Source organism: Anopheles coustani, chromosome 2 (assembly GCF_943734705.1).
Source record: "Anopheles coustani chromosome 2, idAnoCousDA_361_x.2, whole genome shotgun sequence".
Classification (NCBI taxonomy): Eukaryota; Metazoa; Arthropoda; class Insecta; order Diptera; family Culicidae; genus Anopheles; species Anopheles coustani.
The window spans coordinates 44,051,580-44,188,309 of NC_071289.1; the positions used below are offsets into that span (position 1 = coordinate 44,051,580).

Consider the following 136,730-nt stretch of genomic DNA (forward strand, 5'->3'; position numbering starts at 1 on the left):
AATTTTCTCCTCCCTGTCCCCCCCCTTCCACGGGCTACCCTTTCCAAAACCTCACCATACCATGCGTACGGCTTGACGAGACGCAGCAAATAATTTATGATTGATCAACGGATTTTCGGTGGTTTCGTTGCTGATTTTGCGCTAAAAAGGGTTAATTTATTCATTGAAGAAAACTAAATTGAGAGCCCTCGTGCGGCACGGCCTGAGGTTTCCAAAACCCGCGAGGTTTGTTGAGAGGAGAAGGGTTTCAACTGGTTTTCATCGAATGTTTACTTGGGTGAAGCTCGGGTTTGCCATCTCTCCCGCTGGTTCCTAAGACAAACATTTCGCCGAAACATTGTTTGCCAACTCAACCACGGTGATCCGCGTGTACGTGTGTATGTGTGTGTGTGTCACAATGTTCGACATTCGTTTGTCGAACTACGTTTCAAATATTACCCCCCACACACACCGTGTGGCAAATTGTTACTCAACAGAATTTTCGCATTAAATCATCCGGATAATGCATTCTTTCATAATCTTCTTTAAAGCCCCAATACGATATCTTGATCTCGAAACCTTCATCCCACTACTTTCACCCCGAGCCGGGAGAGGGTTAGTTATTAGCGCAACACTAATCATTAGACTCCCAAAACTTCTTCACCCCACACATTCGGAATTCTTACGGCGTCCCGTCGGATCCCACCCGGGCTCGCTCGACGGGGCTTAATGGTCCGAACATGTTAATTAATACCATCCGTTGCCAAATGGCGCAGACAGCGTGTCTTCTTTTTATTTCACTGCTGATGGCCGTGTACCATTACCTCCCCTCGCTGCCGGGCCGCCCCGCCAGCCCGGGAGTGACCGACAAGCGAATGGAATGCGTTGAGTAATGGTTCGCGTCCCGGCGAACCAGCGAGAGCGAATAAGCGCCTAGGCATCGGTCGACCGGATTCTTCCAGAGTGGAAAGAAACCGACCCACGGCGAAAAAACAAAGCAAATACATGCGAGTGGTTTGATGGGAATGCAGCAAAACGAGAATACAATCAACAGTTTCTTAAATCATTATCTAAAAAAAGAAAAACATATAAATAATTCGAGTTTTCAAGATGTGTGCTGAGCACGCGCGCAAATGAAACTTTACATACTTCTTTATTCTGTTGTCAGAGATGCCAAAGAAATTTGCAACGATATTATTGTGATAATCATCAAAATTGCACTATTTCTTTATTTTCATGTTTCTAACAAACTAAGTGGATTAGGAATACCCGTCATTGTAGCACACGAAACAAGTTTTATAGATTTTGGAGCTCAATTTAATAAATGTTTCTCTTCAACTTCAAATTGTTTAAGTACTTAGCGCGAAATAACGTTCTTAGCATTAAATCAACCTTTCTTCATTACAGAAAAAAAAATCAATTACTGTAATAACATTTTACCACATTGTATAATCACGAACGAAATATTAGAAACTTGAAAACAAAAACTAAGAAAAGCAAGGAACAATTGAATATTTATTCAACCTAAAACCAGCCATATAACAAGATTTATTACATGTTTCTAAAGTGTGCCACCCAAATCGATAATATGTTAAAAATTCATTTTGAAAAATTTAACCTCATAACTTTTTCTCTACCGGTTAACGATACAGTCATTCTGATGCTAAATCTTGTCTTTTCTTATACTTATATAAACTCGTCATGTCAAGCTAAACACCAGTCAACCCGTGGAAGAGTTGATAAAGATAATTTCAAATATTATATGTAGTCAGTTGTGTGGTTAAAATGAAATAAGATTGTTGATTTATAATATTGAGAAAACAAGATAAGTTTAGGATAATTTTTAAATAAAAAGAAGACATCATTTTTTTTGGCAATTACATAGTAAAATCTCGATAAACTTGAGAAAACAATCTAGTTTAGAACCAACATCGTCAGAGAATTCAACTTGATTTCTTTTCACAAGCTTAATGTTGATGTCACTGTTGTAGCAAATGATATAATTGATGTAAAATTAATTATTTTTCAATAGAACCATCTTTCACTGCTTTATCAATAGAACAGGCAACACAAACACATTTGTTATTCATTCGAGTATCACTCAAAGCATCATCGGAAACAAGGAATATCTTTCTGCGCAATAACTTATCAAGTGCAAAGATTTATTGGCTACTGCCTTCCCTCAGATGCCGTCTAAGCTTGTTGGTTTAAGCGCACCACTATTCTCCCTCCGCACGGTCTTCCGGCATCGAGAACCGAACACTCATTTCTTTCTTGCCAGAGAAGCTGGTTGATGATGTTCTGAGTCGCGATAGTGAGCATCGTTCGGCAAAGTGAGTTGCAAATACCCCGCCTAAATGAGCTGTAGAAGACCCCCAACGGGAAGAGCGCATGCACATCACCCCTTTCCCACGCTGCCACCGCTTTTCCACCATTCGGTTCAACCCTCTTTTCCGTTCAATCGGCCGATCAAATTCATAATGGAATACACACGCGGCGAAACCGGCAAAGCTGCAGTGGCGGTCCGATTTTATGACGACGTAAAAGAATTCAGAAAATATAGTTATTTTATCGTTACCGCTACCCCCACCACCCCACCATCCCAGCAAATGCCAGGCCGCAGCTCACCTGCCAAAGACCCACACCGTAGCGCCGCAACAACACACAGAACACACAACATAATGGAGCCGCCTGGCGGTCTACCGCTGTGGAGGTTCCTTTGATTCTCGCAGCCAGCTCGGGGTTCGTCGCTTGGCGGTTTCGGTTTCGGGCGCGCAAGTTTTTTGTTTGTTGCTCGCCCTCTCTGACGCGGCGGCTGCTGCGGTTGCTCATTCGGAAAAAAGCTTCCTCGCTGTCTGTTCTGGCCCGAACCCCCCGCCCCACCGACTCTCACCGTCCTTGTTTTGCTCGATTATCGTGTTCAGCCTGCTCTTACGTGCTTGTTATTGCGGTTCTCGATCCTTTCCGAGCCGCTCCTTGAAATGGATCTCGCTCTCTCTTTCTCGCCCACGCACAAGCTCATTTTGTGCTGTTCCTCTGTCCCGTTCGCCCCTTCGCGCGTTTGTTTTGCTCACGGGGGTCGCTGCTATCGATCTCTGTCACTTTGGGCGACCTCACGCGGTTCTTGATCCCTTTGCCGCTGCTGCATTCGTGGCTGTTCTGCGTCTTCGCTCAGGCCCCCCCCCCCTCCCCCCTCTCCTCTCTCCCTCTCCATCTCTCTCGCTTCCTCCCCTCCCGACGACATTGGCCATGCGAGTGCCGGGGTTTGTCGTTTTCTCTCCGTTCGCCCGATCCGTTCCACCGCCATCGCCACCACCGTTGCCATCCATCGAGCCACGGTCACGGTCGGTCTGCAACGGGTTGCCGCCGCCCGGTTCGGCTGATCGCTCGCTTCATCAAACAAAACGCTGATACAACTTATAATGAGGCATTAAAAATCGTTGTTTTATGTTTCATTTTGCCTTCATCATCCAAATTAGATACTTACAATGTTTTGATTATTCGATTTTATTCGGTTGAAGTGGTTGTTCGTTGTTCTGTTCTGTTGTGCGCTGACGTTCGTGCTCCCACTTTTCCCGCGCCCTTACCCCTTCCCATTCCCCGGCGGTGGAGCAATGCGCACGCGGGAGTTCTTTGGTGGTGTGTGCTCTTTTCTCCGCCTCGTCCCCGCACGGGGTGGATCGATCGCCCATCGGTCGTCCCTTAAGTGTACAGAAACACTCTCCCTCGGCCTCGTTCTTCGTTGCCGTGCTCCCCGTCTCTCATTCCCGCCGTACCGTGCAGCTTCCGAAGCTTCGTGCCGAGGGCGATCGACCGATCATCGAGTACGGCGGACCAATTCACGGTTTTGATTTAAGTCCCTTTTTTATAGACCCACTTCGTACGGGCTCTTCAAGCTCATAACGCTGGGCCGGGCATTATGTTTTGGGGGCCCCCGAAAATCGTGTGTCTTTTTTCTCCGTCCGTAGGAGCGTGGTTTTGAGGAGAAGTCGGTTTTTTCAACCGCAGTTTGTCGTTCTTTTTGTTTTAGCTCTTAGAAGCTGCTCCTAATTGACCCATCTCCGGATCATTGCCGGACATTGGGGACGCAAGAAGCGGTCAGAAGAGAAACCCTATGAGCGGTCGAAGGGAATGCCGCAAATGCCTTCGAGAGAGTGATCGCTTCTACTCCCCCACCCACTCCCCATTAACGTCCTGCGGGGAACGTCCATCCGAAAATGGTCCCGTTCACCGGAACGGCTATCGAAGCCTATAATTTAATTGTACCTAATCTTCCGCAACTATTCATTGATTAACATCAACAAAGGCCAACATGAGCAACAAAAAAACCGAATCGGTCTAGACTGGCCTGTGAGACGGAAGGGAAGGAAGATGAGAAGTTTGGGAGGGGTGAACCGGCAAGTTTTATTGATTCGATTTTAATTTTAATACCATTATAGGGTCTTCGAGGCAGCAACCTTCGACATGCCGTCTCGGAAGAGAAATGTTATGCTCTAGGAAGGCCGGTTGGTAGAATTATAATTTTTTTCGTCATTCTTTACGTGGATATCTTTGCGATGCGGTGGAACGAAACAAAATACAAACCCCCCAAAGAACACAGAAACCGCGCATGTTCGCATGATCAAATGGATCATTCCGAGCCGGAGCGAAAAAGGCCTTTTCAGGAATCGTTAATAATGATTTGGTAAATTAGAATCGCTTTTGTAGCATTCACCGATGCAAGTTTGATAATTGATTTCCGGTATTGCTCTCCGGTGAAGAAACGGGCGCACTGCAATGACGGGGTATTTTATTGATGAGTTTAGCACCCAGGCAGCTTCGTTTGATCGTTACGTTTGGCTTTTTTATCCCAATTGAGGTTATTAGATGAATGTATGCAATTAACCGTAATCGAAGGTTGGCGGTGGTGTGAGAAATAACACTGCTTTATCCGAACGTGATTGTTTATTATAATCGTGATTGTTTATTATTATATCAAAATAGTTTTTCACAAATGTGCTCATTCGTCAAGCGAGTGTAAAAATAAAATCCTTAATTGTTGATACGGTCAGCTCCGCGCAAATAAATCATCAAGTCAACAGTCGAGAAACATCGTGTCGGAATGTTTCTTCCCGTACATTTGACGAAGAGAAAGAAGACACACAGAGTGCAAGCCAGGGCAAGGAAAATAAAGTATGAACCGCAAAGCAACCTTTTCGACAACACAAAACATTCGTCGCCAACCAGTAGACGGAGTGAATTCGACGGAATCAGCAACATCCTGCGTGGAGGAAGGTCCAGCGTCGTCAAACAGCATTTTGTTTTGCAGCCATGTCTGCATGTTCGCGTGGTGGATTTTATTTAAGTCTCATTTAGTCACCCTGCATCGAAGCCGTTTGCTTAATGGGTCCGAAAATCTCTTCGCTTCGCTTGCAGCCGGAGAAGAAAACACACGACAAAAAATACAAAGGAAACGGAGTTTGGGAATTGCAATATGTCTTGGTTCCAAAATCTTACTCACTCATTTCGTTACACTTGGCTTCGTTTTTAACAGGTCTGCTCAGCAGTAAGGAACTTATGTTTCGAGTGGGGAGAAAAAACCACAAAATACAGGAATACTGGATGACATAGGACGGCCAACGCTCGCCGAACACTTCCCCACCAGGCCGAAGGTCACCGCAGGGAGGGCTTGGGAAATGGGAAACCTCAACCGGAATTTAATTAACTCCTTGTTGTGCAACTGTTTTACGAAATATTTGTCTTGTTCCATCGCGCGTTTCTGTAATTAAGCGAATGAATGAATTTTGTTTTTACTTTCCCCCATCTTTTTGTGTCCCTTTTTAATGCTCGTTGGGGCCGGTTGTCTTCGCAGCACCTCGAAAGGTATAAAGAAGCGATGGATTGTCTTGCCCTGTTTACAAATTCCAGTTAAATTCTGTTTGGCGTTTGGCCCTTAAGGCTGCACAAGCGAAAGATAAAAAGAAGTATGTTGCTTTTCAATATCCCAATGGGACCATTTCAAACCCGTTCTGTTCCGCATTCTGTACTAGAAAACAATTATCTGGAAAACACAACCATTTACCGGCTAGCATACCGTAAAGATAACATGTTCAGATATGACCAGTAACAAGCAGTTTCTATCATTGCGCACAACTGTTGAATATTTATCAAACATACGTTTTTATTTTGGATTCGGGCGTGGGGGAGATTCCAGAAGATTTATGCAACGCTCATTCCGTCACACTTTTGGATAGTGTTTGTATAATATCTAATGCCACCCCGATCGCTGCACGATCACGTTTCCTCGACAAAGTGGACCGTCTCTCCACAAATAGAGTTCTCACTTTTCTCGACCGTGGAACGTGGAGCTAGAAATAAAAGTGAGGAGTAGAAAATCGAGGATCATCTCGAACGCTTTGCAAACCCATTCGAGCCCATGTTTGTCGGCATGTGTAGCAGAGCGTGCTGCTTGCCTAAGACTAAGACCGTTTAGCCGGCCCCAGGAAGAGATTTTGAAGGGTGTCTATGGTCAAAAGCAAACCCGACTAAATCGTATCGACAAGCGATTTCTCCGGTGCACCAAAAACGGGGGGTTTCAAAAGCAAATCACAGCGTGTTAGCACAGCAGCGTATTTGCTCGTCTATGTGTCATTAACACTGTACCGATCTCTGTCAATACGGTGAACCCCGGGGCACACCGTTCGCGTCTGTTGACCGAAAAACGCTTCTGGTATTTCCGAGTGCAGGGCCACAGGGGTTAATTCCGACGCTGCCTTACTTTTCCACCCATGGCCGCCGGGAGGCTTAGACGAAGGGCCGTAAACGGCCATAAAGGGCCGGGCCCGGTTCCCTATCGCACTACCTCTTTTTGGGCAAACAACGGGCCAGAAGACGAAACCTTGAGCGATGGACGCGCTAAGCAGTGCGCGATCAATATTTGCGTTTCGTGGCTTTTTAACGGTGGCTTAGATCCTGCTAAGTGAACGGATTTAAATCGGAACAGAGAGCCAAGGGGGAGGAGAGGGAGCGAGGGGGAGAAGGAAACAGATTCCGTCTGTTTGTCTACGCACACGCTGGGTGATCCCTGGAGTTGTTGGGATTTCGTGGGTTTTGGATTTGGAAGGAAAGTGGATGTTGAACCTGGATCGGGAAAGCTAAACGAGAAAGAGAGAGGTGCAAAACATAGAGAATGCGAGAGAGTAAAAGATAGGAAGAAATAAGGAAAAGCATGCTGCGTCGTCCAAATGTCTCCCAGCTTGTGGAATTTCCCTGTCGATTTCGATAAGTGCCGTTCATTATTCTCCCCAAACTAGTTGCAAGCGCCGGATGGTAATGGAAAATGACACATCAAATAAAACCTGACCGTTGGCGTTCTAATATTGATGGCTGAAAAACAGGCAATAGAGCGTTGAAAACAGCAGTGGAAATTACAAGCGCCGACCCCGGAATGTCCAATTATGGCCAGCGCGGGATTGAAACATTTGTTTCACGATTTTAATGATCCGATCGTGGCCGAAGGATGAGCGTAAACCCACTTTTAATCACCCCAAACGGCAACTGTCGAACGGGCCGCGCCGGTTCAGCCAGCGGGTGGCCACCCGGGTTAGGGGAAACCGACCGGTCCTTCCGCAGTGGGTCCGGAAAACGAGCATTCCACCAGCCCAACCACCGTCGCACCGTGAGGATGCATTTTACGAACGACCAAAGGCCTTCGGGGCGCACGGCGCGAACATGTCGAACAGTGAGCGGCAGTAAATTATGGCCGTTTGTTGGATGAGCTTAACAGTTCGGAACTAATTATTCCCCAAACAAAACGTCTCACTCACCTCACTTCGCTTCACCAGCGGGGGAACACGAGCCGGGCCTTTGGGTGAGGGATCCGTGCGTTTGCTCATGAGCTTTCCTCCCCTGGGACGACCGCCTAAGAAGTGTGTTTTTCCTCATTTTTTTTGGGAATGTTGCTAGGGGCACGAAGCGTAATGAAGAGAATGCACTTAAGTGTGGATAACTCATAAGTAGGACCACCAACCGAGGGTTTTTTTTGCTTCCATTCTACCCTGTACGTCACTTTTTTCCCTCTCCCTCTCTCTCTCTCTCCCCTCCTGTCGTACTCGGTCTGTTATCTCGAAAGGAATTTTGTAACGATACACATCACAACACGTTAGGTGATAAAGGAATGTAATGTAAATTTTTTAAAAGGGCGAGGGAAAAACCTGTTTTAAGAAAAAAGTCAAGCAAACGGTAAAAATTTGGGGAATGGCACAATGAAATGAAATACAACTGTGTACAGTACACAAATAAACAATTCATGAAGAAAACAATAAATTCATAAAATATTTAGATTGAACATTTACAAACTAATATAAATGCAAACTTTTCTTTTAAAGAATCCAGGTTGGTGCTCAACTTTTGTTTAAATATCATATACATCGAATGCTTCATTTAATAATTATTTTTTATTTTTAAGTGAGACTTTTTTGTGTTTATAACATTCTACCTTTGTGTAACAACCGGTTTGCCAGAAAACAAGTTATTTGTCATAACTTAAAAAATTTAAAAAATGAAGTCTTTTGGTTAATTTACTAAATTTACTCCATTATTCCTAAAAGATGTTTCGTATTCTTTTTGCTGCTTGTTGATCAACTCATGCTCGCATCAGCTTTTTCCTCTGAATGAAATCTAGGACAGTTGCTTATTTTCATCCTTTTAGAGTTCACAAAATCTGCTTCATTGGTGCTGAACAAGGTTATTTTTGATATTTTCTACTTGATACAGAAATCAAAACTAGTTTTAAGATACGAGAATTTAAAAATTTGTAAAAACCCCCATCTGAATATAACAGCAATATTCGTGGATGAAGAAATCGTCATTTACTTGCTAAAATAGGAAAATGAAAATTTGATTTAGGTATGTGCGTGTACGAAATAATGTGAAAGATGATGTTCTGAAATATTGAGACTCATTGCGTTTTGTAAGTACGTTTTTTCATTAAAAACTATAACAAATCTCCGGAGAATCCAAAAGCGAGGACGAAACGGAAATAAAGAAATGAAAAGAAATGATTCTTTGCATTGATAGCAATAATGAAAATAACAAAACTCTCTATTTAACAACTTCTCAAGAGTAGAACGTTACTTAAACAATGTAATTACTACCCTGTCCATGGAGGAAAAACAAACATTGAAGAGAAAAAGTCGTGACTCATCCAAGTGTTTCATCTAGAAAATTCACGGGCTCACCCTGTCCATTTCTTTGGGAAAATGGATGCTGCGTGCTTCTTCCAGCGTTCTTTCAAACCTCTTGCAGACCCAATCCGAGAATGCATTCCTGCGATAAGAACATAATGAATGACCCGAGCGAACCGAACGGCGCTGGACGAGATTAAACGGTGAGAAACAAAGAACAGTCCGGGTGAGTCTTTTTCTCTGTCCGATGGGAAGAGGAAAGTGGCGATCGGAGGTGCGGTTGCGTGCGTCACTAATGTTGACCGATCAAATTAAAACAAATTAGAACAGGGGTAAACATGGAAATGTGACAAAACTCTGGAGAACGGTCGTCGATCTACCAGCGCGTTGCTTCATAAATTCTTTCGCTTCACCTCCCCGGCCGAAGATCGTGATCGTCCGCATGGTCTTTTGGATCTTTCGGGTTTCGAGTGCTCTAATTGTGGATGGCTCGTTTAATGGATTGGCCGTCGACGGTGATCAGACAGATTATGGATGGTGATCGACGATGTTGGGGCGCGGACATTCCAAAGCATAGAAGAAATAAATGAATTGCTCTAAATTTTATTATGATATGAGACTAGTTCTTTGACATTCATCTTGGATAAACTCTTTTTCCAGTGTTGGTTTTACAATCTAATAAATATTTTTCGAGTCTGTTCGATTACTTTTCATGATATAATGAGCAACGAAACCATTTTATTTGATGGTTCATTAAACGGAAAATAATAAAAACAGGCTCGATGGAATTCGAACGGGCAATTCGGGGACAGTTAGGTGACAGTTGAAAGAAAATACTTACAACAGCAGCGCACTCGTTGCACAGCAGCTGGAATGCAACAAAAGGCCAACTTGAACACGTCCGGGTGCATCCGAAAACTGTGGTACGTTTACTTTTGCCCAAGCATCACCAATCCTGCTCACGTTTTTGTGGTAGCGGTTCGTAATGTGTCAAGAAGGATGGCAAAAAATATCCCTGGTGCGATCGAGTCAAGTTCAGCCAAGATTGGCAGAAGGGGCTAAAAAACGTGGCTAAAAATTCCCCCGCATGGGAGACAGAAATTGGCCGCCCACCCCGCTCAACGTGTCAGATGTATCCCGGATTTTGGGGAGTTCGTTAAATCAGCGTCCCACCCAAGGGGATATTCGTATTTTATCAACGGTTTTTCCTCTCTCGCTCGAAGTGCAGATGGCGACACTTAAGGTGGTCAATAAATAAAGCACACACAATTGAATTGAAATTAAAATTCCATTAATTCCTCTCACACCGGGTGCGAGGCGTTGGGTACCGAACGGGGATCATCCAACATCGGCCACTGCCATTGCTACGGGGCCTTGCCAGGGAGCTTCAGGAAGGTTGGGGAGAGAGGTTTTCCAGTGTTTCGCCCGAGAAAGGACTTTTGCACGATTCGATCGCAAGACTCTCCAGGAGAATCACTCTGGCAAGGTGTGCACTGACGCACGCAATTCAGATTCGTCCGTGCTCAAGTGCGTGTCCTCCAAGCTTCCCTTCCCGCCGCAACTCAACCCTCCTACCTCGACCACTTCGATCGTCGTCAAGCCGAAAAGAACCTTCTCCATCCGAAACTAAGTAAAATGAATAGCTTGTCCCGGTCACAATCGACAGCTTTAATGGGGTGATGAGTGTGTACTGTTTCTCGTTCGTTTCCTTCCTCCGTGCCCGCCGGAGTTCCCCCAGCCTTCCACGTGTCCACGAGGGAATCGCGCCGCAAATATCGATGACTTTAACGCTGTCGATCGGCGTTTGCTGGGGACGCTGCAGCAGCGAAACTCGTCGTCGACCGTTCGTCGGCAGACAGCTTGTCACACAAGCACGGTACCCGCGGCACACAATAAATCCCTGGGAATGGAAAATAATAATGCGAGCGCCAAGCCGCGATGGTTATTTTTATCCAACTTCCAGCGATCCACTCGCGATCGAAACGACCTCGTGAGAAAGAAGAGAAGGAGCTTTTCAGTAATCTGTCCTTTTCGTTGGCCCGTCCCGATAGTGATAGATGGTACGGTCAGGTATTAGCGCAATTAAGGATTATTTATTGTGGCCAAATATTTTGCCAAATGTGTCGCATTTTTTCGCGAATCTGTAAAATGTATGCCGTTTGTGTTTGCGTGTAAGTGTGTGTAGTGGAGAGATTGTTGTGTAGCACAAACCCAACCTCACACACTGGAACATGGGCAGCACCCCATCGAGCCACACACTGTCACAACGTCCCTGACTGTGGGACAACAAATCAAACGACTCAAAGCGACGAACCCGAGAATTCGGTCGGTCGTGTTTCGCGGGCAGGTGCAAATTTACCCGAAAATATATGAAGAAACAAGCATTGAAAGCGACAAAAGGGGAGCGTGTGCGTGAGCTCGCAGAGGATGGAAAAGATAATATTTGATTGATTGTAATGCAGTTAGCTTTTAAGCAAATGAGTTTGTTAATCAGTTCTACAATTTGTTCCAAAGCCGGATGGTCAGGAATGTTGTTCTTTGACGTTTATAGAGCGTTTTTGAAGAGTACGACCATTTTCGTGTGGCTTATATTGGATTTGAACGCAGTAAAATATGGTTATGATTTGTCAACTAGTAAAACTTTTATCCAGCAACCATTTTGGAGAGAGTCCTTCTGCCTGGACGTAAATAGATTTTTTCCTGGTTGCAAAACTAAAATATCATTAAAATGAGGCAAGGCAATATATCCCGAAAACCATTAATTTATCACTGTTCATTGAAGAGTATTACCCTAAACTTCTTTAGGCAGGTTCTTCGGGTTTCTTTAGAACAAAATGACCTGCAAGTAATTTTTCCGAAATGTTAAGTACTCATTGGACAGAATAGAAGTTTATCTACGATATGTCGTTTAAATGGTTGTCCTAAGTCACGTAGTTGCTGACATAACTATACTTAAAGTTGAAATTGGTGACTGTATGAATACTTTATTGTCAGACTGTAGGTTTAACCGTGGTTTAAAATAATCCATCGCCCTTTTTCATAGACCCAGGAGCTTGAAATCAGTCAGGGGGAGGAATGATCGTCTGTACTGATTATAACAACCATTTACGTGGGGGGACCCAAAAGTAACGGGAATCGGGTTGTAGGGAGAAGAGGGGAGAAGGGGATCGGATCCAATATTTTTTTAAAAAAGCCTAATATGTTCTTGATCAGTATGCAAAGTTTAGTTTCTGTAAGTGCATCCGCTAGTCTTTGAGATTTTTTTCAGTATAACGGTTTTAGTGTTTTCGGCGATTTTGTGAGATGGCCAAGTGAAACCTCTTTCTGGGCTCCCCACAGCTTCAAAAGCGGACGAAAATGTTTCAAAAATCAACAACCTTGTTCAGAATGTGTTCCTCCAGGATGGAAAAATCGGCATCATGCCATTTTCGGTCAAAAACTGCCTCACGGACAGCGCCTTGTGGGCATGTGCGTTGTCGTGGTCTCAGTTCCGTGGAAGAACCAGTCTCGCCACGGATCCGTCGTTTTCTTCCAGCTGTTTTCCCTCAACATCATCAAATCTGCCTGGTGGATTTTTTAGTTCATCCTGGATAAACAAATGCTGAACAAGATTTGATTTTTGAAACATTTTCGTCCGCTTTTGAAGCTGTGGGGAGCCCAGAAAGAGGTTTCACTTGGCCATCTCACAAAATCGCCGAAAACAATGAAACCGTTACACTGAAAAAATTCTCAAATACTAGCGGATGCACTTACAGAAACTAAACTTTGCATACTGATCAAGAACATATTAAGCTTTTAAAAAAAAATATTGTACCCGATCCCCTATTCCCCCTCGTCTCCCTACAACCCGATTCCCGTTACTTTTGGGTCCCCCCACGTATTTCGACGAAAACGATTGACAAATGCATCCAACTCATCGAAAATGAACGCTAGACGGCAAATTAAACGATGGTTAAATTTATGGATGGATCTTATTTTAACATTTATTTGCTATAGCTCAAACTATGATAACGAAATCTAACATGGTTTTATACTCAATAGTAGACCCATCAAATTCCTTAGGCTATATTAAACACGCTAATGAACATATTCCATTGTCCAATCATGTTCAGTTGTTATATTTGAACAATGTTTTATTCAGTTAAAAACAGTCCCCATTTTCCTCTTCAATTATTTAAATCCTTTTATACTCTTCAAATAATGTTTCTCTTTTTTAATGCTAACCCTGAAAGTAACTCTTTTAATAATGTTAACAAATTAAACTTCACAAGGTTATATAAATATTGTTGCAGTACCTTTGACGGTCAGTTATCATTTCTTACCTGTTCTGATCCTTAAACCATCTTATCTGGCTTGAACTGTCTGCCGACTCAATGGTTATCCACTTTTCACTTTCGTACGTGACCACTCCACCTATGAAGTGCGCAAAAACAAAAAAAAACATATCTATATATATTAAACGAACAAAACAAACGGAATGAATTATCATCAATTATCGGCGAATGTTTCTGCTTGAAACGGCCACTTCGGCTTGAAACATTGTTTGGTGTTTCCTTTTGCTTTAGCATGAACATGAAAAGGTTTTGTGCAAAAAAAAAAAACACAAAGACGCACATACAAAAGGGAAAACAAAACAAAACAAAAAAACAATCACCAACAGAGGCTTGTGAATATAAATAGCTTTTTCGAGTGCAATTCAGTTAATAGCAGCAACAATCGAATTATTTTCAAGTGTACAAAAGTAATAACATCATCGCCTTCGTTGTTCGGCACGTCGTGCTATGTTCGCCTCGGTGTTGCCGCCCTTTGGCATTTCGATCGTCGGCGTGACCGGAAGGCAAAAGTCTGCCCTTCCAGGCCCGTCCACAGCGCATCCACAACGGGGTGTAGGATAATTAACCTACGGTCGTCATTTCACACCGGCGCACCGAAAATGTATACAGAAATCGAGGAACACATCAGACCGGTGGCCGAAAGGTCTACCGGGGGCTTTCATTGAGGGCCGTGAATTCATTCTTAAAAATTGTATGATTGATTTCTTCCCTTCGTTCCACTGCTTCCAGCTGCTGCAGGTGCCCGGCCATCATGGCGAAGAATGGACCGAAAATCAAACGAGAAGCGCACGCCGACCGAAACGGAATGCCGATGGTCGACGGGAGTTGCTGACGGTGGTGATGTTGGCGATGATGGTGCATACTTACTTAGGATCGGTGCCCGCTTTTGCGGTCCGATGATTGAATTAACCCAACCAACCGCGCAATCACGCGCAACAGCGGGAGTTCCTTTACGAAAGCCCGGAAGATTGGTGGTCTTCTGCGAGCATCACTGCTTTGTTCGAGTGCACGAACCATATACGAAACCAACTGGCCCTACTTTAGTGATCAATCAATTTCCTCCTGCAGCCGACAAGGGCCGGCGCCCTGCCATCCAGCAGGGTTCACTCTGGAGGGCTTGAAATCGGATTCGATTTGATCGATCGTTAGGGAAAAACAATCCTAGATCCTGGGTGTATTTGCTCAACGAGGCTCATCATCATTTTTATCGATCACGATTGAACGAAGGCCGACATCTGGCATTTGGGTTTGGTTTACGGTCGGTTTTACTCGGCTTTTGAAAGGAAAGATGTTTATTGATGGTGCCTTCTTTCCACCGACGAGAAGATACGCCATTGCAAAGCAAATGCAAAACCAAAGAAAAGCAGAACCGAAAAGATTATCATTTAAAAGCTTGCTACTGCGTGCAAAATATCGTTAGTAGCGATGCTTCCCATGGTGGCTTTAATGTGTCCACACTTCCCACACCCCACCACGATGCCACGCCTCTCGCCTGCGTTAAAAAGCGCAGGGTCTTAAGACAAAGAATTTTAATTAGATTTAAGCATCGCTTTTCGGCGAGTCATGCTGGAAAATGAATTCTCATGCCGTGCACGATGTCGATCGACATCAAATTGTATGACTGCCAGGATTTTCGAGGCTCGGAGTTCCGCTCCGGGCGCTCTAGTGCCCGGTTCGGTGTTTGGGTGTGTGTGTTTTTGGAGAATGACGACTCGGAGCTGCTGTAGTTATTGAAGTTCAATTTGAAAACGCGTGTTGAAGTACTGCATACAGTACTTCAAGCGGCACTCTAAGTGGCCACAACAGAGGGGCAACGAAAACCAGCCTTTCCTGCTGGAAAAACGTGGAGCTGTGAAGTTCTAGTGGATGCTGCTTTGTTTTTTTGTGGTTTGCACGTGTGTGTTTTTACCTCCTTCCTCTCACGTTGGGTCACGAGTTCTCAAAACCGATTTGTTTTTTTTTTCGACCGGTTTAAATTCCGACTGGCATCGAATTCCGGGAATGCCCGGCGAGCGATTAGAGCGAATGATTGGTAGAAATGCGTGATGACACTTAATATTTCAGAACCCTGAAACCTCGACCCGCGTTCCGGACACCGACTTGGAAGACCGGAAACGGTACTCTTGATTGGAAAATAAGGGAAACCATTTCCACCAGTGTTCGAAGTTTGAAAATGGTAAAGATAAAACACAACCACCGGCTTAAGGCGGAAGGATCTTACGGGATTAGATTTAAAAGATAGATTTTAAAATTCATGCACAAAGCAATCAGCAATTTGTGCCAATGAAATGCTAACCATTTCGGCCATCACTAAATTGAGTTTAAACAAAAAACCAAACACAAACATCGACCAATGGTTCTTCTCTATGAACAGGATTGCGTTTTCCCCAGCTCGTTCGCCAGACATGGGCGAGAAGACGAAGATCGGCAGTGAATCAAGGGCAGGGGATGGAGGGCGGCGTCGAGGGGAAAATTCCGCACGATCCCAAGACAAAAAAAGGGGGCAAAAGGGATAATAAAGTAATTTGAAAAACAAATAATATTTCCTCGAAACTGATTTTCTTCATGCCTTATTAACGTGATGACTATATAAAACACACAACGGCGGTGGGCTAAGCGGCAAATACCGTGTCATCATGCTGCGTGCCATGGGGGTAGACAAGGAAAGCCATTCGATAGAGAACGTAAGAAAGAATGCGAAAAATGATACGAGAGCACCCGATCGTTCGGTCGTAACCTGGCGCTCCAGTGAATCGAATCTCCGGGAAAATCTGACCCGCTCGAAGTGGCTGGAATACCGTGGGGCAAAACGGTCGGCGGGAGGCGAAGAGACGGGAACGAGCATTGTTCCAGCAACATAACCGGGTCTGAGCCAAGCCAAAAGAGAGAAGCTCATGTTTGGATACATGAATCATAATTCAATCCCTCCGAAAAGGGGTCTGTGTGCGGTCAGTGCTTGCGGTATCATAATGCTGCCGTGGGCCGACCGTTTCTCGGCGGGCTTCGCGCCGGTGGGCGCTTTCCTACCGCGTGGCCAACAAGCAAAAGAAAAAAAAACAAATCCCCCTACAGGATGGAGGTTCAGAACGGCTGTAGACGGTTCCACAAATAACTGCGTGAGAAAATTAACAAGATTCTTGTGCGGCCCCCCCATCGGCTTGGCGGATCGGGAGCGTCAGAAAGAGACGGAACCGAGTCCCGGGCATGCTCGACTCCGCCCTCGATTCTTTCGGAGCATGGGCACGGAACTCCTTTCCATGCGTTTTCCATGTTCGAAGGTTTCATTCTGTTGCAGCAAAGCAGCGAAACGAAAATAAAACGTCCAAACGTAAAGAATTAAATGGACGAGGAAGAAGAGGACGCGTACAGAGACATCGCGAAGCACGTTGCAGCATAGGAACCCGGCCAAGAACGGGCCAACTCTTCGTGACGGTCCCGAGCTTTCCAGCTTTTCCCAGCAATCGATAATGGCAATGGGTTTGTTACTGCTCCCCGGCCTGTATGTATTCGATCGTTTTCTGTGTGTTGTTGTTTGCTCTTTTACTTGCATATAACATTGTGTTTTTGGTGATTTTTCCCTGAATCAGTGCCACCCGTGGCCACCAGGAAGATTCGTTACCGATCGGATAGCCCCAAAAGATGTTGCTTTATGTTGCACCGTTTATGTTTCTTTGTTCCTCTGGGTGGGAGGAGGGAGGAGCGGGGCTCCAGAACGCCAGGACTACGGCATGGTGAAACATAAATAGATATTAATCATCTTCGAACTGTGGCTACAAAATGTCCGAACCAACACGGAGCAGCCGCCTTGGAACGCATGAAACAAATAAAAGGAAAACTAAACTGAAAACGAGCACACGAATGAAAGATGGCCTTCGCCGGATGCCACCCAAGTAAACAAAACATCGGTTCAGCTAAGCGGGTTGTTTTTCCAGTTTCTACTATTTCTTAATTGTTTTAGGAAGTAGCCTGGCCACATTTGAAACCCTTCATTTCAGGCGTAGGCTTTCCTTGTTTGTTGTCTTAAAAATCGAACGAAATATCAATACACGCAGATTATAGAGAAATCAAGGAAGTAAGCTGTACAAAACTAAAAAAATACAACAAGCTACATGTATAATTTAAAAGAATAGTAACAAAAAAAATAAACTAAATTATAAGATGGAGGAAATAGTAAGCAGTTCGTACTTTTCTTGTAAATAATTTTAAGGAACGAATGGTCCTTATTTTCTATTCTATTTATATGCTTTCAAAATCGAACCTACGATTCTCCCAAGTTGTAACATAAACGCACGGAATCTTATTCACCTTAAGGGCATTTATAGTTCGATCGGTTGTTCCAACTACGGATCTTTTTCAAACAACTATGTTGAGAAACGAACCAGGCAACGCGAACAACGCCATCATGGCTGCGACGCTTCGCTGCAAGTCATCCGGCCTAAGGAGGCACGAAAGCCGCGTGGGGAGGCTCAAAAACGTACAATTCCTTGCGAGGGATGCTTCCTGACCCGGTTCACGAGATCCGCTTGGCCACTGGCGGATTGCGCGAGGAACGGACGCCCTTTTTTCGGGACGGATGCGGTAGGATTCCATCGAAATTATAGGGCCTCTCGCGGTTCCCGGTCCCGAAAAGTAGCCTTAATGTGCTGGCGAATCCGGGACGGGAACCGAACCGGCTAATCGAGAGCTACATTTCATCACTTAATTTTTACAAGTTCCGAGAATGATTTTTCCGTCCTTTTTTCATCGTTTTTGGCGCTCGTTCTTGAGACCCTTCCGCCGAAAGACGCCGACTCCGGCGGTCCGAACGCTGATGCGCTTAATTGGGGTGCCGCTCGCAAACCCGCTCCGGGCCGCCATCATCTGTCCCGAGCGTTCTGCCTTTCCATTTATATATTCCCTCCCGCACCCCTCTGCACATGCGTTTACTCGTGGCTCGAATCCGCTGATGACTTTCCGTTCGTCGTTTCGAGAGGGTTCGTCTCTTTCACCGCCTTCTCTGTCCCAGCGGTCACAGTGGGCTGCCGCGTTTATTTATTTCCCATTTTTTCCCTCATTCGACGTCAGCTTTTATTATCCCCGCCGGTCCCGCGCGCCGCCCCGTTGGCGCTTGCTCGGACCGCTTTGGCGGAGGAGCGAAGCTAGCCAACGCGACGGCAGATGAACGGATCCAGCGTGTCTGTCGAGAAAAGTCGCTCGCGGCCCTAGCAACTCAGGGAACCGCGCATAGCTGCAGAACGAAACTACATCAGAAGGCAAAGTGCGTCTAAATGTACAAACCATACACAACAAAGAGTCAAAAATGTCCTGAATTGACATGAGGAAAATTGCTTTTCCTATTAAAGGATACGTTCAGCAAAAGGTAATAAAAAAGGAGAAGAAAGTGGATTTCAATATCGAACATATGTTAATATCTACAAAGAACGAATAACTTAAATATTTTTGGAAAAATAGTACACAACCCATATTACTACCTATATTTGAACAAAAGAAAGGTAAAGGTAAAGAAACAGGAACTTTCATTCGGTAAACTGAGAATTAAAATACAATTGTGATGAAGTGAGGCAATACTTACCCTTGAAGCAAAACGAACCTAATTTTCTCACAATTTCATAAATTTTCTCCACTGATATTCTCCACTCCATTATTAAAAAGTTCATAAAAATGAAACAAAAATTCTCAAATTATTACTAAAATAAAGATTCATAAGACCGTGTACGTCTTTTCGAAATTGTTGAGCGAAATGACCTAAATAATGTGGCAGAACAATTTCGTGTCAACAATTTCGAACGTAAATTTCGTAAAATTTATTTCCAATACCAAAATTAGATAAAAAATAAGATTAAATATAATATATGAAACATTAATCATTAATGTGTTATGGATACGAAAGGTATGTATTGCAGCCATTAGTTGATTTGGTTAACTTTCATTTCATTAAAAAAAACTCGAGTATTTGCTTTAGTTTCATACCGTATGTTGCGTCACACAAGGCGATGCATTTCACCATCGGATGAGAATGTTTTAGATGTTGTCTCCGCTACCAGAGTGAAGTGCATTTACAACCACAATACTCGTTAAATACGCAATATCTTATTTTGAGTTCTGCCATAAGTAAAACTATGGCAGGGGAAGCTTTGACTGAATTTGTTTTATCATGTAAACCTTATTTGATTTATTGTTTTATATCGTTGTAATGAAATATAGACACATATTAGTTTTTAAATAAACTAGTAAGATTTCCGTGAATCTTTTTTTCCACAAATACGACACATTCCATTTGGTCTGAACAAACATGTAGGTACATTTAATCTATCCAATCGTATCGCCGAAATGAAATCATTATGTTGGCGATGAACATGATGCCTCACTCCTTAGGGGTTAAAATTCTCGCGAAATTGTTAAGCCTCCCATCGATCCGTTTTATGCCGGGGGCCTTTGTTTGTTTGCTTTGTGGTCCATGATGGCATCAAAAGATGCGTTTCTTCGTTTCTCCCCTTGCTAACAAATACGGTTCAGCTTGACTTCATTTTGACCATTTGTACCACCCATGTCAAACAGACTCGCAAATAAATCATCTCTACTTTTGGCCGAAACGAATCCACCGCCCGTTCCTAACCGAAATTTCCACGTGAGGCGGAATGGCTTTCGGGTTGCGGCTTGTGTTTCGGAGGGTTTTTTGATGGGGCGGAATGGCAAGAATATTGAGCCAACTAATTTTTCTGTTCCTCAGATTGGCAAAGCACGGAAACACGGAACGAAACGGCCATTGGAAACCTGCAGGAACAGAAAGGAAGCGCGCAATGGGAAGGAATCGAGGGGAAAGAATTCTTTCGCTGCTGGACCACCCTCGATGATTCGCTAGACTTAATTTTTAACGATCCACGCGCATCGCTCGAGCTGGTTATGTTTAACAATATCCGCAAGCATCTTGAGGTAGTGGAACCCTCGAGTTATTCCTTCTTATTTTACTCTTTGTTTTCCCCAAAGGATCATCTTACGATGATTTGTCGATTGAAACATCAACTATTAAGCAATGGACGCCATTTTACCAATGAGTCATTGTTTGTTTTTGTATGAACGTTCCAAATTCCAAGTCTTCTGGATCTAATAACAGTTTACTTTTATGGTGGACTCGTATGATTGAGTTTCTGTTTATTGTATAATGATGTGTTTTTGAATTGATCAAAAGTTAAAAAGTTGTTGAAATTTGTGATTAAACACATCGTTGAAGTGCAACACACATTCAGCTAATTGTTTTAAGATAATTCATTTTTATTGTTAGTGGGAGTTAGCATGTGGTAAATTACACCTCAACAAAACGAGGAGAGACATAAATGACATTGTATGAAATTGGAGTAGCTATGCACGAAACGTCATGAGACTAGGGTTACTTAAAAACAATCATAATTTCATCAATACTTGGTACCATTTGAAACAATAGTCTAACGACATAAATTAATTTCTGTTTTACTTTCGCATTTCCGCATTTCATGTTGCTTACGGTACCCGTAAAGGGCTTACAAGACTTTTTCCCTTTGTGCCTGTGTAGATAGTCTGTGATCTCATACAGGGGAGGGGCCGTTCTCGGTTGGGATTCGAACCCACGCCGTCGAGGAGGTGAGCCCCAACACTCGGTTGTCGCGGACCCCAAAACAGTTAAGTAGTGTTTTTATTTGGGTGAAATCCATGACTTTTAAATGTTTTAGATTTCATTAATAGGTATGTTTGCCTACCAAAAAATACGCGAAAGAAAATGAATTTCAAAAATAACACAAACATGCTGCGGCTTATGAAAGAGTGAGTTTTTTTATCGCCTGTTATGTGTTAATTATTAAAGTATTTCAGACCTGTTTTCTACGGAAATTATTTTGCTTAAATATTGAGGACCTTCAATCCTATTAAATTCATAAATCAATTTATATTCCTGTTTGCAAGATGTTGCGTATTCCTGTTTGCAAGATTAAATTCCAAGTTCATATTTTTACAGAAAAAAACTGTGAAGGGTAGTTTTAATCGATGATATAAGATTGTGGTAGATGGTGGAGGTGGTGGACTTGCTGCGTCGCGAACTTTAACCGTTTAGAACTTTTACGCGCACATGAGTCGCGGGCGGACTCTGCTGACCGGACAGCATGGAAACACTTAAGGTGTTTCCCAAATACACGGTACGGAACGTTGGGAAGCGTCGGGCCTTACCTCGGGTAGGGGGACTTCGACGTTCCGGGAGAAATCAATAAATAGACACGAGGTTTAATTTATCATTATCTCCGATGAACTGGCTCTCTTGTCCAACTATCGGTTCTTTATTTATACCAACTTATTGAACGATTTTACACGGTTTTTAGGAAAGTGTTTGTGACGGTTGCCGAAATAGTTGACTCGGCTAGATGATGTCAACTTGTGTTATAATTGGTCAAAGTGGTAAAGGGTGGCTTTCCGGTGCGAGCTAGTACATAGCCTACGCTGCACTTTGAGTGCGTTTACCTCTTGTTTACCAGCTAGTTTGTTGGTAAACTCTTCGTATGCTAACCAATTGGTTTGCGCCAACCAGCGCCTGTTGTTTATGCAATAATATGTATAGTCGAGGTGATTCTATCACACCTCCCTTCCTAAAAGAATTTCGTAACGCAAAATTTTGAAGTGAAGAAATTCTAAAGTTTAATAGCTCGATTTTTGTGTACTATTTGAATCGTTCCTAAATCGTTTTCGATTACTAAATTTGTCCCTTCTATTTGTTTAACTTTGTAGGGTCCTTTGTAAATAGGATCTAATTTTTTGCGATTTTCGTTGGTAATGGCTATTTCGTCGTCTATATTGAATGTTACAGGGTTTAGGTGATTCTGTTTTTCAATTCTTTTGAGTTTTTCCTTATCGATATATTTTCTTGTTCGTTCATGTGCCATGTATAATCTGGTATTTAGCTCTTTAACGTAGTTTTCGGGGTTATATAATGGTATTTTAGCATTGATTACTTCTTGATTGATTTTTTCATTTCTTCCAAAGACTAATTCAAATGGTGTATAACCGTGTTCTAAATTTGGGGTTGTGTTGTATGCGAATGCATAAAAGTTTACCCATTCATCCCAATCATCATTATGTTCATTTGAGAAAATTCTTAGATATTCGTTTAGACATTTGTGGTTTCGTTCCAGTGCACCTATTGTCTGTGGATGATAAGGTGTGGAAAATTTGTGCTTATAGTTGAGCAATTTGGCAATATTGTCGAATAGTTCGTTTTTATATTCTGTTCCCATATCTGTTCGTACTTCTGAAATATTTGTTCCAAATATCAATGTGAATTTTTCGACGAATGCTTTAGCTACTGTTTTAGCTTCTTTGTTTGGTATCGGTATAACTGTTATATGTTTGGTTAAATTGCACTGTATTGTGACTGCATATCTGTTATTATTTATTGTTCTTTGAAATGGTCCAACTGTATCTATTGAAATAATTTGAAATGGTTTTTCGGGTGTGTCAGTTTTTTCGAATTGTTCTATAGGTTGTCTATGGTGTTTGTTTAGTTTACAAAGTCTACATTTTTCTACGAATTGCTTGATTGTATCTTTCATGTTCTTCCACGCAAATTCTTTTCTTAACTTTTTATACATTTTACATTGACCTAGATGTCCTCCAGTTGGGGTGTTGTGTGTTTTCTGCAGAATCTCGGAGATTTCTTCTGGTCTTGTTATAACTTTTTGTTGTTCGTATACTAGTATTTTCGTTTCTTTTAGCGCTTCATTGGCTGCCTTTTTCACTGCCTCAGCAGGAATTTTCTTGAATATATCTTGGCCTTTAGATATAGCTAGCATTTTTATATTTCTGTTTTCCGCGATTTCTTCTAATTGCTTGAAAAATTGCACTAATGCATAGATTTCAGCACTGAACCGGATATCTTCTACTAATAGAAGTTCCTTATTGCTTCTTTTGAGGAAGTATTCTTTTATTTTCATTATTTCTTTTGTGCGCTTTTTGTTTTTTATGCATGCTCTGATTTCATACGTATTGTCGTTCTCCTGCATCGCTAGCTCTAGTTTTGGTAAATTCATTATTTCTTCAAAGGTTAAAGCATTAAACATTTTGAGGTGATCAATCTCTAGTTTGTCTTTTACCATTGTTTTCGTTTCTTCTTTGCTTGCCATTTTTCTGGTAATTACGTTAACGTTTTTTATTTCATCTGATGTTATTTGGATTCTTGACAAAGCATCTGCGACTACATTCTGTTTTCCTTTGACATATTCGATATCGAAGTCGAATTCTTCTAAATCAAGACGCATCCTCGTCAGTTTTGATGACGGGTTCTTCATTCCGAATAGATACACTAGTGGTCTGTGATCTGTTTTTATCTTGAATCTCTTGCCGAAGAGGTATGCTTTAAAGTGAAGAATTGCCCAATGTATTGCGGCTAATTCTTTTTCGATTATCGCCTTATTCATTTCACCTTTCGTGAATGTTCTGCTTGCAAAAGCAATTGGTAAATCATTTCCGTTATGTTCTTGTGACAAGACTGCTCCACAGGCTGTAGTTGAAGCGTCTGTAGTCAATATAAATTCTTTAGTGAAGTCTGGATACTGTAGGATTTTAGGATTAATGAGGGCTTTCTTGAGTTTTTCGAATGCTTTTTGACATTCGTCGCTCCATATAAACACTGCTTTTTTCTTTAACAACTTATTCAAAGGTTGTGCTGTTTCTGAAAAATTTGGTATAAATTTTCTGTAGTAGTTGCAGAAAGCTACGTATCGTCTGACAGCGTCTGCATCAGTTGGAACTGGATAATTTTTTATGCTGTCATATTTTGATTCATCTGGCAGTATGCCTTTATCTGTTATTTTATGTCCAAGATATGTAACGTCAGTTTTGAAAAAACTGCATTTCTCAGGATTAAGTTTGAGATTGTAATGTCTCAGCCTTTCAAATACTCGCCCTAAGTTTTTCAAATGATGATTCTCTGAGCATCCTATCACTACAATGTCGTCCACGTAAACAAATGAACATTCTGGTGATAGTCCAGCTTTAGCGATGGTCATCATCCTCTGAAAACTGTTTGGAGAAATATTCAATCCAAACGGTAATCTGTTGAAATGGTAGTGTCCTTCTGGGCCAGAAAATGCTGTATATTGTTTTGAATTTTCTGCTAATGGAATTTGATGAAATCCTGACATAAGGTCCAGGGTGCTAAAGAACTTTGCCCTTCCTAACTGATCTAGTATAGAATCTATTCTTGGTAACGGAAATTTATCCGGCAATAGTTTCTTGTTTAGCTGACGAAAGTCAACTACAAGTCTCCATTTCTTTTCGTTTGATGATTTTTTTGGTACAAGCAATATGGGAGAGTTATAATGCGAGACAGAATTTTCAATAATTCCGTCATCCAGCATCTTATCAATTTGTTTTTTGATCTCTGCTCCTTGAGCATGGATTTGCTTGTAGTTAGGTATGTACACAGGCGTTTTGTCCTGTAGTTGAATTGTTTGTTCGTAAAAATTATTCGTCGTTAATTTTTCTTCAGGCATGTGAAAAATGTCGTTGTACTCTGAAATGAGTTTTTCGAACGCATCTCTGCCTTTTGTTGATATATTACCCGTTTTTACTTGCTTTTTAACGGCATTGATTCTACAATCATTTTGCTTACATTCAAAATTAGCTTTGTAAATCGTGTACTCTTGTAGTGGTACTGAATCTATATTTAAATCTTTTAATAATATTGCTTTTTCTAATGTATTGATAATTTTTACGTATGGATAATTTTTATTTATGATACTACCTCCAAGCAAAACTCCTTCTGTAAGTTCCTTGGGTTCTACTACTTGATCATCTGTATATTTTGTGAGCGTACTGATACGTCTTATCACCTCACATCTTGGTGGAATCAGTATGGCTCCATTTACATTATCTTCTATAGGTATACTGATTGTTTCATCTTCAAAATTAAAAAATAATATTCCTAACTCGTAGTCTAGCTTACATTGATATCTTTTAAAAAAATCTCTTCCCAATATACCATCCGTTGGTATTGGAAAATCTTTACCAACGACTTGAAAAGTGGTTGGGATATGTTTTCCATCCGCATCTAAAGTAGTGTGAGTACTACCTATCGACTTTACAAGCCCTTCGCCTATTCCTTTGATAGAACAGTTTTCGGTTGGATAGCAAATTTGGTCCAACTTTACTTTTGAGGCTTTAATTATGGATATATCAGAACCGGTATCTACCAATAGGGTACATCTACTGTCTGAAAATTTCAATTTGATGTTTACGAAATTTGAGACAGTTACGTTTATTGTGTAAGCTGCCCCAATTCTCCTCCTAAAGGGTGGTTCTGTCCGTGATTGGTATGTTCTTGCTGTTTTTCAGTTGCTTCTGCAACGTAGGCATTATGGTTTCTTTGGTTCGCGTTGTTTTGATATCCACGACCAGAATTATTTTGCCTGTACGGAATGTTTTTTCCGCGGTTTTGATTGCTTGTTTCAGGGGGGTTGAAGGTATTGGGTAGGTTAGATGGATATTGATTATGTGCATGGTTGCAATTTTGGCAACGTGCGCTTCTTCCTCTACCTCCTCTTCCGTTTCTGAAGTTTGACCTTCTGTCTTGACGGTATCTGTCCACTTGGTATCCATCGTTGTTCCTTTGCTGGTTATTGGTTCTACTCGCATAAAAAACATTGGTGCGTTCCACACTATCAATGGTGTCCTCATTTTCTGTCGCAACTCGTATTGCTTTTGCTAAGTTTTCGCATTTTGAAAACTTAACGGTATTTTTGGTGTCTTCATTTTTAGCACCATTAACCAAAGCTTGAATTCCCGCTTTATTTGCTAGAGTCTTTGCAACATCTTGTGGGACTTTGTTTTCCACATATGCTAGCTCGAGCTTTGCGCTTAGTTTTTCTATTTCGTCTGCAAAACTAGCGAAATCCTTTCTTTGTTTCGAAATTGAAAGCTTGGCAATAATTGTTTGAGGTTCTGTTTTAACCGAGAATTTCTGCTTAAGGCTGTCAATGATAGCGTCGATGGTTGTCGGAACCGCTGTAAATATTTGACTTGCCTTTCCTTCGAATTTGGAGAGTATCACTTGAATCAGTACATTTCGGTTTGCATCAGAGACAAGATCTTTGCATGCTGTCAATGCTCTTATCACGTTATTTAACGATTCGGCGTTACCATCGTACTTTGGTACGAGATTGGTGATAACATTTAGCGTTTCTGTAAGTGTCGCCATTCTGACTTTTTTGTGTCTTTTAAGAAGGTTTATTATGCAATGTGCTATTGTTTTAAATTGCACGTGTTGTGGCTTAGACAAATGGAGATTGATCAACTCTGTTATTTTTGTAATGAAATTCCTTGCTTTGAGCATATACTCTGTAACCTCACTGTCTTTATATTTGCTCTCATGTTTCAATAAAAAGTACTGCAAATTTTTATACGTTTCATCAGCTGTATTCTTAATTGCCTTTAAAGTAACCTTTCTATGGCGTTTGGTAATATCTTTGATTCTATCGAGTAGCCTTTCTAGTTTTCTCAGATCTTCTTGCGGTTGCGTCATATTCAGAGGGAAAAACGTACATTTTTGTTTTTTACTTATCTTTTACGCATTGTGCTGCCGGTGTTCTGCGCCGATAGACTGCTATTGCTGGTAAAGTCATCATTCGTCATTTCTGCTGACGGCTGCTACTAGTCTTCCAGGCTGCCACTGCTTCAGGTCTGCACTGCTTCGGGCCTGCACTGCTTCGATTTCTGCACTGCTTCGATTTCTGCATATCCGCTGGTTCTCCACAAGCCGCTGGTCTTCCGCTTATCGCTGGTCCTCCGCTTGCCGCTAGTTCCTCGCTTGCCGCTGGTTCTCCGCTTGTCGCTGGTTCTCCATAGGGGGTTTGTGCAAACGGGCACAATTTGTTTTCACTTTTAGTCCGGTTTTTTTTTTCACTTATAGTCTCGGTTTTTTTTTTCACTTATAGTCTGGGTTTTTTTTTCACTTTTTTCATCGTTTTAGCTTCCCTTTGGCATCTTGTGTCCATTTCACTGTTTTATTTGGGAAGCGTCAAAAGTCGTACAGAGCGACTTTCCTGGGCTACCAGTAGTTTACAGGTGTATTTTAACAATCTATCCGTAAGAAAGATTGCTACCAACATAATTAGCACGGCTCTTTTTTTTCATGACCTGAACCATATGGTGCACTTAAGGTCACTTAGGTCACTCACTGCATCTATTTACTGAACTTTTCTGCACTCTCAACCATCAAGGTTCATATTGTTCTCTTCTTCAGTGATGGTTCCCATTAGTGATCACACTGAACAGTCGTCACGATGATTCGAGTCTTTTTAATCACTTGACTCGTTCTTTCTCAGTATGCACATCATGAATTCCCATCACACCGTCACGGTCGCCATGTGGTAGATGGTGGAGGTGGTGGACTTGCTGCGTCGCGAACTTTAACCGTTTAGAACTTTTACGCGCACATGAGTCGCGGGCGGACTCTGCTGACCGGACAGCATGGAAACACTTAAGGTGTTTCCCAAATACACGGTACGGAACGTTGGGAAGCGTCGGGCCTTACCTCGGGTAGGGGGACTTCGACGTTCCGGGAGAAATCAATAAATAGACACGAGGTTTAATTTATCATTATCTCCGATGAACTGGCTCTCTTGTCCAACTATCGGTTCTTTATTTATACCAACTTATTGAACGATTTTACACGGTTTTTAGGAAAGTGTTTGTGACGGTTGCCGAAATAGTTGACTCGGCTAGATGATGTCAACTTGTGTTATAATTGGTCAAAGTGGTAAAGGGTGGCTTTCCGGTGCGAGCTAGTACATAGCCTACGCTGCACTTTGAGTGCGTTTACCTCTTGTTTACCAGCTAGTTTGTTGGTAAACTCTTCGTATGCTAACCAATTGGTTTGCGCCAACCAGCGCCTGTTGTTTATGCAATAATATGTATAGTCGAGGTGATTCTATCACAAGATTTGTATACTGTCAAACATGTCTGAGAAGCTTTTTGGTGAAGAAGAAGGAAATTGGCATGAACATGGAAATATAGTGCCCAAAATGATTAAATTATTAACAAAAATCATTTCAGATAAACGATAAGTTTTTCAGTGTTACACAATACAGACGTATAAGGTAACGGTACCAATAGTGGTGCACTTAGTAATGTAACTAACAATATGATGTAATTTGTAAGTGTTATGAAACACAATGTTTTACATATTTGTACTAATTATGATCGAAACACGACTTTTCTTCTGGAAAACACCTATTTTCACCGTAAACCATTAAAAATATACGAAAAAAAGCGCATATATCTTCCGAGTTGGTTGCTCCTATAATGGTGGTATGGTGCGTATAGTTGTGGTATCGGGTTTCTATAGTGGTAGTAGTACTTGGAAATGACTGAATATATTTATATATATTTGAAGCATATTTTAAACAGAACAGCCAAATACTCATAAGCGAATGTATTGTTTTGGTCATAGACCAATGCATTGGCCTCATAGACCTCTCATAAACCAATGCATTTTACAGTGATTTATAGCCTTAAGGAAATCATGGCATACTTGATAAATTCTTAAGAAATCGAGCATATTAGTACAACCTGTTTGGAAAATATTTATTTTGGAGCCTTAATTTATTACGGAATGGGAAGGTTTATCTTTTGAACACTCCGCAGAAGATCAAAGAACATTTCATAGAAGAACAAATATCTCCATTGCATTTATTTCGTCATAGAGCTAGAATTTTATTCCACTACATCCACTACTGGTACTAGCACCACTATAGGAGCACTTCCCTAGTACGATAGCGTTTCTATCTTCTCCACTCTACAATTTTATTTACTATGTGATTTATTAATCAACTTCTGCATAACATGAACGAATGAATTAGGTGTTTACTCTATTTCGTTTCAGATAGAATTTTAATTATAGTGAACTCCGCACTTAAAATGTCAAAATGATTTTGCATCCGTGCTGCACAGGAAAGCCTGTTAAAATAACATTACAGCCAAAAGCAGAAGAAAATCGAAAACCTACTTATGATTCACATTGCCCTACTTGAATTATTTGTTCGGCATACGGTTCTACTGGATGCATTCAACATTGTATGCTATCATGCTACTCTGCCACAACCTGAAACGGCCCTTCAATCAATAGTCGGCGTGACTGATCCCTTGACCCTCGGCGCTTTTCCCCCGGCGCTTCGACACTTCGGCAAGGTCATAAATCACGGCCGGTGTTCTAAAACCCGAGATGAAGATCTTATCTGCACTCCACTCTATTTCCCTCGGGACAACGATCGGCTCTCGGGGCGAAAACATGCGCCATCCTCATGCCATCGCTCGCAACACCTTTCGATTGTACATCGTCGGTGAGGTCCTAAATTCCGTGCCCTTCCGCTAACGGTACGAGATAAGCAGCTCGAGACCCTTCGATTCCTACCAGGATCGATGCATCGAACCATCCAGGAATCAATTTCAAAGGAATGCGAAAACTTCCTGTCCCAACATTGGGCGTGTGTGTGTGTGTTTGTGTATCGATTGGATTAGGGCACATGCAGTAACATCCGTCGCAGCGTGATCTGACATGTGTCCTGATGCGAGCCTAAGTGAAAAGTCCTGTAATTGGGAACATTATACGCCCGCCTTAATTGTCCCACCGCGCGTTGCATCTGCGACCGTTTTGCAGGTGGTCTTTCTTGGGAAGCTTTTTTATAGCAGGCCTATCCGAGTTCTAACGGGATAACGAGAATTCGAGAGTTGAAGCGGTATTTTATCATGGACACGTCGAAGCGCATTCAGAAGGACGCAAAAGTTGGTACGAAATCATAGTTTTGAGCGAAAATGAAATGCATTCATATCGCAATTAATAAAGTTAAATTGTTAAATAACATGAAAAACACTTAGTAATGTAATGAGGAAAAACCGTTTGTATTGAAATAAATAAATGTCATAAATAGTGCTTGAAATGAAACCCATCTTTCAAAACATAAAATGGTGTATTTAGAAAGAGAGTTAATGTTGTTATCAATTGTAACAACCGGCGAACCTTTATCAAAACAGAACACCGGAAAAAATTATTACATAAAAGTAACGGTGAAATTCAAAAACTTTTTTAAGGCTACCTATAAAACAAACATAAATTTTGGAAAGCTTTTTAAAAACACAAATCGAACGGCCACTATCGTCCTCGTAAAACTTGGGGCACAACTTCTATTGTTTTACCGACATTTTATGTGCTCTATTTTATTTCGTGAGACCTTTTTTTCTGTAGTTATAGTTTTCCTTCAATTTAATAACCTTCATAAAGTCAACTGACCCACACCGAAATAACTTAACCCAAGCCCGAATCGAACTGGAACACGCTTTCCGGCGAACAGCGCAAAATGGGAGGGTAGTTAGAAAACCGAATCTTCAACCCAAATCTTGGCCCTTCTCCGGTCTTCTGCCAATAACCGGCAATCCATCTTCGCAATCCGATCATTCCGCACTAGCTGCGCATGTGTTCGGCCAAGTTCGAGGGCGGAACGTGTCGAACGTTGACGAAAGCATCGGGGACCGTTGCGGGTCGAGGATGCTTCGCGTCCCCGGACCGATTACGGACCTGGAGTGACGTTCCGGGCGGGCCCCCAGGGTTGAAGACTGCCCGGAAGGTCCCGGTCCCGAGAACGGGATGGCCGGCCCTTATCTCACCATCGCATCACATCATCACCGTGGCGCACAAAGAATGGAAAACGAAGCGAAACAAAGTCACTCATCCTCAAGTCCCTACCGATCGCAGGCCGGCTTTTGGGTCGTTCCTTCTCGCCAAGTGGTTGCAGTTGTTGGGCCAATTGACGTATCCTGGGGTATATAATTTACTCTATATTTTCCATCATCCTCCCCGTCCGTTCCTGCACGCTCAGTCGGTTTTGCTTTGTGCAATGGCACAAAGCGGTTTTTTTGTCTAATCGAAACACTCGTCAAGCTCCGTGGTCCACCTTCGCACTCGACTCATTCATGCCAGCACGACCTTTTGCTTGTTTGGTCTATCATTCTTGCTCTTCCGCCACCGAGCCGAAACTTACTCCCAAAAACGCGGCGTTTGAAATGTTCTTTTTATTGTTTTTCGAAAGTCATTTCGGTCCTGCCGAAGGAAACGAGCTAATCATAAATTAAGTGTATCGAAACGCCATCACCAACCGCTCGGTCAAGGGTTTGATGGTTTTTATGTGAGGTCCTGCCCGATCGGGCACGGTTTCGTTTGCGTTTGTTTTTTCGGTGTTTGCCATTAGCTGCCCTTTTTTGCTTTGCTCCTGCCTTCCGGCTTCCATTTTGCTCGCTCGGTATCCTTGGCAGAAGGGACAAAACGGTCACTCGCCGACCGGATGTCCATACCCGACCACCCCGCGGACCACCGACCGGTTGGCTCTTTGGTGTTTGACCGCCACTCGATGGGGCGCCAACGGTGACGGAGGTGAAAGTGAAGCAAATGATAGCCATAGATTGACTTTTTGGTTCTGCCTTGCAGTGACGAGTGTGTGACTCATCGTGGAAGAACCGAATGCACCGATGGGATCAAACATCGAATCAAATCCCGAACGGTTTTATAGCCGACCGATGGAGGGAACCGGAAAGTCTAAGGGGCCCTAAGGGCAGTTTGAGTTGGTTCACATGGAGTCTGTTCGGACGACCACCATCGTGGCCCTGGTTAATGCATTTTGGTTTTCGTTCACCCTGAAAGCTTCGTAATGTTCGAGGTTTCCGATATCGCAATCGGTTCTCAGAATCGTGCTTGGTAGGGAAAAGAATTCTGTGTGGCTAGAATTCTCAAGATGGCGGATTTTTTTATTTTATTCCAAACGTACCTAACGTTGCGAACATTCTTCGATCGAACTAAGTTGATGATTGTCCTAAATTTAAATTTGTTCGTGCTGATATATTTTTCGAGTCCCATATAAGGACTGATTGATCCATAATAAAGGAAGGTCAAACTACGTTTGAAATATTTAAAACAAGTACTGCTACATAAACGGTTCTTCGTTCGGCAAAATATCGCCGTCGTCATAACCCGTTTATTGTTTTTAGATTTATTTTGTACGTTTTTTTTGCAAGTGAAAACAATACAATGCCGATTCGATAGAATAGTAACCACCAAGCCAGATATGTCGGATCCAATCTCTATCCAATCTGGCCTGGGGGATATTGTGCCACTTAAAAAAATTAGTTTGATAAACAACATCATGACATTTCGAAAAATTGCAGAAAAGCATAACTGCATCGAGAGCGGTGTCCAATTAAAGTTTTGTGGTTTATTGAACATGACCTTGTAACAATCTGCAATAATCAAAACAATGGATCGTTTCATATTTGTGTATAAAACTCTCATTTTGCAGTACTAAATTTAAAATATTTTCTTTAATATATAATAGCCTTTTTTAGGATACTTTTTAGTGAGTTCATTATAGGTTGCTGGTCAGCTATTCGTAAAATCAAGGGGAGCTGGAGTCAAATTTCACTTCTCAACTAAAAAAACATGTAAAATTGACGATCCATAGTTCGCTTCTAAAATTGATCCTCAAACCATTTGTACAACTTTAGGTTTTCAATAAGTGTTTTTTTAAATTTTCGACATATCCGTTAATCTTTATCTGTTTCTTGTGATATCACCTTTCTGATTTCTGTTGCAGTGCATAGTTTTATTTATTTATTTAATTATTTTCAGAAGGAATTGCCTGGCCGTCTTGCTTTGCATAGGTGGAGTAAGTTGTTTTGTTTGCTAGATGAGACTGTTGTAAAATTAATTTTCACGTCTTGAATCAGTCACTTTGGCAAACTGTCTTAAACAAATAGAAAATTGCTCCTTAGTTGATTATGGAATGATAAATTTTCTCATTTCGGTTTGAATTTGAAATTAAAAAACAAAATTTTGTCCGTACAAATTAATTGAATAAAAAGCTAAATACTTTAAGAATCTTTTGTGAAACGAAACATCCTGAGCAAAACATACGGTTTATGTCATCAACCGATCAACAAATCTCAATTGTCACGCATAGTGTCTCCGTTAGCACAAAACAAACTCATTTTATCATTCAATTACTACGTTCATTTACTTACAACGTAGTCAGATAAACGCTAACACGCGTGTGCAATAAGCGCCATTTAAAGAAGAAAGGCAAAGAGAGAAGGATAGAGCAAGAGAAAAAAGTAAACGGGATACAATTACTTCCCAGTTCGCATCAATCATGGCAAAAATTGAGTCATTATTTCACCAACTCCGTGACAACTGCGCCACGGCGAGCTAATCAATCGTTTCCCCCCCCACAGTTTTATGTGTTTTTGTTTTCTCCGTCCAACGCCACCCGCCTCGAATCGGCTCGTTTCGATGTCTTAATTTTGCAAATTGCTGTCAATACAATGTTCGCACCTTCGCCGGAGCGCATTGCAATGCGGTGCAATCACGGACGCCTTTTTTCAGCCGCGCAATGCAACCTTCCTTATTTGAGGTGCACCGATGCTGCATCCGACTCTGCCTCGACTCGGCCACCCACCCGCGCCGGTTTTCCCAGCAGCCCCGGCTTGAGTTGCGCTCCGTTTTAGGCGAAACCGCTGCTCCACCTCGCAAAAGCTTCCTGATCTGATGGCATGCACCGATTGCACGTCCTTTTCTTCTTTTTTTCCGCCCCGTTTCAATTCCGTCGGGATCGGTCGCGGTGCGCCAAAACGCTCCAATTCTGTCTTTTCATTGCGCTACTCATCGCACGAAGAACACAGCAACACCTTAGCCCTTGCCCGTCGTCTTCCAAGCGTTCCCGTTGCGCCCCAGGATTGATTCGATTCCGATTCCACTGGGCGCAGTTTCGACTGGCTTTTTATGGAATTGATGGTTTGCAGCCCTTTTGCGGACGATGTGCACGCACGGGTGGGCAGCTTTATTTATTTATCTCCTTACGATCTCCTCCATACCCCGTACCTTCTCCTCTATTCCTTCGCTGCCCACCACAGTTCTTCGCCCCGACACCTACCCAAAGCAGCCGGCAGTCGGACGGTGCTTATGCTCAATTATCACACCACATTTTCCGCTCCAAATTTGGCAGAACAAATCAATTTGATTGCATTACGGTGCGGAACGTCTCCCGTCCCGATTTGTACGATCGCGGTTTCGCGTGTTCGCCATTTAATTTGCACCCTTTTTGGTTCGCAATACGAATCGTTGTGAGAAAGAGAAGAAGGTGGAAAGATCAGTCGGATTGATTTACGCGAGTGCGCGGGAGGCGCCCTTTTATTGGTTGATTGGTTCATTGATTGTTGGCTGCACCGCAATTTCCCAAATCGATTGGCATGAATTGGTGGGTAATGATTTTGGACGTACCGCCGTCGGGGAAGGATAGGAAGCACCAAAGAGACTAGCATATAAATTCATTTTTGTTTGATTCGCTCAATATACCTCACAATGATCACATTATAGTGATCCTATGAAAGTCTACACTAAGTGGAAGAAAATTCTGTTTCAAAAATTTATTCTCTAAAAGAATTGAACCGTATCTGTTAAGTGCATAACATTGTAATTGTTAGTATAATGATTTCACAAACTTTATGGCTACAAGGAACAAGTACAGATAATTGTCAGGTTTGGTTGACACAATTGCTTATTACTTGCTACATGAATTGCTCTGACACTAGCTCTTGTTTACGTTCAATCACCTAGTTATCTATATTTATCTTAGATTTAGTGAACTGGGAGACCAGTTATGCAATAGTAGTAATGTTCAACTTGACAAAAAATTCTGTCAAGTTTACCCGCTATTAGTTAATGTCTATATCAGCTGTATAAGAAGCCGCGCTTAATACCTTTTTCGATGATAAAAAGTGAGATCTAATTGCGATTGTGTTTTTTTAAACATCCACAATGCTACCGAAATTATTCATAACGAGGAGCAAACATAGTTGACCGCAGCAACACTCAAAGAGCTTATGATCCTAGACAGTCGAACTCTTCAATGTTGTTTGCTAGCCAATCGTAATCATTTTCCACAAAATGTAATGTACGGAAAACAGAACCGAGGTTAAGATTGAAGTAGAACTCGTTCATGTGCGATCGATTACGTAAGACGCCTCAAATTTATCCAATGATGTTTAATCCGTCTCAATTTTAATGAGTAGACCAACCACTGCATGAAAGATTACTGATGTTTACCGTGATCGGTCACTTTCGCACCACCATTTAAGAAAATTCATCCATTCTCAAACAAAGAGATCGGATTTATTATCGTCATGTTTACTCAAAACTAATAGTAACGTTTGCATTCATAAAAATAGACAAACTTTCATCGGTGATAAAAAGTTAACCAAACTAATTGAATGAAATAAAATTTATTGTAAAGTTTCATCTTTAAAGTACTTTTAAAATATATTACGACGTCCAGTAAAGCGGCCTTACCGTCCTTGGCCGAAACTTTAGCCATAATCGACAAAACCAATCGTGTAACGATGTTTTTCAGTTGATGTGAGGCGTTCATTACCAAATGCGACTTCGTTTGGACTATAGTCCATCGTATAGGTTGGAGTAGGTCCTACCTTTAAATGAAAATGTTTTTGCGCATGATTTACTGTGGCCAGATTTGTCCAAACCACTGAATCGTACTCTTTATGATGTGTTCTTCACTTCACTTCTCCATTCGTCGGATGTCTTGACAGGAAGAACAGCGACTTTTATCAAATCCTAGTTTTCAGCCACGATATGGCGTTCTATGGGAGTTAAGGGACCCCAAAACATTTTAAATATACTGTAACAAGCTTCAAAAGCAACATAAAGTACCTGGGTTATTTACCACTTGACGCCGTCTGGCTTTAAATAATCTCTAGTCACGTGGTTCCCGGAAAAGCTGGATGTTTTTTGTTTTTTTTTTTTAATTTAAAAGAAATGCTACTCTTTATTTTGCTTTTAACGAAAAATTGATAGATTTCACGGAGTAGGAAGATACTAAAAAATATTACTACATCAAGTACGCATGTTTTGACATTGTTGCGACAGCGCGATGCTTGTATTTCATGTATTATTTAAATTCAATTCTTACCGCTGAATATTTACCACATATAATGGAATTTTCTTCTAATTGAATAATTTTACTCCTGTCATATTTGACATGCCTTTCATCACAAATCTGCATGCTAATAGATTCAGATATGGATTGATTATAAATGCCTTGCGCAAACCAGTCGAATGATCAACCGATGCATCTTTACCACTTGGCAAATTGTTGCTTCTTGTCAAACTGGAAATTACGGATTACGTAAGGACAGTTAGCGGATGGTCGCCGATTAGTTTGTTGCCATCTGCCTGCGTCGGAAGTTGTTGCTCGTTCGTTGCTGCATTCCTCCCATTGCTAGAGTCTATAATCGCCAGATCAATCAGTCAATAAAGAGCCACTTCTAGGTACGAGCTCTTCTCGGTCCCAAGGAGGCCCGGTCCATCGGTCACACTTGTCCATCGAATAAACAGCGAATGGCGACAAACAAGCCGCTAGATGTTTTGATGCATTCTGCGCCCGCTTCCCGGGAAGTATCCTTGCATCGAAGATGGCACTAAGCCTGGTGTTTGGTTCATGCGAGACTGAGTGGCTCTGTTGCGGTCGAGAGTTGTTATGTTGACCTTCCTCGCGGGGCCCTCCTGATAGGCCTTCGGGGACCACCTTTCGCCCGATGGGGGAATTTTCGCCCGATTGCTTATTTATTCCGCGATCGACGCGCAATAGGGTCACCGGATTTGCATTTTATTGGATGGCGTGTTTTGTTTCAAGCCACCCGGCCCCCCGGTGGTCCGCTCGACCGCTCCGTTCCCTGCTCGATGATATGGGTGTTGGTGGTCAGCATCAACCTTCGTCGGCTTCGCGGTGTTTCCCCTGGACGTGGGAACCAACGCACGGCCGAACGAACATCGATAGGGGCTCACCGTGGAGCCACTAGACAAAATGTCGCCGTAAAATTCCTGATCTATTGCAGTCATTCGTCTTCGTTCGTTGTTGTCGTCGGTGACGTGGGCCGCGCGTTTTCTCCGCACGGAGAGGGCCAGGCTCGCAGCTGGCTTTCGTGCCAAGGAGATTTTGCCAGCGCTCCTTCTCACTCGCACGAAGGCACGCGTTGGAGTGTTGCAGCGTTGTGTCTCGTTTCTTTTCCATTTTTGCATGCGCTACCATCAACGTCGTCGTCGTCGTCGTCGTTGCCAATAAATTTATTTACCAATTAACAGTGTTCGAACAATCCTGCAGAATCCACTTTGAATTTGAAATGAGCACCGACAGGAATCTTCTTCGCCGACCGATGTCACGAGGCGCGCCGGCCGATCCACCATGACGAGAAGTTTTTTCACCGTGAGATTCTTCCGAAACCAGCTTTAGCTTACAACTGCTATTTGAATGTAGTAAAAAAGTATCCAGTTGCAGAGGATGGTATTCCTTATTTACCTCGTAAACGTGTGTTTCAGAAAAATGTTTGCGATTAATCACTAAACAATATTTCTAAACGAAAGAGATTAAGACGATCTTAGATAACTATTGCTATTTCTGGCATTTGGCAATTTTGCAAGTGGGAACGTTCAACGGGCTTTTTTATGCATTGCGAATGTATTAAAAATCATGCAAATCTTAAGCCGCTCTTTTAAGATATTCAATTACTTGCTACATGAATTCTATTCTAATTGAAGTTATTAGGAAACCGAATCGTTCAAGAATGATAATGCGTACAATGATGAAACAATATTTATTATGAGGGAACATATCTCATCGTATTTCAAAGCAAAACTTCACAAAAATAATGAAAGTATGGAGGGAAGGTGAATTGATGAAATAAAGGAATAAAGCCCATTTTAAATATTGAAAAATCTCGCTAGCTCTATGCTAAGGATTTTATTTGAAAATAAAGCTATCTGATTTCAGAAAAAGTCGAGAAAGTCGATATACTGTGATTCTTTCGTGCATATCAAAAATAACATTGCTGTTTAATTGTTATTTAGTCAGTTTACATTTAATTTACGAAAATTCTCATATATTTACCAACTGTGCGTCAGAAAAAAGTGTTTGTATACTTACCGAATTACATAAAAAAAAATATTGATAATAAAATCTCACCTCACAACCCGTAAATCAATTGTTCTGGGGAAGATTATAAAACTTTTCCACGACACAAGAAGCCACTCCGTGCGAATCGATCGTCAATCGAATCGATTCGGACCAGGCAACAGTGCGGGCCGTTAAAGCAGTCGTGGCCGGCATCGTATGCAGAACAGGTTTGATCGTACCGAACCCGAAAGTGACTCCTCCAGGTCTGGCTGCGTTGGCCTGTGCGGTTTTGCCGCTCCAGTCGGGGGCCCCCATGAAATTCCCCCAAGAGAGGACTACACCGACTAAGCCCAGCACGATCCCACCATCACGGCTGCAAGGCGGCAAGGTAAGGCATCCCAAAGCGAGCGAACTTGCGAGGATCGTCATCGGCATCGGTGGCGCACCCCTCGGTGGGGGTGGTAAGGGACGGTATTTGAATTGTAAATAAAAACCGATATGTTTGTTTTCTAATTTAAACGACAACGTGAAAATCCAGCGCCTCCCAGGCGACCGGCTCGAAATGCCTTTCGCGCAAGTCACCCGGTGCGGGCTTTACCGGGCAAAGCCGTGGGTAGGGGGGATGTGGCGCAGGGGATAAGCGGTGGTGGCACTGGAATGGGCACCTGTAGTGGTGAAGATAAACTGCGCTATTTGCGTTCATTTTGTAAGGTCGCAAGATGGAGGCGCAAGGCGCAAATGGGACATCGAGGACCAAAGTCAATGGCGGGAGGCAGCAGAAGACGAAGAAGAAGAAGGAGAAGTCGGTTTCGTACAATACCAGCGCAGGTTCGAGTTCGACTACGTCTCGTTGTCTCCCCTCCGCAGTTGCCCCCTTCAGCTTGGGTGAGGCTCGCGTAAGGGGCTTGACCACAGACACGAGCTCGAGCCGTAAGTGTGTCCAGTTGGAGAAGGTGGAGAGGGGTGTGTGCGAGGGTGGCGAGGGTTGAAACCGCGCGCCTGATTGAAGATTTATTGAAAATGCTAATTTTGCACTTAAAACTAACGATCGGAGAGAAATGATTTGCTGTTGCTTGTTAAAATCTAACATTTTAATGGGTGATTGTATAAGATATGTAAATATTTCCTTGTTCATTTGCCGAACATTGGCTCGGGCCGCGCCAGACAACGTGGAGACCGTTGTGCTGTGCGCCGTTTGATGCTGTGGGATTCGTTGGCTGTTGCTTGTTTGTGCGGTGTTGTTTTTTTTTGTTGCTCACTTGTTTCCCGCAGTATTGATAGGCGTTTGTTTCCTCGCCGTTTCAGCCTTAAAGCCTTCTTGTAAGACATCGAGAGTTGACGATTGCATGCGCATGTTTGTCGTGAAAGAGAACAGATGCGATCGGGTTGATGCAAGTCGAATTGGGTAAAATAGAACAACATTTGCCCGGTAGTGGAGATAAGAATTGAGATGAAAAGGTTGAAATAACAATCTTCTAACGCCCACGTTTATATGAACCGAAGTCAACCATAGTATTGGTTCAGCCATTCTTAATTGGCCAATTTGTTAAACCAGACCATTAAATTGGTACTTTAATGCATTACATTTAATTGATCCTGCCTATCGAAAATACACTGGACTGTAAGTGTTGTTGGCATTTTACAACATTTCAGTCACAAATTCCGTCTTATTTCCGAATAAAATTCAAAGCAGTGTTAATTTTGAACGAATAATTTCTTCTATTTTCCCTTATGCAAACATATGTTGTAGAGTAAAATTCCTGAAAAATAGTTGTTTTATCATGAAAAAAACGTTAATTTTTGTAAATATGTTTTACCGCGTTAGCATCAAATAGGACCTTACAATTAATTGATTATTTGTAAAAAAAATCAGGTTTCATAACCAACTAATAAATTCACAACCTTAGCATCCATGGTCTTTGATTGTTGTTAAGCTGCGTATACAATTGGTTTATTATTTGTTGTTACGGTAAGATCTAATCTCAATCGATTTCGAACAAAATGTTATCATGTAAAATGGAGATCGCAGTGGTCACACAAAAGAGTAAAAGAAAAAGGAAGGATCGTATGAGCTCAGCGCATTATCGTTAACATTGTCCCAATTCCCGCTAATTTATTGCAAAACTCGGAAAAAAATTATTCATTTTCGATAGAAAGTACAAATCAATATCTATGCAATATTTTTGAAAAAAAAACTTAACAGACATGTATGCAATGGACATGAAAGTGTGATAAACCGGTTTTGCCGATATCAACGCCAAAATGTATGCAATCGCAGAGCACATCATTTACAACCGGCTAGAACGGAATGAAAAAGATCGAAGTAGTGATGGGGAAACTGAATCCCTACAGGGATTTGAATCTTTCGATTCTTTCGATTCAAATCCATTCTGAGATCCGGATCTCCGAATCCGAATCCCAATCCGTCATATGCTCATCTAATGCAGATTTTGCATATGATGTGTTTAATTCAATGAATGATTTACATAAGAATATCAATATAGTTGACATTATTCTTCTAATTGTATTCAAACAACACGAACAATCTAGTCCTTTTTGGGAATATGCAGACTATAACTGATTTACCCGAGTTTATTCCAAGAAGAGTAGCATTTATTATGTTTCAAAAACAATTATGACAGCGTTATCATTCAAATTGAATCCACCGTGGGTCACTGAAACAGTGAAGCAAGTCCGTTTGATGTTTTTCCGCACTTTCCCGGCGGGGACTTTATCGCGGAACGAACATGTTTGAGTTTCTGATAACATTCTTCACAAATAGCGCCTCAGACATGGCTGATATAATGTAATTAAAGCTAGATTGCAGCGACAGGTAAGTAAGCTGGTCCTTTGCGTCCATTACAATATATCTAACGTATTTTAAATATTCAATTGGACGACCTTTCCGACAGCGGGTCTTATTCTAGCAAATGACCTTCAAACGCTGTACCGGTAAACCGGTCGGGCGACACGTTGTGTCTGTACACGCACCGCGCATGTGTTGGTGCAACAAATGCAAATGTGTGCGTAACCAAATTTAGTCTCGCGGAGAGGAAATTGTCCTATCTTCTCTCGACGAGAGCTGGTAGAAAAACTAGAAAAGATGGATAAAACGTAATATGTTCCTTGAGACAAAATTACGAGTCTTGCAAAGACCTTTCATTTGAGGGGTCATTTGAGGAAATCGGTCAAGGAACTAACAACTTATCCGAGAATTGGCTTTTTTAACCTAAATTTCCAAACAACCTGATGTACCTTTTCCAGGTGTGGTTTTTATCAAAAACAAGAAAGTACGGTAACATCTACCTTTAACACAAATGCGCGTCTTGAAAAGACCTTTCTTTTAAGGGGTCAATCACGAAAATCGGTTGAAAGAATCAATAGTTATTAACAAATAGGCAGATTTTGGCTTTTTAGTAATCGAAGTTTATTCACCTTGTTCCCGGTAGAGTGCTGTCTCTTTTCCACTCAATTAGTTTTCTCAAAAACTAGAAAATATGAAAAGATCTATTGTAGAACAAAGTTGTGTGTTTTGAAAGGACTTTTCATTTGAGGGGTCACATCCGCTATACAAACTCCAGTAACTGAGTGGTTCTATTAGATAGCACGATTGAGTGAAGCGAACACGTAAGCGAGATGCACTGATCTCACGCTTTTCTTACGCTTAGATAGCAATATAGCAACGAACGAGTGAAGCAAGCGCGAAAGTGAGATGCACTGAAAAATACCGGTTATTCCCATGCGTTCCTAAAGCAAGCCGTAGACGTTACATATTAATCTGTGCAGATCTTTGACGTCTACAGCTTTTCCTTAGCTCTTTCCAACATCCCCGAGATATTCGGGATATCTCGAGGGATGTTTATTGTTGTTTATTATTGTTGTTTATTGTTGTTGTTATTATGTTTGACAGACGATGGGTACGAGAGAACAAAGGAAATCTGTAGACGTCAAAGATCTGCACAGATTAATATGTAACGTTTAAATCCAGCTTAAGGATACTAAAGATGAAGGGAAAATTTTGGTTGCGCTCTGATCGGGTGAACGATTTGATGAGCGAGTTTTTAGTAGTCGATGGTTACTTTGATTATCGATGGTTACTTTGCCGGAAAATAAAACAAAGCAAAGCGGAAATCTGCAGACACAGTTTCATTCAAAGGGAGCTATCGGATACGTTTTTCTCTATCGATCGATATGGTATATCGACCAACAAGTGTTCATTTTCGGGATACTTGGTTCACTTAGCAATCGCGAACGTTGAAAGTTATCTATCGATATATCAGTGGATAAAACGGCTGCCAAACGCGAACAAATTTGTCGAGCAGTTGCTATATCGATAGATATTGCAATCGCGAACGCTAGGAGATGAACCCTATCGATCGATATACTTTCCACTGCAATGGACCAGTGGATAGCGAGTTAAAAGTTCATTTTTAATGATGGTACACTAAAAAATCAACACGAATCCACAATAACTAACACCACTGAGCATCACAATTCGTTATTTCTACCAAAATCACTGATTTTATTGATTATTTCTTTTCATCTGATTTCATCTATTTACCAAATGTATCACTTGACCAGTAAAAAAAGGATACTTGGATCCAGGTGGATGACGATTGTCTTCCATGCGATTTTTACATCCATAGAAAAGTAGCTAATTAGCAGCCAGAAAACTGGTTGCCTTATCGACCGATAAATTTATATCGACAGATTCAGAAAAAGCGTACGCGATGCAAAATTCGAGTAGATAACTTTATCGACCGATAAAAATGCATCGATCGATTGATGAAACCTACTTTGTTCGCGATAGGCATCTAAGTTTGTAATAGGAGGGAGATGAACCGTTTTCGTGATTATGGAAACAATTTTTTCGAACATTGCATTTAATCTTGGGAAAGGGGGTGCTTCAACATGATGAAAATAACCAACGCAGAATAAAATTAATAATAAAACTACATCCATAAGGTTGAGCCCTGTAGCCGGTACCTGTAAACGGGCCCTGTTACTGGGTCCTGTAAACGGGCAGTGTAACCGGGCCTTGTAAACGGGCATTGTAACCGGGCCCTGTAAACGTACACTGTAACCGGGTCCTGTAACTGGGCCGTGTAACCGGGCCGTTTTACCTAGTCCGCTATACAAACTCCAGTAACTGAGTGGTTCCATTAGATAGCACGATTGAGTGAAGCGAACACGTAAGCGAGATGCACTGATCTCACGCTTTTCTTACGCTTAGATAGCAATATAGCAACGAACGAGCGAAGCGAGCGCGAAAGTGAGATGCACTGAAAAATACCGGTTTTCCCACGCGTTCTGCTTTTGCTAAGGATACTAAGGATGAAGGGGAAATTTTTGTTGCGCTCTGATTGGGTGAACGATTTGACGAACGAGTTTTTGGTAGTTGATGGTTACTTTGATTATCGATGGTTACTTTGCCGGAAAATAAAACAAAGCAAAGCGGAAATCTGCAGGCACAGTTTCATTTAAAGTTTGTAACAGGAGGGAAATGAAACGTTTTCGTGATTATGGAAACAGTTTTTTCGAACATTGCATTTACTCTTGGGAAAGGTGGTGCTTCAACGTAATGAAAATAACCAACGCAGAATAAAATCAACAAAAAAACTACATCCGTAAGGTTAGGCCCTGTAGCCGGGCCCTGTAACCGGAACCTGTCAACGGGCCGACTTTCCGGGCCCTGTAAACTGAGTCCTGTAACTGGGCCGTGTAACCGGGACCTGTCAACGGGCCCTGTAAACGGGTACTGTAGCTGGCCCGTGTAACCGGGCCGATTTACCTAGTGTACACAAATTTGTTATTTCAGCAGAAAATACCAATCAAGATATCTGGACATTTGTCCCGTTCAATTGTTTATTTCGTAAACCTCGTTTCGAGGTTGAATCTTTATTGTATCAAATTGTTTGCCTTCATAAGACCTTTCATTTGAGGGGTCTGGTGCTAAAATTGGTCAAGTCATTATAAAGTTATTAACAAATAAGCTATTTCAGTCATTATTTCAAGCTGTGGCCAAGTTTGGCCCGCTGCCGTTTCGTTCTAGTGGTGGGTACATCGAATCCCAATCCATTAAACAGTCGCGAGACGAGGTAAACCAATTAGACCTACAAGGAGTGGAAATCATTTATCCTAATCTGAATCGCCATCAAAGGCAATCTTCGCCGTTGAAGTCCTAACTGCGGCGGGTAATGCGGTAATAGCTGCCTCTTTTCCGCAAACGTGGCTTTAGAAAAACGATTCGATGCACTCTTTCTAACACTGCATATCATCAGGCCTTTGCAATCAAATCAGAATACTCTCCAAGAAGGTCAAAGTCTCTAAAATTAAAAAAAAACTGCAAAATTATTCCGATATGCCTTCCAAATGTCCGAGAAAACGGTGTGCTAGAAATGGTGTTGAATCGCATTTCTAAAGCTACGTTTGGCGAAAATACGCAGCTATTACCGTATTAACGGTCGGATTTCTGACTTCAACGGCGAAGATTCCCATAATCAATGAACAGCTTCCCGTATGTCGAGGCAAAGGCTGTAAATCGGTTGCAGAATGATCTTGCTACCGTGGAACGATACAGCTCACGGTATGCAATGTACGATATATGAATGCTATACATACGAACAACGAGTATTTGCACTTTTGTGTGTACCGTCAAAATTCACTTTAAATAACCGATAAAATTCATATTAGCACATTAGCAAAAACATCGTACACCACAACTCAATAGATGTAGAAAAACCAAGAAACACGACGCCCGCGGCTTCATTAACCCTTCAACGTATAAGTATTCTAAACAAAAAACAGAAAAAAATCTAAAAGAAAAAATATTAAAAGGGGTAAAACTCATTTACTCTTTTACCGGGATAACACTTGCCCTCCCGAACCAGAAGATTTTTCAGAAAAAAAACTATTTCTCTCTTTTTTCAGAAACGGAACCAACACGTTGTTTCGAATTTCGGGAATAATTGAGGGTATTACGATTGGGAGCGCGGAAACGATAAACTTCTCGACGCTGGCCCATACAAAAGGTAAACAACACTTTGAAAAAAGCGAAAAAATGGCTGGGCGTCTCGACGATCCAAAACGACGCCACCTGCGTGTCGAGACGATGCGCGGATACGAAACGACGCGCGTCGTTATCGTCGAGCAGTTTCAACCACCTCCTGGTCGATGGATCTCTATAGACCGTATGTGTCCGAAGCATATGTGGGTTCTATAGATCTTGGTATTTACCAAGAACATGATAATTCAGGATGCACTTTTCATATCAACGTTGTGTTTTGACAAGTCACTTTGATTTATTTAGCCATTTAGCCATAGTATAAAACACACCAATAACTCGATCGTTTTGAAAATTGATTAAAAATCAAAGTGCTCGAAACTTGTTAAAAATTATATATTTACATACCTTGAAATACTTGTATAAATACCCAGGTTGCTATTCGAGCAAATATGCGGAAACTTTCGAGCAATAACGCGGAACTGGATCATAATACTCTCAAATGTTTCAATTCACAATTCAGAAAATAGTACGAGGAAGAATATATGAAAACATCCCTAGATGAATGTATGGAAACTCCTTTTGAAAACAAACTTTTCCTAGACATGTGTTCCTTTCTCGCGCGCCGAATTGGAAAATATTTTTATTTCATTTTTCTACCCATTAACCAATCTGTACTTGACGTAAAATTAGTACGGCCAGCTTTCTCCTAAAGAAAATTGGAAAGGAGTAGGTTAAATTATAACAAAATTCACGTATTATTTCTAGATTACAACAAAAGAATATTTATAATAAAAAAAAAAAAGCTTGCTCTCTTCAGGTGTACTATTAGATTGTCGTTTAAACGATTTTCACTTTTTTTTTCAACTTTCCAACTACCCGTACGCCAGCTAAATGTTGACGATGGAGGCGCATGGTGGCTCACCGTAAAGATTTAACACTAAAAGACCTCCAAATATTCGTTTATCAGTTGAATGTTGAATAACGTAATCTTAAGCATCTTTAATTCTTCTTCTTCTTCTTCTTCTTGGCGTAACGACCTCTTGGTCATGCCTGTCCGTTAAGGGCTTACGAGACTTGTTTCCCTGTTGTACGTGGATAGTCCTCTCGTGCAGGGGAGGGTCCGGTCTCGGTTGGGATTCGAACCCACGCCGTCGAGGTGGTGAGCCCCGACGCTCATGGGTCGATTTTCTAACCGGCGCTACCGCTCGGCCTGTCGCGGAAGCATCTTTAATTAGAATGCTCTAATTGAGATGATGCAGTCCGTATACTAAATAGAACCCAATTTCACCCGTTTTCAACAATAATTCACGCCTTACTAAGCAGAACGAAAAGATACTTACCCCGTTTTAAGATGGGCACATATATAAAGGACAACGAAACAAGAGAAACACACTACAAGAGAATGCAGAATGACGATAATGATACTGTGAGAAAATGGTTACAGAGCATCAGAAACGGCATTTATCGGTGTATAGATATATTTTTTCATAAAAATATTTACTCGCATTTGTGCACCTATGTGCCCTGCTTGCATTTCTGTTCTACTTCGAATTTTCGAATTTTACACGCTAATCTCTCGCTCGTGCTATCCTAACTTCCTATAAATGACTGTACAGGTGTGTGCCTTGGTATTAACACTCAACATTAAATTTCCATTGCTCCACCAAACTCAATCCGCAAAGTACGCGAAGTGCACTGGATGCTTACCGTAATATCTATGGGCCCTCCATTCTACAGGTTGACGGTGACCCAACGTAGGACAGCTTTTTGAAGTGGAAATGATCTAAGCTAAAAGACTCCTAATCCAGGACCATTTTGTTCCTCTTGGAAAACCCACGCATGCGAACAGAATAAAACCACTCTTTTTTCCTACCCGAATGCTTGCGGGAAACGGCTAAAACAATGCAATGCAAATCCAGTTCAACATTACAAACAACCGGTAGTGACTTTCTTCATATCTGATTGCAATTTGTAGTACACAAGGTAATCTTTTGATTTGTTCAATGGCTTCATTGCATTAATTGCTTTTATATTTACAATTACCTGTACATAACTGCACTCTGCTACTTCTCTTTCCCTGGAGATATGGTATTATGCACTCAACTAACACATTTCTGAATATGTCAAAAAGTGTTAACCGAAACAAGAACAATTTTTCCTAAACGTCCCCACCAAAGAACTGGCGGCGCGTCACTTCATATGGCTTCCATTGAAATCCTGTCCCATGATATTGGCATTCGAAAACAAAAACCTTATACGTAAAAGCTATTCATGGATCATCATCTCGATTGAGCATTTACATACTCTGCTTTATATATGGATGAACTAACGTCGGTATATAGTATTTCAATCAGGTTTCAATCAGGTGCCATTATTTTGTCTGCCTTACTTAATCCTTTACTATCAAGTATGTTTTTGCGGACTGCTTTGTTTATCTCTTTTGTTAATCCCTGATTTAAGTGTTCCTGTTTTGTTAACATACAATGTACTCTTTGTAACTTACATCTCGTTTACACCCAATGCGCAAGAGAGGAATTACAGGAAAAAGAGATGAAATCAATTTACACTATTTGTATTGCTTGTTTAACTCCATCTAGGATTACAAACGTTGCATTTCGATTACTTTAGGAAAACCGACATATAATGTGAAATATACTTCGACATGAAGAAACGAAGCAACAGTTATTTCCATTACCGTACGAAAAAAATGTACAAGCAATATGATCAAAACAATTTCATCTAAATATGTCGGTCAAAAAAGTTTAAAAATGTATCGACATCGCTCCAAGTTATGTTAACATTAGATTAAATCAATAAACTATCCATCTTTTCTGGATATTATAGCATGATTTGATGAAAAAAAGAAAAAAAATTTTAACCATGTTGAGAGATGTTATCAAAAAATGCTAGAAAAAACTTCCGAATGCCCATGAGTCTTATTAATAAAATATTGCCCCCAATTTATCTATCCTTCATTGAATAGAAACAGATTTAACTGAAGTTAATATAGTGTAAAAAAATCAAAAACCCCTCAAACTTTGGATTATCTATTTGCCCCTAAGAAAAGGTCTTAGCTCAAGTAAACAGATTCTTGAAAAACCCCGATATTTGAATGTTCTCTTCCACTAGGGAAACACATTCAGCCATGCAATCCATGAAAATACATATTAAATTCTCTTTTTCGTATAAATTATATGAAAACTTGATACATTGTATAAACCATAAAAAAGTACAATAATACGATACGAGCAGACATGGCTCTGCCACAAATTTTGGTGCAAGGTTGCAACATGAGCAAAAAAAAAATAGGATCAATGATGCTTACGCTGAGTAAAATGTAGAAAAATAATGTGCTATTCCTCAAAACTATCTAACCAATGTAGTTTTCCGTTTCCCTTGCACTGGGTTCGCTTGGAAGGTTTATCACACCAGCTCCTTCTTTCTGCGGACTTAATCTTTTTCTTCTTTTTCCTCTTCTGTTGACGAAAGTACAACTAGAGAAACTTTTTCCCCGTCGCTTTCGAATGGTGACGCGATTTGTTTGAGTCAAGTTTGCTCTTCAACTGCTGGATGAGATCGAAAATTTTTAGCGCAGGACCCACCTTCAGGTTGAGCAGCGTAATGATTTCGTCCTTGCTGAGCTCCAGTAATCGCTTGCCGTCGATGCCGTTTTGCACGAACTGCTCCGCGTACACGCTACAATCGTTGGTGGTGAGAAACATGGAGACGTCCTTCACTTCCCAGTTTTCGGGCGTTATTTGACTAACGCTTCCACTGACCCCTCCAAGGCCGAACGTGGCAGACGTTGGTTGAGCGGTGCTTCCACCATTGCCCGAACTATTGCTGCTGCCGTGAGAGTTGCCACCAACGATGCCACCACCAATCGAGTCGGGTGACCCACCAACATTGGGCGAATCGTGCCGGTTGAGCAGTCGTGGGTTTGTCTTATCCATCTCGTTGTCCGCAATCTCGGACGACGGTGCGGTTGACGGGTGGCCGGTGGCTGAGCTCGACTCGCCGTCCTCGTCTTCCGTGCGCATGTCGGCCTCGTCCGTGTCCATTAAGCTGTCTCCTCGGTGAGTTCCAACACCTCCAGCCGAAGAATGATCGAAGATCGGCCCGAGGGCACCGGGCCCACTCAACAGCGCGGCCGATGTCGTGTCGTGATTTGGTTCGTGTTTGATCAGCGTATGAAGCGCTGAAGTACTCGGCATGCCAATTTGACCTTGCTGCTGCACGTTCTGTTGGTTATGCAGCTGTAGGGACAGCTGATTACCCATCAATAACGCATTGGGATCTCCGGAATACTGTTCTTGTGCCAACGCAGTGCCCATCCCGGAAGATGGAAGCATCTGCGCCCCAGTTCTATACTCTAGCTGCTCGGTGTTTGATAATAATTTCTGTTGCTCAAAATGTTGCTGCTCTTGTTTAATTCGCGCTGTTCGTGTCGTTGGGGCCGGTTGCGCTAAAAAGATCGGATTCTTATATTAGTGGGCATACCATAAGTGTATTGAACCAGGTGCAATCACACAACAATCCGACTAACTTACACACCTTGCTAATGGGATAGCAAACTTAAGAACGAATAAACAGTTCCAACTGACTTGCAAAAGAACAAATTAAAAATCCAGTACAAATAACACGACCTATCCAAAGTTACGAGTTTCTTACAAAATAGTTTTTGAACCATCAAACCCTTGGAAAATGCGCCATTATAAAACCATTTTCCATCCGCTACACGTATTATGACAGTTCAGATGGACCAGTCACGTTAGGCCAATTAGGTTTCTATATGATTATAAATGTCTGTCCTATTTCTAAACCGTGAAGCTATTATGGTATGTACTATTTTATAATCGTCATTCCCCATTTCAAATGAGCCACAAAAGAAAATTTTTAAAATAACGTTCCTATTGCAAGTGCTTCCAGAATACTTTTGCTTCAGTTTACAAAAATAAAATTTATATACAGTAGACGCTCAATCATCCGCGGTTGTTACAGCATTGTTTTTATTTAAAACGGATCGACCGTTTAGAGCAGAAAATAGCAACGGTCAAGATGGGCAGACTGTTAACGTATCTCCTAGAAGATTACAACTCGCTGCACGTCTTTTATTAAAACCCGCAGTTTTTCTATCGCAATTTCAGTCTGCCGTGTGTTCGGTGATAAAAGATCTATCAACTTTTTTACAGATGTTTACCGTTTGTAGATCTTTTAAATATTTTGCGGATTATTATATTTGGTTTCTTTTCCGTATGTAATGTTTCAATCGTTTCATTCAATGTGACAAAACAATGCCCAAAATAACCGGAGGAGTCGTAAAAATGTAAACAAAAATAGATCATCCTTGCGCATAAGTATTAATAGTTTCTGATTATTTTGCGCTAGGTTTAAAATTTCGCTTAAGGATGAAAATTTTAATCGAAAATCGAAATGCGAACTTACAATCATCTTGCGGTGGTTCAACTTTCATCTTTTTCTTCCGTTTGCCCTTTTTCGTTGTTTTGGGCGAAATTTTCTGCGCCGGAAGCACCTTTGGAAGAATACGTGGTCCTTCTAGCTTGTGACCAACCAGCACACACCAGCCGATCGGGTAGATATCAGGACTTTCGCTATCCAGCCACTGGTCGTACTCGTCGTCCCAACCATCAAAGTGTACCTTTAACAAACGGCCCACTACTCGCGATATTGTGGCCACGCATATCAGCCGCGGGTCCATCAGATCGGCCGATTCTACCTTCATTCCCACCTGAAACGAACAAAACAAAAAGCCAAACCAGAACGTTAAGTTTGTCTGATTCAGCAACGTAGGAACACGACCACTTGCCTTAAAGCGCTGCCGAATTGGATCCCGGTGAAAGATCTCCGGTGTGGCTGGTTTACTGTTGGTGTCTAGCAGATACTGTTCCCAGGTAAAGGTGCTATGGTCGTAGCCCTTCGGTGGGGTTAGTGTAATTTTGTTCTTCTCACAGAACCCCACCGGAAAGATGCAGGGTGACTTTTCGTGGTAGCAGAACCAATCGGCTCCGTTCATGTCTGGTTCGTAGAAATCGATGCGTATCATTATGTAGCCAAACTTGAGCACCGACATAACGGTTGCGACACAGATCGATGAAAGGTTGAGCGGATCAACCGCTTCCAACTTCATGTTTTCCTCGAATCCGGTCTGTCTGTCGTCGTAGCAGTACTCTTCGAACTGGAAGTTGGTTTTAAACAGGTCCATCGTAGCGTCATCTTCGTGTGGCTCTAGAATTTGGTCACTAGCCGCTAAGGGAATGATATTGAACAACAAAACATAATGTCAATAATGTGACAACACTGAAATAAATCCTCAACTCAAATAACACAGTACCATTCATCCGTTCCATGTACTCCTCTGGTGCAGCCAAATTATGCCCCACGGTTGTTGCCCAACCGACCGGATGGATCAGTGGTGAATCCTCGTGGCACCAGAACCCATTCTCTTCTGGCGGTAGGTCGTAATAGTGCACGTATAGCCGCTTTCCGACAATCTTGTTAATTGTTGCTAGCTTCACCTGTGAGATGAAATTTTTATCCACAACCTCCAGGTTAAGTCCGACACGAAACCGTGACTTGCAGCTGTCGCTGATTTTATTGTAGAACGTCGATGGCAGTGTGCGAGCGTTGGAGAGTCGCTCCACCAAAAATTCTTTCCAATCCGGGTACGGTTTGGTGATGCTTTTCGGTGGAATCAGTGGTTTGCCGCGTGTAGCACACCATCCAACCGGATGCACTTCGGCCGAGCACAGATTAACCCAGAAGTCTTTGGAAGCATCTGCATCGAAGCCTTCGTAGCGCAGCAGTGCCTTGTAGCCACAGATGCGCAGTACCGTCGCTACCCAGAAGCTGTGCGGCGTCCCACCCACCAGTGGGGCTTGCTGTACGTCGCAGTCGGTGTTTTCCACCTCTACCTTCATTCCGATTACCACGTTTGGCCACATGTCATACCCGGGTGCATGCCGGAAGCAAGTGACCGGGGCGGCAAAAAAGTGCGGATCCGCAAGTGCCTGCGTCCAATCGTACGAGTTGTGGAATTCGTTTGGTTTCCGACGGATACTCTGAATACGTTCGTCCTGCGGACAAGGCGAAGGCAACCGATTGCCCTTGGGTAGCTGAGGGATGATCTCCTGGGGCACTAGTTCCTGTGGGGTCTGCTTGGTTTCGCCTTGGTTCAAACCGTTACTGCCCAAACAGCCATCTTGATTTCCGCCGCTTTTGTTATTAGTGTCGTTGCTTCCGGTGTTCGCAGTTGCCGTCGTTCCGGACATCTTGAATCGATAACCCACCGTTTGTACTTGTTCCTGTTGCTGCTGCTGCTGCTGCAGCAGTTGCAATTGTTGCGGTTGCAATGTGTGCTTGCAGTCGACCTCGCTGGCGCATGAATTAGAGTCGTCGATCAGTTGATCGGGGGGTGTCGAGAGGAGCGCAATATCGGAAGACCCGGCTGTCGACGCTGGGAGCTTTCTGGAATCGTCGTTCGATATTTTGCTTCCGTCTACGATGCGGAACTGATGGTAGATACGTAGCGATTCGAATGACCGGGCACATGACAAACTGCAGAAGCGTCTCTGCTTAGTGTAAAATGAATGTTTTACTCCGATCGCACCACACCTTTCGCAGATAGCTGCAACGAAATTGGAGGGCAAAATGGAACAACATTGGTGAAATGTGCGTTCAGGTGATAGAGATTCATAATCATAATGGAATAAGAAATAACTGCTGTAAATTTTCAAATTAATATAATACTCAAAAACAGTACATTTAAATTTATGAAATTGACTGGTTAGTTAAAAACGTTACTGGATTGAAAAATTATTTAACTGAGCCAAATATTCGTCGGTTGGTAAATTATTTTTGATTCAATTGATAATAAACTTGGAGCGTATTTGTAAAAAAACAATAATCATAAACTAGGGTATTTTATTATAGCAAATTGCCTTCTTAATAAAAGCATCAGTGCTAAAACTTGCTTATTATCTTCCATTTGCATTAAAAAAAAAAAGAACAAAATCAAGCATATGTACGTGTCAAAAATGTTCTACTCCTTAGGCATGTTGATGTGTGCGTGTAGTTTACAGTAAATCAACAATCTTGATAGAAAAAGCATAAACGTTATTGTAACAGCAACATAATTCTGATAAAATGAAATGAAAAATCACCGAAGACAACTCATAACCTACCCATGCCATCGCGCGCTATGGGAATCACTGAAGGATCGATATCGCCCTTGTATGCAATCGGAGTTTTCAGCACCAAGCCGGGTCGCTTAACGGGTTTAATTTTTTTGGTAGGGCATCTACCTCCCAGCATCGGCTCGCCGAACAGTGACAGGGGAAAGGACGCTCCACTGTTGCTACCATCTTGCAGTAGCTGCTGCTGCTGCTGCTGCTGCTGCTGCTCCTGCTGCTGCTGTTGGTGTTGTTGGTGCTGTTGTTGCTGCAATTGTCGGGCTGCAGCCAGCAACTTTTGATTTGCACCCATGGCATCCGTTTCCCCTGCACCGCCATTGCTATTGCTACTGTTCGATTCGTCCGGGGTGACGTCGTAGTCGAGAAAGTGATTCTGCAACAGCTGTGCCTCGTTCAGCAGCTTGTAGTGAAGCAAACTTTCCTGCCCAGCCGCGGAAAGATAATCGTTCCCACCGCTACTATCGATCATCTGCTGGTACTGTTCGTACGCTTGCAGTGCTGTTTGGTCTTGATCCGCATCTTCGGCGGTCTCATCTAGGCCATCGTTGTTGCCGTCCTCGTCCGGCGCGGACGGCACGCCGGAGAAATTTGTACCATCTATCGACAGTTTTGCAACTGGTCCTACACCACCACCATTATTCATGAGACGCATACCGACGCCGGCGGGGACAAGGCTGGACGCACCGGGAATGCCGGCAGGTACTGTACCGGTCGCCGCCGTTAGTGCACCGTTCTGGTCGAGAAACCCGTATCCGCTCAGGGCAAGCTGCTGCTGCAGTAGTTGCTGTTGCTGCTGTTGTACCTGCTGCTGCTGAAGATTGAACAAGTCCTGATTAGTGAGAGCCAGTGTTTCGGGAGCATTCGACACTGTGGCCAAGCCAGCCGGCGTCGGGATGGCTGTCACATGCCCACTGTATTCACTCATCAGAGAACTTATCGCGGCGGGGTTCATGTCCTGCATATCGGTCGATGGTATCATTTCATTCGATGATTCGTGTGTTGTGGCAAAATAGAGTAGTTGATTCCGTTTGGTTGCGGCAGAACATTGGAAGGATGCGACATGTACACACATACACACATACCCATGCACACAGTTATAACATTCAGCCAGGGCGAGTTAGGACAAGGATCCGGGATAACAAACGATGACACAGTTTGTGTGATCGTACATAAGCAGTGTTGTTGTTTGTGTTTCATTCGTAAACGGTCCGTGGCATTATAGTCGGTGCATGTTTGGACCGTTGACACCAGCAGAATTGTTCAATGCGATGCATTCCGATTCGAACAGGTAGACGATGGTTTTATTTTGACGATAGCATGTTAATGCGATGGTGATTGTATGGCGAGATGGCGTTGTGGTGCATCAGTTACGTTTGTGTAACATAATCGTAAGACAAAACCAAACAAGCGTAATAGGGGAAAAATAGAAGAAAAAGAAATGCAAATTAGAGAAGACGACAAACCCAAAATAAAAGTAAAAAACCAAATACATAAAACAATCAACTGAAACCATCTAGCTGCTCGGTAAACACAAGGAAGTGTATCAATATGTTTTACTTTGTGGTGATGTTCTTATAGTTGGGCCAAAATCTGTGTATGCTACGAATAAGAATCATACGAAACAAATAGACTGTGTTTGCACCCAATTGCTTACCATGGCGGTGTGTTGCTGCTGAGTAATATCCTCCATAACGTTAGACACCGGTGGTCCGTAGTAGTTGGCTATATTTTCATCAGTAAGAGGCGATGCAATCTGTCCCATCCAAACCATAGTACTAAGCTCTTGTGGATTCATGCTAGGTAGCACTCGATTGAACACTGCAAAAACAAGTATCGAAAGGGACTGGAGTTAGGAATACACAAGATACAGGTGGAATTCACCTCTAGTAAAAAAGAATGGCTAAAAGTTTCACGCATTTACTTGTCATACGTTAGATTCAGTAGGTAAACAACTATCAACAATACGGTCTTTTGAGCAAAGCTAGCATATAACCTCATTTTTGAGGAACTTTTCATTACAATTGTGTAGCAACAATATAATCAATATGTTCTGGAATTGGGAACTGATCGTTGCTATGATCAAGAACAGAAGGAAAAGCTCGACGCACAGGGAAACACACATTATCGCATTGTCAGCTGAGAAACTATGCTTCTTTCTATGCATTCCTACAACGCGGCATAAAACATACACTTTGTAATGTAATCTGCTTTGCCCATCTCATTTCGGATGGCCTCGTTGTACCTTCCTTTTTATTAGAACTTTTCGTCGCAATATTAGTGTGTACGCCGAAACAGGTGTGGAATTGTGAAGCGTATCGAATCCATCGGCAATGAGACGACCGACTGTGGTAGAAAACACTCCTCTTAATCATCAACGGTAAAACAGGCTATTTGTACCAATGAAAAGGATCAGAAATGTTTTCTTCGTGCACCAGATGATTTAAAATTGTTTCGATTTTAGGCATTTACAGACGCCAAAATTTCCGGAAACCTGAATACATAAACACACACGCTAGCGCTGCTTGCGCACACATGGACACTCCGCAGGTCGTACGATTCCTTTTGCAGCAGGAACTCGATGCTTCCTTGCAGAGGAAATATGCACACGCACACAAACACGCACAAACTCACGGTAGAGTCGAGGATTTACTTGACAAATTGCATATGCTTAGCCAGGTTGAACAAAGATCGTATCCATTTGTTTACCAACTGCAAACCTACTCACCGTTCATATTTTTGCACTAGCTAGACATATCGAACCGTAGGTGTTTCTTTGCTTGCGTTTCTTCTGTGTTGTGCACGCACGCTCCTCGCACCCGTCGCCTGATGCATCCGATCCGGACACAAGCGTAGCTGCTGACCCCAGTAGAAATGTCTTCAATTTGTTCGATTCTCAGCGAAAGCAAAGAAAACACTTGGTGGAGTGTGGAGCACGCACGGTGCGCTCGTGAAAGCACAACGAAACAGATGCTCTAGCTTTCGGCACAAAATAGCCTTTCGAAAAAAATAATCCTCAACGCGAACGCTTCTGCAAGCCTAGCACGTCTGACGGACACAGAACGAAACTGACAGCAGCGTTGTCTGATCAGATCAGGACTAGTTTCGACAGATTCCGGATTCGGATGATTCAAAGATTCAATCCCTAGATTGATTTCAAAGATTTGATTCGAATGGGACTCGAATTAGATTGGATTTCTATGGGACTCAAATCACATTTGATTTCTTTGGGCCTTTATTTGATTTGATTCTGACTTTAAACTGTTTGAATTTGATGTGAGACGAATTAGTCACATAACGAGTCGATCTAGATACAATGTGATTGATTTCAGTTTACTCAAATCGAACGCTGGGTAGAATGGATAAGTATAAATTGAATTTTTTGCGTGATTACAGATTGAGTTTTTAGCCTAAGTTACAGGCTGTAGAAAAATTCTTGGAACCTATTCTTGACAAAAAAAATACAGTAGAATTTCCATTATCCGAGATGTTCTACCCAACCCAACCCATTTAGCGCACGGAGTGTCAATGGTTCAGATCAGGACCTGTTTTATATTTTTACAGGATTTTGAATAAAAATATCACTCTACATTGATAATCTTCATCCCTAGTCTAATCGATGTCGCGACTATTTCTTGCATTGGGGTTCGGATTTGGGGATTCGGTTTACCCACCACTAGAACGAAGCTGCACACCAATCTGGCATCAACAAGCTTCAAAAACCTTGGTCACAACTTGAAATAATGGCTAAAATAGCTAAATAACTGTTTTGTATTTCAGTCAATTTCTGCAAAAGACCTCTCAACTGAAAGGTCTTTTGAAGACAGATAACTCTGTACAACAAAGATTCTTCTGTAGTTCTTAGTTTATGAAAAAAATTATTGAATGAGGCGTAGGTACAGAAACCTTGGTCGGAAATCATCGCAGAAATAAGGTAAAATTACCAACTTCTTGATTATTTTGTCTCTGGGGCAATTTGGGCAATCTACCTCACAAATAAAAGGCCTTTTTAAGTTAAACAAAACATTCATGTCCCTTGGACAAAGTTGTAGAATCAAAATAAACGCTTGCCTATCAATCGTTTTGATATCACCATGACCTTATTCTAGTAACCGTGAATAATGTGGGATATTCGTGTTGGCGCGCTTTTTATATGCATTTAAAATTAATTTTTGTTAGCTTAATAATTTTAAAACCTTTTCAGCTTTGGTACACAAAAAAAAATAAAATAAAAAAAAAAATTGGTGTAGGATTTAGAGACAGAATCTGTGGAAACAATGCAAGATTTGCTGGAATGTTTAAGTTTCCTTTTATTTGTACGTTAAAACTAATACATATGAACGGCTACAGAATTTGCGCACTGTAAAACACACTATCGCATGAACGGTTATTTTGATATGTGGATTGTAATAATCCAATCACAATTCTTATTAAATGACGGTAGCATCACTGTGCACGATAAAATCAAATCGTTATCCTACTTAATTGCTTTATTGCTCTCACCGCCATCGCCAGCTTCTGTGGTACTTTTTTACGGTACGGTGGCATCTAAAGATCGAAACTATGCTACTACTACTAAATCTGCCCATAGGGTGATGCGGTGTTCAAGTTCTTTTGTGTTCGTTTAGCTTGCGTTGATTGACTACGGACTCACTACGAAGATTGCTCTCACTATTGTTCCTTGTTTATCTTCCCAAAACTTTTGAGATGATGCTCACAGTGTGGTTTATTAGGTGTTCAAAATTGCTAGCTCGCTCGTTCCAATCGAACGGGAATGTAATGTTACGGTGATTCTACCTGTGTGCCCGTAAGGTGATGTCTAATGCTGCGATACTACCTATAGCTGTGGTAATGTACGTTTGCTACTAAATACTACTAAGTTTCCTTCCCCTGTATTCTCAATGAATTCGTATATGTATATATTATTGCGCTTTCAAAAGTGGTGGGGTTTGGTTTGGGAGGTTAGTGGGTTTTCCGTGGCGTTAGGTATTGCTGAGGAGATTTTGGTTGGTTGGCATGCTTTACTTTAAGCTATGTTTTCTTACTGACCCACTGGAGATATATCACACTTAATGACCCCATGGTTCTGCAGTACACTTATGTAGAGCTGTTCAATCGGGTCTTTCGGGGCAGGTGGTTCTTCGCCATTCACGCCCTGGAATGTAGACTTTGGAATGATAAAGGCGGATCGCTTTGCAAATGACTGGAGGCGGTCCGTTGTGAGCAGCGGCCTTTCTGGGGTGAATCCAATGCAATAGTGATAGAGCACGGCATGCAGACGGGTCGTTTCGGTAGGTTCGGCAAGGGTCAATTCCAATTCAGTTTCGTGCAACTTCCCATCGAACTGCACGTCAGCCAGCTTGATCGGTTCGGACAGGTTGCGGTAAGAGAAGGGCCCTAGGTCTAGATGATTTTCGGTCTCCAAGGAGGCTAGATATTTATCGATTTGAAATTGCTCCAGTTCCGGATTTTCCACACGGCTACATTTTACGATCCACTCGGACTCGATCACGCTTCCGTGCAGTTCAAGCGTGGCTGGTACCACCGTACCGATGGGTTTCAGTTTCGGCAGCAACGATTGATAGAGACAAAAGTGCTCACTGTTAATCTGACCGAACACGTCCACCGGTTGCAGGATAATTAAATCCAGTGTGTAGTCGTTTAGAAGAAATATTTCCTGCACTGAGCTGACCAACATAATGCTTCCCATTGGAATATCGTTTTGATTAGCAATAAATTCAATCAAATCTTCCGTTTGATCAAGACAAAAAAGCATCCTCGCTTTACCTTCTTTAAGTAGCTTTAGACCGGCGTATGGAAAAAGCGACAGATCGAGTACTTTTTCCATGTCATCCAAAGAATCGGTTGCCTCCGTGAGGCTGCTGTAGTATTCGATATCGTTAAGAAACTCAAGCACGTGCTCATCGACGCTGATCTGATTGTCAACAGAGTTCAGATTGTGTGCAACAGAGAGTGCTCCGTCTTTGCAAGACATCGTCAGCTTCAAGCGCTGGTCCTTCGCCACGGGAAGCCGCTGATTGAGACGAAAAATAGCTTGATTCCAGCAGGTATTAGTCGTTGGATCGGTGCTGATGGTATTATTTTCATCCAGCTGCAGATCGAACCACACAACAAATCCATCCAACAGAAGCCCATCGTCCAGGCAGGTTAGCTCCACTTCTCCGACCTCCGTACCGTCCTGGTAGCGTACAAGACTGTCCAGATCGTTAAAGTTTACATCCATCGCCAGGACGGTGTCGGTAACGAACTCAAAATCATCATTCGCCTGAATCCGCCCGATGTCCTCCGCATCGTAACACTTCGTGCCCTCCTTGGACAGCAAGCAGTTGCTGGGTAGTGAAAAGTCTTCACTGAACGCTTCATTGATTAAAATATTGCTGGCCGTTAGAGCGCGCGACTGATAGCCGGACACGTGCAGTGTGACCTTCGCCGGGATAATCTTGCCCTCTGGTAAAAGCAAATGCTTTTTGGCGTGAATCAGCGTCTCAAGAATACCTTCGCCAAATGCACCCGAGTCGAGCGTTTCCGTCACGATCAACGAGAATCGCTCTCCAATCTTGAGATCCTGCGAGTAGCTCTGAAACAGACAAATGCGATCACTGAGTCCATTCGCTCCGAACACATCGCGAGCAATTTGAACCATAATTTCCGACCCGTCGCATGCAGCCGCCTTACGTATACCCTCGCAGCGTAGGGCATACATCGATAGGAGACCAGTCCCAGTGCCAATGTCCAGCACCTCGTTAAACCCGGCAGCGATCTGGTTTTCGATTGCGGCCCTAAAAGCAGCGTTACGTACGACATCGTTAAGCATGCGAAAGTGCCATCGCTCTACAAGCTCGCATTTCGTGTTTTGCAGATTCTGGTAAGCTTTCAAGTAGCGGGAGTCCTGCAGCAGCACACGCTCGAAGCAGATAGAGGCCTCCAACGAACGGCCATACCTGAAGGATAATATGAATAATGAATAAAAATATATATTACTTCCAAATACTAATTTAAAGAATGTTTGTACATTAAGTGATTTATATTTGCAACACCACAAGTGTTTATTAAGCATATAAAGATCTCTTTTCCAACCACGAACATGTGATTCAACTAACATAAACAGGGAAGCTTATTTGATTTGGTAAGTTCTTATTTATTACATAATTACATTACTAAACGATTCGTTGAATGAAGCACAGTTCAAATTAAATCTTTCAATTGATTTTTTCCACAAGCTGATTACATCGGCCACAGCTGGCTCATCTAGCAACTTTTCGGGGACACTAAATGAAATAATTGGATCAAATGTTTCACCTTTTTGTGGTTTAATAGACGCTTGAAATACGACCAAAGGCACGTTCGAGAGACAATTCTCCTGGGTGTGTTGCGTGTCGTACCAGTAAACCACCGGATAACCAACAAATATACCATAAACCGTAGGTCGACACACCTCAGCCGCCAGTGGCCATTGCATGACTGGTGTACATATTTGTCGGTCATTTTTGACGACAGCCTGACCACTGTTTAACTTCATGTTGGTGCGTAACGACGCCATCAGCCCATCGTAAAAGTCCACTACAGACTGATCGGCCAGGCGAGCAAAGCAAAGGCCGTGGGAAACATCCAAAAATACAGGTCGAAATTGTTCGTCCACGAATCGATTAATATCGCACACACCAAAGTCTCCATCTGGGTCGTTTCCAAGTCGTAGAACCACCAGAGAGTTGGGTATCTGATTGACCTCCTTCAGAGAGTCGAGTAAGCGCTTTACATCGTTAACCGATAGATTGCCTACGTCCCATAAGAAACCAGACTTAAACCCATTAACGATTCCATACAATTGTTGTGCGATTTCTGTGATCTTGCGCTTCGGCCTTACGCTTGCCTTCAGACATACATACAAATGATGCTGTAAATGCTCCATAGGACGCGAAAGATATTTTACTAAATTCTACGACCCCAACTACTAGCCTCTCGCTATCGCGAATAGGTTTTCAGTGTGCTTACGCGTACCTTTGCAAGCGAACGCCCGTCTCATTTAGCAGCTCCGGATGCTCGGGAAAGTACTCGAGGCCCTGCTCGATGATCTCAAACACTTGTTCGATTTTGCCTTCCTGCTCAAGCTGATCCGCGTACTTGGTCACGACGAACAGAAACAATTCCCGCAACGGATCCTCTTCTGCAGCATCCGGTGGGAGGGGTGACCGCTGGTCCAGCACCTTCGTTGCACTGACGAAAGCCTTTTTGAACTTAGCCTGAGCTATGAAATCGTACACAACCTTCAGTTCACCGATTTCTTCATCACTGCTCATGTTCCGTGTCTTTAGTGTGCCGCAGGCTTCTACTCAACTAGGTGAACGACCAGAATACAGTGTCCCCGGGATTGCACACCGTTGTAAAGTGTGAACGCTGTGATTGATTTTTCTCTGTGATGGAGTTCTTTTTTTCTCTTTATACAACGACGCAGTGATTTTTCCACAACCTTAGCAGCTATCTGCACTAGTGCTGCTCCTGCTCCTAGACTGTTGTAGCTGCGACTGCTCCTTCGGGTTCGGTAGCTTGTACTGCTCCCGGCGCCATTTCATTGCTCTTCCATCTCGGTCATTTTCCAGATACTTCTCCGATCTCTCTGAGAGGTCTTTTGTAAACAGAAATCTGTGCGCCGGCGTCGCCGCTCCAGAGGCCAACTGTCAATTCCACCATTCAAGGTCAAGTTGGCATGTATTTTTTATACTTCACAGGATAATGGCACCTTTTGGAGCGGTTGCTGTGTTGAATAGCAAACTGAAAACATGGAAACCTTTGAAGTCCGAATTGAGAATTCTATGCATGCTACAAGTCCTTACGTACCTTGCTCGTTTTCAGAGCCTGACAATATGCCTGTAGTAGCCAAAGCGAACGTCCCTATTTATCGACAAACTGTAATATATCCTGAAGCACCAATACGATCCTCACTACGGGAACCACGGCTATGAATGAAATGTGTGCATGTTTCGTATAGTTCACGGATTCCAAAGTCACTTCAACCGGCAATTTTCACAACAAATCATTCAAGAGCCAGTCCACAGATGACTTTCAACGCAGCGAAGATGCTAAATGGTAAACAAATCACCAACACATCTCAAGTCCCGTGTAACAACGCAGTGTAGCTGGTTTGTGTGAGTGCGAATGTTTTCATAACAGCAAATTTTTTTAGTCATCATCGTGTGTTGAAAATCGTCAAACGGTCTCCTGATAAGAAGAGTCGCTGCGAAAAGTCGTGCAAATTCGTATAAAGAAGCTTGCGGTCGCATGTAATTCAAGTGTGTTTTTTAATACGATATACCTTCAGGTTGCCGCCAGCGTTGAGAAAAATGAATTCCTGCACCTGAAAATCCATCCACGAGCAGTTTGCTGGCATTGAAGCCGACACGACATTACCGAACAGTTCCTGAAGCGGAACCAGCTGATAACGGGAATCATGCGTTTCACAACGGTAGCTTTCTCGTTAATCGTTTTTATTGTAATATTTTCGATCTTCGTCGCCAATCTGGCCAGCCTGATCGGTATCGATAAGCAGCTGAGCAACCGGCTCGATGCCGCCGTAAGCGATGGCCAAACCCGGGAGCACGAACGATTGCGGTTGGATGATAGTCCGAATCATTTGATGTGGTTTTTGCAGGTTAGTTTTGGTTGAAAGATGGGCTGACGGAAGTACCAGGATACAAAGTGTAACTTTGTCTGTGCATGTTTTATTTTAGATATCGGACATCCACATAAGTATGTACCTTGATCCTGCTCGCGTACCGCAGTTGATCGAATTCTGCAATCGAACGGTGGACATCATTGCGCCTTCGGTAGTGTTGGCCTCCGGGGATCTTACGGACGCCAAAACATCCAACTTACTTGGTTCCAAGCAGCACGAACAGGAATGGCGCTGGTACCACGAAGTACTGCGTGATACGAACGTGCAGAACAAAACGGTTTGGTTGGACATCCGTGGCAATCATGACAATTTCAACGTACCCGCGCTGCAGACCCGCCAGGATTTGTTCACCAACTTTTCGGTACAGGGGCGGCATCATACCCGCTCCTACATGCATCAAATAGTGAAAGGTGGTGAACGGTACACGTTTATCGCCGTGGACGCTTGCCTGGATCCAGGGCCAAAGCGCCCGTTCAACTTTGTCGGCATGCTCTCGATAAATGAAACGCAACATCTTATCAATCTGGCAGAACGGTCACGCCAGCTGGACACGAACTATACGATCTGGTTCGGGCACTACCCCTCGTCATGTATTCTAACGCCCGGTTTGGGCACTGGCGGTATCCGTAACTTGATTGGGCGCTACCAGGAGGCATACGCCTACCTTTCCGGACATTTTCACACCCTCGGCGGTGCTGTACCACGAATGTACACCCTGCAAGATGAAGGATTCCTCGAGCTGGAGCTTGGCGATTGGATGCGCAATCGACGGTATAGGTTGGGAGCGTTCGATCACGGTTACTTTTCGTTCGTCGACGTCCACCACAACCAGTGGCCGGTGGTGCTGGTGACCAATCCGAAGGACGCTCTGTTCAATATCCCCGGCAAGGAAAACTTCGAGTCGGTGCTACATTCGTCCCATATTCGACTGCTGGTGTTTTCGCCCGCGAAGATAACCGAATGTCAGGTCAAAATAGATGCCGGCAGCTGGAAGGACTGCAAACGAACTAGCAGGGAGCTTTTCGTGGTACCGTGGGATCCAAATCAGTACAAACGAGGGTTGCACAAGCTGTTCGTCTACGTACTGGATGATGATGGAAGAAGCCGGGTGATTGAGCAGCAATTTACACTGGATGGAACACGGCTGCGGTTCGATTTTCTTGCTAAATTGGTTCTAATGTACGACACCAACAAAGTATTTCAGACTTTCTTCAGCGTGGCACTCATCATCTATCTTGTTCCATTGTGTGTCTTTCGAATATGGCACACATTAGTTCGGAGTGAGTCATAGGGCGTCATTAAGTATGTTACACGGCATTTTAATATTTTTGTTTTGACCTTACTTACAGGAGGAACTGTCGCCCGACCGAGGTTACGCACATTCTGCTGCGGTAGTTGGATACGGAAAATGTGGATCCTCTCGACGGTAGATCGTCTCATGTTTCCCATAGTCGGCTACTGTCTCTATCTTACCTGTGGGCCATGGTCCATTGGTGAGGTTATCGATGGGCACATGGGTGTAGTGTTCGTTTGGGGGATATTCGTGAACAACGCGTTCCTACCCGGCACCCTAACATATCTGTACGGATTTTTCCAGCTGATGCTGTGTCAGCTTCCCCTAACCATCATATTTGCCAACAACGTTGTTTTACGGTAGGTTGTTTTTACTTTAGCGGTAAGATGTGATTGTACCTTTTTATTTTTCTTTAGCTTCTATCGGCGCGGAGCGGAAAAAAACTACGGATGGATGATAAGCTTGTGGAAAAATTCGGCATTCATTCTAATAATGACGGTCGAAGTGTTGTTGGCAGGAATTTTTTGGAATTCATACGGACTGCTGGCCTTCATTATCACCCCGCTGCGGGCCTGGTCGATCGTGCTCAATGTGGTCCTGTGGTACCAATCGCGCTACATTCCGGATAAGTGCCTCCGTTCTGCAGCTACGGTGTGGTCTTCTTCCGAGCCAAAACTTTCTTCACTGTCTCAGTAAAAACGATGCTTGGAGGCAGAAAGCTGCTCGAAACATAACCGTACAGATTTGTACGCACCGGATAAGTTTTGGTCATCAGTGTATTCGTAATATAGATTTGCCTTTATATGTTCAATGAGGGAGTAATATGCCCTGGAACACGTGCTAGTTTTGTTACACTATACGTACACGTATTTATATTATACACACACCATTCTAGCAGAATGCTACCCTGGTAAATGTTTTGATATTCTCCGCTCTAGTCATCGTTACCCAGATGGTACAATCATTTGTAGTAAATTCTTTGTTATACGACTCATTCAATAACGGAATTGAGAGAAGCTGTCTGTACAATCGTTATGCATAAATGATCGTTCTTAATGCTTTCAAGAACAGAGGCGCAATATTTCAAAATTGCAGAGAATAATCCCATTGAAAAAGTTATTCGACCAAATGCAGAAGTACACTGTGCAAACAAAACGTATTTACCACCGCTGTTGCACCAAAATATTTAAAAAAACCAAAACTAAGGGATTAGAGACTAAAACTAATTAAATAGTAACAAGTAACTAAAAATTATGAGCAAACAGATGTAGCAGAAAATAACCAAAACAAATCAAAACCGAAACATTCTAGATAAAAATGTTTGATATGATGTGTATAAAAGTATTACTTTGTGACTGGTGTGTTTTGTTGACTACTAACTTTACCGTTTCTAAGAGATATTTATTGTATACTCTATACATTGGAATAAATGAATACAATATTCAATATCTAAACGTGTTGGTGTTTTTTTTAACAATTTATTTCCCACGCAAAAATTTTGCCTTCTGAAGCCGATACCATTATAGAAGGTGGACCATAATGCTTATGCAGTCCTCACAAAGAAGGAAAATGGAATGTTATGATCAGGTTTTTACGCCAACCACTAAAACGCCTCATGTTATAAATTAGTAGAAGCTTTAATTGGTGTAAATTATATTTTCATGTCTTATGTACTAAGAAATTACACCACCAACTAGGTTCTTTGCGATTTTAGTAAATTTTACGGTTGTTGTAAATATACTATTCCCAATTTAAAAATCAGGGCTCAAATGGTTACTCACCACTTGAATTTCGTAGTTCGTAAATTTGAGTATAAACATCATGATATGATATTTAGTGTGAGCATCCAACAGTTTAGTTGTACCGAGTCATTCCATCTTTACTCTTGCCCTACGGTAAAGGTACGATAAACTTTTAAACCAACCTGTCGATTCGTTAATCTTATGCTACACAACGTACGCACACACTCACAATATACAATAGTGTACAACATATGAGCAGAATTATTTCATGGTTGTAAAGATGAGGATCATTGCAGTATTACTGATTCTTAAAGGTGCTCATAATCTGATAATGTTTTTTTATTTTAACTAAACTATCAAGACATTTCCTTGATCTTTGTGTCTGAATTTGCTCCTTGAAGAAAAATAATTAATGATAAATTCGATTTAACTACTTTAGGGCCTAAAGCTTTTTTATTTCCAGCTAGTAAGACTTCATCAGAAACATTTTGTAGATGCTTTTCGTAACAATTTAGTGCTTTTCCTTTGTGTAGGCTTGTGATTCCATTGCTCTTTGTTCTAAGCAGCTGTCTCCGCTCCAATTTATGATGATTATACGCATGGCCCTATGACGCAACACCCGGCCAACACGCGTTCACCAGGACTTGCCAGTACCACCGCTCACGTACGCCTCATCGCACAGTATTACCTCACGTGCTGCCGTGTGGTGCATTTATCAGACTCTTTCGCGCACCGTCACAGCCTCCGTGACCCGGTATTATCCAACATCCATCCACAAACGGCTAATTCCAGTAATGTGCTGATTGATGATGCCGTTTAAACTCGACGAAGATGTGCAAACCACTTGCGGTGCGGTGCATCGGTCGCATACTGCACTCAGTTAGAATTTAGCAGTTGGTTGTGGGATTAGTGTCGTGGCAGCCACGGGAAGATAGTGGATCCAAAAATGCGACAAAACGGTTTACTACTGCCACTGTTGGCCATTTTCTCCAGTGTGGCTACCGGTAAGGGAATGAATTTTGCAGTAGAAACCGGATTGTAATCGTTCCCGTATTTCCTAGAGCATCCGCAACCATTCCAGTGCGTATCGCAGATGGAAATCAATAGTACCGAGGCAGCATTAAAAAGTGCTCTCTTTTGTGGAACGAGCTACAACCCACGCTACCGACCGGTAAAATATCAACAGGATCGGCTAGCCATGTACATTGGTGCCGAAGTAATAAACGTGGAACGGGTATGTGGTAACTTTTTTTTGGAGGATCATTAACGGACTCCAACGGACTGAGATGATATTTGTCTCTTTGTTCCGTGCAGGTGAAGCAAGATGATTCTAAAGTGGAAATTACTCTGGAGCTGTTAATGGTACGTACCTTAGGGTAGGTTTAATATCTACCAAATCGAATCTCTGCTTAATGTCTGATAACACACGTTGTAACAGCAATGGTACGATGCATTCCTACACTGGAACAAACGCACGAGCAATAACATCGAGACCATCAACGTTTCCGAGCACGATCTCTGGACGCCGACGTTTGGTGCAAAATCGTTTCATAAGTATGAATAGTGTAGATGCAGCAGGATGTCCTATGGATGTGTAGGATGAAGTGTCCTATACTAACGGTTTCACGGTATTCCTTGCAGATCTCCGCGAGTTCAGAGCACTAAGCAATGTACGCGCGTTAAGTGCCATCTCAGCTACGACGGTGAAGTGATCTATACCGTATTGTGTACCTTCACAGTGGACTGTTACTCTGAAGCACGGTACTGGGCGTTTGAGACAAAGATATGCACACTACGCATATTTTCCGTCGAGTACGACACGAACCAGCTGTCGTTGTTCCACTTCCAAAGGCGTCTGTCCTACCCGAGTTACCCGTTGCTGCCTTACAAGATTACCTCCTTCCAGATGGCGACCGTCAACAGTACCATGAGTCCCGAGTTTCGCATGGATATCGTAATCGAGCGTTTGATCGGGTCGCATTTGATCGTGTTTCTTGCGCTGATCGTGAGTAAGTAGATTGGCCATCATCCAGCACATGACTAAAGTGTATGAACTGAAGTTGATGCACCTTGTTTTTTAAGTTTTCAGTTTACTGAATCTTATCTGTCTCTGGCTGCGGATGGACTCAAACGCTCGATCGGTGACGATCGCTGTGGGAACCGTGATGGAAAGTCTTTATCTAATCATCCTATATTGGTACGGTGCTGTGAAGATGAAACCCGTGTTGACGTTAGCACATCTGCTACTTGGAACATCTCTACTAGGAGCAGTCGCATTCGGATGGACTTATTATGCAAGGGGACAATTACGTAAGAGAATTGCTACTTCCTGTCCACCCGCTGTAGCACACTTCGTTGTTCTGCTGCGAAAAAGTCGGCCACTGGGGGCATTCCTATCGATCGATTATCTGAATCAAAGCGCCAAGCAAGACAAATTGACGAAAGACTGGGAAGATGCACCAGTGGATACGGTAGAAACACAACAACACGACGGCGATGTGCGGACTGATGATCTTCACTCGTCTGCCGATGGCGAAGGCGGTGCATTGGAATGGCAGGAAGTAGTTCAACCGCTCGATCGCGTCCTGTTTTGTGCCATGCTTACGGCCTATCTGTTAATGTTCGGGGTCTATGCACTTTAGAATGGGTGCAAGATGTCAAAATTAGGCTAGTTATTAGGCTATATTATAGGCTAGTCTAACGATCGTGGAACAAACCGCTGCAATAGACACTAAAGAGAGCAACAATCAGATCTGATGTAAAAGATATTTGTCTTTTATTTGTTGCTGCATCAAATATTCCGCAGAAAGAAAAAGATTATTTAATGAATTTTCACCAAAATGACCTAAATAAAATTGACAAAGTGGTTTTGAGCTATTTTGTTTATCTGGTACAAAAACTGATGGGTTTTTGTTTTCATTTATCTACAGCTTTGGTTCAAATTGTTCAAGAATTCTAAAAGTTCCAAAGTAATCTTTAAAAAATATCTAAACAAAAAAAACCACCCATATGTTCAAAAATATATAGATATTTTTGATAATGTTGATTTTTTAAATGATTTAGATGATATTATAATGACCCTTGCTAATTTATCTTCTTCTTCTTGGCGTAACGACCTCTTGGTCATGCCTGCCCGTGAAGGGCTGAGACTTGTTTCCCTATTGTACGTAGATAGTCAGTCCTCTCGTACAGGGGAGGGTTCGGTCTCGGTTGGGATTCGAACCCACGCCGTCGAGATGGTGAGCCCCGGCGCTCACTTATAGAAACCGTATTAAATAGTTTCCAACATAAAAATCCATCAATTTTCATACAAAATGCAAATTGGCATACCCGGGAATACTGGTCACGTTTTATTTTTAATTTCAGAGACTTTGACCTCCTCGATCATTCGTCTCTTTATCCTGGTCATATACATCCGTAGATTTATACATTGGGGTGAAGGTTAAAAATCTTGGAATTTTAAAATAACAACTACGTTTCGGATGGAGCTTCGTCAGGCCAAGACCGCTCAGCGGATGTAGCGTCACTTAAGTAAGCAGTAAATTGTTATAGTAATTGTGTTTTACAGTATAAAAATACTACAAATATCGAAAACAAACATAAGCGTAATAAAAGACACTTCATAACACAAGTTTTCTCCATTTTTACCTTCAGGATTCTAGGTTTAATGATTCTTCCCAACAAAAAATTCAACCAATATCAAAACCATTGCAAATGAATGGAAGCTGGACACAGGACAACTTTATCCATTCCCGTTGACAATATCCATGGCTGATTTTTGTTTCCTCTGATTTTTTCGCACCCAACTGGGCTTGTTGTTGTATCTTTCATTTTGCCTTTTGTGAGGAATAACGAACGAACGATCAAATGTATGTTTAAATTATGCTACACTAGGAGGGAATAAGATTTTTGTTGCTGGTAGTTTACTACCCATCAATTGTCGCTACACTCACTACAGAGTTAGTAATAGGAAACTACTGCTAATTTTTGTCACTGCCAGATACCTTACACCAACATTAACGGGAGGGGAGGGATTCACACTACACACCAAACGTTAGGGTGCTTTAGTTTCGACTCAACTAAGGAACGCGTAACAAAATTGCTACATTATCCTTTGCATTCTGTAGCTCACGTTTTTTTTTTTACTTACTGTCTACTCTATTTTCTCTATTGCAGTGAAAATATATAACGAATGTGCCTTGCTAAACTATTCTCCTGTTTGCTAATGCTAGCTCTATGCCAAAAACACAATTAAGTATGAGTTGCAATCCGGAAGTTTTGGTTTTTAATGCAAGAATAAGGTAGTACTATTGCTTGGTTAACATAAGATTAATGTAATCACTACCCTTCTCTATTTGATATCGGTCGCAGTAAACTTTACGTCTAATTGTTTTTCATTGGGTAAACGATATCATTGCGATAAGAAGCGATAATAAGCTTTTGGTTTATACAACTTAACAAAACACGTGACGATTCACCTTGTTGCATAAGAAGTTGGAAAATATTTCTTGACAATTAATAGAACAAATCGTTAAACCATTTTTCAATTATTGTTTAATGTCGTTAAATTCATAGAAACATAAAACAAACAAAAACGCATTGCACAAATATACGCCCATACGGGAAGAACAATGGCCATGATGGTGCCTATGTCGTGCATCTTGTTTGCTCCAATTGTTACTCCGGTTGAGATCCGTGTACCGAAAAAGTACAAAAATGCTTTCGTCGGAAACAATTCACATGATCGTATAATTAATTTCTACACTCTTTAGAGCCATCTCTTAAATCTTATCATTTCAAAAAGGGACGGTGATTAATTATTATAAGTATTATACTTCATGTAGTTACTTTTTGTTTATCGTGATTTATGGATATTTTGCTTATGTTATGTGTTTTCGGTCGTTTCACATCGCTGCGGGTTTCGTTCTAGTAAAAAGATTCAGTTTCTCGCCTTTTATTATCCCGTTTCGCGTGGGAGATTTTAGTTCACATCTCTTTTCCCACAATCAACTAACTTTCCGATCTCGAATCTTTTGGAATATTCCCAATTTTTTCCTATCCATACAGATATAAGTACAATATCTATTAGAATTGTATTCCTGTTCTTAAAGTGGGTACCACTTTACCATTGTTTTGATAATAAATATATGGCTCGGTAGACTTTCATATTCTTGTTTCTTAAATTTCGCATAATTTCACCTGCATTCCAGAGATTCACAATCCAATTTCTCTTCTCCGCTACGTTCTCCTCGTGATTCTTTCTTCGGTCCGTCCCCCCGTTTATCTCATTGGTTCCAATTTGGCATCCCTCAATCAGTTTCATCTAGATAGATCACCAAAACAAGGACTACGCTAAATTCCCATTGTAGAGTATTCATTTTTGTCATAATAATAATCTTTATTTCTCGTAATAACGCTTATATCTTCTTCCTCGCAAAAATATTGGCAAACGGATTGAATAACGGATATAACACTCTAATAGTTAATTTTGGACGATTAGACGATTTGTTCAAGACGAAGTCCATCCAGTTGCGGGTTAACACTGTCGCTTTCCGCGACATTATTACCTGACAACCTAATGCACGTGTTTTCTCATTTTGGGGTCTCTTGTTTTATTTTTTCTTGGAAAGATCTTGATCGATTTGAATCCCTTTGCGATGTTATATCCCATATTTACGATTTCTGATAGTATTTTATTTGCTATATCGGTCGAATATGTATCATATTTATAAACGATAGCAAATACCAACTTACAAAACCTAGAATGGACTTTATTGGACAGATAGTTTATTACTTGCCGTGTCGTTGATGTCATATTTGTGTGGCTTATCGGGTGGTATCATATCGAATGCAATTGCTATCGGTTCCTACATCGTCTGATGACTTGATTTATGACTTTCTTTTTTAACAACCAAAGGAAGACCTACGGGACGCGCTAAGACGGACAGCCTTCAGGGGAAAAAATAAATAAAGAGAATATACCTCTGTGTGCTATACCTTTGAATTTGAAATTGAAAACTATCATGGAGCGCTATCGGTTAGATGCGGGTTAGCTTTGTATGCTATGGTGTCGCTTGACCATGTTTCCCCTTATGTTCAATAATGATTGATGAACGTGGCAGAACGTCGTTGTTCATAACCTCCCACGGAAGACACTAAACACAAACCGCAACTAGCCGTTCTGGCGGAGATCATCTCTGGATGATCGGCTTTGTGCTTTTGCAAACTACGCTGAACGGAAACAAAATACGGTTAGTGTGCCTTGGCACATATTTGTTTCCTTTGCTACCACCCCAACCCCAAACCGATACGACAACACTCTCGGGCGGTCGTACATCTGCTCACCCATCAGCGTCGTATGCAAACGGGAGGGGGCTCTGGAGGGAAAAAGGTTGGTCCAGAATTTTAACTTTTGCATTGCAATCACCGTAGAGAACTAAAGGATCCCTGCTTGTTAGTAACGTCACATGATCGTTTCCATCAGTCCATGCGTGCTGAATTGGCACGCGCATATAATCTGACGGAATGCAGGGTGCATTCATAAATAAACTCTATCTAGTCATATAGAAATAATAAATCCTCGTGTCTACCCTGTCGTTTGTTAGTGTAACTATTGATTTTTTTTAGACCACAACCCACCGACAGAACGGTATGAAATTCACATGTTTTTTTTATTATTAAATAATTCCATTATTCTACTCACGAACAAAACGTGCCTAAAATTTGCGTCGTCTCCTGATCAGTCGATCCCTTGCTGCCATCATCGTAGCTGCCACACTCGGTGCGAATAAATATTATATCTTTCAATTCAGCCATTTCGTCCTATTGCATACATAAAGAATACACTCTTTACAGAACGGCTTCGAACGCCGCGTCTACCCCCACCGATCATTACGTTTTATAACGAGTTGTATACTGCAACTAACTCTATGCTCGTTCGTTTCTCTTATGGATGGAAATATTTTTCTAGTGATTTTTTGTTTGTTTCTTCAATTTTGTGTGACGCAACGGTTTAATTTAGATTTTTTCTCATGCTGTTTTTAAAAACTTGCAAAACACACATCCATGCACAGTGGATGCGTTCTTTTGCGAGATATTGCAGCGGATTGAAGACTAATCGACCCAATACGGCACACCACAATGTTATGCCAAAATGGGCACAGGTAATGTGGCGCTACGAAATAACACAACCAATACATAACCAGGAGATCTCGATGAAACGTGCACTTATTCTCTTTACCATGGATCATTTTTGGTTGTGATTTTCCCTCCCCTTCTACATGCCGTTCTCTTTTCCGCTTACAGTTTTAGGAGCGTATAGAGGAATGCCAGTATTTTACGCTGCACGCTCACCTTATGTTAGAAGAATGCCTGGTTCGAGTTGTTACTATTGCTGTTGCTGTTGTTCGGGTTCTGGAGACTGTTTCTGGCCGGTTGTCCGCGTGAGAATGCAGATTTGCCTCCACCACCACCGCCTCCGCCGCGCTGCGAAACCGCCGGCCGGCGAACGTGACGCAACTCACTGGGAGAAAATAAAAACAATTGCAAGTTGGATTCATGCGACGAGGAAAAAGCAAAACTATTTTCTTACCGATCCATTTCCAGTTCCTCCAACTTCTGCGTAAGGCTGAGTTTCTGTTGCACGGCCAACCGCAGCAGCTGGTTCAGCGTTTTCTTCTCTTCTTCGGCAGCCGACAGCTGGTGAGTCAATTCGTCCACCTGAGTGACATATTCCTCACAGCGTGCGGCAAACATTGCCCGAAGACCTGGTAAGTAAAGAAGAGACACAATCGAAATCAAAACCGATGTTTCTCGAAACGTGTCACCTTGCAAGTTCTGGAGAACTTACTGGAGAAGGTGGCCGCATCTTCCTTCAGAATGCGTAGCTCGTTGCGCAGCTTCGACATCGTATCGCTGACGACTAGCTTCTCGTTTTCGTACTTCGACTTCAGGTTGGTCAGCGCAACCTCGGCAGTGTTCTTGTTGGACTTGAGCACCGTGCGCAGGGTGGCAATCTGTTCCCGCTTGGTCGATAGCAGGCTGCGAAGCTTAATGATCTGCTCATGCAAATCGGCGATCTCTTCCTTCGCCTCCTTGCCCTCGCCCGACGACGAACCGGACGAATCCGTGACCACTTTATCCTTGTTCAGCTCGATCGTATGCTCAACGGCGGTCTTGAGGTACCGAATCTGATCGCTCACAGTATCCACGTACTTGCGGATCTCTACTGCATCGCTCAGTGCCTGCAGGTCTTCGAAGACATGCGGTTTGGAGGTGAGAATGTCCGATTTCAGTTGGGACTGAATCGCCGTCAGTGAGTCGTTCTCGAAGCTACAAAAAACACATAATTAGCGTGCAAATTAAATATAATTGTAATATATCTACCGCACCTCAAATCATCGTTCTTATGATCCAGCAGGACGCGGTTAGGTGTTTCGCCGTTGACTGTGCACACTAGATGATACAGCTGCGCCAGATCGTCACTTAATGCAACAAGGTTACTGCGAGTGGTGTTCAAGCTCTGGCCAGCAGTTTGTGAGAGCGCCGTCAGCACCTGAATGTCACTGTGTAGATCGAGTGATTTCTGTTCCACCGACAACAACTGAAACGAAAAAAGGAAGCACTTGTTTGGAGATTCCTTTTTACAGCACACCAAATTATGCATACGCTACCTTGTTCTTCAAGTTTGTAATCTCGTTACGTAGCACTGCCATGGCATCCGAGCAGTTAAGTCCCTTTTGCAATTCCGCCAAATCAGATTTGAGTGTGTCAATCTCCTTGGAGCTCAGTGTGAACCAATTCGAGTACTGCATGATTGCTTCGTTTAGTTTCTCATTAACATCCTTGTCCTTGGTAGGAGTGACGGCTGCGAGATGAATTATGAAAATGTTTAATAGGATTTATTTTACATCCACAAATAGAAATAATATAATTAGAATGTAATATTGTTATCACTCTAGTCACTAGTGTTGTGAAAATTCGTTCTGTTTGAGCAGCGGGGCGAACATATTAATCAAGGAACCGAAGTTTTGACGCGATATATATGTAAATTAACAGTTCGACGATTCGATCTGATGAATTCAATCGAAGTCCGTGCTAAGGCTATCTGACTTGTTTTGGCAAAATGAGCTACCTCATTCACCACCCATTGTGCGGTACTTCCTGTATTTAAAGAATTCATCTTTTGGCTTTCTGTCTAGATTAGGAATTTTGGTTTTCATGCCCTATAAATGCATGTAAAAACGCAAACAACCGATCTAGTAGTTCATCCGATCGCGCTATAATCGATTATGAATTGAAATAATGTGATTATTTAGCGTAGTTTTGTATATTCAATAAACAACAGTAAAATAATAACCGTAGCATCGTAAAAATGCTTTATCTTTTAACCAATTTTGCTTGCGAGCCAGAGGTCCCTAAGCTCACGGGCTGATATTTTGACCGACTTAAACGCAGTAGTTCACAGTTGGTAGCGGTTGTTGCATCAATGGGTCAATTATAACATGATCGCTGCATTGCTAAGTGCAGGCTCATAAGGCTAAGGTAATAAAATTGTCAGCCTATAATCCGAATCCTGAATTTGTCTTGTTTTTAGACTTGGTCTTTAATTTGTAAAAATTCCTACGTCCGTTAGAAAACAAATCATATTTATATCATAAACTTTACTATTGAATGGAAAATAATTCTTTGAAAAACAACACAAAAAGTATGTAATTAGTGTGATGCTTACCGGTGATGTTTTCTTCGATCTGAATCTGCTTTTTCAGCGTGTGAAGTGCATCAACGTGCGCCGCAAGTAGCATCAGCTTGGCCATAAAGTTTTGCAAATCGTTCTGACTCTTGTCAAGGTTTTGTTGGGCGTCGCGCAGGTTAGCGGTCAGGCAGAGTTTTTCGTTTTCCATCGTTTCGAGTTGTTTCTCGAGTTTCTTCAGTTCGTTGAGGTGAATTTCCGAGAACAGGTCAACCTTTGTGCCGTCGGGCGACTTCAAGTCCGCTGTTTCTGCTTCCAGGGTGGCTTCTAATCGTTTCAGTGTTGAATCTCTGTACGAACAAAACGACATGTAAAAAGAAGTTAACGTATATCTGGATATGCTTGCTCCTAAGCACTAACCTCAACGCGGGTATTTCTTCTTCACAATCGCTGCTGTTCAGGGCACTTTCCTCCATGCCGCGTATACTATATGCCAGATTACTGATATTGTACATTGATTCACGGTTGATATGTGTATCAAGCTCTTTCTTCAAAGCGTATTTATTTTCACGTTCAACCTAGGGAAAGGAAGTACATGAATGTGTGTTAGTCATACATTTTGATAACAATAAAACCGAGCTTTTATCCTTTGCCGTAACGCTTACTTGCAATGCAGTCAAGGCATCTTCCATCTGTTTTTCGGCAATTTTCTTTAGACTAGCCAGCTCTTCCACCTGCGAGTTCAATAGCTCGATTTCCTCCGTAAGTCTACGGATTTCGTGCTTTGCACCTTCAAATTCGACCTGTGAGCTTCGCAAACTGGACACCTGCTTCTGGAGGGAAATATTCTCTTCCTCGAGCTCCGAGTAGTCGGCCAGCATACGGGCCTCACGATATTTCATATCCTTCAGCTCAGCTTTCAGGCGCGCCCGCTCTGCTTCCGTGCCGGATTTGTCGCGGCCAATTTCGGCATTTTCCTGCAGCATACGATCCCGCTCGCTTGTCACCCGATCGAGCTCGTGGCGTAGCTGTTTGGTTTCATTCTCCAGCTCTACGATGTGCATGTTGAGCGACGTTTCCATCGCGGCCGATTCGTTGAGCAAAGCATCTTCCTGTTCGATGCCGGATTTGGTGGTGACTTGTTGAGTTTTTTGGAACTTTTGTAGCGCCTGTAATTATGAATAGCAAATGGATTTTATAGGTAAATTTTGTGATGATTATAAAAAATAGTTGTGTCAATCAAATGGTAGACGTGAATGTATGAAATGATCAGATTCAAGGATCTCCCCAAAAGGCAGAACTGTATCTATGCAACAAGTTCACCCTGCACTATAGGCAAAGCTTAAATGATTAATTTCAATGCAAATCATTTCTCCGGTTGTCACTCGTTCCACACCTTCCCGATCGATAACGAACAGAACGATGGACCATTACCGCTAATGATGTAAACATATTTCCCCGATTAAAATGCGGCGCGTCATCGTTTCCGTTTTGAAACTACTAGCCCAGCATGTGACCTTCACAACCATCGGTCGCGGTACCTCACCCTTTCAGCCGCTGCCATTGAGAGCCCAGACGAGGGCCGGCAGCATTTGCAATCGAATTTGGTGGCGGCACCGTGTAGTAAAACCCAGTAAAGCCCCGGAGAAAATGGAAAATGGGTGGAAAGAGGAGAAAAATGGAACTATTCAACCACAACACGTTATCATGTTGCCTACATGTTTTCGTTCCATCTCCTTGCTTCGTTTTCCCCGAGGCCCCTAGGCGTGGAAGGATAGGTTAGCCCACTACACTCTCTAGCAGGGAAAATTCGAGGATGTAGTGCACTACTGAAAGCAGAGGCGATGCCGATTGACGACTTCGACGACGACGACGACAACGATGATTGGCCACGATTTAAATGGAGAAAAACTGCCAAGCCAGCGGGATGGCGGTGAAAAGAAGGAATGATACAATTATTGGCACAACTATATCTGTTCACAGTTATGAAACTGACCATTAGAGGGGGAAATGTGAATTGAACCACAGAAGGCACTTATCGCCTAATTGGAAAGTATTCGAGTATGATCCTGCCTGCCATTAGGTGAATTGAGAGCAAAAGAATATTTCCCGAATGGATGCGAGATCATTTAGGTTTGTAAATGTAGAGAGTACATAATTTAAAAATAAAAACTAGTAATGATTTTCCTTCGTGTGCGAAAAGGTGGAAGATGTTAGGAAAAAAGTGCAATATATATAGTTTTCCAAATTCAATCGCCCCCCCAAATGAAACAGCGACGATCGCCTGCTGTAACAATAACAGAAAGCAAACGCAGCAAACCCAGCTGCCCCTCAAAACGACACGAAAGAAAATTTCACTCGTTTCCCCGCTTTGCTTTCGGGATGTGAAATGAAACGAGACGAAACGAGACCAAATTGTGCGATGAATCCGTGGATGGTTATAATTGTGGATAGCATTGCGTGGCAATAGCTTTTTTCTCGCCTCGTCTTTAGTGCACTTTGAACGTGTGGTATATATACACCTGTTTGCGTTTTCTAACACCCCCTTCTACTTGTCCCTCATTCACACCCCCTGATATTTGGGTGACATTTTTCCGTTTCGTGTCTCCAACTCACCTCTTGTGTAATGTCCAGCTCATGTTTTGTATTCTCGTACATCGATTCCAACTCTTCACATTTGACCTGCAGATTTTGCTTTTCCTCCAGCAACACCAGGCCATACTTTGCCGATTGGATATTTTCGCTGCTAGCCTGGTCCAGCTCGCGCGTCAGTCGTTCGATCTCGGACCGCAGACCTTCCAGTTCCTGCGATGAAGCCATTTTTGCGTTTCCTGAGCCCCCGGTCGTATGGGAAAAATGAAATTAGCGCAGACTGGTGGTTCTAGAGTGGAGCAAACACTGGGGAAAATTCCGAAAGTTACGCAAAGGAATGCACCTCCGCCGATGCTGCGGAATGCCTGAGCTTATGCGTCCGTATGATAAAAACAATTCGTTCTAACCACTACACTTTCCTAAAAAACACTTCTTCTGTCCCTATCATTTGCTGGGACGTGAGGTGCGCCGCTGCTGGGACATTTGCCGTTTCTCTGTCTTTTCACTTTACGCATCGAATACCGTGATCATCGGTCCATGTAGAAAAAAAAAACTGAGCAAGTTTGGAAGAAAAAGAAACACAGCACTCCAGAACAGTGTTCGGTTAAAACTGGACTACACGGGTTAATTGAAAACTGTCTTTTGCAATCCTGTCCACGGTAAGGATCGCCAGCATCTCTTGGTCTGGAAATCGGTGGCCACCGCTGCCCTGCGTACGGTGTGGACGAAATTCGAATATTTACTGCTTAGTGCCAGCGAGTTTTCTTATGAGCTCGTGACATCATTAAATTTCGACGGGCACCAACATGACAGCTGTCATTTACTAGGTGCTTAGCAAGATTACTAAAACCAAAATCATTCAAAAGACAGGTCGGGTTAAAGCTATTTTTTGCTCCGCCATTGTTGTGACAGTTGGTTGAAAAAGTGCATACAAAAATTTCTAGCATACTTGTGGGAGATCTCCGCCAAAATTTTCGCGAAATAGGTAATTGTTAATTCTAGATCATAGTATCGATGGTTTCACGGATAGAAACTGCTCTTCTGGGTGAAGTCATCGGATATGGATCCTTTTGTTCGCCGTGATTGCCGAAATTAAGTGTATTGGTTTGTCTTATACGCAGCCTTCCTCCAGAACATATTTCGAACGCCTCAATTCCTTGTTCTGTTGATGAAACATACCAAATTTGCAGTTTAACCAAGATTACTAGAACTAGATGTTGGGTCACACAGCTTTTCATGTCTCTTTACCTTGTTGGTACTGATGACCAAAAAGAACCAATTTTGAGGTTAGAATTGCCGGGTGTTGTAGATACACAGATAGGTGTTTGCCTTACCGAGGAGCCACACGTCAGCGAACGAACGCGTATACCGAATTTTTTGGCCCGAGCTTTTTGCGGCATCCGGTGTATACCATATTTATAACCGCGTGACTACATTAGGCGTACCATACTAAAAACTTGGTACGGTCGAGCTCCAGCGTACCATACCAAATGCAACCCAGCACTTCTGGGTTGGCTGACGATGGTGTGCTCGAAAGAGCTCGATGAAGTGCTCGACTTTTCATATTGGTAAGAACTTGTCGAGCAATTATCAGTTAATTTGTGAAGAGCATCTCCAAAAAGTTAATTGATAGAAAATAATAGTAAAAATAATAATATCTTATTGTTTTTATTTGCCTGTAATTACTATCTGTAACCGTAAACTGCTGGATTCAGTTTGAATACATAAGGTGAGCAGGACAAAGCATAGAGTTGGAGTGAGAGGTTTCGCGACTACACTTGCATCGCTCGATTCTGACAGAAATGTCGGTTTTTGACACTAGGAGCGTTTTTTGGTATGGTACGCCTAATGTAGTCACGCGGTAACAGTTGGTCGGTTTTTTTACCCGTACATGAAAGGGGAACCATGGTCAAAAAATTCGCTCGACTTTTTCTGTGCGCTAGCGAACGTTCGCTCGAATTCTGAGCGCAGCTTCAACGCCGAACGTGAACCGAAGGAAGGAAAGAGACAACTGTCATTAAAGCGAGAGGCAGTGCTGACACACGGAAAGCTCCAGCCGCTCGAAAAAACGTTCGTTCGGTGTAAAAAGCTTCACGTGTGGCACCTCGGTTAAAGTTCCAATAAAATAGTTTTTCTGATACAGGAATCATATGGTTGGTAGTAGTCGATCAGTATAAATGTGTTTTACATCCTGGTTTAGCTGTTTTTTGTCACAGAATTGTGTTCAAACGTTCATTACGAATGTTTGTTTTGGGTATCATAAATTCCAAGATGGCGGCATGTATACCTTTGGTAGGAACGTGCAGCAAGGTTCTCCGTGGGTACTTTCCTACCAAAGGTGTGCATGCCTACCAAAAAAACGCCTTTCAAGTGTATTTTTGGTAGGCTTTTTTGGCATTTGTGGCTTCGATTACCAAAATTTGTTTTCTTTTTAATGAAATCGAAGCAACTTGTTCGGGAGCGCGAGGTAATAATAACGCTTTCACGGCTGTCGACCCACTTGGATCGACCGACTTGGGGTGGTTAACCGGGGCCGGGTTAACTCGCACCAGACAGTAAGTACATGTGTAAGAACCCACAGCAGAGAGTTCTTACTGATGATGATTTTTCCGCGCTTTTCACACATTTCAGTGTCTCGACAAAGAGGATGAAGCGGCTTCAAGTGAACATCAACGCGTTCTACGTGTTTTCACTGGCCATGACAAAGTGGTGCTGCACATCGTAAATCGAAGGAGCCTGATCCATGGTCGCTGTTTGCCAGCACGAACCAGAGGAGGAGTCGGACCATTTCGGGATGTTTCGCCTGATCGCCTTCCGAACCGGACGATAATTTATTATTACTAGGTATAACGGCCCGGTTACACGGGCCCATGTTGATGAAAGAATTAGCATTAGACTCTAGTAAAATTGTGGTAAATTGAGTTTCTCAAAGCTTCAGCCCAGTTAGCAGATTGAACCTGTATCAAACTGTGAGATGCCAAATTCAAATTCCCAGTTATTTTGATATGATAATGGCTCACTGGCTGCCGTATGGCTTTCTCATGGCTGAATGGTAATGAAAAACTTATCGGACCAAACAGAAGAATTGTTGATTACTGAAGACTTTACCTCAGGAATGTGTTTTACATTGTCCGGATAGAATAATTTCCTGATTATCATAATGCCAAATTCAGCCAAAGAATTTCCTGATTTTCTCCTGTGATTTTCTGAATCCCGTTGATAATAAAATGGTCAAGCCATAGGGACTGAATGGCTGAAGCTGTGCAATTGTGCTCTTCTCACCATCTTAATTTAAAAACCGTTAAATTTAAAAATACAATGCAATAGGTATAGTCTTCGGTGAGTTACCATACAAAGTTGAGGTTTTGCACCATTTTAAGTGCATCACCTTGTTCAAGTAAGGACATCAGCCGGAAAATATCACACATATCAATCATTTCAAACACTACTTTTTTCGAGTGCTCGTTTTATGAATTTTGCTATCAAAGTATCCTTTCGTTTTCTCAAGCGAGCTGATTGCCATGGTGATCAAAGTACAGAGAAACGTAGACGATAGGCTCTGTAAGCAGACAGCCGTAGACTTTGAAAGTTAATGCTTAAGGTTCCGCAAAATTGGCTGTGGATTGTTTAGGAAATTTTCTAATTGTGTTTTTTAGAGGCGCGTGTGTGTTTTCGTGTGATAGACGGTTCAGAAATTTGTGTTTTGGGAACTGACCTGTAGTGCGTTTTTGTAAGAAATTTTTTGTGATTGAGTTTTTGTTTCGGTGATAGTGTTTTGTGTCGAAAACTGTGATATATGTGCTTGTCTTTAATTGTTTTTTATATTTTTTGTGTTTGAACCTTTCGAAGAATTGTTCGTGCATTTCCGGTATTAGAAAATACACAGCAAAAGTGATTTAATTAAGCTGAGCCAGCTTACCCGCGCCCTTTGAACACGGATTTGGTGCACATTTTTGTTTTAACCATGTTGAACAATTAATTATCAATCAAGTGTTTCCTTGATATATCTAATCAACCGAACACATAGTGCCCGGGAACGGAATTTTACAACATTTAGAACCATTTTGCAAAACCAGTTTTCCTTTTTTCCAATCGAGTTGGTTTCCCCAGGTCAACTGTGATTGCTATAGTGATCCTTCAGTTTTTCCCCAAGGAAGCTGATTGCTATGGTGATCAATGCAATGCAATGGGATGAGCGTTTTGAGAATTTCCATACAAAGATGAGGTGTTGCAACGATTTTAGTGCGTTACTTTATCCAAGTAGGAGCGTTATCCTTGGAGCGTGACGTTAAGGATTTTTTATAATAAGATTATCGATATATCAAAACAATAAAACAAACAAACATATTTTCCTGCATGAAAATAATTATTTTGGGAAAGAAAAGATATCCTGAACTCAGCTCATATAATCTAATACGAGTATAGTTAGAAATAGGTGTTAAAAACGCACAGTCACGTTGTCAAAACTGTTCTCTTTTGCGGTGTCACGCAAGTATTAAGAGATTACCCGGTTGACAGAAATTGACATTGTTGCTGGTACTATGTAGTTCCAGCAATAGTCCCAGCAATCTGCCATGGAAAAACTTGCTGGTACTACATGACAGCTGCAAAAATTTTGAATTTTTCCCGGTTGACAGAAATTGACATTGTTGCTGGTACTATGTAGTTCCAGCAAGAGTCCCAGCAATCTGCCATGGAAAAACTTGCTGGTACTACATGACAGCTGCAAAAAATTTGAATTTTTGTCAACCGGGTTGTCAACCGGGTACCCTTCTTTTTACCCTTCTTTTCAGAAGTCGTTTTACACATAGATTGCATAGGAAATCAGCTGCAACAGAAGGGGTAAAAGAATTCTCAAAAGAAGAGCGGGCAGTTCTGAAGAGAATTCTTTTACATCAAAATAACGCCAAAATTTCTCGTTGGGTACAGCACGGTTCTCCTCGGGGAGTGCATCAAATGCTTTAGTTCGGTCTGTCGTGGAGTACACATCTGTGGTATGGTGGCCGTTGGGCTCGCGTACACAGGCGCGCCTTTGAATCGTTCCACCTGGCTGAGATTACGCTCCTGGAGAGTCGAGGTTGACTACAATAGACGATGCGCTTCACTTGGGCTCGACTCGCTGAGGCAAAGTAACTGTAGCGCGCAGAGATTGTTCGTTGCGGGCTTACTTGACCACCGTATTAACGCGCCGAATTTTTTTTCTGAACTTTGCTTATACGTACCAGGGAAAACACTCCGTGCTAGAACGCTATTTGACGTCGAGGTACCGGACGTACCCGTTTTGGCTCCTCAGATCCGTTACCTTAAATGGGTCGCGAGTTGAATGCTGTTTGTAATCGTTTCGAACCAGACATGTCGTTATCCGCGGTTGTATTGTATTCGTGGGGTTTTAATAAAAATTATCTAGTTAACAAAAACGGAAATCTTTGATTTTGGACAAAGTTCAATTCAAACACTGAAAGAACACATCTCTTTTAAGTACACCTTGGGAAATGAATTGATGAACTTTGCGTGTCTGATGAACATCGCAGGTGCTACCTGTACGTCAAACGTCAAACATACCGAATGTAAACAAAGCAGCCGAAGCTGACATTACTGCTCAGCTGCTTGTGGAGCTCGTGTTTATGTTACCTTGGTTTCCACCGTATTTTCTCAATCGTTCGAGAATTGTAACTGTGTAAAGTTAAATTTTTCACATTTTCCACTTCGAGGATTGACGAAAAGTTACCTAGTGTCACACTTTAACACCATCGGCACCGTTTATCGCTGAGCACATTCATTGATCAGTGTAAGAGAAGAGGAAGGAGGGTGTTGCAAGGCAAAAGCAGCACTACCAAATTAGGATGTGCCTTATGTTCTGATTCGTTCTTTGTTCATGGCTCGTGTGTTTTTCTGTGCGGTCTGATTTCTGCTGGATGGCGGATGGATTGCAGATTCGCTAGTTTATCGAATGAAGATAAGATCTCCCGGTAATAAATGGAAAATCGAAAGTACTTCAATCAGGAAGGCAAGGAGGCGAAAAATTTCTACCACCTGTCGGATGATGGTGGCGAAACGCATCGTGAGTGGTTTAGTGGTCCGCGAGTGGGAGGGATGATGCGCGGGATGATGAGTTCACATTGTTTTTCAATTTTCTGTACACGTAGGAAGTCCTCCAAAGAGACCACCGATAAGACCCCGGTCGATACAATCGCATGCAGCACAGCAGCATAAATCGGCAAACAAATCGGGACCTCGTGTGCGAAGTGCCTCGACTGGCCGAGACAAAAAGTCTGAACTACAAGCGCGTTACTGGGCTCTTCTGTTTGGTAACTTGCAGCGTTCGGTAAGTTACGACCCACTCGTTTGTGCTACCCAGCTCAATCCAATTTGATAACGTGATGTGTGTTTTAGGTAAATGAAATCTACCAGACCGTAGAGTGCTATGAGAATCTTTCGTCCTGCAAGGAGGCTATACTGGTTCTGGAAAACTATATTCGAGATTTCAAAGCCCTGGCAGAGTGGTTCAAAGTTTCCTGGGATTATGAAGCTACTCCTCAACCGCAAAGGCCACATTCGCTGGCCTGGGAAGTGCGAAAAAGCAACCCGGCACCACGTAAGTAACTATAGGGGAAAGAATTCTTTGCTTGAGTTTTATATATTATTTAATTGTCATTTTTAAACAGGGGTCCGGAAACAAATATCCAGCCCAGGAATGTCTGGTAAATCTAGTCCAAACTTTTCCGGCAAAAATAGCCCATGTCCAGTGGCGGAAGAACAGCCTAGAACCTGTTCGCCAAAGAAAGCACATTCCTCAACCGAGAGCCTTTCTAAAAAGGGTCATGTGAAAACGGCTCAAACGGATGTGAAAGAATCTGGACCTACTTCCGAGACGGTTTCGGTTGCGTACGATTGTCTGGCGGTGGAAACGTACGTTCTCAAACTCGATCAGTACACCCAAACCAATTTGGACGATGAAAATTTAACATTGGCAGAGTACTTGGAAAAATACTCAACACAGAGCGGCGGTGGAAATCGTACAGAAGAGCAAGCTGGAGAGGAGGAGGTCAAAAAAGATGTTGCAAAAATAGAAGTGACGGTTGCTGGTGGTGCAGAGAAAGTGGAGGAAAAGAAATCATCCATCGTCAGCAGCGAGTCGAAGGGAGAGCTGCCCGGACGTCGATGCGCCATAAAGAATGCCACTGGAATAAATTTGGCCAAAGCACCAGCTCCCGGTAAAGGAACCGTTCAACCGAAGGTAACTGTTCCACCAAAAGTCGTCGGAGTGCGAGGATCTGGTGCTCGTCCGGCATCCCAACCGGGGATGGTGCGGAAGTCTGCAACAGCGTCGAGCGTTTCACACTCGAATATAAAACCAATGGTAAACCTTCCGACCAAAAGTGCGACAGTATGCAGCCTAGCATCGTCGACTTTCCATATGTCTAGAACGCGCAATGGCCTCAAACAACCGCATGCTTTAAAGTCCGCTGTTTCTAGTGGCCCAGCGGTTGCCAGCTGTGTAGCGACCACAAGGTTAGCCGTACGATCGAAAACCATGATCGAAGTGACCTCAGTAGGTCGAATGAAGAATCTCACCGGTGATGATTCACGTCGCCGCTCGACGGCCAAACTTTCGATGGGAGGAAATGTTTCCAAGGAAGATGTGTACAGTTCCAGCTCCACACTAAAAGCCTCGACAGATCGGTTAGGATCACGTAATTCCAGCAGCAGCACAACGCGAGCGACTGGAACTGTAAAGCATCCACAAATTTCATCGCAAGCGAAGGCCGCAGCGGTTGGGCGACGGTCGGAGCCAAAATCTATGCCATCATCGGATGCGAATGACGGCTGGTACACGGTGAAAACCAAGCGTCGATCGAGCTTGCTTTGGGCTACCCGCTTTAATCAACCGTCCGGTTATGCAAGCTTACCAACGCTGGCACTGCTGGATGAAAACACCAACAATACGCCGGTTGCTGCAGGAGGGGATGGCGATGAACTGCCGCCAAAAAAAGAAACCTCCAAAATGGTTGATTCGGAGAGCGAAAGCAATCATCCGCAACGGACGCAGCCTCGTGCTGTGGATAAACCAGTGAAATCAACGTCGCAAACAAAGACAACTCTATCGAAAGCGAATGGTACGTCAACCGTGCCGTCCAAAATTGCTCCACCTGTTAAGTCACTTCGCGGGCCGGTGGAGACTGGTCCAAAAAATCGACAGTCGACCGTGCCGGTGAATCGCATGCCGGAGTCAAGACAGAAGTCAGACCTAACGGGTTTGAAGTTGAAAACACTCCACAAGGAGTTTTTGCGAAGTGAAAAACTTAAGTCTAAGACGCAAACCGAACAGCAGCCGGTAATCTCCAACGGTGGCTCCGTCAACGGGCAATTGGAGCACTCTGAAGCATTGACCGCAACGAAGGAAGGTGTACAGGATGAAGATCATTTTACCCATTTGAATATGGTGGACATGAATATTCAGACTAATTTGGGAACGACAGCGATCGATAATCTATATGCAACGTGTCTGCAGGAAACGGTTGGCGAAGGTATGAAGGAATCGGTAAGAGGGAGCGTTGATTTCCCAAGCCATTGTACCAGCGACGATCAGGAAGAGCAGGAACGTGACGACATAGAGTCGGATGAAGATCAACGAAAGCTCCTGGAGGAACAAGAATCGTTAGAAGCACAGATCCGGGAATTGGAGAATACTGGTATGGTTATCGTTGGAAGAGAGAAATCATTGACGAGTGGAGCATGTTGATATTTATGTTACCCTTTTCAGAAATCGATATCGACACTGAAACCGACGAAACGGATTGTGAGGCCATCATAGACTTCGAAGACACTGACGGCACGGTCGAGAGTGGGACGGAGCGGCAGTGCGATAACATCGGTGATTCCGTTGGCGACGAGGAAGATATTACCCTAGAGATGCGGTACGAGGCCGTGCTAGCAGAGATGAATTGGGTAGAACGTGCGCGAACGCTCGACACTTTAAAGGCACTCGTCGCGCGTCATCCAGGGCGGGCGCAGCAGCTTCACGCAAAACTATCCAGCCCTTCGCGGCGCCGTTCGTTGCACGAAACGCTAAAGAAGTATCAAGCTAAACAGGCACGTGCTCTAGAAAAACGGCAAGCGTTGCAAAAGGAAAAATCGCTAAAGATACAGCAACTACTGGCACGCGTGGAAGATGTCAAAGCGGCCAAGCAGTGTTTGATAGAGAAGAAACGGCTGCGGATGGAGGAGCGTTTGCAGAGGGCGGCCGAAAATCGTACTCAGTATTTGAAGGATAAAATAAAAAAAGCGCACGACGAAGAAGAAAAACTGAAAGAGATCGCTTTCATCAAGAACCTGGAAGCGCAAAATAAACGGTTGGATTTCATGGAATCCTGGAAGGAGCAGGAGGTACGCCTACAGGATCTCGAAACAGAACGCCAGAAAAAGGCTGAAGAGAAGGCAGCCAAAGAGGCCGCTGTTGAGCGACGCCGACAAGAGATCGAACAGGAGCGACAGAAGAAACTGCAACAGATGAGTGAAAATCGGCGTGAACGTGAAAAGCGAGTAGGAAAAATGCAGGAGCAAAAGGAACGCCAGCGGCAGGCGTTGGCACGCGAAAAGGCACGCGATCGCGAGGAAAGGCTGCTTGCCTTGCAGGCACAGAAACAAGCAACCACGGAGGAGCTGCAAAGAAAAATTATCCAGAAGCAACAAGAGTCCGCTCGAAGGCACGAGGAAAACATCGAACAGATCCGACAGCGGGCTGTAGAGCTGGCTACCATTCCGAGTCGTAGTGTTGACGAGCTGCGGAACGAGGAACAGGACGAGGAAAATTCCAGCATTAGTGAGCGCGATAGTCTCAGTGGCGGAGGTCTTGTCGGCGGTGGTAGTGGGGATCCAATGCCAAAAATCAACAAGAAAAAGGTGAAGAAACTTCGCCAGAAGCTGGCTACTGCGGCTGAGGAGTATCTGGTCGAGCTGAGTCCTTTGGCGCCGGCGATACGCAAGCAGAGCCAAGTTCCACGATTGCTAAATACCGTTTCCAAAGGTGGCTCCGGGACGCTAGGAGTCGAACGACCAATCGGTCAGCTCTTGCGCTTGATTGCAAAGGCAGAAGTGGCCGATTTTCAGTCCCTGTGGCTACTTGATGGCTTGAGTACGATCGCGTCGGTTATTGAAGCTGGCCTTAGACCCGGGACAGATGTATCAAAAAAGTGAGTAGTTTTTATTATTTCCGTTTGTTTACTTTGTTGAAAAGGTTCCATTCTGGACTTAAAATGAGTTTTCTTTTTTTGTTGTATATAACACAAATGCCAAATTTTCAAGCATTTGCGTCAACCTCTTCGACTAATATATTCTTTCAAATTTTGCCTCTATCTACTGCGTATCTAGGGCTGTTGTTCTTTCTGTGCAACTGTATAGAAATGCTTGTACTTTATGTCCACAAATTGCACGACATGCAGTATTAGGAAATTCAATTTTGGTGCTACTGAATGCATTACATCTCACACTGCAGGTAAGTTTTAAATTTAAATATCAGAAAAAACAATGCTCCATAACAATACTGGTATGACATATATATTCGACAGCGATTTGTAGATGATTTTGTTGTTTCATTTAAGATGAAACAAATTAGAAAAAACATGCGTTTACTTTTATATGAAATTTATGTGGAAATGTTCACCTAATCTTATTTAAAAAACATTTTATGTTATTGTATAGTCGATTTTGATTCCATGTGCGTATTCAATGCGAATTTAAAAAAAAATCGTAAGAAGTTTTGGCAGTATTATTGAAGTTAATTGATACCAGTAATTTTGTTTAGTGTAGTAATTTCATTGCGATGATCGCTTACTATTCTTGCTGTTCTTGTAAAATTTTAGTATTTTGATCTAAATGAGATTCTTATCATATTGTTGAAATAATGAGTATTTGTCGTTATAGAATAATTTTATGTTATTAATTCTTTTTTTCTTATCAACTGCAAACATGAATTTCGTTTGTATCTAAAACGTGCAGTCACCAGAGGAAAAGAATCATCTGTTCCCGGTGGAACTGTCGACGGAGCTAATACTGGCGTGCACAGTTGCTCTATTGCCGACAAGCCCATCGCTGAAACAGCCGACGCACCCCAAGGTTGCAGAACGTCTGCCAGATCTCTTGAGGTAAGTAGAATGCTTTGGATGTTGCTATAGAACTTGTAGCCCACGGTCAACGACCAAAAGAGCCAAGTGACCAAAAGCGTATCGGAAATCTTCTACTGCTATTTTTAAAGTATGGAAATATGGAAGTATGGAATTTTAAGCTTTTGAAACAAGTTTTTCGCCTTTGTCAACCTTTGCTAGTAAGTTGCTTTGCACATCTTTAGCTTATTTCAAGCATTTTAAGAAGATGGTCTATAATTCAGATTTTACTAAAAATTTAAAAAATCTCGAAACATGAAAATAGGTCAAAGATTGTTTGGATGCTTGTTAGATGGATACGATTGTGTTGTATTGTAAAGTACCTGTTTACGAGATATATCCTTAGTTACCGGTCCTTAATCCCTTGAATTCAATTGTCGTACTGGTCTAAATCCTGGCAGACGAAGAAGAAGCAGCAAAAGCACTTGTTTTTATATATTTGGGGCAGCATAGAATTTCTGGCCGCTTGGGCTGAAGGCCGTTCCATCGATTTTATATACTAGTGAACGCTTCCCGCTCAATAATGCTCAATCTTCCGTATCGTTGTGTTGAGGTTTCTTATATACTTTTCGCTTCTGAGCCGATTATTTACTTCATCCGCTTTTATTGGTAATGGTAACGGCGGGTACATTTCTTCACTTTACGCCTTACGTTCACCTGCCATCCTGTATTTCATTCTTACCGTAAAACGTAGATTTAAGTGTCCCGAATTGTCGTTGTTGAAGTGTAAGTGAACATGTTGAATCCTTAAAGTAAGTTTTACAGTTCTCGTGAAATAGTAATTTTCGTTTGTTTCGCCAGATAAAAAATCGGAAAACGTCGTCATGAGATCAAATATTGAAAAGTTAAATGTGTACGGCACCTTGACCGCGGTTGGTTGAACCCACAAGTTTTAACTGTTCAATCTTCTTCTCTATATCTATAAAAATGAATGTTTGTTTGTTCGTGATGCTAAAACTCAAAATCGGCTGGACCAATCTTAATGACGTCTTCGTATGATTTGTTCCTTTTTACTCAAGGAAGGTTTAGGAAAAAAGAGAATTTTAAAATTCTCAAGGCCGGAAATGCCGGGAAATGGGAAAATTCAGTAAAAACGGCTTTTTTCCATATAAAAAAAATTACTTTTCCTAACGAAAACTAGAAAACGGTTGGACTTATCACAACGAAATCTTCTTATGGTTTATTTCTTTTGGCCCAATTAACAATTGGGTTTATCTTGACGATTGGTACGACCAATCTTTTTATGATTTATTCCTTTTTACCCTAGAAAGGAAAAAAGAAAATTTGAAAATTCCCAAGAAAACGGAAAATTCTAAAATTTGTAAAAACGGCTTTTTCCATATAAAAAAAGTTTACTATCTATAACGGATACTGAATAACGACTGGACTAATTCGTACGAAGTTTTCTGGTGTTTGGTTTCTTTTGACTCAATTCAGGATTTATAAGAATTAATATTTTTAAAAATTTCCAAGAAAAAGGAATAATACCAGAAAACTCGAAGAAGGGCCTTTCCATACGAAAAATTATATAAAAATTAAAGTTTGTTTGTTTGTAACGCTAATATTTAAAATCGGCTGAGCCAATCTTGTTGGGATGATGTTCCTTTTTATCCAAGGAAGAGCTAGAAAAAAATGGAAAATTCCCTAAGGAAAATCCAGAAAACGGGAAGAATTGTAAAAACGGATTTTTTTCATATAATAAAATCAAATAAACAATTTACAACTAAAACTAAGAAACTCGATCTTAACGATGTTCAAGGATCAATTGTTCCTTTTGGGCCAAACAAAATTTTGGGAAAACGAAAACTTCAAAAATTACAAATGAAAATCAGAATTGTCAAATTAGATCTGTACTGGATCGTGAATTGTAACGTGAGTGTTCCTGCACTCGGATACCTAGGAATCAGAAACGAACAAACTCATCTGCTATTTAGCTATACGCTTCATTGAAAATTGAACTCATTACAAATCATTATCTGAACTTTGCGCATAGTATCGAAACTACGATAGGTTGAGTGCGCGTGCAGTTTTAAACTGCATTTAAAAAACTTATTGGATGCCATTGGACCATGGCACTCATATAAATTGTTTGATCGTGTTGTAAGTGAAGACGATGTAAAGAATCGTTTAGCACAATTTTATAACATTCTTTGGATTTGCCTGATATGCCGTGTCCTAAATAAGGATCTGTTATTGATATGTGTCGACATCACCGAACATAAGGGACTTCCTTTGAGTTCCAATGCTGTGTTATTAAAATTGTACGAGGCGAAGTTCGTTGGGTCGGCTTGTATTCTTATATTTTTATTTTCGCTATTTAAATGTTGTTGCGTTAGTACTAGTTGAAAAAGATGGCAGAATTTTTCCTTCCAAAAACAAAATGAAGACTTTAGTGAACATCATATGGTTAACTTTACACTGATTGTATTGCATTAAACATTAAATTGTTTTGTAAATTGGTTTTTTGAGATAGGTCCAAGAAAATTAATCACATCTGAAATTCTTTGTTGAGTTATATATTTCTTTCCAAAAACTTTTTTGTGGAACGGGTTTTTATCAACAAGTGGATGGACACACACATTCCATCTTAAAACCAGATGGTATGCATTTCCTGTGGAAAACGATTGAAACGAAGAAAGAAAATGCATTCGAGTTTTCTTTCATTCGTGTAAGGCACTCGACAATCTTCTGGGTGGCAGCTTTTTGTAGTTCGTTCTCGTCTTACGATGAGAGAAATGCGTGAGGCTGGAAATTGACAGCTAGATAGACATTCCCGGTCGATCCAGACGAAGACCACACATGTCGCCTTACGGGCGAATGTTTTCAACAGCATCGTTAGGATAGCTGGTTTACTTTGAAGACGAGACGTCTGAAATTTTCCTCTGTAGGCGACAAATGGATGGCCATTTGGATGATATTTTACAGTACATCAATATATTATCGAAAACATTATAATTTTTAGCAATGTTTTATTGTTTTTTGAAACATGTTGCGTCAATGAAATAAACATTTTTTGAAATGTTTGATATAATTGTTCTATACCTTCTTTTCGCCTAAATTTGACTTATTATATAACTGCAATCGTTGTTTAAATGTTTCGTTTGGCTCGTTTGGACAACATGGAGTGGTTAGTGTTTGAGAGGATGCTTTGTTTTGCAATGCAAGTGCTATTTTGTGCTTCCGTTAATTTAGTTTTTACTATCGACCAATAAAAGAATGCTCCACCAACGACTGATGGGTGTGCAGCGGTGCTCTTCAAATCAATTTTCCCAATCAGCCACGGTTACTTTACGGAACCAGCTGACAGTTTTACGAGATCGTCGATCGCGAAGACCGACGAGCTAAAGAAAATTGCCCTTTCATCGCGTCCAATTTATGCTGCTTGTGAAATGATGATGCGCCGTCCTGTGGTGCGGTGTTTGTCGAGATGCGGGGAGATATAAAAAAAGGTATATGCTCTCCATGCCACCATTAAAGCGTGAAGCGTTGAAAACATGTGTTAACACACACACGCGGCTAGCAGAACCTGGGCGCCGCCGTGCATCGATAATGGATGGGAATATGGTGAATTTCTTTTTTTTTCTCCACTCCTCCATTTCTTTCCGCCAAAATGCATAAAACGCCTTCTCGCGTAGGTCTGCGTCCGTGGCCGGGAATGAAATGATGCTTCTGCATTCGTGAACTAATGGACCTCTCATCGGCAGTCTGGTTAAAAGTACATTTTTAATGGTGTTCAACAATGGATCAGAATAAATGGGATGATTTGTGAAACATTCGGCAGGGATCGATGAGTTGAATGTTGTTTGTTTTTGTGATTCATTTGCTAATTTTTTGTCCATTGCCTGTACGATTTTGTGGTAATAGATGATGGTGTAAGTTTTGGGATTATGTATGTAAACAAAATAATTTTAGTATAACGATGTTTTCTAAAATGTAATTGCTTCGAAGCTATTTCTTAGCAATAAAATTTTATTTGATTTTTAACAAAATTATGCATTTTTTTAGTTTGTATTCCTTGCCCTCCTTCGACTAGGACTTAAAAACCAATAAAAAAAAATTTCTCCCTTCTCTCTCTCCGCATCAGCTGAAATCCAGCCATCCGTTTGGAAAGTTTCGTTTTGCCTGCAACATGTTAATTATGTCGTAGTTAAATTTTCATTGAGCAGTCCGAAAAAAAGGTTGATAATCAACTTCCATGCTGATGATGTCCCTGCTATTCGGTAGCGTTAAAAATCCACCGACTAGCACAAACCCTTCTGTAGTCACAACCGTCACCCTTACCAGCGTTGCAACCCTCGCCGTAGAAATCAGGCTGAGTAATGGAAATGCAAACCCCCTTGAATAATGAGTGCAGAGACGCTTGTCGGGGTGCGTAAGGGGGCGAAAAGCAGGGCGTAGTGGTTTAAAGCGAAACCAGCGCAACCCATTTCCTGCGAGCCTCCTGCGCGGACGCATCCGGAATACGGGGAATACATTTGGCCCGATGCGATCCGGCAGGACATATTTTTGATGTGCTGCTCATCCTATCTATTGTTTGCATATGGTGCGATAGCGGTGAAGGTAGTTTCGTGCCCTTTTGCATATGTTTCAATCCACTCGATCCGATACAGATTTCAGCGAAAGTTAAGTAGGAACCCGCTGGAGGGAAGACCTAACAGGTTCGGGACGATAACCAGAGGGCATGTGGGCTGCCGATAGGGTAGAATTATTTTCTAATGACAAGTATATGTCTCTATTTCGTAGCTGATCATTTCATGGTGCGAAACGTTTCTGCAAAGAGAAGAGGGTGACATAGGGGAAAACCCCTTTTCGCATCTATTTTACTTAAAATTTTATTGATGCACCTAATTTCCCCGAGGCGTGGTATGGGAATTAGCGATACCCATTATTATGATGATGTTCAACATTCGTACTCTTAAAATTTCATAGGGTTTAGATCTTTGGGAACTTAGTTTTTTTAGATTTTCAAAATCATTGAATTAGATATGAAATACCTTAAATGAAATATATGCATATTGCGAAAGCTAGTCAATAGCTGCACTCTTTATTGCTAACTTTTTCTACTGTACCATTTTTCAGTATGGTTAAAAATTGAACATTGATTGAAATCAAACAAAACCCTCTAAACCAACTCATCGAATAAACCACAACACAAAAATAATCCCCCGGGGAACAGGAATTGAAGTGGTACTCGCACAGGAATGGTTCCGATGCTCACACTTCCCGGGCACCTCTTGTCAACTGCATCCTTTTTTGTTGTCCCATGTTCCCGGCGGGACATTGGACTTTTCCGATAAAGCTTTTTCCAGCTAGGCGGCTCTGGCTGGCTGGGCGGAAGAGGTTCCCCATCGCGCACGGTTCTGATTTTATTTACGCCCATACGAAAAGCGCAAAACGGACGTCCCGCCGGATGAAAAACGCAAGCGTATTCCCGGTTGCTCTGGCAGGAATGTCCCGGGTCTCCAATGATTCCATTTACGAGATTAGGTCTTTATATTTAGCCAATCGGAAGGAATCAACTTATGGTCCATAAATACGAGGCGCAACACTGTATGATTATGCTGTTATTATTATTTCTAATGCTGTTTGTGGTGCTCGGTGCATTTATTTTTTGTTTTGTCCTTTCTTTCCCTCCCATCCGTGTTCTTTAACGATCTGCACCAACGACCGCCAGCCAACTCATGGGCAATCAAAAGAAGAGCCACCCGCTGGGTTTGTGTGTATAGTGCAGTGTATAGAGAGGCGTAAACCCTCGTTCTGCTGATGCTGCTGCTGCTACTGCTTTTGCAACATGCTGTTTATTTTTTCTCTGATGTTCCCCCGTGGGTCCATTTTTCTATTGCTGCGAGCGAGGAGGAGGAAGGTTATCGAATCGAATAATGGTGGTTCCGTGCGGTGGTCTTGTTCAGTCCGGCCAGCTTCCGAGCGCCCAACGGACGACCGACGAGTGCTCGCTGGGTTCCGAGGACCCCGCTGCTCGATGGCTCTGTGTGCCGGAGACCCCCCGGGGAACTGGGCAATCTTTTATTCTCCCATTAGGAAACGATAATCACCTTGGCCGTTCCGGTACAACGATGCGCTATCGCCGCCTGAGGGTCGACCGTAGACTGGCTCTCTCTCTTCACCGCTCGCATCGCGCTTTCTTGCTTTCGGTACCTCTCACTATCGTTTTTGATTTGAAGGATAGTGGCTCGTGCGGTTTAACGATACCATCAAGATTTGGGCAGAGAGATGTTACCCGGGCGAGTTGATGATGATCATGTTGATGGCTTTATTGAAATTTGACACCTCTTGGCAGCATCGCCCACATGCTGGGCGAGCGAGTGGTTGGATTTATAGAGCAAAGGCGAAGGGAACGGGAGGAAAAATCAGCTCGCAAAATGGCTCTCGATCTCCACTAGCCGCTTTGGTGAAAATGTTGATCTAATCCACGAATTAGTCCCGCACAACATCGTCAGCAGGTGTTCGAAAGGATGAGTGGAGGGAGCACTGAAGAAAGGTGTTCCTCAAATGAATTTAGCTTGTTAAGTTTGTTTATTTGTAAACCATTGAAATGCTTCAATTTTTATGTTTGTGAGCTCTTTCTCTCGAATCTCAAACGCTTTATTCTAAACTAAGTTTATAAACGTTAGTCGAAAACCCAATTATTAGCCAGAAATAGAATATAATCAATAAACAATTTATTCTAAACCCATCAGCTGCTTAGTTTTGCTAATACAGGCACATTTTGAAAATTTATATTTTTTTGTAATTGGCTAAGTTTTCATAGCCTCCAATGTTTTTAATTACACGTAATTTGTTTTGGTTATGTCAGGTGTAAAAGATTGTTATGCTTTTTAATTACCTGTTCTCTTATGTTATAGCTTTTGATTGTAAATTTTGAAAGAAAAATAGCTATTCACATTTCACTTACCGAAAAACAGTTTTAACATGCTGTTAAACAATATTTAAATCTTAAAAAGTTCTGTGTTTTAAACTTATTTTATGACTACTGATAGTGAAAATGAAACGGATCTTTTCGAAGTGGTTACTTGCAGAATCCGGTATATGCTATAGAGCAGAGTGCATTTAATATTCAACCATATTGAATGGAATAATGTTGAGGAACGTTGGTTGTGAATGTTTGCTTTTAGTTAGCGAATCCCACCCGGTAGCGATGGCGAATCATTCGATATCGTTCCGGCGGCACACCACCACTAAGGCCACGTGAACATCATTAGCATTCTAGCATGGCACCCACGAAAATCTCCGGCCCTACCATGCCAAGCCTTGCGAGATGCGATGAGTTCTTACGTCTACGCTCTGTTTACCGAGCCTGCTTTCGCTGGAAGGACTGTGGCGTGCAACCCGGCCCCCTAGGGAAGGTGGTCTATACCGGTGGTTACGGGACCGGGTCGGATCCTCTGGAGACCCGATGCGGATCCGGTGCGCTCAACGGTGGCAAGTTTCATCCAGCAATGACGGTGGCGGTGGGTTTACCGGAACGAAAAACTGAACATCAGTTCAAATATTTGGCTTTATCTGGGCCGCTAATTGAAATTTCACAATTTTCATCCCGTGAACACAACTCTATTTGCCAATGTTTGCTGGCGAGCAAATTCGCTCAGCGCCTGCCGTCGGTTGCTTCTCACACTTGCTTGGATTGAAGTCCCCGGGCGCATGCTATGGCCGTTAGATCTGCGAGGCGCTTGATATTGTGCGCACCAACAAACAAACAAACAATCGGGGGGTTTTCCGCGATGATTCGTTTGCCACTCCTGAGCGCACCTTTTTGGGAAATCGTCGGTCCTTAGATACTAGAATCTAAAATTCCTTATCGTAGCGCGTTTACTTTGTTCAAGGTTTATTATTTTGAATGTGTCCGCGTCGTTATTGATAGCTTGATTTCGTTCAAAAATCTCTGTGACGTGCATTTATTGTTTTCGAAAATTACGTGGAATGAAGTCAAAACTGTAATAGCATAGTGATTTGGTTTCAAATTTTTGCCCGTTTGTAGAATATGAACTTTCTATTTTAGAGATGATATTTAGTTCTCTAGCTTTGTAAATCATGTTATTACTGAATTTGATTTAGTTTCCTTGATCGATTTGGTTCATTTCGATCACTTATTTTTAGAATTGTACACTATGTGTTGTTACAAACGGTTGTTTACGACGATACACATTTCTCTAAGCTATTGTTTTAAACATAACTAGCTCCTTCAGGTCGTTTTATCGCATTGTTAATTTTGTCGCGTGTGCATCCTTTCACGAAACGGGGGAAAAAGGAATTCGAAAAGAAAGCGTATGCGGTAGCATTCGGAGGTGGGATGATAAGTTTGGGAAACTTTCCCTCCTGCCACTGAACCTTATGTTTATCCACTTGAGTGCCATCGAGTCTCCAGCCCGTGCCGATCAACGGTTCTTATTCTGTTCCGTCGTTTCCGGTTTGTCGCATTGTTTGCAGCATCGATTGTAGGACATTTGGACTGCCTCTTTTTAGCCACAGTGAACAAATGTTTGATATCGTACTGGTTAAATTTGTTCTTATTTTTACCTATTTTTTTTTTGTTTTTTTGAAACAGTGGTTCATAGTACTGTCTAAGAAATGCAAGAAATGCTGGGTTTGAAATTAAAATTAAAAGGTTGTTATTTTTTAAATTAAAGGTTAGGATTTTTTGTTTAGTATGTTTTTTTTTAATTTTGAGACTTTGACCTCTTCGGTCATTCGTCTCTCTAATTCATTTAGTAAGTTGTAGTGTAGTTAGTATTGGAATATAAAAGAATTTTGATTTTGAAGATTTATACGCATATAAGAACCTAAAAACTAACACATATTTAGTATACCTGTGTTTTGCCGGTGTCAGAGCTATAGATATTAAAAAGATGTTTTGTTCTTGTATCCTAAAATAGTCCTTTTATATTTTTCCCCCAAAATAGTCCTGTAGGATGAAGTGCGGGCTCACTGTGCACAATTCTACGTTGGAGGGCAATTTCCCTCACACGCATGTGTACACAGTAATATAAACTTCAGCAGCCCGTACAGCTTCCACGACGGAACGTCGAACATCCCTGCGCGTCTGTGGCCGTTCAGTCGGGATCGGGACAATGGATTGGCACTTGAAAATCACTCGGCGGTAAAATAGCACATGGTGTAATTGTAAATCAATACGACCATCGGCGTCGACGGAAGCGCGACGCCGTTGACTAAGGACTACAACGTGGGGAAGACCGTCTTCCTGCCAGTAGCCGTACGTTTGTTGAGTTTCGCTTTGTTGTTTCGTCTGTCGCTGGATATTCTTCTATTGGCAACATTAGAAAAAGGGGGTTGAACCGAGGGCAACTTTTGGGTCGTGTTTTACTTGGGCATGCGTCAGGCGCATGCCGCGACTCTATTGCCCCTACTTTGCCGTTTCTCATCGCCTGTCGACGGTTAGAGAAAGAACGGTTCCAGGGTTGACCACTTTGACTACTGTTACCGATGAGTTCGATGCGATTAAAGGTGTTGTCGAGAATCTCTGCATCGTTTTGCTGTCGGTAACAATGATATCGTACGAATGGTTGCTTATGGTCCTGCTGCACCGTAGAAAGGGGTCCAAGGCAGCATCTTAATCACACTTTTCTGAATCATCAATTATCTATTGTTCTTAGGTGGTTTTGTGAAGCGATTTGTTCTCCCTTGCTTTCTTTGATGTGTTTCGTTTACAATCTATACCTCTTGGAGTTTAGTGAGTATTAAATTAATACTATTAATTAACACCGAACTGCAGTATGTTGTATCCACTGCCTTTTGATTTGAACTAATGGATTATAGTTATCTTCATTTCCTTCTCGTGCCTGCTTCATCTAGACTTTTGTTAGATATCACAATTTCACTGTTCCGATACTATATTGCAGTAAAACCATACTGTTGTTGATTTACACGTTTTTGCATCGAGATTTAATTTGCAGAATTGAATTGAATAGTGAATTCTACATCATCGAAAATGTTTGTATTCGTCAAAAGAATAGAAGGTTTTCCGGTACCTGGAGTCTTGTGTTTCTACAAATATTAGCAACAAATAATTAAATTGTCCTGAGTTACAAACTTTGTTATGATTGGAGGTATATTTTTTTTCTAACCTATGGCTCTACTTCACATGATCGTCAAAAGTTACTTTGCTCGAATCTCGATTATTTCAATGGAAGAGGCAGCATACAATAACTTATCCATTGGCATGCTCTGGTCTATATCCGAAAGATAACAAAATGAAACAAATCCAGCATGCAATTTAAATTCACGTCGGATTTGTTTACATTATCAGCGGCCACTAAAATCGAATGCGGGTCTTGCGGGGGATGAACATGGAAGCCCGTGGGGTTGCATTAATATTCATAATAATTAAATCCATTCCTTCCTCGGTCGCCGTTTTCTCCGCACGCCGAGTGCGTTCCATCGGCCTTGGGTTTAACGGCAAAAATGAAACGAAATGAAAAGAAAACATCTTCTTGCTCTGCAAAACTATGCTGGGAATATGTACAGTAAAAAAGAAATACACGCACAAACACTCGCACCCTTTCCCGTTCGCCCCGAATCCGCTTCCAGAAGTAGCCAAGGGATTGGATTTTAGTTTGTATTCAAATTACTAAGCGGATTATGAAAGTGGACGTTAATTGAAATGGAGCGTCAAGCCCCCGCCTCATGCCGCACCCAGCGCTCCGTCCGTAATGGCACTAATCGAAATGGATCGAAATCGAAATAGAGTTTGACTGGGATGAAAATATGTCGAGATTAAAAAACAAAACGGCTCATGAAAAACAACATGAGGATTGTTGGATTGACAAACCAGATCCGCCCGAACTATGTCTGCCAATGTCATATTTTTTCATCTTAACTAGTACAGTTATTTCGTTATCAAAGCTTGGTTTTTTTCAGCAACAAAATTGTCAACTTTTATTAGGAAATGATGAGCCTTCAGGGATTTGCTTTTTCCACGAAAAGGTTTGCTATTGCCCACTCATTATTATATGACAAAAAAGGTTTGCTTCTGCCAGGGCACACAATAAAAAGGGCCACACCAACCTAACACGCCTTTCATCACTAATGCCCCGGGACGTCTTTTGCATACAAATTGTGGGTTTGCTTTAAATCCCAACGAAAATAAACACCGGTCCTGTTGCAAAAACGGCCACCACGAGCTCAGGTCCGTATCCTTTACCGACCGTTCTCTGTATTATGAGATGAATGTTTACCATTGGTCAACGCAAAGAAAGGGGTTGAGATTTTGTCAGAACGCAAACGCCGAGATATTCGGTAGAATGTTTACTTTCGTGACCCTAGGTTTACTTTTATTCCAACACATAGCTGCGACTCTATTTGCAGCGGTATGATTGGTGCTGGACACTCACTCTTTTTATGGTTGAGACAAATTAATTATGTCCGTTGCAGGCACTTGTTTGAATTTGTTTGTTGAGGTGCATTTGAAAGGAACACAGCTCAAAGGAATATGTTTGAATTTACGAATTCGATTTCCAATGTCATAATAAGAATATTTGTAACCTGAATTAATCTTTTCTTTTAATGAACATCCTTTGCCATCTCGGGCAAAGAATATGATGAAGCGATGTTTTACCACGAGGCAAAAGAATGTTGTGACTCTTTGGCGAGCTAAGGTGACATCAGGGTGGGCATGAACTGATACTCCTTTCGATTAATTGATCGCCACTCGCCCTTCTCGGAGGAGTGCGCAAATATAGCTGTTTTTATTTACTTATGTCATATGTTAATTCTTCACAACTGATTATGCTGTTTGCAATCCTCTTGTTACACTTGATTGCAGCTGACAGCTACCCACGCCTGTCCTCCGGGACAAGTGTTGTAGGGCACTGGAGGGTGAGTGCGCTGGCGAGACGAGCGGGAAAACGTGGCAACCCCTCGGTTCGTTCGTTGGACGGCGCTATTTTTCCGCTGGATCTATGTTTGCACTTTTCTGCGTATTAGCCAGACGCTGTCAAGTGTCAACTGTCAACTGTTGGTGAGTCCAAGTTTCGCTAACCCCGTTGCCCTAGTACGTGTCCGTATCCGCCGTTTCCGAACGCCATAGGGTAACATTGATGCACGGAAAAGTCCCTCGATTAAACCCTCGTTGGTGGTGATTTTATGTCATCGGTACGAGCCCGCTGGCCAACAACTGCGTGATTATTTTTGAAGTTAGGAAAAGGAAAAAAAGGTCGCACGCCATACGGTACGACGATTTTCTATCGACGAGTTTCCACGCGCTCCTGTTTATTATTTAAAGCAGCTTGTGATTTTGAACTGACTGCGTTGGACTAGGAAGCAGGTGGCTTGGAAGGTTACAAAATGTGCCATTTTTAAGCCACTCGAAAAGAGTAAGACCCACGATTAGCAGCGAACCCGGGCTGCTGCACTTACCGATGACGAGGAAGTGTTTTACCACGGATGGAAAAGGTTGTTATGCCTTCGGGGGACAACAAAAGAAGCGAGTGAAATCATGAAGTGCCTCAGGATAAAATTAATCCAATGCTTTTTAATCTATCTAGCGTCGTGACAATCGTTGTTTTAATGCGTATTGTAACACTGCGCAGTGTGCATACGCTCAATCAATCCAGTGGAAATGTTTAAATTCTAAAAAAATAATAATAAATAAAAAATAAAATACTAAACAAGTTATTATTATCTTTTGCAAAGCTATATTGAAGTATCTTTTCATAAAAAAAAACAAATTTTGGTCTTTTTCTCTCATTTCAGCTATATCATCAGCATCGGACTGGTGGACACGCTAGTGAGGAGGATTACCAGTGTGCATGAAGCGATTGAAAACCAAACCAGTCTCGTGCTTTCACTGTTGGCATCCTTGGGGCTTCTGACGAAACTGGTTGAAATATGCCCCAAAGGTATGTAAAATGCTACCAGGAACATTTTTGAGGCGATGTTTGTGTTTGGCTTGTAATTTGTGTCTCAAATTCAACATTTTCCTGCACAGGTCCTGATGTTACCAAACTGCTGCAGACGGCACAAGCCACCGAGCTCTTCGGAACGGTTTCGCTCCTCTACGCGGCCATTGTTCCTGTTGGTAAGATAAATAACAAAAAAAAACCGGAAGAAATATGATATAATACCCGCTGCAAACCGCTCTCTCCACCGGCCGGCAAGCAGAAGTCAGAAACGTGAGAATGGGTTAATTTAGGCAATTTTATAATCTTTTTTGAAGGCCGCCGGCCTCATACTACGCGGCCTCAGTCATCTCAGACAATCTTGCTCGTCGTTTGTTGATATCATGCGAACGCTAATCACTTACGCCGACATAGGCTTTTTGCCGGTAGCTGTTGCCGGAAATGGCATCGTTTTAATTAATAGATAAAACCAAACGTCACGAACTGAACGTCCGTCCGAACGGTGCGAGCGGTTTGCCCAGCGGGTCCACCATTTCCTCCACGCGGGAAATGAAATCCCAGGAACCGGGTGATCCAGAGTGAAATACCGTTTCTTCCCATGACCAATTGGCCCGGCCCCGTTTGGTCACTCCGCTTTGGATGCTGAGAAATCGGTCCGACTCACCTGTCCCTTTGCGACTCGCCGCGTTCTCTCTCGCTCACTCTCTCTTTCTCTCTTGTTTTGATTTTGCAGGTGAAAGCATTCCTCCCAGAACGACTTCCTTGGCGGCGGCCACTTTTAATCTTCTGGTGACCTTTGCCAACCTGGACATTGAGGCGTTTCAGGTAAGTAATCGTCGCTCGTAAATTGGACCAGTGGTCTCGTTTCGTTTCGGTGCGGGGTTTAGTTTTATGGCGTGATTTTACTGTTTCCGCTTATTTTCATTACCGTGGCGCACCCAAGGCGGGATGTGCCTTCGGTGGGCGATGGTTTTGATGAATGAAATTTTTCCCCGGTTCCTCCGGTTTCCATTAGCACGTGACTCTGAGTTTTCTTTTATTTGCGTCCGTACTTTCAATATTTCCTTGTAGCGTTTTGTCTGTTTATCGGCAACCCGCTTTTTATTACTCTATCATCAGTTTTAGGAGAAACAGATAACTATCTTACGCTGTAAAAGGTTTTAGTTATTTATGTTGTACAGAGAAGAACTGTATCGTCCAAAAGGATTGGTTAAATTTATTAAAAGGATCTTTTTATGTTTTAATGTTGTGTAATGTGTAGAACCAGCAAAATGCACCAATACACACGTTTTTTATCATGATTGGTACTCTATTTGGGAGTGTTTTCTAATCTTTTCATCTGCATGGATATAATATGAATAATATGAATTAAAAATTTCATTTTGGTAAATTTATCCAACCAGTCCACAATACGTTGGAGAAATTTGATTCGAGGTTGAGCATTAAATTATTAATTTCGCAAAATCAATCAGAATATAATTGATTTATTTGGAATTGAGTGTGAAATAAGAATAAGCGTACAACGTTTAGTAATTTTCATTTTATAAATTTAAAAGATCATTGATGCTGGCTGAAAATAACCACATTGCCAAGTTTCTCAATTCATTAATTTAATTAATTAATTGGATGAATTAGATAGTATTTTAACGTTTCGTGGAAAATTAAATAAAATAACTTTTTCACTACAATTCAACGCAATATTTTTAATTAAATATTGTAATTGGAAATCACTTAAGTTGGTCTTAAGGTCTTTCAACTTTGCCTTTTTCAATTTTTTTTAACAAGTTTTTAGACGATGTTCGTTATCAACAATGAATTAAAATGGTAGAGGAAAATGTGTGATTCGAATACCATGCTTTCAATCCCAATCAATTTCATTGGAACGGAGTGAGCATATTTTGGCACTTTCTTTTTTTTCAAACAATCACTTTTCCACGGAAGATCGTCTGAGCAGAAGCTCCTTCCTAATTGTTATCAAATCAAGGGTTGAATCACTTTCAAGAAAACCAGTTAATTAGCACACTCCTTTCGGTTGAACAATATTTACCGAGAGCGGGCTGTGTAACTTTTGATTGAATTTCGGTGCTCAGCAGCTACACTCGAGCAGATGATGGCTCTGTTTTTCCGATTTTCGATGGAATGTAAATACATTTCATCCCTTTCCCTTGTTTGCCAAACAAAAACAACGAAATGATAGCGCCGCACAAAGTTTATCACTTGGCTGGCGTGGATGAAATTGGTTGCGCCGAAATCCCCAAGTGGTTTGCTTGTGTACCTGTAGTATATTGGCAAAGACGCAAGTAAGACGTTCGTCGCTTTAGCGAACTTTTTGGAGCATGGTTGGTAGCTTTTATATAATACTGAGCAACGTTGAGTAACTGCATCTTTACATCTGCCATATTTTAAAGCGGAACTACCGATTCAAGCCATTCATTATATATTATAATCACAGCTGAATAACATTAACAAGAAGAATGCTTCAATAGGTTAAAATATTTCTCTTTTTTATCCACAGGCAGTATTAACAGAGCGAAATCTGTCACTAAGGTTCCTCGACGTCATCAGTATACTATTGCAGTACTGTGTCCCGAAGGCGGACATTAAAAGCGAAACACAGACTGTGATAATCGACTTAATAGCAACATTAGGATTCTTTTGTGCCAATAACAAGTCCAACCAGGTAAGGAATCAAAGGAGAATAAAATCCTACGTTTTAGTAAGTTAGCCCCAATCGTGCGGAAAAGTCGGACGTTGGCAGGTGGGAGCGCCCTCACTCAACAGGTCCGCCCAGATGGCGCCATTTTGTGTACATGGCAGGCAAGCATTTCTTTCCGAACAGCTAGATAGAATCTGCCCCGATCCGGCGTTGGTGCTTTTATGACGATTTGGTTTTAGCTTTGGTCATCTAGGGTTGATTCTGTTTTTTGACTCAGTCTAGACGAGGGACGTAAGACAATGGCACCGAAAAGAAAATTGAAATTTCCAAAACGAGTCGACGGGAGGGGGTGGAGAGAAAGACATAGAGGAAAGATCAGCCACTGGCCGCACCACCGCTACTAGCATCTTCTGGGGGTCAGAGCGGCAAAGTTCGTTTCAGCCGTTGCCTTTCCATTAGCCTTTTAGGTGCCGCAATAATTTTCTTGATCTAAATTACTTTTATGACTTGTGGATTCCCCGTCGGCTCGGGGTGGCGGTGTGTGGTGCGCTTTCGTGCGTCTAATCTAGCTTCTCCATATCTATATGTGTGTATAGTTTATGTTTTCCGCTATCCAGCTAGTTCCGAAACGGTGCGCGTCGTGGACGTCACCGATGGCTCTCGGCTTACCTCTTTTCTGCGTCCTTTATTACTACTCACGCGGACTTTTCCGACCGACCGAGGCAGCCATTTTTCCCTGCGTTGCTTCTGCAGACGCTTCCCGAGCTCGGCGCAAGCAGGCAGAAAGAACGCACCGCCAATAGAATGATGGCTTTTTGGACCATCCATGCATTGGTGCTACCTGGTTGCTTTCTTGTTCACCGTGGGCTCCATCGTTTCTGCGGCGGATCCAACAATTCTTTCCATCCCATTCCCAGACCAACCGTGGACGCCATTGTCCTTTGACTTCGCGGTTCTTGCCTACCCTGCTCTTAGTTATCTCTTTCCTCTTCCACGCCGTTCCATGTTGGGAGGTTTGCTGGTCGAAGGATTGTGTATCGTCATAACAAAACGTGTTATTATCTGTGTGTTCCTTACTCATCTTTCACCACAAACGCTTCCTCCATCATGCGATACTGTCCGGTTCTTTGTATGGTACCTTGAAGCCGTGGCATAATGCGAGGAATATGTATTCGAAAGATGGCATAAACGGTACACCCCTTGGTTTCGCTGTTTTATCGAGCAACTGATCGACTCGAAGATCGATGGGTGGGTTGGACACTTTGAAGTGAAGTTTCTTTCTGCATTGTCTTAATATAGTTTGATGATGGACCGAACCTCTTTGTTCAACTTTTCGAGGACTGGATGGTGGATGAAGTAACATGCCGATTTTTTCATAACATTACGTATTATAAAAAGGCAAAACAACAGTCTGAGTAATAAGCGGGGCATATGGCCTTAGTTGCCGTAGTGTCCTTAACCCATAGAGGTCTACATCACCAGGTTAACTGGCGAAGGCCCAAGAAGCTGGATTCAACAGCCGAACTGGTGTAGACTAAGAAGAAGAAGAAGTCTGAGTAATCTTACGTTTCCAAAATATCGCTTAGTAGTACTGTAAAAGGTTGGTTTTTCTATATAACTCAATAGCTTACAATCGAACTAGTGCGACCACGAGTGCACCAGAGGTTAGCGGTTGTGAATCGAACTGTGTGATCCGTTACCCGCCATTATGTTCTTCCTTCCTAAATTTCCTGACCACACCACATATCCATTGCCTCGACTGGCCCGTTGGGAGCCCGTGTTTGGCCGCAATGTCGGTTGTCAGTGGTTTTACGCTTCGTCATCCTACCGATGCCGAACGGTTGATAAGTAGTGCGGCCGTTCGGACGATGAAAATATTTTGGTTTTCTTTCGTTCGGTCGGCACTCCGATCGCAGACTCTATAATTTTCTCTGGTTCGCCGCCGATTGCCATTGGTACTTGGCTCTGATGCAGTGACGGAGCAAGATCGTTTTACGCTGATTTTTAGTGTTGGGGTAAAACAGAACGCTGGATAAAACATAAGCGTTCGAAACCCAACGCAGTGAATTTAAGACCATTTCACTGTTCTGAACCTGAACCGGTGGCTTGTTTCATAAACCAAGTGTATGAAAACTAACATTTTTACAATGTCAATCTGCATTTCATACGAATTGATTTTGAATGTGTTTGATGTTTGATTTTGATTTCAAAACTTTACATTTTGGTTCGTCTAGTGTTATTCACACCAAATGAGCAGCCTACCGTAGTATACTTTGCTAAATTTGGTGTAAGACATAAGATCATCTTACGGCTCATAAATCTTGGCGCAGTTTCTCTTTCCATAAGGCTATTACAAAATCTATTAGACACCTTCTGTTGTGGCTCGATTCATATTCTCTCGTTAAAATGATTATCTATTATATTTCCGTACGATTCGGGGTTCATCGGAAGACATGATTTTAATTTTTCAGAACTCGATCATACAACCACAATCTCAAATATTGCAAGGATGTCTAAAAATCATCTACAGATTGTTGCGTTTACTTTCGATGAACTCATGATGTATACCTTAGTCTGATTTAATCTGTTCTCACTTTCTTTTTTCTTCATATTGCAATGCCTTTAAATTATTTGTTTTTTTTTATTTGGAACTCATAAAGTTTGAAGGGCAGATTTAATGTATAGAATCCTTTTTAACATTTATTTTCTAAATTATGGTGCTTTTTCAATACCAACAAATTTTCAAGTCAAAAGGTTCGAGACATTCTTAAACAGTCGTTGTCAACATACTTGAAGATCAATCGTTGCTACGTACTAAAATATCTTCCTCCATCAAAATGCTTTATGCTTTAGCAACAAATTTAATGTTCAAATTATTTGATAACCTTTATGTCCGCAATGTTGAACTAAACTAAGTTGACACAATAATTTCAAAAACAATGCCTAATCTTCTCATGCTCCCGAAATGGTTTAATTAATGTTTCAATTGATCTTTGTTCCTTGCTTTCTCTATTCGTAAGGATCTGCTGACATCGGACCAGTACACGTACGTGATCAAGAGTTTCACCAAACTTCCCAAGCAGTTCGACGTGATTACTTATCCGACACTCGTCACGATAATACATGAGAACCCAAGTGCCAGAAGCGTGGTGGCGAGAGACTTTAGCGTTGAGGTAAGTCCCACAAGACGATTAGATTCGATGATGTTCTGCCGGAGGATATTTTCTTCCCTCTCAAAAAATTTAAACCAAAAGAAAAATCCAAATCCTATGCACTATCAAATCGTGAGTAGTCGCGAGCTTTTTGTCTTATCTGATGAGTCGTTAATTACCAGATTTAGTTATTACCATTCTGGCGGTGCGGTTCGGCTAACGCAAACTGCTGTGTTGCCAGGTTGTTGCCGAGTGGCGCAAACCCCCTCTTGTCGTTGCTAATGATGCGGTTGACGCGATCAACTTTTTTACCCAAAAATTCCGCAGACAAGAAGAAGCAAAGAAAAAAAAATCAACCTCCATTTAATTCATACCCCACTCTGTTTATGTCTTTTTTCCATGTTGCGGACTTAATGAAACATCGTTACGATGGTGCATTTTGTTGCTCTGGCGGCACGTTGTCCATCACAGCTGCTGGATGAGTTCAAGAGCTCCGATATGGCGAAGAAGAATCGAATAGTATCCCTGCTTGTATAGTGTGCGTTTAAAGAACTGTGAAATGCGACGAATTCGCGCGTCTGTAGAGTTCGAGAACTGGGCAGCAAAAAAAAAAAAGAATGGACACAAAAAAAGCTCGAACACATCATTCAGTTTCGCGTTAGCGGCAGAAGATCTTCTGGCGACATTAAATCGTAACGTGCGGATCACTCGTTTAGCTGGCCGCGCCAAAGACAACGCCGCCTCACGTACGGTCACAGACGGTGCTATAAAATCGGACTATAAGCGATCACCAAGAGTGTTAAAAAAACCCGCATCCCGTACACCCGAATAAATTCCCCTAAGGACCTGTGACCGAGCTGCCTTTTTACTGGTATGTGTCTTTGCGCATCGTTAAACGGTGAGCCTTTATCAGCATCAGCAATCAGTATCGTAGTTTTGGGCAGCTCGGGTTTACGATTCCGACCGGACCGTTTCGAGCTGGAGGCGAAATGACCGAAACCAAATCCAACCTTTACTACCCTCCAACGCAATAAGAGCTGTCTTTTGGTGGTCACAACCAACGCACGCCTAGTGACAGCAGAAAACAAATCTCGCATGTTGCGTCCCCGGGCAAAGGGATTCTTGTCACGATTGGATTGTCTGCACGGGCACGACATTTCGCACAACGTTATATCTACTACTGTACTACTAACGCAACTTTATTACCACCCAGCACCCGGTTTGGAACGTCAAACTAACTTTTCTCGTCGAATTGCGATCAGGACAATTCGGAAACTTTACTACACTGTGATTAATTTTTAGGTTGTAGTCAAACTCAGACAAAACAGATCAATGGAAAACCTATTCTCTACCAACACGAAACGATTAGGGTAGTTTTTGAAGTAGGAGCTAACAGAGACCCCAGGCGATAAAACGAACTCTTCATTTTTTCGGGTCAATCTGCAGCCTAATATAGAACTAGTATTGCTTATTTCATATGAGCCTGTGCTACACGGCCATGCATTGTTATTTCACGCCTGGAGTATCCATACTTTCGTTGTATTTTATTTTACATTCTTTCGATCGGAGGATCAGGGAAGCAAGAGGACATGAACAATAAATTAACCGTGTGCAAATACTGCTTTTTTGTACTTAACAAATGGTGTTGATTGTACTTCACATACCTAACGAAAGAAACATTCAGTATAGGGTGTAGAGTCCGATCGGGTTTTCAATAATGAAACTTATCTTGTTTTTCGATTATTGGCTTTATTCTGTCATCTATTTTATAAGTTGTAATAGTCTATGATATTTATTTTTTATGTATTCATTCATATTTGCTCAGAACACTCGCATTGGGACACCATTTTTAAATCGTTCCTATCTGCAATGAATTATTGAGTGTCTGATTTTTTTTTCGGATCAATATGCATTAACCAAAGTACTGTGCAATATTACAAGACTCACCAACCATTTTATTTTGCTGTAGATTACGAGTAATTGGTCTAGAATTGAGTGCAAGTTTATAACGTCTGTCAGTCTGACAGAATGCAATAATGTTATCGAGGAAATCTGAAATGTGTTCTGGTTGAACGAGATCCACAAAAATGCCCTTGGCAGGACAAGTGTGTAAGGATTATCGCAGATGGCGATAACGATTTCCATAAATTATTTGTTCATCTCGAAAGTCTCATCTATCCCGTTTTCAATCACTTTGCAGAAATGACCATTGGTCAAACTTGAACATTCGTGGCACTTGCCGCTCACACGTATTATCCTTTGATGTGTCGGTAGTGAACGTTAAACACGTACAAATTTAAATATGTAACACCTCGTACAACAATCGCCCTAATCCATCGGAGCGTCGAGCAGGCATTGCCAGTCCCGCGTATTGCACGCCGTTTTGACAGTTTTTTGGCCATCATAATCCACCTCATCCGTAACATTCGAACGTCGGTCCTCCACGTCGACACGTGTCGCTGCCGAATGGGTGTGATAATTTGGTTAATTGTTTCCGAGTGCTGGCAGCCGACCGGCCGTGACCAGTTTTATTGCGTTTATTGTTGGCCATTTTTTGTCGGATCTTTTCCAATCGCAGTGGACCGTGGCTGAAATTGTTCTGATTCCTCCCGATCTAAAGACATTGTTATTGTAGTCCAAGAAAAACTCGTCGTTTCCAACGAGGGCAACTGGCTGGAGACTAACAAAACTCCCATAGGATACCAAAACGACACTATTTCTTTACTTTCAGCTCTAACTTCTTTGCTCATTTCCCGGCTCTCCATTGGGTGTATGTGATTGCTTCCCCTTATGCACTCTATGAAGTTGTCTTACGCTGCGACAAACCTGCCCTAGCCTTCGTTTAGCGGATCAATGCCCCCGGTAAGTGGGTGGAAACTCACAAGAAAAAAAATCCCGCCGTCTTTCTAGCTTCGTCGTCCCCTGCACGAATGTTTTCTCTTGAAAATCTCAATAATGAAATTCATCTAATCTCCTTTTGCGCTCTGCTCGCGTACGAAAATTCGCAGTTCTGGTGGGGGTCGGTTCAAGTAAGTGCGTTTATTATTCAAACAGAGCTATGCCTAGGCATGTTTCGTGAATCTTTTGGTACTAGACGCACCCGGGAACCCCGTGCATCGGGCACTTTTACCGACATTGAGGGAGGGTGCAATATTGCTTCTGTTGTTATTTTTCGCTTCGCTTTTGTTATTCAATTTTAGTCCTCATCTGCCTTCATGTTGCACTTTTCGCAGTTGTACGTCTAATTTGATAATGAGAGTGATTAGATTATAATCCCGTTTGTATCCCGCTCCCTTCGCAGAAGCAGAACTGCATGGAAATCGTAATCCAGTGAGCATAAGCGGATATCGATCATCGATGGGGGAAACTACGTTCTAGACACTAACTCAGGGAACAACATTAAGAGTAGCGGAATATTGTCATTCCAAAAATATGGTTTCAATGTATTTTGTAAACTTGGCGATACATCTGTCTGAAGGTTGTTTCATTGTTTGCTGCTTCAAATCAAAATTTGGTGCAATGCTTTCGTTATTACTTGTGCTAGTTTGAAAGCGCAAACTAACGCACAAAAGGTCAAACATTCCTTTCAGAGAGTAAAATAAGATTACTATAAACAATATTTAAGTCCTTCAACAGTTTTTATTGGAAGAAGATGATTCTTTCCATTTCTAATATCATGCTGTTTTTTTAAAAACAAAATGACGAGAATATTTAAATAATAAGAACGAGAATATTTGACAATCCAATGCAAATCAAAAACATTCGCAAAAGTTACGTGTCTGGCATTAAGTTTTCGGATCAACATTTCATAGATTTTAATTAAAATCGCTTGAAATTCCATGAAAACTTATTAATAACAAGTGCATGAAACTTCATATAATCAAATTATTTAAAATTTGATACTAGAAAACGGTTCATTCTAGCCACCAAATCATGTGTTGAACAGCGTAAAAGTTTGATATTGTTTCTATGGCTCGCGGGTAGCGACTTTTTCCAACACAAAACTTACTCACTTTCAAATATATTCAAAAGTTTTCTTGTATGTATAGAGGGTTTTATAGTTGAGTACAATTATTTTCGACAGCTCCAAAAACTGTTAACAGATGGCACAACAAGGGATGAAACGTTAATGGGCCTTGCAAACTACCAATGTACACGTAGGACGGAGGCCAGTGTCGAAGAAACATTAATTGAATTACCAGAAACATTCGTTTCCATTAGTGTGAACGATGGTGAAACCATTTTACAATAAGTTAGAGAGCAAAGAAATCGATTAAAGAATAGTTTGTAATGTTCCATAATATTTACATTCTTCTGTGTCAATTTGCCAGCAATGCAGAACGCAATTCAAATCCACATATTTTTTTTCGATTTAATTGTATTTTTGCTGAATGAGAAGCACCTACCGTTGAGTTATATTGGTCGCATGAAATCTTTATAACAGTACGACTTTCTACGCAATATGTTCGATACTTTCTTTTCTTTTTTAATTATTTTAATACACTTTATCTACATCATTAATCATTCACAGCAGACGGATATGCAATATCTGCATGCAGTCCAGGTCTTCAAAATTGTCGCACATAAATTTCCTTTTTAACAATCTATATACAATTCCGGTTTTCGGCTACTTGTCGACGAACATGGATGAACGTGGAACTGTAGTGAACATTTGCTTCCGGTACGGTGGCAAAACTTAGCGTTACATGAAACAAGTTTTGCATCTGGTTCCTTCTTGAAAACATCAACAAAGTATTAATATTGCGAATATGTTTATTGACAGAGGTTCTAGTTGACACTGTTTCAAAACCAGGTGTTTTTAATGGGTTATCAGATAATTGCAATGCAAAATACCAGGTGAACTTTCAGCCATCTTTTTTTCATCATAAAGTGCAAGCGAAAAGATATGAAATATACAAACAATTCTGTCGCATACCGATTCCGTTTCTTATTTGCTGGTAGTCCATTCGTCTCAAACGTACTACACCTTTCCAGGCTTTCAGTGGAAGTCCATCACTCAAACGATAGCTTTTCATCTCACCATAATCGATATGAAACAAACTCGCTGCAAGCAATAGATCAAGAGGTCAACAGCCGTCTTCGAACCATCGGCACATCGACGGGGTGCTGGCGCTGACAGGTTCTCAGCGCTCGTCTTCTTCCGAGTTGATTGAATTAGGTCCGTCTCGCCCACGTGAAAGCCGCTCGAAATATTGGCTAGAAAATTATGTTTTAAATTTGATGATATGCAAGACTTTGGCCCCGACTTGATCGTTGACGGGGGTTGAGGCGGACTACGTTCAAACGAAGGATCGATGGAATTGAGGGGATTACCAGGAGAACGGCAGTCGGTCCATTAGAATCGATTAACAGCATTCGGTGGCAAGTATGGGGGGCTGCTGACGAGAGTTTTGGGAGAAGTTTTCCTGGTATCTTTTTCCACATCGATCGACAAATTTTGACTGATTTCATAGAGTGCCTAGGAAACGTCTGGACTCTAGCCGTCTTGATTAAAGATCGCTATTGTAAAGCTTCGATTCCATTTCCATCATCTCAGCGTATCGGCTTTCCAAAATGCTGTTAACATAACTTCTAGCCAGTCAGGACCGTTTGATTGGTTTCGATTTAATTTCATTAACCTCTGATGCTCCCAAAGTTTCGCCGTTCCGCTCGTCTAGTTCGTCACGGACTCCGATCACACAGCACATGTTTCGGTCTAATGTTAAGAAAGAAAACTGAAGAAAGAGCCATCTTGAGACGTTAATGTATTTGAAGATTTCTTTGGTCATTACAACTATTCCGACGGAAACTGAGGACTCCTTGTCGGGAGACGAGGAAATATTGGGGCGATGAGAAATAAGAAAAACTACCCTACAATTGCACCATTTCCTTTTCGCTTGTTGTTACTTCAAATGTTTGGTTTGGTTGTTGTCTGTTGTGATGTGTTGAACACAACTGCAGGTGGAAAACTAATTACAGGTGCCGGTGCATCCTAAGCCGAACTTTTGCCAATTCACGGGCTCATTAAAGCCTTATTGCGCTGGACGGGTGGGCACCGCTACGGGTAACAAAGGAAAAGTCGGCGTGGAAAAAAGAAAACAAGCACCAATGATAGCTTTGATGTATCGTATCAAAATACGAAAATATTCCTGCCCACTACGTGCTACATGGCAGCATCTTCAAGGGTGTTTACCACTTCTCTCACGAAGACACGGAGCAAGGGCCTCCAGTCATCTGGAGGCGGCTCCGGGGTTGCCGGCTTGTGGGCGGGGGTCTGCGGGGCGGAAGAAATATCTGTTCGACAGTAAAAGCTTTTAAGGTCCATTTTCAAAAATTAATACCAATTTTCAACTATTTATAGACGGTCCCGCCACGGCGTTCCGCAGTTCTTCATGCGTTCTAGTCCATGCTCGCATACGCATGACGGCGAAGCAGGGACGAGGGAGGCAAAACGCTCCTTGGCGTAGAATTGAGTAGAATCGAAGCCCTCCTTTGATTTAATTCCGTATTCAATTTTTTCCTCCAACTTTCGCTGTACATTTTGGACCGATTTTCCTCTGACAATAAATTTTCAAACGGGCTCACGGAGCTGCCGCGTTTGTTGCTTGCTGTCTTCAGGCTTGGCAGTTGATGGCAACGCGGCTTAGTTGACGGAATGATGGTGCATTTTTTCAATGGGGGAGCCAGCTAAGTCGGTTGGCTTGGCAAATTCATGTTTCGAAGTCGACTTGTGGAAAGATAGTTGACCGTGGAACTTGCCGAACAAAAAACCTAACAAAACAGAAATGGTTGGAAGGCAGATCGCTGGCAAGGGCGGGAGCTGTATGAAACGGTGCAGGCTAATACACACTGGTGGAGGATTCAAATAATATATAATTAAAGCTAAAAGCATTCTTGGCGTTTGCAAGCAATGCCTAGCCATTCGATAGATAGAACCCTGAGCACTATTGTGTATAATTGTAAGCCGTCTCCCGGGGGCGATGTAACAGCGGTTGCCCTGTGAGTTTTGAACCACATCAACAGTAAACGGACAGTGGGGCTGGAAATGGTTGGATGACGGCTAATCTCCAATGAGGAGGGGGTGTTTGGGAAAAAACATTCCGATGTGGATACAGGAGAAAATTATTCTACCGTTTGTCCAACTGATTCGTTTTAATGATATAGTATGTGACCATGATAGATAAACCCTACAATGACAAAACACTCTATATTTTACGTCACTATGAAGTAGACTACAGAGCAGGCTAAAATAGAAACAAAAGCTATTTGCTTTGTGATGCTGAGAACAAAATTTGAGGACAAAAAGGAAGTCAATTTGTTACTTCCCCTGTTCAAGAACAGTTAAACTGATCAAAACGTTCACAATAGTTGTCATAAATCCCCTAAAAACCACCAAAAAACCAAGCAAAACCAAAGTACAACACAATAAATGATGAAACATTGTGCTGTGTACATACTTGGTGCGTGTTCAGTTCGTGACATAGTATTTTAGGGCATGTCTCGAAAATCAAAACTCGTATCGCATCCAAATTTACATCAAAATAAAGAGAACTGAATTTTGTTTCAGTTTTTAGCCTGCTGTGTACTGATTTTATTTGTGTAATGTTTATAACAAGCTATCCTGGCCGTCATGTATTTGATGTAAAAAAAAGGTATAAAATTACGCATATAATATTTTATGAATGAGATTGAGACAACGTCGAAATTAACTCCACCATTTCACTTTGAACAAACGTTGTTAAAGTATCGCGAAGAAAATGCAATAAAACATATAATTTGAAACGAAAAAACAACGAAATACATGTATTTGCAAAAAGATAGTATTGTACAGTTTGTAAATTGTCTCATGTTTAGTTTACATGAGGCGCAAAACAACCTTTGGAAACGATAAAATGCTGTCAGTCAGTGAACTTAGAAAATGTGCGGAAATGGGATTTTCGGTAAACACACTACCTCTCTGTTGTTTTATTTACAGTTAAAAACTCAAATTAACACTGAATGCGCTTTCAGTGACAGCAAAACTTGTTTTTGCTTATATTTTCAGTCTTTTGCATAAAGCAATGCGTGTAAGCATAAAGCCCAAAATGTTATAAACTTTATGCAAACTCATTCACAAACTCACTCATAAAAAACATCATTTCTTGAAAGAAGAAAAGTCTCTAGGCTCTGGAATATATTAATCTTAAAAATTATTGGTCTAGGTTATTTTCTATGTTTCTCTATGCTTGATATTGTAAGCAAAAAGAAAACTCGCTCAGCGTATTCGAACATATCTTTGATCTTGTTTTATTCTACAAGAATTGAAATCTTCGTCTCTTTGAAAGGATCACAAACAGACACCGTCAGAAAGTTGTGTAATTTCTGTCAAATTTTGATGTAATATTCTGTAATATTATAAATGCGAAAACCGTGAATAATTTTCTAGAACTTTTTCTGTAATTTGATTGTTTACATAATTCTGCAAATAATGTAAATATCAAACGGCGTCTGGCAGAGACTCAACTTAATGCCACGTAATATTTGTTCATGATATTTTATAAATTCAATTTTCTAATTAGATCAGTCGCACAGAAAAGTTGATCTCAGCGAAGGGATGAAACAGTTTCCTATGGAGGATTGACATGTGCTCGGCTCCAGAATAGTGCCTGCCCAACTTTGTTCGTAGCAATAGAAAGCAACAAAATGGTGCCTAAGCCACGAGGACGGGTTTGAAAGCGTGATGGATTCGCATCCCCAAGGGTTTCGTCCATTTGATACCGTGTACAGCCAAACAGTGACGCTAGACATAACAAGAAACCCGGATAGTTTTCGGATAGACTCGCTCTCGATCCCATTTTCGGCGAAACCTAACCGCACCGCATTGGTCGGAAGCGGGAGCGACCATCCGAGTCCGCCCGAGTTTTGGCTTTGCTCGCAGCAATAATGTGCCACCTATATTGATGTTAACTGCGACCGAAGCCGGCATCATCCTCCAACGGGACCGATGGGACGGAACGCCGTATGTTCCACAAAAACCACACCCGTGTGTTTGCACCGCACCGAAGATATCAAATGTCAACCCCTTTTGCTCGGGACTAGATCCACCGGGGACTGGAGATACGGAGTGGATGGTGGGGTGCAGCGAAGAAACGATGTACCGGGGCAATCGTGGGGCCTTGGCGGAAGTTTTTGTTTGTTTTGATATTTGCTAAAAATATCATATTTTCTCCCTTCCGTCGAGCGGTTGCTTGTTCCGTTGACTTAGATCCCAACCGAAACGGACTTGGCGTTATTTGTCGTTCGATACGGCATTGCCTTGAGAGAGCACGTTTGGTGTGGTGTGGAGTCTTGGGAAGGAGGATTCCCATTTTTCCTCTAAATGTGAAATATGTCTATAATTTAGCTGGCTATAAAATCCAGGATATGTTTTGTAAAACTCTTTCCTGGCACTTTTCTAACTTAATGCAATGCAGTGCTGCATAAGGCTTGCTTTGAAAATCCATCCAAATCGAATTCGGAAGCGGCACCAAGCAATTCGATCGTTCCGCAACGCGTTACCATGGTAACGTGAAGTGTTATTTTTCCATTCAAACCCGTCATGTTGACATAGCACGTTGTGCGTTTGACATTTCCCATGCGGATCCATACCGGGATGGGTCGGGCCCGAGGCCGGATGCAGTGGAAAAAGCGGCCGTCTTCCGCGTCGGTGGTCCTTGTGCCATCCGCGGAGGCGCGAAACATGATCCCGACCATTGGTGGGAGTTTGACGTATCGATTTCGGGTGAGTTGCGGTGGGTTTGTGCGTGTGCGGTGTGTTTTTGTGGTTTGCGGTGGGAGCATTTTCCCGGTTCCTCGCATTAAATCTCCAATTCAGCCCAATCCCGGTGCCGGGGAGTGCGTTGTAATAAGTCATGTTAATTAACGCTTTTATGTACGTTATGTACCACCATTCCTTTTGGGCTTCATCGCCAGTGAAACCTTCGTCCCAAAGCACCCTTCTTTTTCTCTCGTGTTTGTTCGCTTGCCGCGCGAGTTGGCATAATTTGCGATAAAGTTTAAATTTATTGCACGCTTCGATCGGGCGGCGAAGCGCATCGGCATGACCAAAAAACAATGGTTTCTTTTTAATCGCTAGATCACCGTCAGCCGAGTTTCCGTGTGACCGGTGGGCCTCAATCAGAAGATTGAACTTATCTAGATATGATTTACAATCAACTTAACTCCCATTATGATCGCACGCCATTATCATCTTTCTTCATTCCGGGTGCTCCACCAAGGGTTGCAATTGTTTGAAAAATATTTTTCCTGCTGGAAATCACGTCTGTGCTCCGGATTTGACGAGGCCAGCTAGTTCCCCGGACCCCCGGCAGGTCAGCGTGTTGCAATCAGTCCTGCAGTTGATGGCTTTATTTTTTGCAAGCTGTTGCATGCGGTGCATTATCGCCGGTTCTATAGAGATACGGTTGCAGCGATAAATTAATGTTGTCGACGTAGCGCAATAAAATGTGCATTACCCCACGACGAAACTAGCCGTGTTGCACATTTAGCAGATAAGAGTTTCATTGCACTACTATCGCGTTTATGACTTCACCTAGAGGGTTCGACATTGAGACGAGGCAGTAGTAAAAGCTGGATGGATTATACCAGATTAACTGTTTGCATAAAAGCTAATGTTGTTTACAATAAACCAGTTTTAATGCATTGCTCGCTTCGTTGCATGGAGTCTTTTCCGCAGCTTACCTTCCTGTTAATGTTGAGTTTAAATTTCAATTTGTCGTAGAAAGCTTGGACCGGGAAGGAAAAATATGTTCTCCCATTGATCATATTTTTGGCAACCATACCAAAACTGTAACGCGTTGTAAAGTTTCGCCTGGCACTATGTTCAAAAAATTATGAATTATTTAGCACATCTTTTTGGTAGATGAGCACATGTGTCCGTTTTTTCTCTTTGGCAGCGTATGCACCGTCGAAGTTCTGTCCGAGATTTATGACTTCATCAGAAGGAAATGCACTTTCAGTACCGTGTAAGATTGTTTCTTGCTAGTTTTTGTAAATATTAGCAAGTAGGATTCAGGAAGAATCGTAAAGTGTGATTATCTTTTAAAATTTTATCGGGAGTGTTTGCGGTTTGGTCTCTGAATAAAGTAGTATGCTTTAAGGTATAAGTATAAATTTTATTTTTATTGAAATTTGAATACGGGAAACTTAACATGACATGTTATACATTTAACAATAATGACTAAATTAACTATAATTTTAGTCATTTTAATCGTAGAACTGTGGAAATTCCCATAAATCTCCTAAATATATTTTAACAATATCTTTGACAAATATTGAAACCAAATAAATCAAATTAAACTACTAAACATCACGCTTCCTTATTATTCGAACAAAATGGAAACATTTCAAATAATTAAAGAATAAGATTATTTTTATAAGATGATTACAAAAAGCCATCGCTTCCTACACAAACTATATTAATGCTCTTCGTAAACGTAACTGGCATGATAATGCTTTATAACCCATTGTAATGTTTAAGTTTTCAGAGGAATAGGAGTACAATCTTCATTGTTTTCTACAAGCAATGTACATTTCGCTTTGGTATTTGTATTCTCCCCCTATATCTCGTCACACACTTACATATCTTTTCTCTACGAAATATAGTTTCATAGTTCTTATTTCTTACAAACGATTTACAGAATTAATTTACTGAACTTGACTGAACACAAAAAAAAATGATCGATCTACCCACCCAAAATCATTCTCGCGGGTTGTTTTATTCCGCGAAAATTTTGGTCGTATACATTAATGTTAAAAGATGGGCAAATTTATCTTTTCAAGTTGAAGCCTGTCAAACCTGTGCAAAATGGTTAGAGCTTCAAATTCTACAATCCCAAAAATGCTCAGAATTTCCTTTGCAGAATTTCTCTAATTCAAATTAAATTTTCTGTGTATGATTTAAAAATAATAAAGCGCCGTCAAGGTTCCATGTGAGTTTGAAAGGCATTCATTTCGTTTTGGTTTTGTTTCATATTCGTACCGAAAATAATTTAAAAAAAAAACAAACACAATCTACCAAGCACTGTGGACGCATTAGCGCCACCATCCCAGATTGCTATGCAAACCATTTGAACCTGGAGCTGAAATACGGCGACTGGAAACGGCGTAACCGCAATATATTTCAACTCAGTGAATAAATCAATGCTCGTTGCCGCTAAATGGGTAGCAGAGGAAGACGCGCCAGCTAGCTAGAAAAAAAAACATACACACAGAAAACCCATGCTCATTTTTTCCAAATTCTCACACATCCCTTACATTGGGTTTCTTATATTTTCCTTTCCAACCAATTTCCCACCACCACGGCAACTGATTGGCTGCTGAATGTTTAACTACCGAAAAGTGGCTTTCTCGACCATACTCCAAAAGCCGTTTGGAAACTCGACTTCTTTCGTCGTCACGTGTTGTGCTTTAAACGGATCAGTGAGTGAAAAGAAGTAAAAAGCGACACAAATGCAAAATAGTACACCATACATGTTCCGCGAGAAGAAACAAACAAAAGGTTCTCCTTTCAAATGTCGTAAGGATAGCGTCCAGATAGCGTGATAAGATTTAGAAAATTTCTTTACGAACAGATTTGTTTAAAAATGTCATATAATTTGCTACGTTCTGTTGGTAGTGAAAAACATAATTATTGGGGCGTTATTTTAAAAGCGTTTAAAAAGCAATTACAATTTGTATTTTATCATATAAACATCGCCTTGTTGAGTATGGAGGTGACCTTTCAACTGTGGAAGGAGTCCGAGAAATGTTTATAAAATTTTTTTTAGAAGATGCAACATGCTTATTTCTTCTCATTCTACATCAGAGAATTTTTAATCCTGTAGTTATTAAAGGAGCAGCTTAAGAAAAAAATCTACTATAACTGTGTTTAAATCTAGTATAACTATGTTTAAAAGAATCTTAAAGGTGTCAGACTATTGTACCCATGATGCAACACAATCGAAACATTTTCTCTATTGCGATCGGCTACAGGCTATTCAAAAGGCTTTTGGGTCCACATTTCATCGAATGCATCAACAGGCTTACGAGCTTCGATGATGGGAGTCGCTGGCAACGGTGCCAATGATGGGAGTTTGATTTACGAGCTTCATAAACTCCATTCTCAGGCTGCATTCTTTGTAGTACCCCGTCTAATGCATTTGGTGACGCCGTTCCTCTGCCGTTGTACCTCTGCTAATGTCTTCTGAAGGCGTCGAGTGCACTGGAGTGCGGTTGTTAACAGCTTCTGCGTCAATGACGTTCTTGCACTCGAGAGTGTCCAAAAAGACAGAGGCTCTGTGCGCAATGAGGGAGTATGCTGGAGAGGGAAGGAAAACAATCTTCTTGCAAGTGCCAGCCAAGCGACTGAAAAAGTGCCAAATACCATTCTTAGGTGACGAACCAAACGCCAAAGGAACAATTCCCCAAAGAACTGTTTTTGCAGTATGTTTTTGGAATTTGACTTGGTACATTACTTAAAAACACTTTTATCATGTACATTTTATTATCATTGTTTAAACTTATTTAATGCTTCGACTTATTGACTTCTTAGAATCATTGGAGAGGGATAGAATTTAAACGGTACAAATTAAGTTGAAACTTCCAGTTCGTTTTATTTAAGCTCTATTTTTTTAAACTAGTCAAATTTTCAGAAGACAGGTTCATTTGACTTTAAACTAGATTAAAAAAAAACATTTTCCAGGTAATAAGGGTACATTTTAGTAGCACCTGTCATTCATTTTATTATCCCAGCGTTGCTTTAAGGTTAAGTGAAATTTTCTTAAATTTCCGAAAACCTACCAACTGTTTCTCCATTTTCCCAAGCTCTTGTGTTTGTCTTTTTCTTCTTTTTAACCGCGCCCATCGGCAATATAAATAACATTCAAATACCATCGACTATACAACCGTGGACTTCCCAAACGCGGAACTCGGCAACTGCATTCGGGAGCCGTGGAATTGCTGAATATGCTATAAAATAGAGTGCTTTCATGGGTATGATTTGAGATGGTTTTCCCACTTCTCATTATGTGTTTTCCTTTTATTTTTTCGCCCTTCGTTCGCTCCTCGCCGTGAGACCACCGTCCCACGCGCACCGGGCGCGCGTCATCTCGGCACTAAAGCTGGCACGTCCTGAAATCCATCACTACTGTTTTCCACTAGCCACAAAGCTACTGAATTGCACGGCACATCCATCCATTAGACAGGTTTGTGTTTATTTACGTGTTTTCTTTGCCGCTTGTATTTTTTTTTCTCCCGCTCCTCCCGTCGATTCATTTTCACGTGCTTTTCGTTTGCCTTTTCTGGCTTTATTCGTTTGCTTTTTGGGTGATAATTTTACTGCCGTTTTCCCGGCACTTCCTGCACCACCGGTGCGGTCAGTTGCTGTCGGTGGCTGCGCTGCTGGGAGTTTCCACGATTGGTTGCCACATTGTGTTGCCAGCCGCCAATTTCCGTTCGTCCTTGTTCTTCGCCGCCGCTAATGGAAGTAGCCGAATTTTTGGGCGCGAGTTCTTGTTTGATGACACGCCAGGCTTCAAATGCACACCGCTTCAAAGTGGCTTGCATTAACACATCTATTAAGCGGCGATAAGCGGTCACAGTGTCTAACAAAAAAGGCTGTAGTTATTTGCTCTAGGATCTAGGCTTTTTCACGTGTTGAATTTAAAGGAGTTTCACAAAAGGGGACAAACAAGTAGAATCGTTTAAAAAATTGGTCAATATTTTAGCTTTAATATTTTTGATCAACACTGTCATAACAAAACCGTTTGAGTTATTCAAAAATATAATTTATTAAATTTTAAAGTGTTCCGTTGCATGGAACAACATTTTCAGAAGAGCTTTAATTGAAATTTGTTTATTTGTAAATGAAATACCCGAAGTTTGAAATTGCAACTGAGACAAAGTATAGATACTTTTCTTATTCATTTCTTTGTAAGTGTACTGCACTTTGTCATCTCTGACCAACATTTCTCTTTCGTGACCTTAATTTGATTTCATGCATTTTCCCGGAGGGGTGGAACAATAGTTTTGATTGATATTATCTTTTTTCTATTTTCTTCATGTAAAGTGTATGATAAAATATGCACGAACGTTGACTGTTGACATACTTAGGCAATAAACGTGGTAAAGCGCATCGGTTAGAAAACAAAGGCGATTGAACATATTATACAAATCCACAACTTATGCATAATTGAAAATTTACAACATTTTCAGCATTAGCTGTTTCTTAGAGTTAGGTTTTAAGAAATATATTTTTAGTAGTTGTTGAACCTAGATTTAAGATTAATGTATGGTAACTGTACTGGAAAGCATGATTATCTAATTTTTTTTTTCTCAAATTTAACCACCCCTCTAGCATACTTTATTTTATGCCCGCTTGCACATTTAGCACGCTAGTTACGGTTTAATAGTTCAATAATAAATTATTTCGATTGCTCCGGCCTGGACAATAAACTCTTTAACGCCCCTCGCTCCTAAGGAAGCTCCGCATAATGGCCCAGCGTGCTGCCCAAAATCATCATTACTCACTTATGCATCCGCAAACGGCATCCTGCGAGCTACAATGGCAGTAACGTCTTCCGCTGGAAGTCAATAGTCGATCATTAATCGTCAAAAGCAATCGTCGAGAGCGGTGTGTCCCCATTCTTTCGCGGCAGTTGCGCAACAATTAGCCAAAGACCGAAGCCTTCCCCGCTGGGTGTGATATCTGCATACGCTCGCCCATCAGCGACTCCATTCAGCGATTCCCGTTTGGAATGAAACGCCTCCGGTAAAGCGCACATTTTCTTGGTTTACACCGACACGGTTCCTCTAACACTCCGCGGGCGATGGTGCTGCGATAAGGCCAGACCCCGGTCGTCCTGGTTTGCCGCATGCGTAATTTGTTTTGATATTAATTTAACCGAATTCGGTCACGTGTCGGTGGCGTGCTAGGATAGTGTGGGCAGGGAGGGGAGGCGCAAGATGAAGGGCATTGCGAAATGCACAACGGACCGATGATGACTTCACGAAAATAGAGCAATCATTTGATAGCTTCCTTCGCCAGCGGTTCCCGTAGGAAAAGCCGGCAAAATGTCTCTTCCCGGACGGATGCAATCTTAACCTGGGCGGACGGCCACTTTCCACTCGCCCGTGGTGGGTACGGCTTCCCCTTGGCCGCTTTCACGAGTTGGTCACGTGTCGGTTTATTTTTTCCTTCGCCATCAACGGCGCCGCCGTTGTTATGATTGTGTTTTGTTACTTTCGCACACACTCCCGGGAAGAAACATTTGTCAAACACATCGGTACGAAGTGCGGCAGGGTGGACTAGAATAATAACAATATTTATACACTCCGTACAACTGCATTCGGGCTCCCTTGTCCTCCCTCCCGCGGACCGATTTTCCCGATAGATGGGTCGAGCCACGTGTGACAATGACGCCTCGGTCGCAGTCGCTTTCCCGGCACGAAGCGCCCGAATGACTTTACAATGAACGAAACGTGCCGCGACGTTGTGTCCCCGAGCGACCACCACCATCACCACCATTACGAAAGGACCGCCCGGGAGGACTGTAGAACGCCCCCAGACACATGGCGGGCCGGTTGAAGTTCATTAAACACGTGCGGAGCCCTTCGTTGAGGCAACGGAAGGATAAAAAACATTCCGCACCCCACCTATAAGAAAACTGTGAAAATAAAAAAAGAGGAACACTAGGAAAAAATCCAACCAAGCGGCTCAGCATGCACTTGTTGGACGAGCGAAGTGAAGTTAATTTTGGCCGCCAGGAATCGTCAAGTGACGTTACGTCAACAGTACTACTAGGCAATTGTCTCAAACACTAAAAGTTTTCGTGAAAATTGAAAGCGAAGAGAGTTTTCTAGTGTTTGTTTTTGTGCCCCAGTTGGATGATACACAGGTGGAAAATATCACTGATATGGATGTGTTGACAGCGACGTTTTGCATCGTTTACTCCTCATAAAAACAGTTATTTTCAAAATGGAATTCGACTTTTGGCAATTTATTCTTTTTTCATTCGACAACACATAACAAAAATATTTGAATTTTTAACCTGATGATGCTTGTTTCTAACAAGTGTAACGTTCCTTTACCTTTTTATGAGAATTAAAACAAGGAAATTATTTTATTCTAGTTGTTTTTAGTTCGTCGAACACGTATCAATATTTAAAAAGCTATAAATCTTTCAAGAATCTTTCACCAATCTTCAAGATTCTTTCATTTACGTGGATGAAGCGACCAAAAAAAGGTGTCTCGCATTGTTTGGGCTTTACTTTCTTATTTCCCAATTGAAGATTTATGAATTCGAAAACGGAGCAAAGAGTTCAATTTCAAATCAAATTCATGAATCTGAATCGGAATTACTCAACTTTTGATAAAACTAATTGAGAATGAAATCATGTTTGATTTTTAAATTCTAAGATACATACGAAGACAACTTCATTATATTAAAACTCATTTTATTTGACATTGGAAACAAGTTTCGTCAAATTTTCTTACCTGTTAAACTATTTTAGTTGAAATCTTAGACACTTAACAAAAAATCAAAGTTCGACGCTCTGGATTCCTATGAGTATCCCATAATTTGAAATATTGACAGGAATGATCTAAAAAAATCATGGTTTAGATATTCTTCTGAGATTTCAAGTATTTTTTTGACATCTTTTGGTAATATAAGAAGTGATAAAGATGTTTAAATCTGGAATAAGTTTTCTTTACGAACCGTGAGAAATTGATGTTTTCCGCACATTGGTTTTCCCTAACTTGTTTCTTCGACCCGCTTGAGTTTTGTTGAAACAGTTTCCCAGTCACACATTCTAACGGTTCATGAGAAAAAAATGTATGTCAAATATGTTGTGGGAAAACAGGGTTGGGTGAAAACTTACCTTCTGCGATGACCACCGTTTCAGCGGTACACTTACCACATTGATTAACTTTACAACATGTGGCCAGCAGATTCAGGTGCTAGCATAACGAGAGAGATTGGGAAATGCAGGCACCTCAGGCATGTGTGCATCGGATGGAACGGTTTCCCGCAAAACAAATGATCTACTCTGCCGTCAACAATTTGCCCGCATTCAACATGTTTTGTAAACAGCTTCTTACTGAATGATCCATAAAGGAAGGTTTAAAATAACTTCCACGGAGAGAGCATTGTATTGTTTTCTTGCAATAATAACAGATTCCTATAAAATATACATTTCCTCAGACCGGTAGTCGTCTGCTTCGTCATAGCTCTATTAAAATTCACCATTTATTTCCCTCGTGGATTATTAACGTACTCGCAGTATATCGCAGATCTCTTCGATTGACTCCGGGATGGAGTCAACTTTTTTCCATTTGACTTCCTGTCGTCTTGAGCTGGCGCGATCCGTCGGCGCCCACCCAACCCAACAGTGTCCACCACCCATCCCTCCCGAAGCCATCATGTTTGGCAACGGCCCGTGTACCGTGCAACATCAACGGACTGGAACCGAAATTGAAATTGTCATCCCGTGTGGCCCATTGTCCAACGCACCGGAACACGCTCGACGAGGGTTCCCTAGCTCTACGGCAACAACAATGCAGTCCCGGTGACAATCATACCAACAATCAGTGCGCGATTGCGAAGGATCGAAAGCGAAAGCTGCCGTAAAGGTGGTTGAACCATTTTTTTCCATTCGTCCTTTTACCGATGATTAAACTTACAGTGGTGTACAATATTATAGCTTCTCTCAAAATATGTAATATAAATGATTTAAAATTCATTCCTGTTGCAAATTTAAAATTCAAATTGTAAATCTAAAGTTCTAAAAACAGTTAAAGTAATAAACAAACTTTACCCACAATCTCATTGGCACACACTGTAAATCCTGTTCAGAGATTTATTTTCGCGGCGCTCGTGAAAGATTTCACTGTTGTAGCTGTTTTTTTCATCGTTTCACCTATCCGATGTTTATTTGCGCCAGATACGGTAGATCAGGTTTTGTTTACTTTTAATTAGAAATATATCCGTACCCCTCGGTCCCGGGTGACATCGCCTCGAGAGTCCCACCACTGTCGTCGCCTCTTAGAATGTGCGCCTATTGTTGCAGTTGATGTTGATTATGATGAAGATGACGAGAACGACTGCGACAATGGGAATGTTGTATGCTGTATGCCGACGATGTGTACAGGGCGTCGTCGGTTTGCTGGGAAAGGTGGCCAAGTCGGGCGACACCGAGCGGACAGATGCACCCGTGGAAGATGTTCGCTAATTGAAAATCGGGCTTGACGTACCGCTTTTGTGCTTGCTATGTAATGCGCGCAGTTTGGCGTGGATGGCGTGGTGCTTGTTTGCCAGGCCTCAAAATTAAGTCAGATGGTCCTGGGACTAGAACGGCATGAATTGCTTGCCTCCTACTTGCTTTGTCGGGCGCCCATGCCAATCATTTTCATTTACGTTGAAACGTTTCCGGCTCGGTGCGAATTGTTTGACTCTTTGAAGTCACGCGTGAAATTTCCACAATTCATTCGCACAAAATACTACAAGAATGCAACCGTTTTTGTGCACTGCGATAAGATGAGCCTACTGCAAAGGAAGTTGTGATTGTAAGAAAAAAACTTAAAGTGTAATGCAAAATTGTGTCAATTTGAAGAACACCTAACTGGATTTGAGCAGTAAAGAAGCATGAATAATCTATTAAATAAGCTATTTAATTCCCAAGATTGTCAATTTAGCTTTGGCCATATTGTTTACTGATCCATACCATGTCAAATACCTTTTTTATCCACTAATATTCACTTAATTTGACATGTTTACCAAGATGATGTCTATTGTGCTTGGAATAATTGTTTTGTTTTTTCTTTGATTAGAAGGTTTTCATATTTATCGTGATATTTATACTATGTTATTTGTAGATATAATTTAGTATATATATAAAATTTTAACTGAAATACGACGTCATACAATGTTAAAATCTTATGTTTATTTTACAAATATCCATAATAAATAATGTTATACTTGTAAATAATAATAAATATCTACAAATAACTCATTGATAAATATCACAGTAAAACGGTTTTTTGAAAAATGAGGACCGAAAATATGTTGTTTGCGTAGTTAACAACTTGTGTGCTGTTTTTGATTTTCCTTCTGTTATGTAATGGATATATTAATTTATTGATATAAAAGTTACTTATGACCAAAATAGCTTTATGACAATCTTTCACACTTTCATCACAAACTTCTAACAAAATTGCTATTTATATTTTGCGCCATTTGAATAGTTGATCAATATTCCTTCCATTAGATCTAAAAGTATTCATACTGGAACCGAACACATAGTTTTGCAAATATCAAATGCATGACTTCAGCTGAGCAACAAATTAATTTTGCTCACTTTTTGCAAAACATAAGCGACTGTAATACCATTGAAGTTCAGTTCAAATGATCAACCAAACAACCCGCTCTGAATGAATTCATACTAAATAAGTCATCTTTAATGACGAAAAGATTTAGAAAGCAAAAATCGATGTGCTCGTGAGCCACAGTTTACTATTCACAGACTTAAGGAATTTCACAAATAATAAAAATGAACAAGAATCATGCAGTCAGTGGAGAATCGAGAATCAAATGCATTTAATTTTTCAAAATTCCTTAAATGAACGGGCAGCACTTGGAAGCCCAAGCCCAACCAAGCAGTCAAGAGTTCATCGGAGGTATTTTCAACCCCGTGTGGCCGGATGGAGATGAAACGAACCCGATATGTCCATATCACTGACATAATGTGTCTTAATTTCTCCACACCGTGCGCGGCGCAACGCTTTGAGAAACGCTCAAATTATTCAATAGAGACACCAACGAGCGGGCGAGAAATATCACCAGATCCGATCTCCGACAGCCGTGGAGAAAATCGGCGGTGAGGCATCCGATCCGATGCTGGTCAACCGATCGTAGTCCTCCGTCTGCCATGCACACACGCACGCACAACCTTGCCAGGCGAACTCACGGCTGGGGCATGGTTTTCCGAGTTGGCCAACATCGGTAGAATATGTTATCTTTCGCCTTCGATCGTACATCATCGGCTCCGTTGGCATGGTTTAGTCGTGGCTATCTTGGACTTGGGAGCTCCTTGCCGCTCCGAGCTGTTCCGTTCCCTTCTTCGTTTTTTTCTCGTCCCGTTTCGCTCTTCCTTACGACGCGTTGCGGCCTTTTTGGCACAAAGGCAGTTATCTTCGCGGAGCTTCTTTCGATTCCCTACTCAGGCTGCGAACGGCGGACGCTTATCTGAGTGCTTCGATCACCGCAACACATCGAATCGAAAAGAGCGATCAGACCTCAGCCACCAATATGTGGCGACGGAGAAGGCTTTATTCGTCTTCGTCAGCGATCGAGACATTGTTTCTTGTACCGTCACTCTCAACCAACACCCCGGTGCAACCCCGACCAGAACAGGATCAAAGTGTCGGTCGGCTGCCTTGTATTTGTGGTGAATGTGGCCCTTCTTTACCAGAACATTACGCGGTACCTTACCTCGGCTTAGCGCTTATAAAGATGTCATGGTTGACCCGCTGCAATGTTCCGCGGCTAAACGGAAGACGTATGAGGCCTTTTGCACGCACATTGTCCTTGGCCTCTCCGAGGAGTCCGTGTAGACTAGGAAGGGACATTGAGAAAGAAGAAGGATAAAAAAGTAAGTCAGTGGCAAAGCCCCGGAGACGGGATCATCGAAGCCTATCAACTTTTTATGACGCTGGTTGGAAATAAAGGTACGGGGAATCAGAACTAATCTGATCTACCGTGTTTTCAGATCTGGCTTTTCTTTTCTCGTGCGGTGTTTTATTTTCCTCGCATTTGTGCATCATTCTTGTAGTGTCTGTAATATCATCCTCTTTATCGGATTATCCTAGCCCATGGGTCGTGGGTAACAAGAACGATTCGATGAAGAAGCGTTGTTGCGTACCATGGCATTTGTTACAGCTCCTACTCATAACAGGTAGGTGTAAAACACATATTGCAGTATGGATGTTATTTTATTTTCGAATATCAATGTATCAAGGTCAACCAAACGCAACGGAACCTGAAAGGTCTAATAATTCTTCTCTTATATTTCTAAAAACGACTTTTGCCATTTTCACAATTTGCTTGCACTTTATTTACCTTTTATCAACATACACTACGTCCAGTTGTAATAATATCACCATTATTGTTTGGATCTTATATTTTACACTTGTTTTGAGCCATGGACATAATTTTTATGATTCACATTTGCTAATTATACTTATTTTTTGTTTATTATCGTTCTCGTTCGTATTGTTCAACCAATGTCAAACTCAATTTAATATCAATGTCCTTCGAAGCACCAAAAAGTTAGTTAAGATGATATACATGATTTCCCAGTCTAGCTATACTGTTTTTGAGAAGGTTTATAAGCTTTTTACTGTGTTTTTGGGTCAGTTTTGGTGCGTCGATCATTTTCCAAATTTTGATATAAAGGCTTTATACTAACATTTGACGGATCATCACTGAGGAAACGCTCAGCCCTTACTCTAACAACATTTTCACCAATTGTTCTAAACGTTTGCCGACTGTTTAGAATAACGCTGGTCCGGTCTCGTCGAGGTGAATTCGCTCGTTGGTCGATTTTCTATGCGGCTGGATTATGATTGAATAAATTAATGAACAACATGTTTAACAATAGTTGGATAGATCATGCAATAAGTTTAGAGCATTGACCAAAATCAGAGCTTCCAACATACGAGACTGATCAACTGAGGTGAAGTACCAAAATACCGCTATTGGAGTACAGCATGGATCAATCAATGGTCTCAAGTTGCATTATAAAGCAGGACCTTTGTTTGCCTGTTTGTTTTTCGTTCGAATGTTTGACTGTTTGAGTGTTTGCTGCTCTGTGTGTGTGTGTTCAACCGCCACAAGCGCGGGATACTCCTAGCTGCACTGGCACACCAAGGAAGACACCTGCCAAGCGCGCAGATCTGGTCTGTTTGTCACGAACTAATACACCGACTCCCGGCTGAAAACATTGTAGTGCCCACAGTGAGCGCTGTGCATACATATTTTTACTGTGTCTAAAAGCAAAATGTTGTTTCTTTGTTTTTTGAGAGCACATTCTCTCACCTTACGGCGTGGCATGGAATGCGACGCGAATGGAACACTTCAGAGACCGTTAAAGTAAATATACTCTGAACGAAAAACAATATCGTTTCAATATTCCAATCTTTACAGTTCTCGGAACTATGAAGTGGTACTGTCTGAGCAGTGGTAGTACGCAGTTCAATTTTCCTCGATCGTTACGAAGGAAAACAGAACGAACTCAATACCATGCTAAAGTACGCTCTTATCATATCTTGTCATTGTTATTTTTAAAGTGATATTAAATAGGACTAGCTGTTCAGTTGTCGTCTGTGTGGCTTTCATCAAAGTAATTAGGATCTTCCTTTCTTTTGATCTTTCATTCTCTAATACATTTGTGCTAAACGTATCATCAATATGATTATTATCTTACGCTTTATACATATGCTATAGTTTGTCACGTCACGTTCAAGTGATTTACTTTTAACAACACTATTTACAAGAACTCATGCTGGTTCCTAAGTGGAAGATGACACCTTCCTCACCGAATGTTTTACGATTTCTACTCTACGATTGAGGGATGCGCCCTGTGAACCGCCCAGCCTATCATTATCAATCAGATTTCCGGACTGATCCGATGTTTATCAGTGTTTCCGCAAGGGTGCATGAGTTGCCTTCAGAGGGGTTGGAAGTTTTTCCAAGGGCTCGTCAAGGCTATCGCCAGGAGCGGAAAAATAAACAGATTGTGCCTGAGATTGGCGTGCATGATAAGCTCCGAGTGTGCAATCTGTTGACTTTTTATTTTGAATACTTCCGCATGGGAGCGGGAACCCAACAAGATGGGGGATGGTACCTTCCGCGTGCTGACAAAATCAATTATCGTACGTGAAATTAATAGTAAAGTACGTGCCAAAGCAACTTAAAATCAAAAAGAAAAGAATACCAAATGCATCCGTTTGAAACCAGGAGCAAACCAAAATCGTATGAGAAAGCCTTAATTCTTAATGTGTGATATCAGACTGTGAAATGGCACGTAGCCATTTAACACAGCAGTACATTGAAACAACAAGTACTTAAAAATTTTGAAAAATGCTATGAAAACTAAACAAATTCGGCCAGACTTTTAAATTTTTTAAAGAAACACTCATTTTTATAGTACGTATATCCAGGTAACGTACTAATGTTCATCTTATTGATTCCATATTCATGTGTATCCCATGCTATGCTTTAAAAGATTCATTTATCAATGTCTGTCTCTAAAAGTTTCTTTTTTGTGATACTATTTCTTTTGACTTATTTTAACTATGAAATTTCTTCATATTTTTGGCGATTATAACATATAAATTTTTCATCTACGTGTTGTAATATTGAAACGATTTGATTAATATTTTTGTTTTATTGTGTACTATTTTACATTATCTGTTTAATATTGCCATTCTTATTCTATATCTATTTTATTAAAACATTATTTTCATCGATTGAATAAATCACACGAAAGTTATTTAAAAACAAGACCCTTCGAGTTACAGATTCCTTATTTAAACTAATTGGAATTCAATTATGGTGATCAGCATAAGAGTGTGATCATAGCTTAGGCAACTCTAAATGGTCTACTTCTTCTTGGCGTAACGAGTATCTTGGTCATGCCTGCCCGTTAAGGGCTTACTAGACTTTTTCCCTTTGTGTACGTGGATAGTCAGTCTTCTCATATAGGGAAGGGTCCGGTCTCTGTTGGGATTCGAACCCAAGCCGTCGAAGTGGTGAGCCCCGGCGCTCATGGGTCGATTTTCTAACCGGCGCTACCGCTCGGCTGTCGCGGACCCCAACTTGTAGTGGTAAGAAGAGTTAATAACTCAATTAAAAATATTTAATTTACAAAATATATTCATGCAACAAACTAAATTAGTTCAACGAAAATTGCACCTATTATAACAAGATACGGGTTACAAAACGAGGGTTTTGAATACTACGGCAATAAATTCAATCAAATTTTGAAGTAAAATCTCAGCTAACAAATAAAATATGTAAATTGTATCACTAAACTAAGAAAGGGAGTAAGTAAGTTAACGGCACTCTTATCCATTCAATAACATTCGAAACAACTTTCCGCTCTGGATGTTCACACATTGTCATAGACGCATGGGCAGCAAAATGCCCACCAGAATTCCAATGTGCATTCAATCGAATAATTAATGAACTGGCACCTGCAATGAATCACTCATGGTGTGTGACATCATAGAGTGTAACAGTCGTGCATAGCTTTGGTCCACTGAAGGCGTTACGCATTCTTTTTTCTTCTCCCTGAATCATGTTTTACTTCCTCGCCGATCTTCTACGCGTTGGTATTGTATCGTTTCACTGTTCTTCTCTTTTTATATCCCCATTAGCATGATTTTTGTCTTTTGCTGGACCGACCTGCGACGTGTGTTTCCTTGTTTGCTTTTGCATTGTCAGCTAGCTCATTTGTTTCGGATTTGGGATTTTGTTCATATAGGTATACATTCTCATTTCTCTTCCGTGCCTTTCAACGCCGGTCCTGTTATCGTTCTCGGGATCCTCTAAGACTCCGGCTGCTGACGACGGCTTGGCAAAAGGCCTCATACATCACCCCACCACACCGCTAACACCATCCGTCGCTCCACCCACCTGGCGCTAAACATTAAACCGATAATTTATTTCACGGCCACACTCATCTTAATCCCCCACCGAGTTTCTTCCATCGTCCATTGTAGCCGTCCGTGGCCACAGTCGCTTCCGTTGGGGTCCTTTTTCCCGACATGCTACGGTCTCGGGCCCAGCCCCGGGTCGCCCGAAAACCCCGCGAGTGGAACCCAGGAGTGGAGCCGCTTGACAATAAAATGTCATCTATCATAATGATAAACAAGAATTTATTATTTTATGCGGCCACCATTCGGCCATGACGTTATTACTTCCACCAACACCACCACCACGCCAGGAGCCAGAAAGACAAGCCAGGCTAAACAAAACAAACATTTAAACCTTTCAACACATTATTGGGGAAGCAGTATTATTTCTGCCAAAACCGGTCAAGCAGCGATCCGATCATTTGTCCCGAAATGTGTCGGCAATCCAGGAGGAAGCTGAAAGATCGCTCATACGTCGCTCGTGGCAAAGGACAGTGGGATTTGTGGAGAAATCGTTTCGGCCAAAAGCAAGACATACTTAAAATAGGAGCATACCTTACTTTTTGATTATAGAGCTCATGTGAAAAATACTAACCAGCATTATTTTATTCATTGTTGTATTTTAATTTTAATAAAACCATTGCCGCTCACGCTTGGGAAGTTCAGCGTCCCGTCCATGTCTTATCCTAATTGTACCGAGCGGCCTTTTCCATCAGTTAGAAACAGAAACATCCTTCCCCGGCATGTTCATCTTCTTAGATCCCCAATTGTAACCGTCTTGGGTCGGTTTGCTCGTGGCAACCTCCGCTCCTCTGCTGTCGAACACAACGATCAAAAGAGCACCGTAGAAGCGAGACACCTGCCCAATGTCACATTGCGATAGGCGGGCGATATTTGGAGTCGAATTTATTGAATTTAAATTTGCCTAATTTGAATTAATATTCATACACTTTGCCCTCGGCATGCACGAACGCATGCAAGGTCCATATAGTTGTGCGAGAGCTCGCGATGGGGCTGAAGATAGTTGATTACTTCGCCGTGGGCTTTATCCGTGGGGGCTACGAGTTTTCCCCTTTTCGCTAAGGCCACACTCCGAACAAACCACAACACCCGTTTACGACCATCCGACGACGAATGTGGTCAGAAATTATATGGATAGTGAATATAATGTGTACACACATAAAATCATAAAACGATCGTGGCGGGAAAGCGAATCTTGGTTCGGTGAAAATACGACGACAACGACGAAATATTCCAGCAGTTCTATTTCGGGAACGATCGAACGCTGTTCGCCGTCGAGATGGATGAAGGATGCAGCGAAAAGTGGTCAAAATGTGGTAGCCTTTACGGCTATAGCCTCCATAAAACCGACGTACGTACGGTTGGAGTGCTTCGCGTCTGACAAGCTGCCCTTGTTACGTGGAACGTGACATACCTTTAACCGGACCGGATCGTTCCGGCGAGTGTTGGGTAGTTTCAACTTTTGGCGAAAACCATTTTGTAAAGCCTAAACAAAAATGTCCATCCGACGAGAAGGCGACGTTGCTTCGTCGAGCGCTGTAGCGTCGCGAGTTTATGATAAGATATCCTGGAGCTGGTTTATGGCATTTTTGGGCACGTGTTGCGTTCACCTTCGGTATGTAAATTGCCACAATATAATCGCTCTGCGTCAGGCCTCATGCACCCCTTGCCTTCCCCAGATGAATTGATATCGGTTGATTGTTTTATTTTACGGCCGAACGGAAACGAAATGAATATTTCAATCTCCGTTTTCTACTGAGCGAATGTTTGGTATTTTGGTTAGTCAAATACCATTTGCATAAGATGTAAAGACAAACGTTGACGAATTGCAATTCCACTGGTTTTCGAACGAAGTGTTCAAACTGACCGCCTCGAAATGTGTTTTGAAAATATAAAAAACTAAATGCATTTATTGCTTTTTTATTGTAACTTGTTCTGAAAGTGATGCGTATTATTCTTATACACTATTTGATAGGTTTAATTGCAATCAGATACAAATAAGAGAATTCTACGACTTCCAGCTTAGTTTAGGCCTACTACAATCTTTCTGTTATTCGAAACATCGTTAGAAGTCATCCAGTGTCACTTGCATAACTTGACCAATACGCAGCAATAACTGAATTTAATTCGTATTAGAGACAAAGTGTCATCGTTATACGAACTCTTTTTCGTTTATTTCCTCACATACAGAGACAAACATTACCCCAAACAACTTCCGCTGGAATGCAGAAATTTGGAAACTGAAAATCATCTCTGTTTTCTTCATCAAAAATCTGCTCATCGTTTGCTCAATCCTTTGCTATTATCTATGAGACTGGAGAGCCTTCCGGCAATAATATCAATATCATAATCGTATGTCAGGATCAGTATTGAATAATAGAAGATCGAAACAGAAATTTTAATCTCAGTGTCTCTCCATCGCTGGGTTGAAGAGAAT

The 136,730-nt window shown here is 41.8% G+C and overlaps 6 protein-coding genes across 7 annotated transcripts; 3 read left to right on the forward strand and 3 right to left on the reverse strand.

The window, feature by feature from the left end:
* Positions 1-48,739: 48,739 nt before the first annotated feature.
* On the reverse strand, positions 48,740-56,735 carry LOC131262920 (polycomb protein Sfmbt). The gene is made up of 7 exons (XM_058265018.1): positions 56,438-56,735; positions 55,367-55,530; positions 53,704-54,667; positions 51,855-53,147; positions 51,330-51,769; positions 50,948-51,251; positions 48,740-49,967 (listed from the first exon to the last, which is right to left on the reverse strand). Exons 1-7 carry the CDS (start codon positions 56,442-56,444, stop codon positions 48,997-48,999), a joined length of 4,143 nt encoding a protein of 1,380 aa, XP_058121001.1. The 5' UTR covers positions 56,445-56,735; the 3' UTR covers positions 48,740-48,996.
* Positions 56,736-58,002: 1,267 nt separating this feature from the next.
* Positions 58,003-62,688, reverse strand: LOC131262035 (protein arginine N-methyltransferase 9-like). Its single transcript, XM_058263942.1, has 3 exons — positions 62,566-62,688; positions 61,729-62,499; positions 58,003-60,671 (listed from the first exon to the last, which is right to left on the reverse strand). The coding sequence occupies exons 2-3, from the start codon at positions 62,025-62,027 to the stop codon at positions 58,751-58,753; spliced, it is 2,220 nt and encodes a 739-aa protein (XP_058119925.1). The 5' UTR covers positions 62,028-62,499; positions 62,566-62,688; the 3' UTR covers positions 58,003-58,750.
* A 388-nt stretch (positions 62,689-63,076) lies between these two features.
* LOC131262893 (transmembrane protein 62-like) lies at positions 63,077-66,134 on the forward strand. 2 transcript variants are annotated; one of them, XM_058264985.1, is made up of 4 exons: positions 63,077-63,376; positions 63,456-64,680; positions 64,750-65,053; positions 65,111-66,134. In XM_058264985.1, exons 1-4 carry the CDS (start codon positions 63,176-63,178, stop codon positions 65,388-65,390), a joined length of 2,010 nt encoding a protein of 669 aa, XP_058120968.1. In that variant the 5' UTR covers positions 63,077-63,175; the 3' UTR covers positions 65,391-66,134. The 2 variants fall into 2 exon arrangements, with proteins under 2 accessions (XP_058120968.1, XP_058120969.1); XM_058264986.1 differs by having other exon boundaries at positions 64,753-65,053.
* Positions 66,135-67,338: 1,204 nt separating this feature from the next.
* LOC131263744 (uncharacterized) lies at positions 67,339-69,172 on the forward strand. Its single transcript, XM_058266001.1, has 6 exons — positions 67,339-67,440; positions 67,498-67,670; positions 67,751-67,798; positions 67,875-67,990; positions 68,078-68,445; positions 68,519-69,172. The coding sequence occupies exons 1-6, from the start codon at positions 67,383-67,385 to the stop codon at positions 69,076-69,078; spliced, it is 1,323 nt and encodes a 440-aa protein (XP_058121984.1). The 5' UTR covers positions 67,339-67,382; the 3' UTR covers positions 69,079-69,172.
* Positions 69,173-70,093: 921 nt separating this feature from the next.
* LOC131262190 (protein bicaudal D) lies at positions 70,094-79,500 on the reverse strand. Its single transcript, XM_058264138.1, has 9 exons — positions 78,744-79,500; positions 76,793-77,296; positions 76,548-76,705; positions 76,167-76,477; positions 75,109-75,302; positions 74,827-75,038; positions 74,286-74,767; positions 74,028-74,202; positions 70,094-73,958 (listed from the first exon to the last, which is right to left on the reverse strand). Exons 1-9 carry the CDS (start codon positions 78,945-78,947, stop codon positions 73,796-73,798), a joined length of 2,403 nt encoding a protein of 800 aa, XP_058120121.1. The 5' UTR covers positions 78,948-79,500; the 3' UTR covers positions 70,094-73,795.
* Positions 79,501-84,442: 4,942 nt separating this feature from the next.
* LOC131267055 (S phase cyclin A-associated protein in the endoplasmic reticulum) lies at positions 84,443-110,201 on the forward strand. The gene is made up of 13 exons (XM_058269808.1): positions 84,443-84,780; positions 84,866-85,044; positions 85,113-85,314; positions 85,385-87,412; positions 87,484-88,912; positions 89,091-89,214; positions 89,718-89,863; positions 102,608-102,753; positions 102,843-102,932; positions 103,487-103,578; positions 105,269-105,433; positions 108,430-108,582; positions 109,033-110,201. The coding sequence occupies exons 1-13, from the start codon at positions 84,696-84,698 to the stop codon at positions 109,096-109,098; spliced, it is 4,905 nt and encodes a 1,634-aa protein (XP_058125791.1). The 5' UTR covers positions 84,443-84,695; the 3' UTR covers positions 109,099-110,201.
* The last annotated feature ends 26,529 nt before the right edge of the window (positions 110,202-136,730 follow it).

Bases quoted from the DNA above. Each gene is read 5' to 3' on its own strand.
- LOC131267055 (XM_058269808.1), top strand. From the start codon at position 84,696: ATGGAAAATCGAAAGTACTTCAATCAGGAAGGCAAGGAGGCGAAAAAT. The intron at 87,413-87,483 runs GTATGGTTATCG...TACCCTTTTCAG, and splicing joins CCGGGAATTGGAGAATACTG to AAATCGATATCGACACTGAA. The intron at 108,583-109,032 runs GTAAGTCCCACA...TGTCCATCACAG, and splicing joins CGAGAGACTTTAGCGTTGAG to CTGCTGGATGAGTTCAAGAG.
- LOC131263744 (XM_058266001.1), top strand. From the start codon at position 67,383: ATGCGACAAAACGGTTTACTACTGCCACTGTTGGCCATTTTCTCCAGT. The intron at 67,671-67,750 runs GTATGTGGTAAC...TGTTCCGTGCAG, and splicing joins AAGTAATAAACGTGGAACGG to GTGAAGCAAGATGATTCTAA. The intron at 67,799-67,874 runs GTACGTACCTTA...ACGTTGTAACAG, and splicing joins TTACTCTGGAGCTGTTAATG to CAATGGTACGATGCATTCCT.
- LOC131262035 (XM_058263942.1), bottom strand. From the start codon at position 62,027: ATGAGCAGTGATGAAGAAATCGGTGAACTGAAGGTTGTGTACGATTTC. The intron at 60,672-61,728 runs GTACGCGTAAGC...ATTATCCTTCAG, and splicing joins ACGGGCGTTCGCTTGCAAAG to GTATGGCCGTTCGTTGGAGG.
- LOC131262190 (XM_058264138.1), bottom strand. From the start codon at position 78,947: ATGGCTTCATCGCAGGAACTGGAAGGTCTGCGGTCCGAGATCGAACGA. The intron at 77,297-78,743 runs GTGAGTTGGAGA...TCATAATTACAG, and splicing joins AGCTGGACATTACACAAGAG to GCGCTACAAAAGTTCCAAAA. The intron at 76,478-76,547 runs GTTAGTGCTTAG...TTGTTCGTACAG, and splicing joins GAAGAAATACCCGCGTTGAG to AGATTCAACACTGAAACGAT.
- LOC131262893 (XM_058264985.1), top strand. From the start codon at position 63,176: ATGCGTTTCACAACGGTAGCTTTCTCGTTAATCGTTTTTATTGTAATA. The intron at 64,681-64,749 runs GTGAGTCATAGG...CCTTACTTACAG, and splicing joins ATGGCACACATTAGTTCGGA to GAGGAACTGTCGCCCGACCG. The intron at 65,054-65,110 runs GTAGGTTGTTTT...ATTTTTCTTTAG, and splicing joins GCCAACAACGTTGTTTTACG to CTTCTATCGGCGCGGAGCGG.
- LOC131262920 (XM_058265018.1), bottom strand. The intron at 54,668-55,366 runs GTAAGCAATTGG...ACCGATATGCAG, and splicing joins AGCAGCAACACACCGCCATG to GACATGAACCCCGCCGCGAT. The intron at 51,770-51,854 runs GTACTGTGTTAT...TCATTCCCTTAG, and splicing joins GTACATGGAACGGATGAATG to CGGCTAGTGACCAAATTCTA.